At 43.5% G+C, this 111,429-nt stretch overlaps 2 protein-coding genes and 1 long non-coding RNA gene across 5 annotated transcripts; 1 reads left to right on the plus strand and 2 right to left on the minus strand.

Annotated features, from left to right (window-relative positions):
- Nucleotides 1-5,093: 5,093 nt before the first annotated feature.
- slc12a2 (solute carrier family 12 member 2) lies at nucleotides 5,094-81,980 on the plus strand. 2 transcript variants are annotated; one of them, XM_029647200.2, is made up of 27 exons: nucleotides 5,094-6,171; nucleotides 43,525-43,644; nucleotides 46,868-46,943; nucleotides 47,369-47,464; nucleotides 51,236-51,375; nucleotides 52,377-52,487; nucleotides 52,746-52,854; nucleotides 53,188-53,315; nucleotides 53,485-53,569; nucleotides 53,648-53,814; nucleotides 54,081-54,188; nucleotides 54,867-54,990; nucleotides 55,221-55,322; nucleotides 57,633-57,788; nucleotides 59,096-59,195; nucleotides 60,915-61,026; nucleotides 63,272-63,412; nucleotides 64,200-64,306; nucleotides 64,961-65,040; nucleotides 66,498-66,638; nucleotides 68,670-68,717; nucleotides 72,011-72,127; nucleotides 73,022-73,133; nucleotides 74,487-74,573; nucleotides 75,312-75,447; nucleotides 75,739-75,806; nucleotides 78,689-81,980. In XM_029647200.2, the coding sequence occupies exons 1-27, from the start codon at nucleotides 5,641-5,643 to the stop codon at nucleotides 78,822-78,824; spliced, it is 3,438 nt and encodes a 1,145-aa protein (XP_029503060.1). In that variant the 5' UTR covers nucleotides 5,094-5,640; the 3' UTR covers nucleotides 78,825-81,980. The 2 variants fall into 2 exon arrangements, with proteins under 2 accessions (XP_029503060.1, XP_029503069.1); XM_029647209.2 differs by lacking the exon at nucleotides 68,670-68,717.
- Nucleotides 81,981-87,307: 5,327 nt separating this feature from the next.
- On the minus strand, nucleotides 87,308-103,006 carry LOC115118636 (F-box/WD repeat-containing protein 2-like). The gene is given in 9 exon segments (XM_029647334.2): nucleotides 87,308-88,589; nucleotides 94,109-94,145; nucleotides 94,148-94,277; nucleotides 94,513-94,599; nucleotides 96,805-96,938; nucleotides 97,480-97,674; nucleotides 97,934-98,156; nucleotides 100,520-100,806; nucleotides 101,577-103,006. Coding segments are annotated over 8 exon segments (1,386 nt in total). The 5' UTR covers nucleotides 100,787-100,806; nucleotides 101,577-103,006; the 3' UTR covers nucleotides 87,308-88,276.
- Nucleotides 103,007-104,541: 1,535 nt separating this feature from the next.
- Nucleotides 104,542-109,623, minus strand: LOC115118618 (uncharacterized). Of its 2 annotated transcripts, none has more exons than XR_010463743.1 (3): nucleotides 109,173-109,623; nucleotides 108,686-108,845; nucleotides 104,542-106,827 (listed from the first exon to the last, which is right to left on the minus strand). It is a non-coding gene; the product is annotated as an uncharacterized LOC115118618 (long non-coding RNA). The 2 variants fall into 2 exon arrangements; XR_010463744.1 differs by having other exon boundaries at nucleotides 108,692-108,845; nucleotides 109,173-109,622.
- Nucleotides 109,624-111,429: the final 1,806 nt, after the last annotated feature.

Raw genomic sequence — 111,429 nt, forward strand, 5'->3', positions numbered from 1 at the left:
CTGGAGGTTGAATGTTTGAAGGACTATAAAAAGTTTGGGAACCATTGCTTTAGACAGGTCAATAAAAAGGGCTGTGTTTCTTCTTATCCAACCAGTTAAGAACATCATTTATATCCAAAGAAGTAGCAGAGATGGTGCTATGACCTAGTCTGAAATCTGACTGGTGTACATTTAGAATACATTTCGTAGTTTAAAAGGATACATCTTACATAATAACAATTCTGTTCATAATCGTATGACATAATGAACAGAATTGGTTGACATTTGAGTAGTGTATCAGTGAGAACTCATGTGGGAGACTGTGCTCAGCAAAAGACAAAAACTGCAAGTCTATTTCAACCTAATCAGAGGTGTAAAACAGATCTCAGTCACTGACAGGTTTAGGTCAGATTTGAAAAAAATATTTTAAAAATAATAATAATGTGGCATACCACTAGTTGTTCACCCTGATAACATTTAGGTACATTTTTTTGTCAAATGGACTTGTATTGACTATACTTTAAAAACGTAAGAGAAAGTGTAAGTGACCCTTTATAAAACCATTAGAATCTCCACAAGACCTGTTTCACCTAACCCCAAACCTCCCAGGCACCCCTGATTTGTTGCCAGGTGGATTCCCTCCCTTTCAGCTGCAAGAAGCCTTCAGCCCTCAGCCCAGGTGGGAATTTGTTTAGTTTTTTTCAGCCAGGAGGACACAGAGAGATAATCTCTGTGATTCTCTGTGGCTCCAGAAAGAAAGGGGGTAATTGTGGGAAAAGACTGGAAGAGACAAGCGATGACCTGTGAAGTCCCAACGGCGAGGCTTTGTGAACAATCCCCTTATCCATCCTCCAAATGGGACCGGTTACGACACCCCTGCGCTCCTCTTCGGTGACTCTGTCAAAGGAGCCTTCCTGTTAGTGTGGAGGCTCAGAACAACTGGCTGTCTGTGAGAGAAGCCTTACTATAATTCACTCAAAAGGAGTGTAACTACTAGGCTACACACTTCTGAAATGCCTTAATACAATATCATACAGCAAAATGTACAATTCACAAGAGTGAATTGGCCCGGTACACATTCAGAATTCAATGTTCACTGTGAATAACAGAGTATACTGCTATAACCTACAGGGTATGGTAGTAATCACTATTTCCAACATTTAATATCATGTTATTGTTGGAAAATAGAGTGTGTTATTGCAAGTGACTACACCTACTAGGGAAAGTCGAACAGTCTTCACCAAGGTAAGTGTGAACACTCCAAAATGGATTGCAAAACGAGTTAGAGGTGTAGACATTCAAGTGGGATGAAACTTCGTCTCCTGTGGTTTTAGAGACAAGCTGTAATTCCTGACCAAGAGGTGAAAATGATTTTCAGAGAAAGTGACAGAGGAATGATAAAGAGGGAGGTGTGGGGTGTCACGTAACAGAAGAGAGAGAAAGGGAGGGAAAACAGAAGAGAGAGAGAAAAGAGAGAGATGGGGAGAGAGGGGAAGACTGGGAGAAAGGGGAGAGACAGAGACTAAAAGCCAGAGTGGAATTTTTCTCTTTCAATGACTCATTTCAATTTGATGAATAATTCACTTTTTTTTTGTCATTTGTTTCATTGCAGGAGTTACAGAAACAATATACAAATTCATATAACTTCATATTCAGTTGATTTCGCATTTATTTGTGGGCTGCCACTCAAATTAAAAATAAACATAAAAAAGGTACATAAATACAAAGGTTTGATCATATTTAGTATATTACAGAGTTTTAAAGTAATAATAAATGTACTTAGAAGTTTCTCTCACCCCCACCCCTAAATCACCCACCCACTTAAACATCCAAGGTTGCTTGGCAATCAATGATGCTTTTCCATCCATCCTCCCACTCCTCCTCCCAGGGATCAGATTATTGCCCTGAATTATTCACTTTTATGAAAAAAGCACTTCTTTCATTCATTCACACAAAATTCCTACTTTCACTTACAGCGCCTTCAGGAAGTATTCAGACCCCTTGACTTTTTCCACATTTTGTTACGTTACAGGCTTATTCTAAAATTGATTCAATAAAAAAAGAAACTCAGCAATCTACCCACAATGACAAAGCGAAAACAGTTTTTTTGAAATGTTTGCAAATTTATTTGAAATAAAAAACATAAATACCTTATTTACATAAGTGTTCAGTCCCTTTGCTATGAGACACAAAATTGAGCTCAGGTGCATCCTGTTTCCATTGATCATCCTTGAGATGTTTCTACAACTTGATTGGAGTCCACCTATGGTAAATTCAATTTATTGGAAGTGATTTGAAAAGGCACACACCAGTCTAAGGTCCCACAGTTGACAGTGCATGTCAGAGCAAAAACCAAGCCATGAGGTCGAAGGAATTGTCCGTAGAGCTCCAAGACAGGATTGTGTCCAGGCACAGATCTGGGGAAGGGTACCAAAAAATGTCTGCAGCATTGAAGGTCCCCAAGAATACAGTGGCCTCCATCATTCTTAAATGGAAGAAGTTTGGAACCACCAAGACTCTTCCTAGAGCTGGCCGGCCAAACCCTCCCCTAACCCAGACGATGCTGGGCCAATTGTGCGCCTCCCTATGGGACTCCCGATCACGGCCGGTTGTGATACAGCCCAGGATTGAACCAGGGACTGTAGTGACACCTCTAGCACTGAGATGCAGTGCCTTAGACCGCTGCACCATTCGGGAGCCATCTAATTCAGCTGATCAAGGTCCTGGGGAGTTGCCTGGCCATAACCAGACTAATTCAGCTGATCAAGGTCCTGGGGAGTTTCCTGGCCATAACCAGACTAATTTAGGTGATCAAGGTCCTGTGCAGTTGTATACTTTTGTTTTAAAGGCCATCATCTATCCATTATTTCTGCCATTTTGCTCTTTTACTTTCACAAATACACTGCAACCATTTCATTTCAAATAACAGATGACCTTCAAATGAAAAGACCTGTGCAAATAATGAAATCATTTCACAACAGATGGGCTGATGCCTATTGCCCACCAGTGCATGCAATGGAGTCTTCCACATTTGCCACTCTGGACAAACATGCGTTGATGCTGGTAGTGTACGTATGCATAAGAAGCATTCCTCCTCTTCTGAACCAGTCTGGACTTTCCACATTTCATCCCCTGGCCACTATGCCCCATCCTAAACTCTCTGCCTTTCATAAGGACCATTTGACAGGCAAGGATCTTATACATTTACTTACCCATAACCTCTCCAAAGCTATTTTTTTAATATATAATTCAATTATGTGACCAGCACACTTATTTGACTGGGTCGTGAGTGTCTGAGCTAGTGAGCTAGCTAGCAGACAGACTGAGTGGCTGTCATTGCCTGACCTGGCTGACTGGCTCACTGTAATGAGCTCCTGGGCTGTAGAGAATTGTATTAACAGGATTAGAGAGGAGCTAGGTAATGAGGAGACAAAACTTTCTGATGGGTCTGACCTCTGGCCTTAGAACACTGCTGGGCAAAGATGTTGTGGTGCCAAGAGCAAAGAGCTGCAGTGCACACTGAAGCAGCCAGATCTCCAACTTCCACACTACAGGCAGACCTCCAGACCATTGAAGTGGAAAACTTAGAAGTTGCAACCAAATGATGGACAGTGGACAGTAGTGTATTATGCAGTGAGGAAAGAAAGCTATGGGATTAATGGAAAAAAATTCAACAGACAATCATAGGGCTCTGATTAATTAATAATGTATTGTTCTAAATGCACTTGTCATTCATTAAAATTTCATCATCACGATGATGTCTTCATGTGGTGCGGATTTACTTTTCTATTATACATTGTCATTTAAAATCCCCTCTATTGCCAATATCCAGTGGAAACATATTCCACATTTCCAATATTAATATCCCATATTCCCAACTTTAAGCCCCAACTTTTTTGTTAACCAGGACATTGGTTGACTTGGAGAGGGTAGATAGGGTTGTTGGGTGGGAAGGGTCAGGAATTAGGGGTGTGGTGTCACATTGCTGACAATCCATTGATATGAGTGTGATCTATGGTATGCATGTGGATGTAACAGTAAACAAACCCTCAGCATTGTGCACTGGACACAGTTCTTCTCCAGACAGACATCCAAGGTCCTTATTACGCGTCAGAAAGGTAGCCTGCAAAAAAATACTACAAACCCATGCAATCTGATGTCTTTGTTTCTTCTGTATCTAATCTAGACAATAAACGACAACACAGATTAGATATGTCTTTAATGTATGTGTCAAACTCATTCCACGGAGGGCCGAGTGTTTGCAATTTTTCAATCCACCCTTGTACTTGATTGATAACTTAAAGTAACTAATTAGTAAGGAACTCCACTCACCTAGTTGTTTCGGTCTTAATCGAAAAGAATAACCAAAAACCCTGCAGGTCCTCCCTAATGGACCGTTTTCTGCTGGACAAATGTAACAATGAATACCAACATTTACAACAAGTTTAGGGTGGCCCTAATTGAGCATGTGATAAACAAAAAGTACAACAGCTGGTGCATTTGACCCGGCCAACCACCAAACAGAGACCAATTGCTGTTCGGTATAATGTAAACCGTAAAAAATATTTTAACATACCGTACATGACCATAATGTGTGGGCTAGTGGACCAATCCAAAAAGCATTATATTTTGGACACATAACTCACTTGTAACTTTGATTAAATTACAAAAATTATTGAATTAAATTGCGATAAACTCAAACCAAATCCTTGGTTTTGTCTGGACCTGCGAGTGACACTATAAATTGACACTTAGTACTTCACAATTGTTATATATTTTCTATTATTTGAATGTGTGTGTAATATATTTTCTATGATTAGAACGTGTGAGGCAACTTTAATTTCATTATCATTTTCCTTCTCTGTGGTTTGGGATGATGTATACAGTATATACCATTCGCAATTGCACGAAAGTTACCCACATTTTTGCATATCTATAGGTGATGTTATTATAATGATTGTACTTTGTTTCTCTACCTACAGACTCTGGAACATCCTTTGTATTACGTAAAAATAAAAAAACATACCTCAGTGCAAAAAAAACACGCTGTGCTGAAATCTCGCGAGCTCTACCTTCCGTTTGGAACCCACCCTAAAGCGTTGCCTTACTGCAGTGTGTATATATGAGCGAGGCGAGGGTTGTTTTGGGAATCTCGGAAGAGTTGCGGCAAGGTCGATAGAGCATCCTACTCTTAAAAAAAAACATCACATCGCGGATATTATTCGCTTTCGTACAAGTGTGCGGAAAGCTAGAGGACCGAGAGGCTACTCGGAGATTTCATCTCTTGATGAGTAGCGTTGGCTAGGGCTGAAAGTTGATGCCTTTTTTTAATCTCTGAGAGTGTATACTGAGACAGCTAGCAAGCCATCCTTCTCCATTTGTAGCTCTGCATGTTTTGTGGTTGTGCTACCTTTTTGAGAGAGGCAGAAGTGGCATTCGGCTTTTTCTGAATTCGAAAGCACCGCGTTTCTCTGGGACCAACTATCCAGACGGTCTTCCACCACTTGGGCGGTACCAGGAGTGTGAGCTGACTACTTATATGTCGGAAAGAACCGGGGTTTAGAAGCAGTGTAGTTTTGCTATTGCACACGAGTTGTGCCGGACATTTAGCTAGGATTTTTTTCCCCTTAAAAGGTCCTTCATTTACCGGTAATATTTGCAATGTCCGCGCCATCCTCCTTGCCTCCCGCCCAGGGAGAGGACCCTGCGCCAGAAAATGAGGGTCTGGCCGTGGATACAGGTTTGAAGCCCGCCGGCCCGACACCCAGCTCGAGTCGGTTCCAGGTGGACCTGGTGGCCGAAGCAGCCGGTGCCGCTGATAAAACGCTCGCATCTGGCGATAAAGACGCACCCGAAGGTTCGGAGCCAGCGGCGGGTGGCGAGGAGGCAAAGGGTCGGTTCCGTGTGGTGAACTTTGTAGATCCGAGTGGAGCAAGCCCGCCAGAAGCAGTGCCCGCTGAAGGTTTCCAGAATGGAGACACCGTGATGAGTGAGGGCAGCCTACATTCTTCGACAGGAGGCCAACATCACTACCATTACGACACCCATACAAACACCTATTACCTAAGGACTTTTGGTCACAACACCATCGATGCCGTGCCGAACATCGACTTCTACCGGCAAACTGCTGCGCCTCTGGGGGACAAGCTGATAAGACCCACCCTTTCGGAGCTGCATGACGAGCTAGACAAAGTAAGCAAACTCATGGCTTTGACACGGATGCTAGCGCGTGCTAGGACAGAGCACACATGGGGCGCCACTGCTGCATCAACGTTCCAAGCTTGTGGGGCGTCAATTTGTTAGCTTTAGTTTCTGTATTTAGACCACGTTGTGGTCAGTGGATCATTTTACAGTCTCATGGTCGTTTATTGTACTTGGTAAAAAAGGATGGCTAGCTACATGCCTGTCATTAGCAACATTGGTGGGATGTCGGTGTGGAACAGAGGAACTGTGCGCATTCTTCAATAGAAACGCATGTGGATAGGCTCCACCACGTATTCATTGTACTTGAATGATGTCGTCACACATTATTTGTCAGTTTTACGTAGCGCATAGAATGCATGGTTTCGGGTCACAAGAATGAATGCTTTTGTCACAAAGTAGGAAATTGGAATCAGGAATTGACAAAATTATGTTTTACTTAGCAAAAACACATTTGTTTACCTAGCTATGGCAAGCCATCGATATTTCGGTGTATTTTGATAGTTCCCAACTGAGTAATATATTAGAGTAGCTAATATATATGTCCAACAATTGTGCGCACGTGAGACTCCCTCTAGGATGAAAACAACATTTATCTCGCAGCTCAGCTATCGGTTACACTGTATCTAACTAGGCCTACTTATAATCAGTCATTCTGGTAGAGCTATTATTTAAGTATTATACTGGCGTTAGTTATGCAGTTGTATTCACAGGATAGGTTGAAGTGTATTTGCTTGGATACATTTTACTTGGCTATTAATGTGGTCTGTAGACACCCGGACTTCCTGCTTTGTAATATGAGACGTTTTCTGACCCAGTAGTCAAATAGTTCATCCTGTCCTAATTTTTAAATTAACTTACCTGATAATGTTAGGGGGCGGCAGGGTTGCCTAGTGGTTAGAGCGTTGGACTAGTAACCGGAAGGTTGCAAGTTCAAACCCCCGAGCTGACAAGGTACAATCTGTCGTTCTGCCCCTGAACAGGCACCCACTGTTCCCAGGCCGTCATTGAAAATAAGAATTTGTTCTTAACTGACTTGCCTGGTTAAATAAAGATAAAATAGTTACAGCTAAGTAATACAATTTCTGTGTCTAGTAGCTTATGGGTTTATCTAAGTACTGATGTAATCTTTTACACTTGGCCATGACAAATCAATCCCAAGCACACTGGCCATTGTCCACAATGTCAGCCCTTATATTTGGTCAGCAAATCTATGTAAATCCTACTTTATTTAAAACTTGCCCCCAATAATAACCCAAACGTGGCTCTCAATTCCAGAGCATTACTGCTAAGCATTGACACATTGCCCTGGCATGCCAGTCCTGTGCTCTTCATATCGTTCTGTAAAACTTATTGGCGGATGAAAGAAAAACAACTGAAGGCCGTGTGCCATGTTGACATTCCATGGGCCATTATGTCTTGGAGACTGGTAAGCAGGCGGGGGCGTTCCTGACTGACACATGGGAGGTTAACTGGCAGCATGACCCCTTCCTTTATCCATTAGCCTTTGTCTAGGCTCCATATCTCCAGACATAAATTTCCACTTTTCACCCATGTCTTCTCAATATGTACATTTTTGGTAGTTTTTTGTTGTTGTTGTAGTATTCTAGTGATGTCCAATCGAGCTGCCAGTAAGTATGGAGACCGTTCCCATATGGCTTTTATAACCACATGCCTTACAGCTTGTATGTAGAGAACATGGTTATGATATTGATAAGGCATGTGGGCTAATATATTTGGCATGATGAACTCATGAAGCGACAACCCTCTACATCAGGGCTGTCAAACTAATTCCATGGAGGGCCTAGTGTCTGTTGGTTTTTATTTTTTATTTTCAATGAAGCCCTAGACAACCAGGTGAGGAGAGTTCCTTACTAATTGGTGACCTTATTTCATCAATCAAGTACAAGAGAGGTGTGAAAGATCTGTAGACTCTCTACCATCTGTGGAATGAGTGACACGTGCTCTACATGTTAACTGACATACTGTATGTCCTTGAGGGCATTTGTGTGCCATGCTCTTGTGGCCAAATATAGGCTACACAAGGAATAACGGTTAATTCATAGTCAAGACTGAGATTATTTTCTAGTCTTGTTACAATCGCCACTTCAGTTTCCTACTATAGATCTGTGGTCGTCTCCTTATCCCAGCATATATCTCAGCAGCACAACACATTGCCATAGACATTTTGAGATCCAGACAGGCTCTGTTTGAATACATATTAAAGGCATGCATTAGTTATCTTGTAAAGTGTATGTAAAGTGTTTGTCCCATGTTTCATGAGCGGAAATAAAAGTTCCCAGAAATTTTCCATATGCACAAAAAGCTTATTTCTCATTCTTTGCACTATTTTCTTTACATCCCTGCTAGTGAGCATTTTTCCTTTGCAAAGATAATGCATCCTTGACAAGTGTGGCATGTATGCAGTTTTGTCGCAACACAATGCCACAGATTTGAGGGAGTGTGCAATTGGCATGCTGACTGCAGGAATGTCCACCAGAGCTGTTGCCAGAAAATGTAATGTTAATTTCTCTACCATAAGCCGCCTCAACATCATTTTAGAGAATTTGGCAGTACATCCAACCGTTCTCACAACCGCAGACCACGTGTAACCACGCCAGCCCAGGACCTCCACATCCGGCTTCTTCAGTTGTGGGATCGTCTGAGACCAGCCACCCGGACACCTGATGAAACTGGGTTTCTGCACAAACTGTTAGAAACCGTCTCAGGGAAGCTCATCTGTGTGCTCATTGTCTTGACCTGACTGCAGTTTGGCATCGTGACTGACTTCTGGGGGCAAATGCTCACTTTTGATGGCCATTGGCACGCTGGAGAATTGTGCTTTTCATAGATTAATCTCGGTTTCAACTGTAATGGGCAGATGGCAGAGAGTGTATGCCATTGTGTAGGCGATCAATTTGTTGTGAACAGAGCGCCCCGTGGTGGGGTTATGTTATGGGGAAGCATAAGCTACGGCCAACAAGCACAGCTGCCTTTTATCAATGGCAATTTGAACGCACAGAGATGCGTGACGAGATCCCGAGGCCCATTGTTGTGCCATTCATCCACCGCCATCACCTCATGTTTCGACTTAATGCCCCATGTCGCAAGTATCTGTACACAATTCCTGGAACCTGAAATTCTTCCATGATCAGACATTTCACCCGTTGAGCATGTTTGGAATGCATCGACGTGTACGACAGTTTCTGCCAATATCCAGCAACTTCACACAGCCATTGAGGAGTGGAACAACATTCTACAGGCCACAATCAACAGGTTGATCAACTCTATGCGAAGGAGACATCTCACTGTATTAGGCAAATGGTGGTCACACCGGATACTGACTGGTTTTCTTATCCACGCCCCTACTCCCCCCCCCCCCCCCCCCCCCGAAGTATCTTGGACCAACATATGCATATCTGCATTCCCAGTCTTGAAATCCATAGATTAGGGCCAAATTTATTTCAATTGACTGATTTCCTTATATGAACAGTAACTCAGTAAAATCTTTAATTGTTGTTTTTTATATTTTTGGACTGTGTATCTCATGTTTATAGTGTAGTCTAGTTTTTAGCCTTGTGTACATACTGTATGTAGATTGTGTAAATTCTGCGCGCATTTGGAAAGTATTCAGACCTCTTCCCTTGCTCCACATTTTGTTACGTTACAGCCTCATCCTAAAATTGATTTAAATACACCCCCCCCCCCCCTCATCAATCTACACACAATAACCCATAATGACAAAGTGAAAATGGGTTTAGATTTTTTTGCGAAAGAATTAAAAACGGATACCTTATTTACATAAGTGTTCAGACCCTTTGCTATGAGACGCAAAATTGAGGTCCGGTGCATCCGGTTTCCATTGATCATCCTTGATATTTCTACAACTTGGAGTCCACCTGTGGTAAATTCAATTGATTGGACATTATTTGGAAAGGCACACATGTCTCTATACAGTTGAAGTCGGAAGTTTACATACTTAGTACATACATAGTTTACGAGTCATTAACTCGTTTTTCAACCACTCCACATGTCTTGTTAACAAACTATAGTTTTGGCAAGTCAGTTAGGACATCTACTTTGCATGACAAGTCATTGTTCCAACAATTGTTTACTGACAGATTATTTCACTTAATAAGTTGAAAATGAGAATGTGTTCTTAACTGAAAAGCCTAGTTAAATAAAGGTATAAAAAAAATTGGCACCCCAAATTACTGATTGTTATGAGAACTTGAAATCGGCCCTAATTAATCGGCCATTCCGATTAATCGGTCGACCTTTAGACTACGGTTTACCACTGGACCTGGGGACGAAGATTGTACTTTTTGGTGAAATGTTCTCTGGTTTGATGAAACAAAATCATAACTGTTTGGCCATAATGACTAGAGGTCGACCGATTAATCGGAATGTCCAATGAATATTTTTGTTTTGTTTTTACACCTTTATTTAACTAGGCAAGTCAGTTAAGAACACATTCTCATTTTCAATGACTGCTTAGGAATGGTGGGTTGACTGCCTTGTTCAGGGGCAGAACGACAGATTTTCACCTTGTCAGCTTGGGGGATTCAATCTTGCAACCTTACAGTTAACTAGTCCAACGCAATAACGACCTGCCTCTCTCTCGTTGTACTCCACAAGGAGACTGCCTGTTACGCGACTGCAGTAAGCCAAGGTAAGTTGCTAGGTAGCATTAAACTTATCTTATACAAAAACAATCAATCATAATCACTAGTTAACTACACATGGTTGATGATATTACTAGATATTGTCTAGTGTCCTGCGTTGCATATAATCTGACTGAGCATACAAGTATCTGACTCAGCGGTGGTAGGCAGAAGCAGGCGTGTAAACATTCATTCAAACAGCACTTTAGTGCGTTTTGCCAGCAGCTCTTCGTTGTGCGTCTGACTTCAAGCCTATCAACTCCCGAGATGAGGCTGGTGTAACCGAAGTGAAATGGCTAGCTAGTTAGTGCGCGCTAATAGCGTTTCAAACGTCACTCTCTCTGAGCCTTCTAGTAGTTGTTTCCCTTGCTCTGCATGGGTAACGCTGCTTCGATGGTGGCTGTTGTGTTGCTGGTTCGAGGAGAGGGACGGAAGCTATACTGTTACACTGGCAATACTAAAGTGCCTATAAGAACATCCAATAGTCAAAGGTTAATGAAATACAAATGGTATAGAGGGAAATAGATCGATAATTCCTATAATAACTACAACCTAAAACTTCTTACCCGGGAATATTGAAGACTCATGTTAAAAGGAACCACCAGCTTTCATATGTTCTGAGCAAGGAACTTAAACGTTAGCTTTCTTACATAGCACATATTACACTTTTACTTTCTTCTCCAACACTTTTGTTTTTGCATTATTTAAACCAAATTGAGCATGTTTCATTATTTATTTGAGGCTAAATTGATTTAATTGATGTATTATATTAAGTTAAAATAAGTGTTCATTCAGTATTGTTGTAATTGTCATTATTACAAAAAAACTAAAACAAAATTGGTCATATTAATCGGTCTATTTTGGTCCTCCAATAATCGGCATCGGTATCGAAAAATCATAATCAGTCGACCTCTAATAATGACCATCGTTATGTTTGGAGGAAAAGGGGGGAGGCTTGCATACTGAAGAACACCATCCAAACCGTGAAGCATGGGGGTGGCAGCATCATGTTGTGGGGTGCTTTGCTGCAGTAGGGACTGGTGTACTTCACAAAATAGATGTCATCATGAGGAAGGAAAATTATGTGGATATATTGAAGCAACATCTCAAGACATCAGTCAGGAAGTTGAAGCTTGGTCACAAATGGGTCTTCCAAATGGACAATGACCCCAAGCGTACTTCATAAAGTTGTGGCAAAATGGCTTAATGACAACAAAGACAAGGTATTGGAGTGGCTGTCACAAAGCCCTGACCTCGATCCTATAGAAATTTGTGGGCAGAACTGAAAAAGCATGTGCGAGCAAGGAGGCCTGCATAGCTGACTCACTTACACCAGCTCTGTCAGGAGGAATGGGCCAAAAATTCACCCAACTTATTGTGGGAAGCTTGTGGAAGGCTACCCAAAACGTTTGACCCAAGTTCAACAATTTAAAGGCAATGCTACCAAATACTAATTGAATGTATGTAAACTTCTGATCCACTGGGAATGTGATGAAAGAAATAAAAGCTGAAATAAATCACACTACTTTTTTTGATATTTCACATTATTAAAATGAAGTGGTGATCTTAACTGACCATAGACAGTGCATTTTTACTCTGATTAAATGTCAGGAATGGTGAAAAACTGAGTTTAAATGTACTTGGCTAAGCTGTATGTAAACTTCCGACTTCAACTGTAAGATCTCACCATTGAAAATGCATGTCAGGGCAAAAACCAAGCCATCAGATCGAAGGAATTGTCAGTGGAATTCCGAGACTGGATTGTGTCGAAGCACAGATTTGGGGGAGGGTACCAAAATACTTCTACAGCATTGAAGGTCTCAAAGAACAAAGTGGCCTCAATCATTCTTAAATAGAAGTTTGGAACCACCAATACTCTTCTGGTAGCTGGCTACCCGGCCAAACTGAGCAATCGTGGGAGAAAGGCCTTGGTCTGGGTGGTGACCAAGAACCCAATGGTCACTCTGACAGAGCTCCAGAGTTTGTCTTTGTAGATGGGACAACCATCTCTGCAGCACTCCACCAATTATGCCTTTTATGCTAATGGCCAGCTGGAAGCCACTCCTCTGTAAATGGAACTTGACAGCACGCTTGGAGATTCTCTGGTCTGATAAAACCAAGATGAAACTCTTTGGCCTGAATGCCAAGCGTCACGTCTGGAGGAAACCTGGCACCATCCCCATGGTGATGCATTGTGGTGGCAGCATCATGCTGTGGGGATGTTTTTCAGCTGCAGGGACTGGGAGTCTAGTCAGGATCGAGGGAAAGATGAAAGGAGCAAAGTACAGAGATCCTTGATGAAAACCTGCTCAGGACCTCAGACTGGGGCGATGGTTCACCTTTCAACGGGACAACGACCTTAAGCACACAGCCAAGACAACGCAGGAGTGGCTTTGGGACAAGTCTCAATGTCCTTGAGTGTCCCAACCAGAGCCTGGACTTGAACCCGCTCGAACATCTGGAGAGACCTGAAAATGGCTGTGCAGCGACGCTCCCCATCCAACCTGACAGAGCTTGAGAAGATCTGCAGAGAAGAATGGGAGAAATCCTCAATACATGTGTGCCAAGCTTGTAGAGTCGTACCCAAGAAGACTCTGATGTAATCGCTGCCAACGGTGCTTCAGCAAAGTACTGGGTGTAAAGGGTCTGAATACTTATGGAAATGTACTATTTCCATTTTTTATTCTATAAATTAGCAAAGATTTCTAAACCATTTTTTTGCTTTGTAATTATGGGGTATTGTGTGTAGATTGGGGGGAAAAATTGTAATACATTTTAGAATAAGGCTGTAACGTAACAAAATGTGGGAAAAGTCAAGAGGTCTGAAATACACTGTATATTTTGTCCACTTATCCGGTTTTCTGTCCGTGTCCTGTTTTCGTGGCGGCAACGTTTCAGTCAAATTCCTGTACATGCAAATGTATATGGTGAAATGAAGGTGATTTTGTGATTCTTCTTTCCTTCCTTAAAGTAGATTAAGGACTGATCTGTACTGCTTTTGCCCAGCCAACTCTTTCCTAATCTGTTTACTTCAAGAAAGCAAGGAAGACTTTTTTGTTCTGTTCCGAACAGGGCCTCAGTCGGCACATTTTGTTTTCGATGTCACCATTTTTGTCCTGGGTGCATCAGTTGAACATGTGCCATTTTTGGCCTTTGTACACGAGCAGCTGTACACTGGCAGCTGTCAGTAACTGGACACTGGTAAAATGTACTTGTTTTGCTATGACAATAAATATAGATGTCACTTTTTTTTCTGCATGCATGCATGGAATGCTGAAGCTTAGCATTCACTGTCGTGTAGTGAAAGAGCATAAAGTAAATCCAAAACCCTAGGCTCTTAGCTATCGATGGCAATCAAGAGGGTGACACGCTGTCCAGACATCCAAGGTTTTCATGAAAAGTAGTGTCCTATTGGTCCAAGGTCATGTAGTTGGCAGAGCATCCCTATTGAATGCATTTTAGAACTAGTCGGGTACTATTAAATGTTATTTCATCACCTTAGAATGACTTGTGCTCGTGGCGTTAACTGATACACATGGTTGAAAACATGAGGGCATTTTCTGTAGCTGGCAGTTACCCACATATGCTATATGTTCTAGTCAATCAATGTCAGTGTATTATGTCTGTCTGTAACAGTGTGTTATATCTGATTGTATTTGAATGTTTTAAGGAGCCCTGGAAGATTAGTCAAAATGAGGACTGAAAGAGAATAAAAGAACCCTCATCCTCAACGCTAGATTATTGTGTTGCTCTATGCCACAGAGGAAGCATTCAAATGCAGTCTGTTCATTCTAGTTGCTTCAAGATCTCAACTAACATGGTATTGTTTTTTTACATACATATATATATATATATATATGTGTATATGTATGTATACATATATGTGTGTGTGTGTGTGTGTGTGTGTGTGTATATATATCTGCTCAAAAAAAATAAAGGGTACACTAAAATAACACCCTAGATCTGAATGAATCAAATATTCTTATGAAATACTTAAAAGTTGAATGTGCTGACAACAAAATCACGCACAAATTATCAATGGAAATCAAATTTATCAACCCATGGAGGTCTGGATTTGGAGTCGCACTCAAATTTTTAAAGTGGAAAACCACACTACAGGCTGATCCAACTTTGATGTAATGTCCTTAAAACAAGTCAAAATGAGGCTCAGTAGTGTGTGTGTGGCCTCCACGTGCCTGTATGACCTCCCTACAATGCCTGGGCATGCTCCTGATGAGGTGTCGGATGGTCTCCTGAGGGAACTCCTCCAGACCTGGACTAAAGCATTCGCCAACTCCTGGACAGTCTGTGGTGCAACGTGGTGGATGGAGCGAGACATGATGTCCCAGATGTGCTCAATTGGATTCAGGTCTGGGGAACGGGTGGGCCAGTCCATAGTATCAATGCCTTCCTCTTGCAGGAACTGCTGACACACTCCAGACACATGAGGCCTAGCATTGACTTGCATTATGAGGGACCCAGGGCCAACCGCACCAGCATATGGTCTCACAAGGGGTCTGTAGAATCTCATCTCGGTACCTAATGGCAGTCAGGCTACCTCTGGCGAGCACATGGAGGGCTGTGCGTCCCCCCCCCCCAAAGAAATGCCACCCCACACCATGACTGACCCACCGCCAAACCGGTCATGATGGAGGATGTTGCAGGCAGCAGAACATTCTCCACGGCGTCTCCAAACTCTGTCACGTCTGTCACATTTTTTATTTTTTTAAATGTATTTTACTAGGCAAGTCCGTTAAGAACAAATTCTTATTTTCAATGACTGCCTAGGATCAGTGGGTTAACTGCCTGTTCAGGGGCAGAACGACAGATTTGTACCTTGTCAGCTCGGGGTTTGAACTTGCAACCTTCCGGTTACTAGTCCAACGCTCTAACCACTAGGCTACGCTGCCGCCCCATGTGCTCAGTGTTAACCTGCTTTCATCTGTGAAGAGCACAGGGTGCCAGTGGCGAATTTGCCAATCTTGGTGTTCTCTGGCAAATGCCAAATGTCCTGCACGGTGTTGGGCTGTAAAGCACAACCCCCACCTGTGGACGTCGGGCCCTCATACCACCCTCATGGAGTCTGTTTCTGACCGTTTGAGCAGACACATGCACATTTGTGGCCTGCTGGAGGTCATTTTGCAGGGCTCTGGCAGTGCTCCTCCTTGCACAAAGGCGGAGGTAGGGTCCTGCTGCTGGGTTGTTGCCCTCCTACGGCCTCCTCCACGTCTCCTGATGTACTGGCCTGTCTCCTGGTAGCGCCTCCATGCTCTGGACACTACGCTGACAGACACGGCAAACCTTCTTGCCACAGCTCGCATTGATGTGTCATCCTGGATGAGCTGCACTACCTGAGCCACTTGTGTGGGTTGTAGACTCCGTCTCATGCTACCACTAGAGTGAAAGCACCGCCAGCATTCAAAAGTGACCAAAACATCAGCCAGGAAGCATAGGAACTGAGAAGTGGTCTGTGGTCACCACCTGCAGAACCACTCCTTTTGTTGTGGGTGTCTTGCTAATTGCCTATAATTTCCACCTGTTGTCTATTCCATTTGCACAACAGCATGTGAAATTTATTGTCAATCAGTGTTGCTTCCTAAGTGGACAGTTTGATTTCACAGAAGTGTGATTGACTTGGAGTTACATTGTGCTGTTTAAGTGTTCCCTTTATTTTTTTGAGCAGTGTATTTTTCTTCTTCTTCCTTTTATCAGTAGAGCGAACTAATGATGGAAAACGCCAAATGGAAATTCCATTGTAGCTAATCGACCTGTGCCTGTGGACTTACACCTAAATCAATGAGTCAACCAAATAGCCATTGTTAGTGCTGATAAAAGTGGACTTCAGTGATAGCCTGCTAAAGTTACCTGGCCATTGCTGGGCACCCTGTCTCCGTTCTACACACAAACTCTGTAACGAAACCAACGGCAGTTGTGAATTCCATTCAAATCAAATAAAAAGGGGCAGCATTTTACTGTGTTCTCATTGGGCCCTGAACCCGTCACCTGGCAGTAGCAGAAGCCGCATGAGACCCGTTATATTGACCAACCAGAGGGGAAACCCTGACAGGACAGATTTATTCTGCGCCGGGCAGCCAAGCAGATTGTACTGAAATATTGATGTCTTCGCACTGCCACTACAGTGAGGGCACAAAGTCGACGAACAGGCCAGCTAACTTCCAACTCTAGTATGAGTCGGTAGTACTGTGTGCCTTCTTGGCCTTTAGTGATGGGGAGCAGACATGTCTGCCTGTAAAGTCTAATTCGATTTTTAATGCAATTTGAACATGTGAGACCCAGTAAAAAAGTGTGAACAGCTCACGATAAGCCTTTTGTATTAGCTAACATTTTATCAAAGTGTAATGCCTTTTGATGCAATGCCCTTATTGCTCTCATTACTACCTCTTGTGTGTTTCCAAAAAACAAGGACTTCAAGTTGGGTACACTACAGTGTTTTGCTGCCTATTCCATTGCTATCTGTTACAGGACAATGACAAACACATGTCCGCATGTAGCTTTTGTTCTCCTACATTCTTTGGAAGGTGATGCCTAGTGGCGTTATTTTACTGTGTTCCTATTGGCTCATGTCATTACACGCTGACCAATCCCTTCTCCTCTGGCAGCTAGCAAGCATATTGTGAAGTCTTGACCCACTCTCTCTTTCTCTGTGGAGTGTTGGGTAGGCAGGGCCTCAATAACAAGTGGCCATATTAATACGGAATTATTAAGAGACCGGTGTTCCTCCCTATAGACATGGTTGTGCTTTTCACTGGCTTAGCCCAGTCAACCAAACCCTTTTTAGTTATGTTTCCACTAACTCAAATAGGAAGCCCCGGTGCTGGGGAAATGTGATGTGACACCCCACTCTTTTTTAAATTTAAATGTATGATAGGTAGCCTTTAAACATGAATCCTATTCTGAATGATTGGATAGTCTTACATTTTGACATGAGCAGTCTGCTGAATTACACTATCTCGCCAGAGCACAAACTTGTTTAGTTGTGCTTCTCCAGTGAACTCATGTTGAAAAGAGGAACATTGTTCCCTTGTTATTACATTTCTGTTGTACTGCTTTGAAGGATCTCCAGCTAATGTTACTTCCTTGTTAGGGACATTTTCTATTGGATGCAGTGAAAACACAATTGGTCATTTGGGGCTGAATTAAAGGGCTTTGCGTGGCAGATGTTTCCCACCAGGTCAGGCATCACAAAAGCCCCCGTCTCCTAGCACTCATGTCCTTGGTCTCCATGGCGATGCCAGTCCTGTGGGCAGGGCTTGCTGTCAACAGGTTGTCTCTTGTGGCCCTTTTCAGAGCAGGAGGCCTGGAGATCAGGCTAGGTCTCATTTAACTGATTGAGCTGGAAGTGACAATGTAGTGAGCATGCAATCCACAGCTAGGCTTTGCCCTCAATGCTCACCTTGAATCTCTCACACTTACGCCCATTCTGTTGTTCAAAAGCGGAAGTTGTGTTCCGATGAAGATTTCACCTCAGTTGCCATTTCCTGTGTGCAATGTCACTTCTTTCTTAGATCTAGCCTAGATCACATGTTTCCAGATAAGCCCTCTGATGTCTTTTCATTATTGATAACCGGATATCAGTTGTAGTTTCTGGTCCCATGTGCTTGGAGCTCTATCACAACTGAGCATCAACACTGGGAGCCTCCGCCTGCAATGGCAGAGGTCGGTCTGTCACTCACACTGGCGTGTTTGTGGTGACTTGTGAAAAGTCCATCTGTCACCACAGGTTTACTGCAATTTTTTTTTGGGGGGTGCACCCTTCAAATTGAATAGGCCTGAGTTATGTCTGACTTCTACTGTAACCATAACAAGCCCAATGTTGTGTTGGATCCCGTGTCCCTGTCCAAATATTAAAACTGCACCCCATTAACCCCCATCGTTTTTGTTCTGGTACATTCCATTGTTATTAGTTCATTATACAGTCCGGTCTTACCAGTCTAACCATGTAGTTTTTTGTTTGTTGATAAAACAAAATGGATACAGTCTTTGTATCGCCAACCACTGTATCAACCCTTCCTTTACAGGAGTCTAGTGGGATTAATAGTTGGATGTTGTTTTGTAGTCAGGCTACCTGTAGCCTAGTTAGTTTCTTTGCAAGTAAACAAGGTCTGAGGTAAGACTTTGTTGCATCGTTTGTCGCAGTTAACCTCATGACGGCGTCCCCTTTTAACTAGCTTGCACAAGGGAGGCTCTGTGCAGTGGCCTGGCTAGGAACAACTCCACGTGGACTTGTTTATTCTCTCCCTCTGCCTCTGCACTAGTTGTGCTCAAGATTGTATGCAGTGTCAGAAACAGGAGAAGGAGCAGGCTTCTGGTCTGGCCTGTGAATGGAGAGGGAGGCCTTTATTCAGTTCTTGACTGTGTTGTGGGCCTGCAGCTTGTGTAATGTATACACGCCATTTGGCAGTCACTTGTAAGTGCTTGTGCGAAATGTTCGTGTATGCGTATGGTTTCTCTCTGGCCCACGGTCATATCTATTAGTGTCAGTGTGAATGTCAGAAATGACTATTTACTATCCCTTCTTGGAGTAGGCCTACTCTCTGGGAAGGACATAAGATGCCACTGCTACACAGTCACAGATGGAGCAATGTATTCACTCCTTTTATGGACTAAATACTTCCGTACTGACAACTGGTATTTCTATAGCTAGGTTTCCATCCAACTGGCGACAGCTTTTCATGTGAATATTCTAAAATTCGCATAGACAATATTTCCATCGAACTGACTTGCGGATTAAAGGCTGTGCGTGATGACGTAGTGCACATAAATAACTTTGAATTATATAAAAAATATATATATATTTAAAAAATGTGATGGGTTTCCATGGCATTTTCAACTCTACTGATGGTTTTGTCAAAACATTTGTGTTTATATAGCAATTGTGCCCACTGTGTTCTTGGAACATGTGCTCTATCCAACAGCTTGCTAATACAGTGCAGGGATAGCCTACTACATGATGGTATGTACGAAAAAGTAAGATCATTTTAACTTGTCAAACTGCAGCCAAGCATTGATCTTCACGTCACCAGAATAAGACTCTGTATTTATTGGAAAGGAGCATGAAGCTCATCACTGTGAACTTTCACCCCCTTGTAAAGGTCATAACTTTATTTCCTCTGTAGCCTAATCGACTGTGAACTTTCACCCCCTTGTAAAGGTCATAACTTTATTTCCTCTGTAGCCTAATCGACTGTGAACTTTCACCCCCTTGTAAAGGTCACAACTTTATTTCCTCTGTAGCCTAATCGACTGTGTGCTTTCACCCCCTTGTAAAGGTCATAACTTTATTTCCTCTGTAGCCTAATCGACTGTGAACTTTCACCCCCTTGTAAAGGTCACAACTTTATTTCCTCTGTAGCCTAATCGACTGTGTGCTTTCACCCCCTTGTAAAGGTCACAACTTTATTTCCTCTGTAGCCTAATCGACTGTGAACTTTCACCCCCTTGTAAAGGTCACAACTTTATTTCCTCTGTAGCCTAATCGACTGTGAACTTTCACCCCCTTGTTAAGGTCATAACTTTATTTCCTCTGTAGCCTAATCGACTGTGAACTTTCACCCCCTTGTAAAGGTCATAACTTTATTTCCTCTGTAGCCTAATCGACTGTGTGCTTTCCCAAGACATCGTGGAAGGACCACGCAACATATCATGCGTCACTCCAAGTTTACTTCCATATGTTGATTTTAATATAGTTATATTTGCTCATAAAGGCGTTTCTGCTGCCACTCTCATAATACATTTGACAGACACAAAAATGATCCACCTCGTCTAGTGTTTTGTTTTGTTGACATTTGGAAAGTTTCCAGACAAGTTTGGTGTTTCCGTCAGGCCTGTCGTGACATTTATCCGACATGTACTTTACTCGCATAAAAAGGTTGGATGGAAACCTGCTTGGTGAGCGCAAATATTGGAGCTATCTTTAATAGAAGACTTGTGGCTAGTTCTTATTTGCTGAATAGTAGCCCTTGACATGACCACTGATAGGCCGCATTCTTATCACATGGCTTCTCAGAACGTTTCCTTGGGGACAAAACACCTTCACGTAAACATATTTCCTGTCGCCTGCTATTGCATATAGCATCAGAACCGATGACTGACTGATTCGCTGCTTGTCATGGCCAGATGCTATCATCAGTATTGGTGACTGTTGAATGGTATACAACTTTTCCCCTTCGTGCTGCATCTTCAGGAAGTCTCTCTGTCATGACCGACCGTCCTTAGGCCTACATAAGTTTTTTTTTTTTCACGTTGAACTGTAAAGTTGGAATTTCTTCAGCTATTAGGCTAACAGTAATGGCTTTTTAGGATATCTTTTTTTTGTTGCCCTTTGTCTCGCTTTCTCTGGGTCTCTGAGAACCATTTTAGATGCAACGGAGTACCCCCCCCCCCCCCCCCCCATCCACTTAATTCATTATTCATCTCCCATGTTCAAACTCTCTGTGAGTCGAACCCAGGGCTCTTAGTGTGTCGTACTAATGCAACTGCAATTGCCTGCCTTGTGTTGCTGTTGCCTTTTGAATTGTGTTGAATTACCACTTGGATCACCACAGTGAAAACCGGTGACGAGTGAGTCCCCCGCAACAATGAGGGGCTTTGTTGCTAAGCAAGGTAGTCCCATCACTAGAAATGAAAGACTGGCTCAGGCGTTCTCATTTGGCGGATTTGATGAATACAAAAACAAGCAATTTTTTTAGATTTTTATTTATATATATATATATATATATATATATATATACATACATTTAAGTCATTTAGCAGACGCTCTTATCCAGAGCGACTTACAAATTGGTGCATTCACCTTATGACATATATATATATATTTTGCCTTGAATAAAGGTATCGGTCAGATATTGAAAACAACTTAAGCCTGCATTTTATTTGTATTTTTATGGCTGTTACAGCCTCCAAAACAACCAACAAACGTTTTGCCAGGTACGAAAGAACAACCACCAAATGTTTTGCCGGGTACGAAAGAACAACCACCAAATGTTTTGCCAGGTACGAAAGAACAACCACCAAATGTTTTGCCAGGTACGAAAGAACAACCACCAAATGTTTTGCCAGGTACGAAAGAACAACCACCAAATGTTTTGCCAGGTACGAAAGAACATCTTCTTTTGACCTCAGTTTGTACTTAGACTACATTTTCAACACGCTAGAAACCTCAACCAAGCCCATGGTGTATTTGTATGTCACCCCCCCCTCCCCTCACTACTCAAATGAACAGCATGTGACCCCGCAAAGCAACAATGATCTTATCATAAATGCACAGCTGGCTGATAGACAGACAGAGTACACATGACAATCAGCTGCAGCCTGCTACTGCTAGTAAACATGGTCTCCTTTTCTTTCCATCCCAACCCTGTTTGGTCCCTTTTTTATAGTCACACTCCCATAGACCAGTGCTGGATTGTACTAGCAGCTCTGTGTGGGAGCGCTGCCTCAGTGTGTGGTTCACCAACTGGCCAGTTTAGTAACTATATGTTTGTGCTGCTTTGCATAGCATGTCAACTGGTCTTTCTCTTTGCCTTTTGGGTTAACCAGTCATGAGTACCCTCCTCCCATCGTGGTTTTATTGGAGGGCAATTCCACTGTATCGGAATTACACTGCGACTCATATTTTTCACTTTAAAATGTAATACCAAACAAAAAACATTTGATTTCTAAGTTTAACAAACCATAGAACTCTATGAACAAGGACTACTTAACAAGGACTACTTAACAAGGACTACTTAACAATTTTGAATTTCATAAAAACACATTTACAGGGAGAACTATGCAGATACAAAGTTTTGTAACAGCATAAAATGATCAAACTTTGCATCTGCATTTTTCCCCCAGTAAAAGTTTGAACAATTTACACAGTAAATAAATAAAAAGTAGTCATTGTGTGGAGATTTTGTGTGTTAAACTTTTTTTAAATCAATCTGAGTCCTAGTGTAATTGTGTTATGGTGGAATTGCCCTGGAGCTGTCAGTGGTCCCAGACCTCTAAAATTATGCCGATTTTTATATGGGAAGATGGTGTGACTTCAGATTTTTTACAAGGATAAAAGCTTGTATAGGAGAGGGTTAGTGTGAATTGTCTCCAATGGCTGCTTGCAGTTTGTCTCCACACTTTTGTCTGTATGCGTCATTCAGTCGCTGTAAGTGGGTGCACATATTACATATGGTTTCCATTGATTTCATCAGTGTTTCTTTCGGCAATGCAGCTGGGATGTATTTGGGCCGTGCAACCATATATGGGTAGTCTAGCACAATTTGATGCTGTACTTGGTTACAAATAAGCCAGATTGTGTGTGTGTGTGTGTGTGTGTGTGTGTGTGTGTGTGTGCTCACGTGGAAGGGTACAAATAAACATGAACAGGAAGCCTGCCCATTTTAATCAACGCTGTCATCTGTCACTGGGTCACAACATGGAGGGGCCTGAGTTTGGTGACGTCATTGATCCTAATGGATCCAGGATGCTTGAAGAGCTCCAGTGTCCTGCTGGTCATCAATTATACTACTTTGATGATCCCGGCTTTCTCCCTCCGTGGGGAGACTATATAGGCAGTGGCCACCGTTACAACTCGACATTCACTGACCTCTGAGCGTCTAGTTATCTAGATCTTTTCATTCCGAAAAAAAGTGCACTTGTCAACAGCCGTATATACCTGTGGTATGCCGACTGCTAATTGCACTCTATAGACAAAGGTCTTATTATGAATGGGAGGAAAGATGGCGGGCGATCTTAACCCCAGCTCAGGGTGAAGGTGAAACCTTATGAGTGGGCCAGTTACAGGGGTTTGGACAGGTTTTGTTTTCATTATTGGGCAGGTATGAGAGGAAAGGTGCTCATTTCCTGTTTAGAAATGAGCTCACCCTTGCGTAAGGGTCACCTATAAAACACAACCCAACAAAGCTGCCTGTTTAGCAGAGCCAAGTTGGAACCTGGGTTGTGATGCAGGCAGTCGCTATTTTGTTCCGTGATGCCATTTGGGATTGCAGTGGGGGGAACCGGCCGTTCCAAGAATACTGATATTAATTGGAGTGTTATTTGTTTTTTGATTAGAGGTGTTGCGTCAATTCTTGGAAACCTGCTAACCCACAGGAGAGAACAGCGTTTATTATGAAACCTGTTCTATTGCCAGATTAGTTTGTGGATTCATACATCTACAAGGCCTAGCCCTGTATCCTATTGTGTTGGCTGTTTGCACACACAATTGTTCTCTATTGATTTTATTTTCATTCATCGTTATTCAAGTCTTTCCTTTTCCTGGGGTCAATTTTGCTTTGTGTGAAATCGGTTTGCTCTCGTGTTTGTTTGGAGGCCATCTTCTCCTTGGCTGATCCAACTACAGTTTCCTCTGCCCAGCTAATGCTTTGGCATTGTTGTGGAACTCTGCTCTTTGTATTACTTCACCCACGTAGATAATGTTCTCTGACTCGTTCTGTGCCGTCTGCTCTCCAGTGGTGTGAGTTTCGGAAGCGTTGGCTCTCGCTGGCACACCAAGCAGATTTTGTAGAATTCAATACTGCTTTGCCCACTTATTTTATTACCGCTCAAAATGTGCCAAGACTTGATGCTTGTTTAACAGGAACATTTGAATCTCTTTATATGATTTTGAATGAATAAATAACAGATGGGGTACAGAAGCGATATGGGAACAGAAGCTGGTCCATGTTTTAACTCCTAGTACCCAGTTGTGTTCCATCCCAGCACTTCCTCTATAGACGTGAACTGCTCGTCTGTACACTCAGGTCTTACTACCAGGTACACAGCAGTCCGAGTATGTCAGCTGACTGACGCTCACAGAAGCTGCCAGTGGGCTACTGTCTTGAAGATACCACCGGTAGCAAGGTGATAGTCATAGCCCCGCGGAAGAAGTAAAGCGCTTTTGATGTATGTTTTTTGAGGAGATTGTCGGCAGTACAATATCAGTTCTCGGCATCTCCTCAGGCAGTATATGAGCTACCCTGGTCTCGCTCTTTAGCTCAAAGCAGAGTCTGGTGTCCCTGCCAGGGAGCAAAATGTGGTGTAATAAAAATTCCTATTCAGTCCATCTACACACACACGTTTTTTTCTCTGTAGTTGGTCCAAATTGCCTCTACTTTGTGTAATTCACTGTTGACATCAGATCTCTGTTCTCAAGCCAGAGCATTGCAAATGGGCAGACAAAAACATATCTAGACACCGTTTGTAGTCAAATGCAATTGTTAACTTCATCCCTGATGTTTTATGTAGGTAATGTTTCACTTGGAAGTAAGCATGCGACTAGACAATGCTAAAGGAAAGATTGAAAGCATAATTCTCCACAAAAAATTTTAGGGTCATTGGTCCCTAGATCACTTTTTAATTATTGCCTTTTGGGTAGGGCTACATGATATGGACAAAAAAATGGATTTATAGATGAACTGTTGGATTCATAGAATGATTTTTATATTTAGAAGCAAAGTGGAAAGCGTTTGACCTAACAGAACAACATCTAACAGAGGAGGAACTGCTTGAGTGATGGGGTGGGGCTTGGGATGGGGGGAGAAGGAGCAAACCATAAAATCGGTTGTTACACGTGGTTGAGTGTTTCAAGATGTTGCATGCAATATGGATCTCTTGCTATATGGATATTGCTCATGTCAATATTGTGAATTGTATTAATTGTGCAGCTCTAACTTTTGGACCCTCATACTTCCCTTGATACCTGACTGCGGGTGACTCCTTTCATTTGTTATAAAATAAAAATGTACCCCCTTTTTCTCACAAATTTTTCGTGATTACGATCTTGTCTCATCGCTGCAACTCCCCAACCAGCTCGGGAGATGCGAAGGTCAAGTCATGCATCCTTTGAAACACGCCCCGCCAAACCGCACTTCTCAACACCCGCCCGCTTAACCCGGAAGCAACCCGCACCAATGTGTCGGAGGAAGCAACAACGTTCAACTGACGAGCATGATGAGCTGTCGCCACCCCCTCTCCGGCCAAACTCCCCTAACCTAGATGACGCTGGGCCATGTGTGCGCCGCCCTATGGGATCAAACCCCAGGCTGTAGTGACGCCGCAACACTGCGATGCCTTAGACCGCTGCGGCACTCGGAAGGCCCGGTGACTATCCTTTTAATCCGCCATTGGCGTGACTGTTCCAGACCTTATAGATTATTGGTAACCTTTTTGAGTGGACATCAAACAAACAACTAATGAAGTAAACCAAAGGGCGACTTATTACAAGATCCAAGCTCCTTATCTGTCAACTGGAGGGGAACATTATGCCTCCACTGACCTCAATCTGCCCTACCAAAACAGTAGCGGAACTGATTTGGCCAAGCTTGGACTCTGAGCTTTTGTGTCACAATTCCAAGTCACGAAAACACTGTGTCCATAGTATCACACCACAGGCAGTGTGTTTGCCATTCATCAAACCAGTTGGCTCATAAGTGATTGAATACTACTTTACATGGCTGACTGAAATTAATTACCCGTAAAATATTAGAAAGAGCAAATGTTAAAAAAATATATATATGTACTTGTCTTTTCTTACTAGCACTGAATTTTCTGTTAACTACTTTGATGGAAAATATACTTACTACAACTGTGATATGTGGTTGTCACCTAGTCACTCTGTATTCCATTTTGAATTTAGACTAAGAAAATGTTGAATAAGTCGAAGGGTATGAATGCTTTCTGAAGGCACCGTACCATGTTGCACTGTGGAATGAGGAAGTTGGCCTAACATGCTGACTAGACTGGGCACGCTACTGCGTCCGCTCATCGCGTGTATGTTTGATTTGTATTCCTCCACACCAGATGCGATTTAAGGACACTCAGGTTAAAATATCAAAACAAACTCTGAACCAACTATATTAATTTGAGTACAGGTCAAAACTAGCCATTGCTAACTAATTTGTTCTGGGATATAAACATTGAGTTATTTTACCTGAATTGCACAATGTCCTTTTTCTGGATCTTTGTAGAATTCTGACCAATTGTGTGTTCTCGACAATTAATCCACAGATAAAAGTGGAAACCTAGTTAGTTTCTAGTAATCGCTCCTCTAGTCTTCTTCTGTGGACTTTATGGTAGTTGGCAACCAACTTAAAGGTGCATTACCACCACCAACTGGAGTGTGGACCTCAGTTAAGAGAGCTTCTTCAGGAGATGTGATTCAAAAGTAGCTAGGATTCATATAGGTCCAAAGTAGGCTACACCTTAAAAATATTTTTTTCTGGTGCACCTTTACCCTGTGTTTTGGAATTGCTCTCAATTATTTTTTTCATTGTGCTCCTACATTTTTCAATTTAGGAGCACATATGCTTGTTGTAAAACATTTTAGCGTAGAGCTCTGCATAGGAGGTATGTGTGGCCCTTTGGTCACGTGACCAAAGGGCCTCATGTGGTACCCCAGACCTGAGAGGTCAACTAGCTCATTTGTGGTGTGACAGGGGTTAGTATGTTCTCTTCTCTGGGCAGGATGAAGTTACTGTCAAATTCTCCCTCCAAAAAGTAGCCTAGCTGAGCCACTCCCTGGAGTTACGCAAGAGCACCTTGATTACTATGTTGCATAATGGCCCCAATAACATGACCCAGTCTCACTTGTTTTTTTATTTAAATGAACACTGTCGTCACCCAGCTGTTCATGCCACTGATGGCCAAAAAAACAGATTACTGTTTATCTTTCATTACTGGGCAGGCATGGGCATCACTGTGACATGCAAATGGATGCTGCTACCTCTGGTTTCCAAGCAACATGGGTAATGCACCATCCTTTAGGCATATACGTTTGTTTAAATATCACTCCTTGGCTAGGTCTTTGGCCTGGCCAGAAAGCTATCATTTTAAATGTGGTTGCTGCCTTTCCTTAGATGAGAACATTCCGTTTTAATGTTGCTATTTACAACCTTTTCACACCTCTATCACCGAGCAGCACTTGATTGTGGGGAAATAGTTGCTTTGACCTGACGGTCCTCCCTTAGGAGATTTTTAGGCTGTTCTAGTATCAATCTCCTTGACATCATGCGCCTTAATCCCTTGATATTTTCTTCCCTTGGTAACTAGCTAGCTACCAAAATAAGTCTGCAGCATACACAAACATGCACTGTAGTAAGAATACCAGGAAAAACATGCTGTTTATATCAGAGCACCCAAGGGGGTGCTTGCCCATTTAAAAAAAATAACGGCCATGTGTGAAGGAATTAGATTTTCCTCTGTTTCTCCATAAATACTCAAGGGGAAATAGGGAGGGAGGAAGTGAATGAGAGCACAGAACAAGCTTTACCCAGTCTGTCATGGGAATTAAACATGTATTGAAGGTTTAAGGAGCCAGAGTTCAGATTCACAAACACTGATTAATTCAGTCAATTTTCACCTTCAATCTGGTTTCTATAAATAGGCATACCCCGCCAATCTATACAAATATAATTGTCTCCAGTCTTGGCTACAATATGTTCAACACGTGACCTCATATATCTGTTGCTTTCACGGTACAACTCTAGTGTTGATACACTTGTATTCTGTTGCTATTAGGCTATCTGATGACTTCCGTTTGACCCAGCTTTGTTTCTACAAGGGAGTCAAAACCCCTGGGTGATTCCAGTGATACAGTATTACTTTGCTAGCCTGGTTCCAGATCTGTTTCTGCTAGCCTGGTTCCAGATCTGTTTCTGCTAGCCTGGTTCCAGATCTGTTTCTGCTAGCCTGGTCCCGGATCTGTTTCTGCTAGCCTGGTCCAGGATCTGTTTCTGCTAGCCTGGTTCCAGATCTGTTTCTGCTAGCCTGGTTCCAGATCTGTTTCTGCTAGCCTGGTCCCGGATCTGTTTCTGCTAGCCTGGTCCAGGATCTGTTTCTGCTAGCCTGGTTCCAGATCTGTTTCTGCTAGCCTGGTTCCAGATCTGTTTCTGCAAGCCTGGTTCCAGATCTGTTTCTGCTAGCTTGGTTCCAGATCTGTTTCTGCTAGCCTGGTTCCAGATCTGTTTCTGCTAGCCTGGTTCCAGATCTGTTTCTGCTAGCCTGGTTCCAGATCTGTTTCTGCTAGCCTGGTTCCAGATCTGTTTCTGCTAGCCTGGTTTCCAGATCTGTTTCTGCTAGCCTGGTTCCAGATCTGTTTCTGCTAGCCTGGTTCCAGATCTGTTTCTGCTAGCCTGGTTCCAGATCTGTTTCTGCTAGCCTGGTTCCAGATCTGTTTCTGCTAGCCTGGTTCCAGATCTGTTTCTGCTAGCCTGGTTCCAGATCTGTTTCTGCTAGCCTGGTTCCAGATCTGTTTCTGCTAGCCTGGTTCCAGATCTGTTTCTGCTAGCCTGGTTCCAGATCTGTTTCTGCTAGCCTGGTTCCAGATCTGTTTCTGCTAGCCTGGTTCCAGATCTGTTTCTGCAAGCCTGGTTCCGGATCTGTTTCTGCAAGCCTGGTTCCGGATCTGTTTCTGCTAGCCTGGTTCCGGATCTGTTTCTGCTAGCCTGGTTCCGGATCTGTTTCTGCTAGCCTGGTCCCAGATCTGTTGACAAGACATCAGAAACAGATCTGGGACCAGGCTATCACTTTGCCAGTGGTTTTTGACACGCTCTTGGGGGAATGTAAAACAAGAAGCCTTACCCTGAACAGCTGTATGTGATAAACCAGTAAGAGGAATAAATCAAATATGTAGGGCTGTCCTCGACCCCCAAAAAATAAATGATTGGTTCGACCAATCGATTTGTAAAAAATGTTTGTATTTTTCCATATATAGACACATCCTATATGTTTTCAGTCAAATCAACTATATGCACTGAGCTTGTCGGTTGCTTTAAGCGCACTGTTTGTGTGCCTTTAATTATTTTGTCAATGTTCCCTCGTTTTGTTCGGCACTGAGCAAATTTCAGGTCTGCCGAGCGCAAACTTTTGAACGTTGTAAAAATTCTGTGCAACTTCCACGCATTTACTGTGAACATTGAGGCTGTACCCGCTTTAAGTTAGTTTTAAGTGACCAAGTAGGCTACTGTGGCTATTTGAGCATAATGTAGGCCTACCATCAAAAACAATGAAGAAAATCCCATAACATTTTAACATGGAAAGAGCTCTTCTATCATTCCACCTACAGTAGCAGTCAATGTGTGGTGTTCAATGTAGGCCTACATTCCATGAGACTTTTTGGGGGGGGGGGGCATGTAGGGCTTGACATTAACCTGTTTATCCACTTGTCCTTCAGACAAGGAGGTGACTGAAAATGTTTGATGCAAGAAACGGCTATACAAAATAAAATGCATTATTATATCCATATAATTATTACAAAGAATCAGACAAATGATGCTACATTCTGACTACTTAGCTTATTCAAACATGTCTCAAAATGCAACACTGCCGCTTTAAGAAAAAAAAGAAGCTTTTTATCTGACTTGCTTTTCAAAGATGTCTATAAATGTACTCGCTTTGTGCTCCTGTAAGATGCAATCACTCCCCTATTACTGACTACAAATGATCTATAACTGGGCTAATAACTCACTAACTAGCAAAGGATAATGCTGCGTTGATTCGATCACAATTGCCACTGTAAATGGAAACATTGATTGATTATTGTGTCAACTAACAGTGAACACTCAACTTTCTAGAGTTAAATTCAATCTCGTGGGCTGATATTTCTTCTGCGTGTCCCAGGGGGAGCTGCGCGGTAGTCTTGGCATGCTAGTGTGTAGCTTAGAGGGAACATTGCGCACACACATGACTAGATGGAGTACGACCGCAATTAATTTGATTGTGTTAGGCCGGGCTCAGACTTGCTGCTCTGTGTTAAAAAAGAAAATGATAATACTAGACAGCCAGTGACTGTGACTAGCACCCATTGTCTCGCTCGCACTCCCTGCTGCAGCGACCATCACAGAACATCAGTGTTTATCGCGCTGTCCGTGTTGCTAAACCTGCAACATAATTACAGCCATTTCTGACTGAAAAGTTCTGTTACTGAAATCCCTCATTTAAGAAAAACATTCCCTCGACCCTTGCTCTCTTTATGTGACACGTATGCATCGCATGCATGTGACCAATAGAGCCTGACCTATAGCGTAACATATCAAATAACCAATTTATTGATAACTAACACGTGACAGAAAAATCGATGCAGAGGACGTGCCAAATAAACTGAACTAGGAACGCTGGAATGTTTACTGGTTGCTCAGGAGGTAAAGGGAAAGTCAGATGTGTGGAATAAATTAGACTAGTTTTGGAAAATACTGGAGCTCAAGAAAAAGGTAAGGTGCTGCAAGCATATTATGTGTGCCAAACAGGTGCTGTTAGAGTACAATATAATTTTCCTGGCTGTTTGGAACAGTGTAAACAACACTAAATAAATTATAAGTTACCAGAGTCTGTAACGTTTTTTTCCCTTAAAGCCTTTATTACAGCAAAGACTAAAAACGGACGCATTCATTTGTGAATGCAATTTCCGAAATTGAAGGGTTTATTTATCGTTTATGCTAATTATTCAAGGGTCGCTTTATTTATTTATTTTAAAATCATGAATGACTCATGTGATGACATGAACAAATGAATGATTGATACAGTAGCCTATATGTTGAAATAATATAGGCCTAAGTACAGTAAGAAGACTAAACAGGACGTGCTCTTAGGCCTACAGCTCGATGGTAGTTATACAAGGTTGTAATATAAGCTCACTAACGATAATGACATTACTTATTTATTATAATGATGATCAAAGAAAAAGGGTTATTATAAATATGTTCGGACAATTTTGAAGAGTGTTCTGTCAAGCCTTTTATTACAGCAATAGCCTCGCTACTGTATGTAGTCTGTCTTTTTACTGTTGATTTATTTCTTTATTTCTGCACTATTGGTTAGAGCCTGTAAGTAAGCATTTCACTGTAAGGTTGTATTCGGCGCACGTGACAAATAAACTTTGATTTGATGACAAAAAGTATGGGGACACCTGCTCGTCGAACATCTTATTCCAAAATCATGGCCATTAATATGGCCCCCTTTGCTGCTATTAATAGCCTCCACTTTTCTGGAATGTCTTTCCACCAGATGTTGGAACATTGCTGCTGGGACTTGCTTCCAATAAGCCACAAGCATTAGTGAGGTTGGGCACTGATGTTGGGCAATTAGGCCTGGCCCACAGTCTGTGTTCCAATTTATCCAAAAGGTGTTCGATGGGGTTGAGGTCTGTGCTCTGTGCACGCCAGTTCTTCCACACTGATCTCGACAGACCATTTATATATGGACCTCGCTTTGTGCATGGGGTATTGCCATGCTGAAACAGGAAAGGGCCTTCCCCTAACTGTTGCCACAATGTTGGAAGCACAGAATCGTCTTGAATGCCGTTGTATTCTGTAGTGTTAAGATTTCTCTTCACTGGAACTACGGGGCCTTACCCGAACCATGAAAACCAGCCCCAGATTAGTCCTCCTTCAACAAACTTTACAGTTGGCACTATGCATCGGGGCAGGTAGCGTTCTCCAGGCGTCCGCCAAACTCCACTTTACAGTAACAGCACTTACAGTTGACTGGGGCAGATCTAGCATTGCAGAAATTTGACAAACTGACTTGTTGGAAAAGTGGCGTCCTATGACGGTGCCACGTTGAAAGTCACTGAGCTCATCAGTGAGGCCATTCTACTGTCAATGTATGTCTATGGAGATTGCATGGTTGTGTACTTGATTTTATACACCTGTCCGCAACGGGTGTGGCTGAAATAGCCAAATCCACTCATATGAAGGGGTGACTACACAAAAGTATGTGTATATACACATTTGTACTATTTTCTACATTACATCCGCGGGCCAACTCATCCCAAACCATCTCAATTGGTTTGAGGGCAGGTGATTGTGGAGGCCAGGCCATCTGATGCAGCACTACATCACTCTCCTTCTTGGTTACACAGCCTGGAGGTGTTTGGGGTCATTGTCCTGTTGAAAAACAAATGGTAGCCCCACTAAGCTCAAACCAGATGGGATGTATCGCTGCAGAATGCTGTGGTAGCTTTGCTGGTTAAATGTACCTTGAATTCTAAGTAAATCACAGTCACCAGCAAAGCACCATCACACCTCCTTGCTTCACGGTGGGAACCACGCATGCGGAGATCATCTGTTCACCGGTTGGAACCAAAAATCTCAACTTTGGACTCATCAGACCAAAGAACAGATTTCCACTGGTCTAATGTCCATTACTCGTGTTTCTTAGCCCAAGCAAGTCTCTTCTTATTGTTGGTGTCCTATAGTAGTGGTTTCTTTGCAGCAATTCGACCATGAAGGACTGATTCACAGTCTCCTCTGAACAGTTGAAGTTGATGTATCTGTTATTTGGATTGATTTGCACTGCTGTTTGAGGCTGGTAACTCTAATGAACTCATCCTCTGCAGCAGAGGTAACTCAATCTTTTCCTGTGGCGGTCCTCATGAGAGCCAGTTTCATCATAGCGCTTGATGGTTTTTGTGACTGCACATTTTCTGGATTGACTGACCTTCATGTCTTAAAGTAATGATGGACTGTTGTTTCTCTTTGCCTATTTGAGCTGTTCTTGCCATAATATGGACTTGGTCTTTTACCAAATAGGGCTTTCTTCTGTATACCACCCTTACCTTTGGCTCAAACGCATTAAGAAGGAAAGAAATTCCACAAATTAACTTTTAAATAGATTTTAAATCTCAATGAGTCCTTCCTGGTTAAATAAAATAAATAAATTAACAAGGCACAACTGTAAATTTAAATACATTCCAGGTGGAACCAAATTTCCTCCTACAACAGGACAATGACCCAAAGCACAGCTCTAAACTATGCAATAACTATTTAAGGAAGAAGCAGTTAGCTGGTCTGCTGTCTGTGCTGGCCACTATTATAGTCACCTGATCTCAACCCTATTGAGCTGTTGTGGGAGCAGCTTGACCGTAAGAAGTGCCCTTCAAGCGAATTCAACTTGTGGAAAGTGCTTCGGGAAGCATGGGGTGAAATCTCTTCAGATTTACCTCAAAAAATGGACAACTAGAATGCCAAAGGTCTGCAAGGCTGCAAATGGAGGATTCTTTGATGAAAGCTAAGTTTGAAGGACACTTATTTCAATTAAAAATCATTATTTATAACCTTGTCAACATCATGACTATGTTTCCTATTCACTTTGCAACTCATTTCATGTAGGTTTTCATGGAAAACAAGGACATTTCTAAGTCACCCCAAACTTTTGAACGTTAGTGTATTTTGATTTAACACTTTTTTGGTTACTAAACTATTTCATAGTTTTGATGTCTTAACTATTCTACAAAAAATAAATAACCCTTGAATGAGTAGGAGTGTTTGACTGGTACTGTATATGTGGATGGATTGATGGAGGATTTAAACAAAATAAGAAACGTCCTCACTGTCAACTGTTTATTTTCAGCAAATGTAACGTGTAAATATTTGTATGAACATAACTAAATTCAACAACTGAGACATAAACTGAACAAGTTCCACAGACATGTGACTAACATAAATTGAATAATGTATCCCTGAACAAAAAGGGGGTCAAAATCAAAAGTAACAGTCTGTATCTGGTGTGGCCACCAGCTGCATTAAGTACTGCACAGTGCATCTCCTCCTTGTGGACTGCACTAGATTTGCCAGTTATTGCTATAAGATGTTACCCCACTCTTCCACCAAGGCACCTGCAAGTTCCCAGATATTTCTGGGGGGGAATGGATGGCCCTAGCCCTCATCCTCCGATCCAACAGGTCCCAGACGTGCTTAATGGGATTGAGATCCGGGCTCTTCGCTGGCCATGGCAGAACACTGACATTCCTGTCTTGCAGAAATCACGCACAGAACGAGCAGTATGGCTGGTGGCATTGTCATGCTGGAGGGTCATGTCAGGATGAGCCTGCAGGAAGGGTACCACATGAGGAAGTAGGATGTCTTCCCTGTAACGCACAGCGTTAAGATTGCCTGCAATGACAACACGCTCAGTCCGATGATGCTGTGACACACCGCCCCAGACCATGACGGACCCTCCACCTCCAAATCGATCCCGCTCCAGAGTACAGGTCTCGGTGTAACGCTCATTCCTTCGACGATAAACTCAAATCTGACCATCACCCCTGGTGAGACAAAACCGCGACTCGTCAGTGATGAGCACTTTTTGCCAGTCCTGTCTGGTCCAGCGACGGTGGGTTTGTGCCCATAGGGATCGACGTTGTTGCCGGTGAGGACCTGCCTTACAACAGGCCTACAAGCCAAGAGAAGGATTACTTTATCCTATCCTAGGTATTCCTTAAAGAGGTGGGGTTTCAGGTGTCTCCGGAAGGTGGTGATTGACTCCGCTGTCCTGGCGTCGTGAGGGAGTTTGTTCCACCATTGGGGGGCCAGAGCAGCGAACAGTTTTGACTGGGCTGAGCGGGAACTGTACTTCCTCAGTGGTAGGGAGGCGAGCAGGCCAGGGGTGGATGAACGCAGTGCCCTTGTTTGGGTGTAGGGCCTGATCAGAGCCTGGAGGTACTGAGGTGCCGTTCCCCTCACAGCTCCGTAGGCAAGCACCATGGTCTTGTAGCGGATGCGAGCTTCAACTGGAAGCCAGTGGAGAGAGCGGAGGAGCGGGGTGACGTGAGAGAACTTGGGAAGGTTGAACACCAGACGGGCTGCGGCGTTCTGGATGAGTTGTAGGGGTTTAATGGCACAGGCAGGGATCCCAGCCAACAGCGAGTTGCAGTAATCCAGACGGGAGATGACAAGTGCCTGGATTAGGACCTGCGCCGCTTCCTGTGTGAGGCAGGGTCGTACTCTGCGGATGTTGTAGAGCATGAACCTACAGGAACGGGCCACCGCCTTGATGTTAGTTGAGAACGACAGGGTGTTGTCCAGGATCACGCCAAGGTTCTTAGCGCTCTGGGACGAGGACACAATGGAGTTGTCAACCGTGATGGCGAGATCATGGAACGGGCAGTCCTTCCCGGGAGGAAGAGCAGCTCCGTCTTGCCGAGGTTCAGCTTGAGGTGATGATCCGTCATCCACACTGATATGTCTGCCAGACATGCAGAGATGCGATTCGCCACCTGGTCGTCAGAAGGGGAAAGGAGAAGATTAATTGTGTGTCGTCTGCATAGCAATGATAGGAGAGACCATGTGAGGTTATGACAGAGCCAAGTGACTTGGTGTATAGCGAGAATAGGAGAGGGCCTAGAACAGAGCCCTGGGGGACACCAGTGGTGAGAGCACGTGGTGAGGAGACGGATTCTCGCCACGCCACCTGGTAGGAGCGACCTGTCAGGTAGGACGCAATCCACGCGTGGGCCGCGCCGGAGATGCCCAACTCGGAGAGGGTGGAGAGGAGGATCTGATGGTTCACAGTATCGAAGGCAGCCGATAGGTCTAGAAGGATGAGAGGAGAGAGAGTTAGCTTTAGCAGTGCGGAGCGCCTCCGTGATACAGAGAAGAGCAGTCTCAGTTGAATGACTAGTCTTGAAACCTGACTGATTTGGATCAAGAAGGTCATTCTGAGAGAGATAGCGGGAGAGCTGGCCAAGGACGGCACGTTCAAGAGTTTTGGAGAGAAAAGAAAGAAGGGATACTGGTCTGTAGTTGTTGACATCGGAGGGATCGAGTGTAGGTTTTTTCAGAAGGGGTGCAACTCTCGCTCTCTTGAAGACAGGAGGGACGTAGCCAGCGGTCAGGGATGAGTTGATGAGCGAGGTGAGGTAAGGGAGAAGGTCACCGGAGATGGTCTGGAGAAGAGAGGAGGGGATAGGGTCAAGCGGGCAGGTTGTTGGGCGGCCGGCCGTCACAAGACGCGAGATGTCATCTGGAGAGAGAGGGAGAAAGAGGTCAGAGCACAGGGTAGGGCAGTGTGAGCAGAACCAGCGGTGTCGTTTGACTTAGCAAACGAGGATCGGATGTCGTCGACCTTCTTTTCAAAATGGTTGACGAAGTCATCTGCAGAGAGGGAGGAGGGGGGAGGAGGATTCAAGAGGGAGGAGAAGGTGGCAAAGAGCTTCCTAGGGTTAGAGGCAGATGCTTGGAATTTAGAGTGGTAGAAAGTGGCTTTAGCAGCAGAGACAGAGGAGGAAAATGTAGAGAGGAGGGAGTGAAAGGATGCCAGGTCCGCAGGGAGGCGAGTTTTCCTCCATTTCCGCTCGGCTGCCCGGAGCCCTGTTCTGTGAGCTCGCAATGAGTCGTCGAGCCACGGAGCGGGCGGGGAGGACCGAGCCGGCCTGGAGGATAGGGGACATAGAGAGTCAAAGGATGCAGAAAGGGAGGAGAGGAGGGTTGAGGAGGCAGAATCAGGAGATAGGTTGGAGAAGGTTTGAGCAGAGGGAAGAGATGATAGGATGGAAGAGGAGAGAGTAGCGGGGGAGAGAGAGCGAAGGTTGGGACGGCGCGATACCATCCGAGTAGGGGCAGTGTGGGAAGTGTTGGATGAGAGCGAGAGGGAAAAGGATACAAGGTAGTGGTCGGAGACTTGGAGGGAGTTGCAATGAGGTTAGTGGAGGAACAGCATCTAGTAAAGATGAGGTCGAGCGTATTGCCTGCCTTGTGAGTAGGGGGAAGGTGAGAGGGTGAGGTCAAAAGAGGAGAGGAGTGGAAAGAAGGAGGCAGAGAGGAATGAGTCAAAGGTAGACGTGGGGAGGTTAAAGTCGCCCAGAACTGTGAGAGGTGAGCCGTCCTCAGGAAAGGAGCTTATCAAGGCATCAAGCTCATTGATGAACTCTCCGAGGGAACCTGGAGGGCGATAAATGATAAGGATGTTAAGCTTGAAAGGGCTAGTAACTGTGACAGCATGGAATTCAAAGGAGGCGATAGACAGATGGGTAAGGGGAGAAAGAGAGAATGACCACTTGGGAGAGATGAGGATCCCGGTGCCACCACCCCGCTGACCAGAAGCTCTCGGGGTGTGCGAGAGCACGTGGGCGGACGAAGAGAGAGCAGTAGGAGTAGCGGTGTTGTCTGTGGTGATCCATTTTCCAAGGCAGGATACTCTGAGCTCAGCTCAATCCAGAAATGACTTAAATCTGGCAGTGGCTTCTGATTTTAAATGCCATTTTCACAGAACCGCTCGCAATTTTAGATGAGGCTCTCTTGTTCAGATATCTGTAAGTGGACTGGAGGAGGGGAATGAAAGGGATAACGAATCCCTGTTTGTCATCCATTTCGGGAAAGTACCTGCGTAATTGCTCACCCAACTCACTCGGGTGCTTCGCTGTTTGACGTTGTCCATAAGCTTGTTCATTTGCACACTCAATGATGGAAAGACCTGTGTGTTGTCCTTGTTAATGCAGACAGAGAAGAGCTCCAACTTCTTAATCATAGCCTCAATTTAGTCCCGTACATTGAATATAGTTGCGGAGAGTCTCTGTAATCCTAGATTCAGATCATTCAGGCGAGAAAAAACATCACAATTCCTGACATTTAATCCTAGTAAAAATTCCCTGTTTTAGGATCACCACTTTATTTTAAGAATGTGAAATGTCAGAATAATAATAATATAGTTTCCCACAATAAGTTGGGTGAATTTTGGCCCATTCCTCCTGACAGAGCTGGTGTAACTGATTCAGGTTTGTAGGCATCCTTGCTCGCACACGCTTTTTCTGCTATGCCCACAAATTTTCTATAGGATTGAGGTCAGGGATTTGTGATGGCCACTCCAATACTTTGACTTTGTTGTCCTTAAGCTATTTTGCCACAACCTTGTGAAGTACGCTTGGGGTCATTGTCCATTTGGAAGCCCCATTTGCCACCAAGCTTTAACTTCCTGACTGATGTCTTGAGATGTTGCTTCAATATATCCACATCATTTTCCTACCTCATGATGCCATCTATTTTGTGAAGTGCACCAGTCCCTCCTGCAGCAAAGCACCCCACAACATGATGCTACCACCCCCTGCTTCATGGTTGGGATGGTGTTCTCTGGCTTGCAAGCCTCCCCCTTTTTCCTCAAAACATAACGATGGTCATTATGGCCAAACAGTTTGTTTCATCAGACCAGAGGACATTTTTCCAAAAGGTACGATCTTTGTTCCCATGTGCAGTTGCAAACCGTAGTCTGTGTTTTTTATGGTGGTTTTGGAGCAGTGTCTTCTTTGCTGAGCGGCCTTTCAGGTTATGTTGATACAGGACTCGTTTTACTGTGGATATAGATAGTTTTTGTACCGGGTTCCTCCAGCATCTTCACAAGGTCCTTTGCTGTTGTTCTGGGATTGATTTGCACTTTTCGCACCAAAGTACGTTCATCTCTAGGCGACAGAACGCGCCCCTTCCTGAGCGGTATGATGGCTGTGTGGTCCCATGGTGTTTATACTTGCGTACTATTGTTTGTACAGATGAACGTGGTACCTTCAGGCATTTTGGAAATTGATCCCAAGGATGAACCAGACTTGTGGAGGTATACAATTTTTTTCTGAGGTCTTGGCTGATAGATTTTTAAATTTCCCATGATGTCAAGCAGAGAGGCACTGAGTTTGAAGGTAGGCCTTGAAATACATCCACAGGTATACCTCCAATTGACTCAAATGATATCAATTAGCCTATCAGAATCTTCAAAAGCCATGACATTTTCTGGAATTCTCCAAGCTGTTTAACGGCAGTCAATTTAGTGTATGTAGACTTCTGACCCACTGGAATTGTGATACAGTGAAATAATCTCTGTAAACAATTGTTGGAAAAATTACTTGTTATGCACAGGGTAGATGTCCTAACCGACCAAACTATAGTTTGTTAACAAGACATTTGTGGAGTGGTTGAAAAATTAGTTTTAATGACTCCAACCTAAGTGTATGTAAACTTCCGACTTCAACTGTACACGAGAGTTCAGGGGCCTTGCTTTAACAAAGGTAACCATTTTCACTGTAGTGTCCAAAACGTCAGGCATTCCCTTGGCATCAAAAGCCTCTTGGTTGATGCTGCAGTGTACACACGTGGCGTCGGGAGCAACTGTTGCACGCGGGTTACCACTCCACTATGTCTCCCTGTCATGGCTTTTGCGCCATCAGTACAGATACCAACATGAACAGCAGCTACATACGGACCGGACCGTTAGTGGTCTTCCCGCGAGAAAGTAACGGTTAATGTGATTGGATGTTCATTATTTGACTAGGCTATCTGTATTTGACATTGGGTTGTTATTTTGCTGAACACCTAGATGGTTTCATTTTATTTTTGGCAGTGAAACGAGGCTACTCAGGCGAGGGGGGGAGAAACTCCACCAAATCTATAGCCCAGTTGGAAAATATAAATGGACTGTTTGAAAATGTGAATGGGGAAAAAAATATGAATCACATTTTATTTGGCAATCCAAAGCGAGACAAAGCGCACTTGTTATGAAATAATATTTTTTATTAGTGTTGCACCATTGTTCTTACATAATATAACCATATACATTTTCAGTACCACATGTCTTTGAGTGATGGACTGTGCCATCCCCACGGCCTCCACAATGGATCAGCCCACTCAGACCGGTGAGAATCAGACCGGTATCCTGTAGTGTACACCATGATTAAACTTATTTTTTTGCTTCTGCTCGACTAAAGAAATCTCGGTCAACTAATAGCCTATCGACCAAACAATCGACCAGTCTATTAAATGGGGTCAGCCCTAATCATATGGGATGACTGTTCACATGAAATGCTCAATTAGGACAGAATTAGCCTATAATGTGCTCAGGGATAAAGTAAGCATCTTTGACCACCTGCTCTACCAAGATATCATCATTGGCTATTAATTTAATTTAAGGCACCGGGTAATTGACTAATTAACATTAAACACATACTTGTGACTGACAAGGTCATTTTTAGCTCTACAGACTGTACTCCTGGTCAACATTGTGCTAGTAATCTCTCGGGCTCAGGACGTGAGCATGCCAAAAGTGATTAGAGGACGTGTTCTAGATGTGTGAATTATTTCCCTGCTTTTAAAACCTCCTGTAGATTGTAGTGACTTGTTTTAGACTCACTAGGCGGAGTAATGCCATACTGCTGTATGTTGCACAGTCAAGAATCCCTGGTCCCAGTCAGATGAAGACGACTACTGATGTGCATCTTTTTTCTGAACAGTGGGTTGCTGACATGAGCCTGACATGTCTCAACATGGATATTCTTTTAAACTGCTGATCCGCTTAAGATATTCCAGACTGACCTAACAGTGGCTGATGTCATGCCTACCTGCTCAACGACTTTCAGAGGATTCCTGTGTCCCAGTCAACTCTCCGAGATGCCCCGAGGGCTGCTGACTAACAAAGAGACAGAGTTAGATGGGATGCATGACTCACTTCCTGAGGCTCTGGGTCTTGCCCCTCACTAGCAGCTAATCTATTGTTGGTCTATCCATGACCTAATACTATTGGTTGTTTTCCAGATCTTCCCTTCCTCCTGTGTTGAGAGCAAATTACAATAACTTTTCATGATTTTCTTCCTTGTGAGCTGGGAATTGGGACTGTCAAATTTGAGTCTCACTGCTATCATAGCTGAGAAGCGCTAGTTTGTTTGAGAAGAGGTTGGTTACTTAGTGGTCTGACTAGACAGACCTATTGAGGCAGTAGTAGAGACCTATTTCCTAGCTCAATGTGTTTGCTGTTCATCCCACCCTCCCGATGCTTGTCCACACATGGTCCCCACATGCCCCTGGCCCCTGGCAGAGACTCACGGGTCCCCCACTGAAGAGCGTTGACAACCCTAACCGACAATACCGTCCCTTTTTTAATTTCCTAGAATCTCCCATCACCTCCCTCAATAGCCCAGTGTACCTGCCACTGCCAGACCCCAGCGAAGCTGCTGAGTCATTGTTAGGGGACGCAGGCAGGGAGCTCTTGTTGACAGATGGCCTTGGCGAGGCAAAGCTGAGCACCCTTCCCTCTACACAGCCCATCCCCGTCACATGCTGGGGTACATGCCAGAGGCGCCGTGCTCTTTTATAATTTACACACCTATTTATACATCTATTGTAATGGAGCCACACCTCCGATCAATTTACCTACCCGACATGCTAGAGTAGATGGTGACGTTTCCCCCCATTGGTTTCAACCTTCCATGAACCCGTTTAATCTCCTGTATACACAAAACCCAAACTGAGGATTACGTTTTGTTTGATGGTGTCAGGGCTTCCCAACAGAATCCTCTTTACCATCAAATAATACACAAACACTTGGTAGGCTATTCTGTTAAGTGGCTGAGTGTAGCACTGCGTTACTTCAGGCATCAGCCGGCGGTTGCTAAGATGAGTGAAAGGGGATGGGGGGTTGAAGGAGGAGCGCATAATGCTGAGGAAGAGGACAAGAGAACCCCAAGGGAAGGGTGTGAGGAGGAGAAGCTCCACTCTTCACCTTCTCTAGAGACACACTTGTCCTGAGAGCTGTGAGTGACTCATCTACATGAGACCACATCTAGCGTCATCTCATCTATTGATCTTTACATGTAGAAAATAGTGCAAAGTCATTCTGCATTGGTCGATCAGTAGCTATAGTAGCGTACCTTCCAAAATAGTTAAGTGAGTCACTATGCACATGATGGGCAGAATGAAAGTTGAAACAAATTAAATGAATGATCATGGAATGGTGGCGCTTTGTTCTGCAACGCCATAACGCTGGCCAATAAATTTGACCATCCGATAGATAGCATGATGAGTCGGTCTCCTAGTGCCTGGAGCGGGGTGAACATCCCTGTCCTTATCACTGAACACTGAGGGCATTGCCCCTGCTGTATCAGCCAGCCTGTATCTGTTTTGTCATGTAACACGGTCACCCTGCGGACTGGGGCTATCAATAAACCCAAGGTCATCCATACATTCAATGAACACTCTCCACGTCGTCTCTCATCACCCTCTAATGTGCCCGACGGGCACAGTACGACAACTGACTTTGGCGTTGTGGGCCTTGGAATGCCAATCCTAGGTAAATGAAGGACCGTGGACGAGAACAAGCCCTGTATTGTCACGTCGGCCAGACCTCATCTCCTGTTCCTGTGTCAATCTTCCTGAAATGGAGACTGCGGACCCGTGTCTGGCCCTCTCTGGGCCTGAGTGGTGTATCGAACGCTGGCAGAACATCAATACCCATTCGTGCGCGCAGCCGGGTGGACGTTTGCATGCAGTCGATGGTTACTTATTTTTCCACACTGCCAGTGGCGACTGGGTTAATCACTATACATGTGTATATGTTGTTTGGGGTCAACTTTTGGTTCAGTGCCCGTAAAGCAGGAAGTCTAGGCTGATTTAAAAAATAAAAATAAACATTTTTTTAAAGATCCTGTCTTCAAGCTTCCTCTTTTTCTGGGCCTTATTTCTGCCTTAATAGGTGGGGAGTACCAGGGACGGGATGTTGTAAAGGCCTTTGAATGCGTGGCTTCCTCTCCTGTGCTGTCCCTGGTGAGGGTGGGCTGGGGGGACTGCAGGCTGGGGGCGTCCTGGGCCACTTAGATGGAACAGCATGGGGCGGTGGGCACTGAGAGACCAACCCAGTGAGGCAGCCACCCACTTCATGGCATTGTCTCTACAGGGATGCTTCCTGTGTTTGACCTTCTCCAGCCAATACAACCACAGATTAATCGGTGTGTGTGTGTGTGTGTGGGAGCTGGGGAGTTTTCTCTGTCGGATAAAGAGCAAAATAAGATCTTGTAGATTGTTCATAGAAATGAATGAACATTGGTGAACAACCGTTTAATTCAGAGATAATAGTATTCAGATGTGTGAACTTGCACAATTACTTTAATAAGGGTCTTTTTCCATTGTGTGCTGACCATAGCCTGTCTGTCTCGTTCTGTTTGCAGGAGCCGTTTGAGGATGGCTTCGCCAACGGGGATGAGCTCACCCCGGCCGAGGAGGCCGCAGCCAAGGAGGCGTCCGAGCCCAAGGGAGCAGTCAAGTTCGGATGGATCAAAGGGGTTCTGGTGAGTAGTCAACCGACTCTCGTCTCTTTGACATCCTGAGAGCGTTGTCCCCCTGGTTACCTTTTTGTTATGTGACACTATCTGTGTGTGTCTGTCTCTCATTTATAGCAGACATATTCATTCAAAGTGACTTACTGTAATGCTTGCATAAATGTTTTATGCCTGGGTGGTCCCTGGACTTGTACCCACTATCCTGGCGTTGCAAGAGCCATGCTATAGCAATTGAGCTACAGAGGACCAATGTGAAGTTTCTGCCTCTACAATTGGTACCGCATAAGCACTTCTCTTTTTAGTCCTGACATTGCAGGGAATGCAGTGGCCTCAAGTTATTCTTGAACACAATGTTCAATGGCATAGACCAGGGATAATCTAGATTCAGACGTGGGACAATGTTTTTGTTGAGCGAATGTTTGCACGGGGTGGGGGCGGAACATAAATGCTAATCATTTCTAGACTGCAAATTGACCGCAAGAAGCCCCCCCCCATTCAAAGTACAGAAAATTCCTCCCACAATTAGCCTCTGTAGTATAAAGTTCCCAGGTGGTTACTTAAACTTTATTTGGAATTCAGATCTCAATATGCACATATTATCATTGGACTATAAGAGTCCCGTGGCTGCCTCCCCCTTTTTTTTGTGTGGGTGCTTATTTGTATTAGTTCCTATTGCAGTTAAAGAGGAACCTCAACAAGTGGTAGATTACATGAGCATGTCACCAAACAAACTGAGGTGTGTGTCGATCACACTCTACAGGATTCTAGCAAGAATTGCTTTTGCTGATTTAATCCTTCCCGGTCTGTCCAGGCCATAGCATGTTTCTGAGACTAATGCACATGTGTCAAACCCATTCCAAGGAGGGTCGAGTGTTTTTCACTCCTCCCTTGTACTTGGTTTGATAAATTAAGGTCACTAATTAGTAAGGAACTCTCCTCACCATGGTTGTCTAGGGCTTAATTGAAAGGAAAAAAACAAAACCCAGCCAACACTAGGCCCTCCATGGAATTAGTTTGACAGCCCTGCTCTAGTGTGAGCATCTGGCATGGTTGTAGCACAGTGTTTCCCAAACTTGGTCCTCGGAACCCCAAGGGTGCGCACTTCGTTTTTTTGTTGTTGCCCTTGCTCAGCTGATTTCAAATAATTAAAACTTGATGATTAGTTGATTATTTTAATTAGCTTTGTAGTGTTAGGGGGGGGGGGGGAAACGTGCACTTCTGTGGTCCCCAGGACCGAGTTTGGGGAAACATTGTTGTAGCTACTTGTCAGTGCATAGTTTTCGAAATGTACAGTGCTTTTAACTACATCCTCAATTTTCAACTCTACTGATAGTTTTGTCACAGACTGAGTTAAGAATCAAACGTGTCTACTCTGGTCTTGGCACCTGTGCTCTAGCCAACAGCTTGCAGATACAGTGCGGCTAGGCTCTTGGGGTGGCTAGTCTACATGATGAGTTTGTTATGGATATGATATTTTTATTTGTCAAGCATCGATCATCATGTCTCCGGAGTTAGACCCTCGAGCATCGATCATCACGTCTCCGGAGTTAGGCACTCGAGCATCGATCATCACGTCTCCGGAGTTAGGCCCTCGAGCATCGATCATCACGTCTCCGGAGTTAGGCCCTCGAGCATCGATCATCACGTCTCCGGAGTTAGGCCCTCGAGCATCACGTCTCCGGAGTTAGGCCCTCGAGCATCACGTCTCCGGAGTTAGGCCCTCGAGCATCACGTCTCCGGAGTTAGGCCCTCGCTCATCACGTCTCCGGAGTTAGGCCCTCGCTCATCACGTCTCCGGAGTTAGGCCCTCGCTCATCACGTCTCCGGAGTTAGGCCCTCGCTCATCACGTCTCCGGAGTTAGGCCCTCGCTCATCACGTCTCCGGAGTTAGGCCCTCGCTCATCACGTCTCCGGAGTTAGACCCTCGATCATCACGTCTCCGGAGTTAGACCCTCGAGCATCACGTCTCCGGAGTTAGACCCTCGAGCATCGATCATCACGTCTCCGGAGTTAGGCCCTCGATCATCACGTCTCCGGAGTTAGACCCTCGAGCATCGATCATCACGTCTCCGGAGTTAGACCCTCGAGCATCGATCATCACGTCGCCGGAGTTAGACCCTCGAGCATCACGTCGCCGGAGTTAGACCCTCGAGCATCGATCATCACGTCGCCGGAGTTAGACCCTCGCTTATTTATTGGAAAGCAGCATCAAGCTCATCACCATGCACTTTCACCACCCTGTGATGTTCATCATAATGTATTTAATCTGTAGGCTAATGAACTGCATGCTTTCCCGAGCAGTAGTGGGAGGACCACACACCATGTTATTGCATGACTCCAAGTTTACTTCGAAATAACAGTTATTATATCAATATTTGCACATAAGTGACTTTTCCACTGCCATTTCCCACATAATTAATTTTACAGACAAAAAAAGATCCCACAATGTCGAACAAACAAATTGTTCGGCATTTATAAAAGTACACAAAACTTCCTGTTTCCATCACTGCTGTCATAATCTTTTTATTAGGTCTTTACTGTGGATGGAAACATGGTCAATGATTTTTATGCACTTTGAAATGGATAAAACTGTGGTAGATATTAATGAATGTTCTTGGAGGTTGACAGTGATTTGAATAGGCTAGTTATTTTTTAATTTTTTAACTTACTTCAGCCTTGGCCAGTCTTATTCGGGCAGCCAACATTTATTTTAGCATGTCATATCAACATTTTAATATCATGTATTTCATTGTTGTCCAACGTTTTCCAATTTATATCAGGACTTTAATCCCTGTTTGAACCGTTCTTCTGACCTTAAATTGCAAGCTTGGTGCTTGTAGCAATTTTGACTAGACAAGTAGATGCCAAGGCGGAACTGCTACTTTCACTAGGTTTGGAATCTTGCCCTTTAACATTCGGTTCAAACCTGGATTGAATCCTCATCAGAGCCCAGTCTTTCAAAAGTTACGCCTATCTATCTGGATTTCGCCTATCGGATAGGGTTAAATGCATAGAAATCATTGACTTGAATGGTACTCCCGTTCTTTTCATTGTATTTCAATACATTTAATTCTATCCGATAACTTGAAAAGCTGGGCCCAGGTCTTGGACATCTAATCAGTGGATTCCCACCGGCAATGTTTCAAGACCAGGTTATTGGAAACCTCTCTGCTGAGTGAAGTGTTCACGTTACTTGTCATGCGTCCTAACTGCCACCCCTTCCTCTGTGCAGGTGCGCTGCATGTTGAACATTTGGGGCGTGATGCTCTTCATCCGCATGTCATGGATCGTGGGACAGGCGGGAATTGGTAAGACACCCTGGAGTTGAGCTTGGGAGTCTATGTGAATTAATTTTTATTTTTTATTAAAAATAAATAAAAAATAGTTTTATTCACACACGACCTCACCCCAAACTCCCACCTTCCCGACCATCCCTCCTCCCCTCACCTCTCGACCATTCACCGTCCAGATGTGAAATGTTGCCACACGGCGACATATGCAGTCAACTGTCACGCACTAGCTTGTTTTTCTAGTGGCGCCGCTACTGTTCACAGGTCTTCTCAGAATGTGTGAATGCCAGGAGAGGTAGAGCGAGAGAGGGGAAAGCCTCAACAAGCAGATAATTGGCTGCTCATTATTGCAGTTATTTGCCTCTTAGAAGTTTGTAGAAATGTTAATGCTGATATTTTTATTTGTTTTGTTAATCAACCATGACCTCCATTTTCTTTCACAGTTCTCTCCTGTGTGATCGTTCTCATGGCAACAGTTGTGACCACCATCACCGGCCTTTCGACCTCCGCGATTGCGACCAACGGCTTTGTACGAGGAGGTATGAACACTTGCATATTTAAAGTGTGTTTCCAAAGAACCCCCAAGGACTCCCAGTTCTTCCAAGCCTAATCTCTACTATAAGACTAGTTAGTTGCCATGTTCATCCCTCTATGAAACCATAAAATGCATGAGTAAATCAACATGGATCGCTAATGTATCATGAAATGTAGTAGTATCTGTGTAACGGAAGGCTCGTTCTCTGATGGTGTAATAAATCTGACACTCCAGGTATAGTCATTGCAGTGCAGGCAAGTATAACTTGGCTTCAGGATGCAGTCAGGGTTTCATCCAGGTATAGTCTGGGTGCCCTGGGGTGAGTTGAGCTGGGCTATGTATCTTACCTCAGCTAAATGTCCACCTGAAACAGCTGTGAGGTTTAGCCAGCAGCATACCACCCTGCATCCCACTGCTGGCTTGCTTCTGAAGCTAGGCAGGGTTGGTCCTGGTTGCTCCCTAGATGGGAGACCAGATGCTGCTGGAAGTGGTGTAGGAGGCACTCTTTCCTTTGGTCTAAAAAAATATCCCAATGCCCCAGGGCAGGGATTGGGGACATTGCCCTGTGTAGGGTGGCTTCTTTCGGATGAGACGTTAAACAGGTGTCCTGACTCTGTGGTCACTAAAGATCCCATGGTGCTTATTGTAAGAGTAGGGGTGTTAACCCTCGTATCCTGGCAAAATTCCCAATCTGTCCCTCATGCCATCATGGCCACCTAATCATCCCCAGTTTACAATTGGCTCAATCATCTCCCCTATAACTATTCCCCAGGTTGTTGCTGTAAATGAGAATGTGTTCTCAGTCAACTTACCTGGTAAAATAAGGGTAAAATAAATACAAATAAAGAGCCGAACAACTACGAATAGTGGCGTGCGAGTGTGCCTCTGCATCATTAGCACATGCTTTAGTCAAGACAACATATAGGTGATTCGGTTAGTATTGGTCCATTTTCATACCTGGTAATAGTTGTGAATGGAAGTCCAGAAGTTGTTGTTTTCCTTCAATTTGTTACATCCTGAGGAAGCTGATTTTCTCTCTTTAATTATCAGCTCAAATTTCTGCCCCTCGGAAGTCAAGGACAACTTCACTGTACATTTTCCTTAACATCCAAAACCATTGGGTTTTAATGAACTCCCTCCTTCCCCGGGCCCTAGATATGCCATCGCCTCCACTCTCTAATCTCTTTACCTTGAGGAAGGTCAGGATATTGCAAACAACAGGAGCCTGACTGAGTGCCTTTGCCAGATTTAATAATGACTTGCCTGATCACTCGCTGATTTCTCTTTCGCTAGAATTCTGATGCAAATCACTTCTCTCGTCCAATCATATCATAGTCCTCCAGTCAAGTTATGCACCAGTCAAGTTATCTACCGGAGTGTGTCAGAGCATGCGTCAAATGTATATAAGTACAGAAACAGTTTTTCTTTTCCAAGCCCACTCCATGTGAATTCCTCACTTTGATGAGAAACCATTAACAGAGGATAAAGAAAACGTGGAGTGGCTTTAATTGGGTGTATGGAACGTTCTGGCCCGGTGTTGCCTAGTGTAATCGGAGATCACCAAGCGTTCATCAGTGGGCTGATTGGGAGGTCATGGGAAGGGCACCACACCGTTATTCTGCCTCTCCCACCCCACCTGGCCAATGTTCATCAGCGTAGACCTAATTAATGTCTGTTGCTAATGGCCACAAGTCTTTCTTTGATCATCTCCGGTGACTCAGTAGCTCTTCAGGTGTCGATGGCTGCAGGTGTGTTGTTGCCTTTAATCTTCAAAGCAAACATTTGATAGCTGTTGTTGGTTCTGTCTTGAACAGAGAGCCCTTAGACATAATAATGTTATGGACTCATAACAAAAAACACAAACTCTTAATCAAAAAGCTCAAGGACATGTTGTTAGAAACCAGGACTATAAGACTGTCATTGTTGCTATTACAGTCAGCCAGTTTACTGTTTTTACCAGCTCTGTCTGACCTCTGCTCTTCTGAACATTCGACTAGCCACTGGTACACAGAAATGAGACTCTCGCCAATAGATTAATACTATAGCTCAATTTATATTCATTCAAGAGAGGGCTTGCCAACAATCTGCTCAGTGCTCAGGTTTGCAATCCTAATTCTACCCTCGTCTCTCATAATAATTGACTGATGAGTTGCTCAAGGTGGCATTATGCTGATTTACAGTACTGTTTTGTTCCCTTTTCTTGGCATGTTTGGATAAATTGGGCTGAGGGTTCCCACGCTACCCATAAACTTAACATTGAACTCCTCTCTGGAATCAATTCAAATATGCAACCTGCAGAGCAGTGGCCGGCTCACATGACATTTGCTTAGTCTCCTGCGTTTGGATATGGAATTAGGTGTCCTCTACAGGTGTGATTTTTACCAGCTGGACCTGGCTATCGTTTACTTCCCTCATCCACGGAACTAAAGATGTATTCTCTTAGGACCTCAATGAGATGTGCCCTGGTTCATTTGGAGTGGAATGAAATGATGGGGGGGGAACACTGGCCGCACATTGCTCCTAGTTTTCGCAGCATGAGGGGAAATTCAATAGTGTGTTTCTAAATCAGTGGTTCTCCCTCAAGTCACTGAGAGCTGGCAGGGAGGTCTGAATTGGATATTAGGATGCTGTCTCTGTGAGGGCAAGGGAAAACCAAAGATTCCATTTTGTTTCAAATATCCTAGTGAGGAAACTATATCGTAGTAAAGGATATTGGTGTTTTCAGCGGGGTATTCCTCCTGGAGACCGCGTATTCGATTCATTCTCATAAGATTTCACGTCTACCACTGCCCGATTGTCTTTGGCGTCAGGCAGCAAGGGAGGCTCCATATAGTGGCCGTTTTTGTTTAGAACAGCACAGTAACCATCAGCTCCTCCTCTGAATTGATTTCTTTCGAAGTAGGCTAATCCATTACCCTTGGGTGGAATGCTAAAACCTTTTTTCCCCCATGGTAATATCTGTAACGTGTTCAAACATGAACGTCCCCCCTGCTGCTACTGCACCTGCTTTAGCAGGGTGAAGTTGGTGCACTGTGATGCAGTGAACTGAGTGTCAAGAGTAGATTGAAATCACATGCCTTTCGTAGGGTTTACTGTAATACTCCTAATCACAGCACCATGTAGGTTTCTAATCCCATCCAAACTAATCTTTCCAAGTATTCCAGTTATTCCCACATCTCCCTCCAAATGGTCTCTCAATATCAAAATGCCCCTTTCAAAAGGGCAAATCAAAATGTGCTCTCTGGAAAAATGGTTTTGCAATTTGACTTTGATGCTAGAGTGTACTTGATTTAAGTGGAACGAAGAGAGCCAGCAAAAAAATCAAGCATGATCCCACATGAATTTCTCTACCTGCTCATGCCCTCAGAGATTAGTTGTTTTGGTTCCTGCCACTCGTGTATGCAGGAGCACCTGAAGTGCTCTCCAAAGCTGTCAGCAGAGACATGGCATAAAGAGAGCTCAACGAGGAACACTACTCAGCCTGTCGCACTACGAACTCATCTGGCAGCAAAATTAATTGACACATTTAATCTCCCATCTTGGAGCTACTCTACCATCTCCACTCTCATTTGAGCTGGTATGTTGGTTTAAGCGTGTCGTTGAGAGGAGTGTGCTGCACTGCAGCGAAGGTTGCAATAGGCTAGCCTACATATGACAGTTATTTGATTAAACGATTTGTGTTTAACCTTTTTATGAGAGACATTAAATGAAACCCAGTTTTAAATGCTATGTCCATCTGGCCAACTGTCTGTCCATCTGTCTGTCTGTTTGTCAGGAGGGGCGTACTATTTGATATCAAGAAGTTTGGGCCCAGAGTTTGGCGGCTCCATCGGTTTGATCTTCGCCTTTGCCAACGCTGTGGCCGTCGCCATGTACGTGGTGGGTTTTGCCGAAACCGTTGTGGAGCTCCTTGCGGTAAGTCACTGAATCTTTCCCCATGTCGTCATCGACAGTTACGTTTCTTTCACTCTTTCAATACTTTCTTTGAGGCGTTTTTTAATTGCTTTTTCTGGGGACATCTTTGGTTTTTACTCAGAAGGTTTTGCTGATTCATTTAGTCCATGTTGACCGAGCCTACCGTTTGGAACATTGTTTCAACATCTGCAATAAGCCTAATCTAATTGGCCTTTGGTTCTCATGATGTTGTTCAATGTTTTATTCTTGGGTTGTTTGCATGGAGGACTGAAAAGCCACGCTATTTTTAAGGGATGGCTCATGCAAAATTCGTAATAATGAGTCTTCTCCTTCCGAGGTCTTTCAAGTATTTTAACCAAGGATTGGCGTGGTACAATCATGGCCTATTGGTCACTCCTTAGTCACAGAGGAGGGTAGTTGTTTTGCGCTTTGCTGATTGAAGCATGCCATTGGGATTCGAGTTTAATGTTCTCTGTTCATCAGACTTCAATTTGTTTTGTGTTTTAGTAGTGCTCTATAGTAAAATGAGGTCTGATATTTTGGGCCTTTCTAAAAGTGGTTGCTAAATGTACAGTACCAGTCAAAAGTTTGGACACCTACTTATTCAAGGGTTTTTATTTATTTTTTACTATTTTCTACATTATGGAATCATAGTTTTGATGTCTTCACTATTAAGTAACACATGGAATCATGTAGTAACCAAAAAAGTGTAAAACAAATCAAAATATATTTGAGATTCTTCAAAGTAGCCACCCTTTGCCTTGATGACAGCTTTGCACACTCTTGGCATTACTGTATGTTGCATTGTACATTCTATTTTGAGTTAAGTATTAAATTGTAAAGCTGTTGAAAATAACTTTAGCAAAATATTTGCAATGCTTTTTCAAATGGCCATTATCACAAAGTATCTGAACAGCGGAAAGCCAGGGATGAATTTGAGAGGATTTCTCCTACCTCTTGGCCTGACAGTGAAGTTGATATTCTCCTGTAATTTCTCACAGAGCGTGGATTGCATCATGACTGATGAAATCAATGACATCCGAATCGTCGGAACCATCACAGTCATCCTTCTCCTGGGTATCTCCGTGGCAGGAATGGAATGGGAGGCCAAGGTAAGATAACATACAACTATGTTTGATTGAATAGAGCTCTCAAACTACGACTATCTAGAACTTAAGGTGATATTGAACTACAACTTGTCTCTGATGTTGAGCTTCAAGTTGGTGGAATTCCTTCCAGACTGAGTGAATGCAGACATTGATGTGTGCTGTGCAGTTGGCTAGATTTAATGCATGTGACTAGTGCTAGTTGGAGTTGGGAGGTGTGGTGAAAGTCGAGCTAACCTGTCCATATGTTCATTCTGTCCACAGGCTCAGATTTTCCTGCTGTTTGTTCTGATCACGGCCATCTTTAACTACTTTATTGGCTCCTTCATCCCCCTCCAGTCCAAGGAGTCGCAGGGCTTCTTCGGCTACGACAGTACGGCGCCTTTGGTTCTCCCTTTACACAACACAAACTGACATGACTGTCAAACAAAATAGAAGACTGATTAGATTGACACACTAGCGGCGGTTGGATTGTGGACCTATAATGATTCTGAAGTCATGAGCACTGGCTAAAATTGTGCCAGAGATGTTTTTGCTGAAATCACAAAATCAAACCAATTCGATTATTTGAAATTGACTTTGTGGCCTGATTCCCAGCTCTGAGATCCAGTCTGACTGTCCGAACATACACACTGCTTGCTTTGTCAGCATTCTCAGTTTTGCTTAACCCCCTCCCCTCTCTCTCACCCCTCCCCCTCACTCTAAGGTGGGATTATGATGGAGAACATGGGTCCGGACTTCCGGGGCACAGAATCGTTTTTCTCAGTCTTTGCCATATTCTTCCCTGCAGCCACTGGCATTCTGGCCGGTGCCAACATCTCAGGAGACCTTTCTGTAAGACCCCCACGTCATTTAAAAAGACATCACAAACAAGCAAAAGACTAACCTCAATTCATATACAGTCAATGGAACTCCTATATTGTCTTGATTTAAACGACGTGTGTGTGTATGTGACTTGATATGAAATCTATGTTGGAGACTAAGCATTTATTTATATTCACAGGACCCACAACTGGCCATCCCAAGGGGAACACTCTTGGCCATTCTTATCACCGGTATTGTCTACCTGGGTGTTGCAATTTCTACTGGTATGTGGTATTCGCCCCTAACAAGACCAAATAAATATAACAGAGACAAAGTTTGACATTTTGTATTTTTCATTAAAGGCTCATGCATCGTGAGAGACGCAACAGGAAACGACAACGACACTCGCAGCGCCCAGATCATGTCTAACTGCACCGACGCCGCCTGCAAGTTCGGCTACGACTTCTCCTCCTGCAAGAGTGACGACGGCCTGTACAACTGCAGATATGGACTCCAGAACGACTTCCAGGTATGTCTGATTGTGTGCCGTTTCCCACCTAGAACGCTAGCCATTTTGTAGCAATATCACAGTTGAGTAGTGTTAGGTTCTCATTCTCAGAGTAAAAAACTCTTAAGGACACTATGGAAGCTTAACCAATTTGAATTCTTCCCAGAGGGCCAATACAGCTGCATTCAGACAAAACATGTTTCCACCACAAGTATATAAACTCCAATTTAGGCACTCCTCCTTCTCTCCAATCCTTACATCTAACCTTTCACATGCTTTTTCTTCAGGTCATGAGCATCGTGTCTGGTTTCGGACCCATCATCACCGCCGGGATCTTCTCCGCCACTCTGTCCTCTGCCCTGGCGTCTCTGGTCAGCGCCCCCAAAGTATTCCAGGTGAGTCCCTAGACTACACTCCCCAGATACCACTTCCCTCCTCTGTCCTCTGCCCTGGCGTCTCTGGTCAGCGCCCCCAAAGTATTCCAGGTGAGTCCCTAGACTACCCTCCCCAGATACCACTTCCCTCCTCTGTCCTCTGCCCTGGTGTCTCTGGTCAGCGCCCCCAAAGTATTCCAGGTGAGTCACTAGACTACCCTCCCCAGATACCACTTCCCTCCTCTGTCCTCTGCCCTGGCGTCTCTGGTCAGCGCCCCCAAAGTATTCCAGGTGAGTCCCTAGACTACCCTCCCCAGATACCACTTCTGTCCTCTGCCCTGGCGTCTCTGGTCAGCGCCCCCAAAGTATTCCAGGTGAGTCCCTAGACTACCCTCCCCAGATACCACTTCCCTCCTCTGTCATCTGCCCTGGCGTCTCTGGTCAGCGCCCCCAAAGTATTCCAGGTGAGTCACTATGACTACCCTCCCCAGATACCACTTCCCTCCTCTGTCCCTGCTAGTCAGTTTATGCTGATACTATCCATACTGTATGAAATACTAACAGTGTCATGTTAGTTACTGTCCCATAGACGCAGATAAAAGGCAAGATTGTGCTCTCGTATCCCAATGTTCCTTCGTCATCTAGGGTCCTATCCGCTGATTAGTATAGCAGTGTCCAATGATTTTGTTCCTTCTCCAGGCTTTATGCAAAGACAACATCTACCCTGGCCTGGAGATGTTTGCCAAGGGCTACGGCAAGAACAATGAGCCCCTCCGCGGCTACATTCTCACGTTTTGCATCGCTCTAGCCTTCATCCTTATTGGTACGTAGTACGCTATCCAGGTTTCTGCATCGAATGACAACACTGTTATTCACAATAGGAAATTCTGTAGTGTGTCAGGAATGTGTCTGTAGTGTGACATTCAGTAGTATAGTTCTGTCCTGTTTGGGACAGCCAATTACCTAAAGAGCACTATTGAATGTCTATGGACAGTTGCCAATGAACATATACAAAGTGTTAATCTAAACAGCCATGTTTTTGTTTCATTTTAGCCCAGTTGAACATTATCGCTCCCATCATCTCCAACTTCTTCCTGGCCTCCTATGCTCTCATCAACTTCTCTGTGTTCCACGCCTCTCTGGCCAACTCGCCAGGTAAGGCCTCTCTGGCCAACTCGCCAGGTAAGGCCTCTCTGGCCCACTCGCCAGGTAAGGCCTCTCTGGCCCACTCGCCAGGTAAGGCCTCTCTGGCCCACTCGCCAGGTAAGGCCTCTCTGGCCCACTCGCCAGGTAAGGCCTCATTACCTGAGGAAAAGTTATATATGCAGGAAGACCGGAAGTTTAATACGACAAAAAAACTGCCACAAAGGTCCTGACTATAGCCACAAATACAAATATGGTACTTTGCTGAAGAAACCTCCTAGATTTGCTAGTTAAAGGGGCAAACTGCAGTTTTTGGAACGCTTTAAACGTTTCAACTGCTGATTTCCACTTTCAGAGAAAGTCATGAGTCTTAACTTAAGTCATTGGTCACCAGTCCTTCTGGCTTAAATACTTGATTTAATAGGAAATGATAGGACTTCCACACTAATTATTTCCAGTACAAGGCATACAATAGTCTTCCCTTTAACCACTTCAATGCAGTCATGCAATGGTGGCTCAAGTTGTCGTTCCATTTACTGTAGAGGCTAGCCACATGGCGAAGACATCATACCCAGTGGAGTGTTTGTTGTTGTTATGTTCACTTTTAATGGCTCATCCAGGAATACCTTTTAAACAGATGTCAACTATAGAATTACACATTTCTTTACACTTCCACAGCACTCCATGGACGGTCTTCCTAGAAGCTAGGCACAGCCATTCTATGACGGCCTGTATAGGAACTGACAAATCATCTTGAAGGCAGATTCTTGACATTGTGGAGGGAGATGGGGCAGTCCTAACTCTGATTCTCAGTGAATAGGACTTGTTTAATATGCATGGCACCAGTGGTTTGTGTTGCATAGAGTCTTATCAATCTGGCATTCCCAAATAACTCCGCTTAAGTAATGACATGCCTATCTGAACATTTTCATATCCGGCGAGTTGTTTTATTAAATAACGGCTACTGTGATCTTTATCTTAGGAAAGTAGTTTGGAATAAATGGGAATGTCTCAATTACTCATGATACACACGCAATATAATGCAATTGATACTGTACTTGGCTGAAAACAATACTGCTGAAAAGCAGCTTGCTGCTCTTTATTATTCAATGTAACACATTCTCTATTTTGGATTTGACCCTTGTCTGACTGGAGGTTTGACAGACAAATCAGAGGATGGGGTTTAGTACTGAAGCTAGCTTGGGCATAATGGGACAGTGTCATTGATTAGCACTCGGTTGATCAAAGATGGACGCCGTCCACTCAGTTTCAACTGTCAGTCTAACGGTGTCAAGAAATCAAGATCTCTGCTTAGATTGACTGTTATTCTTTTTTTTTAATGCCTAGTCGAAATCATGGAAGAAACAGATGAACCATTTTCAATGTGATATTTTTATCCTGTTGTATCGTTCAGCAGTCGTTGTATAAAGTGACGTTTGTTTTTCCCTTAATACCAAAAAACCCTAGGAGAACAGAAGGTAGAGTTGATATCTAATTCTGACATTGTCCACACAGACCATTAAATTACACAGACTTAAAGGGTACATGACTCACCAAAGGCAAGGCAATAGACACTTGGCTTCTCACCTCCGGAAACTCTCAAACTGGCAATGTCTAACGCCTTCTTTTCTGGCTCTAGCCCATTGTCTCTCTCCCATGACTGCGTGTAAAAACAGTAATGTGGCAAAGAATGACGTCACAAACAATGTACCCTTTAGGTCCTGTTTTTTTGTAGTTCTTGTCATTGTGTAACCGTGCACACAGTCAAACTGTGCCCCATTGTTCCAGTTTACTAAACTCCCACTGGTCTAGTGTCTCTAGTACCCAATAAATGGGCATCCAGTAGCCGTGGATGTAACATTCTCTCACAATGTTCTAACTGGTTGCTAACTCTGATTTTTAACTCCATTTTTAATCCAAGTGCATATCCATGCTCTTATTCATTCAGTGACATTGCCATTTTAAGCCGCCTCCCATTGTTTTTTTTAAATGATTCAGTAATTTCACTAAAACCATGTATGTGAAGACATAATGCAAGTCGTAAATTAACAAGAGTTTTCAGCTATGGTAAGCGGCTCGCCATAGAGTCACTGGTTCTTCATAGACATGAGGGGCAGATTTGATCTAACCTTTTGGATTCTACCTCTGTTCAAGTTCACATTTTCTTCCTTAAATTTGGTTATATAACCCATTCCAGCCCCTCTGTCTTTTACAAGAAGGACAAATGTCATATGCTGTCACCCCTTGGTATGGCTGGCCCCCCAAGTGCATGTTATGAGGGTTCTTCTAAGGGAGTCCACCTAACGTTTCGCTGAACCATAGGATGGCGCCCCAGCTTCAAGTACTACAACATGTGGGTGTCCCTGGCCGGAGCCGTTCTGTGCTGCGTGGTCATGTTCGTCATCAACTGGTGGGCAGCCTTGATGACCAACGTCATTGTCATGGGCCTCTACATCTACGTGAGCTACAAGAAGCCAGGTGAGTGACTCATCAACAGGCCAAGTCGGCCATCTTGGATTGCCTCAACATCGACTAGTGTTATTTTGCCAAGATGGGTGCTCATTGTGAAACTTGATGTGGATTATCGTTGTCGTGGGTTATCGGTTATTTTACTTTACAAACTATAGCAGAATATTTTCATGAATTAGCCTACAAAAAAACATTTCCCGAAAGAGGTCCTTTTGAATGTCAATCGATGTAAATTACGCTTTCACCACTTAACGTAAATAATAGCCTAGTTCTTTTGATTCCACTGAAATGTCAGCCTCTATCAGCCACAGTAGCACAGTGCACTGGAAGTCAGTCCCTTGATGCCCAAAGATGCTTTGAACACAGAATGTGAATCAGGTCCCAGTATTGATATTTCAAGTTATTTTATTGCTGATGCACATATGTATTTTGGTGGTAAGCATTTGCATCACAATGAGGTGTTTGTTATGCACCCTCTGCTGCAGTGCAGCCCAGGCCAACACGGTTTAAATGTATTTATAGCAAAACGCAGGGTTGTGGAAACTGTCTGAATTCAACTGAAGTGAACTGGCTTTTCACAATATGATATTGCATTAAGAGTTGCTTGTGGCTCCATTTGCAGGTTAGAACATATTTTCACAAACATTTTTGTGGGAAACTTTGATTGTCTGTTAATTCGCATATGGATTTCTGAACAACTTTTTGTTCCTTCAGTGACGTTATCTAGTACATGAAGAGACTTTCCCTCCGGTGTTTCTATGGTGATTTGCCAAAGGGCTGGCTCGTTCTGTTAAGCTACCCGCCCACGCAAGGCAGTGTGACATTAAATGGGGGCCTTTTTGAAATGTCTAGAGCTGGGAGGGTGCAGCAGGTGGGGGACCAGCTACATGCTGTTACATGCCCTCTCCTGTGTTGGTGCTCAGCCTCTCTGGCCTGGCTGTGGAGGTCCCCACAGGGGTCAGATGGCTATCTGGGTCCCCATATGGGACCTCTAGGTAAACACACCCGACCTGCGCTAGAAACCCCAACAGAGCACCAGACACCAATATAGACATCTACAGAGAGGCTTTGTATGAACCCACAAATACACACATGGCTTCACACACTCAATTTGACACACATCTATAATACACAAATGCTCTCCATCACAGATTTACACACACACTCACACGGTGAGTCACAGCTCTACACACACGTACACAGCATCCCTACTGAGTCCCACACTGCATGGAAGTTGCTCCAGTGGCCTGACCGTCTTAATGGCCACCCATACAGGGTCCTGACTCCAGAATGTGACTGTTTGTCCTGTCTTCCAGATGTGAACTGGGGCTCTTCCACTCAGGCTCTGACGTACCACCAGGCCCTGACCCACAGTCTGCATCTCAGCAGTGTTGAGGACCACATTAAGAACTTCAGGTACTGTACAGAACCCACTCCCATATACACACTTTCACTTCTTAGACCAACGGAAAAGTATGTCTCGTCTTCAAAATGCGCTCGCCCGTATTTATCTAACCTTTATCTAACCTTTATTTAACCTTTATTTAACTAGGCAAGTCAGTTAAGAACAAATTCTTATTTACAATGATGGCCTAACCTGGCCGAACATGGACAACGCTGGGCCAATTGTGCGCCGCCATATGGGACTCCCAATCACGGCCTGATGTGATAAAGCCTGGATTCGACCCAGGGACTGCAGTGACACCTGTTGTACTGAGATGCAGTGCCTTAGACCGTTGCTTCACTCGTGAGCCCAAAAGGCCAGGTTCTTTAGTCACTAAACCACCTAATTTTCACCACCAGTGTCCGTCCCGGTGTTTAAATTTCATTATGTTACTTGTTAAATATTTACTGGGTAAAATGTATCGTATTCAGGAAATCTCTATCATTCACATTGTCATAAAGGCTGTTGCCCTGTTAGTTCTAAAAGTATCTGATTGGCAAATTTGATTAATGACGACTCTTTCACTTAATTACCGTTCGATGCTGCTCGGCGAGTCGTCCCTAACGCATGCTCACTGTGTCTTATAGATCAGATAAGGCTGCAGTAGGCTCAGGCTGCAGTAGGCTCAGGCTGCAGACGGGGTAGCGGGGGAGGAAACTGCTGTTTGTCGAGTCAGGCTGCAGCCAGAGCCCTCTCTTGGTCTCGGCACGACACCCCCCCCCCCCCCCCCGGAGAGGGTTGTGTAACTGCACACCTGGGACAACAATGGCATATGATTGGCATCCTTCACACTCCCTCGCCTCAGGACAAAGGAGCTAAACTAAACCATCTATTTTCAGGACAAAGGAGCTAGACTAAACCATCTATTCTCTGAAACCTAGCATCGGTCATTATCAGGCCACAGTAGAGAGCATAGGGATTAGGCTATTAGTATAGAACTGCGTTTCTCAACTATGGTCTACTGTGCTGTGGCCTCTGTTAGAATGATTCCACGTTTATTGAGCCTTTTTATATAGCTAACTAGATATGTGATGCTTTAGTACTATCATTCTAGTGATGCTTGATTAAACTTACCTGGAGTTTGGACCCAGTGGGTCTCGTTCAGAAACTGATATAGGAAAAGTGCTTCAGTAGAGCTAAACCAGATGAATTTTAAGAAAACGATGCAACCGTTGTGTCGACGTTGTCCGAGCCACAACACAACAACCTTGTGCTTTATTGTTCAATCGCTCTCACATGGACTGTAGGAGGCGCTACGGATGCTGTTCGGACTGCGCCGTTTGTCCTGGAAGTGTTCCAATGGATTGGGGAGGACATTGTCGTCAGCATTCAAACATGTTACTCCTGGCCTTTTCTCCCCCTTCCTGGCTCCCCTAATCCCATGTGCTTAACATATTTGCTTTGATGTGCGCTACTCTGGAGCTCTCGGTCTGTTTTCATTCCTCATCGAGGATATGACGACGTCTTCTCTCAAGGTCATGAGAAGACACGGTGTGAGATGACGCATTAAGTACTATGTGCATGTGACCTAGCATCAAACAAAAAAGAGGCTTGGAACCAAAAGCCAGTTGCTCTCCGGAAGGACGATTTACTACTCCTGGGTTAGGTCTTTGTGTTAATTTGTGCGCCACTTACTGTTAGCATGGATGTTAACTAAATGCTAACTCCGTTTTGATCTTGTTTTATAACAGACCTCAGTGCTTAGTGATGACGGGCTACCCCAACTCGCGTCCGGCTCTGCTCCACCTGGTCCACGCTTTCACCAAGAATGTGGGCCTGATGATCTGCGGCCATGTTCGCACGGTGAGTAACCAGAGACGTCGCCCAACCGGAGGCCATTTTGGCTCCATCCCATAACTGTACCATGGCAGAGTGTGGGCTCCATTTCATAGTTTTTCACTTGTTTCATAGGGTCCATTGAGCAATAGATGAACATTGAGCCATAGATGAACACTGAGCCATAGATGAACAATCTCAATGCCATAACTACTTCTTGTTGACTGCAGGTGACTAAGTGCTGTATTAACTCACATGAAGACCATTAGAACCGATTTACAGGAAACCGAACACAGTGGCTCCTGTGTTGTTCTGGACTCCTGTGTTGCGCTTATTAGTCCCCTGTTCACTTTTAAAATCCACATTTCCTGTTGAGTGAGTCATTGCTCCCATTTAGTTTTTTTGTATTTGTATTTTTTAGCTACTTTGTAAATCGAAATCCCTCACCTGGGGGCAATAAAATTACCGATCCAATAAGACAGTGTGACGACTGGGCTGATGTAATCGTCCCTGTGCTGTGCCCACAATGTGAAAAGGCACTTTACTGACGCTCTGCTGTCAATAGCAGCGAAGAGTCTCTGGCCTTAATCAATTTGCCTCCACCAGAGTGTCAGTGGAGCGTGCCAAATGTGACTGGCGCGAGATTCCCAGAGGGTGGAGCGTCAGCCTTATTGGCCACTCCAACTTCTCTCCAGTAGCGCCCACTTCACGAGCTCAGAGCATGCCTGGCCCAGCATGCATTTGTAGTTTACTTGTTCTGCTATAGCTACTTTAGCTACTCTCATGGAGTTTGCAAAATATTTTGATAAAGAAACTGATAAAACACACAGGTGCGAAAATCAAGGTGTCTTACAAAGATGAGGAGGAACAATAGCAAGAGAGGGAGTGTGGTGATGTAGTGTCCACAACCTAAGGAATCATTGTAGAATCTGAAAAGACCCTTATCCTGAAAGCATGATGGTGTACTGGGTGCACATGCTAACAGAGAGGAACGAGGTGGGTAGCTAGCTAAGAGTGTCATTGTAGCAAAGTACTTATAAACAAAAAAATCGTCTCTCTTAAGTTGTGTTCATTTTTGTTATATTATCTATACAGTAGGCCATAATTGATGTTGGTTCAATAGGGCTTGCATATTCCCAGTTTCAAGGAACTTTACGTTTGGAACTTTTAGGCCTACCTATAGAGAGAACAAAGAAAGAAAACCACTATGCATCTCTGCCCAGCTTGGCAACAGTGGCACAAAGGGTGTTCAGCATTCCCAGTAGCTCTGCAAGCAGGGGAGATGATATTCTCTGCTGCCGGCCTGCTCTCCAGGCACGAGCTTGAAGCCACAGACTCTGGCCAAACTGGTGTTTCTAAAAATATATTCAGACCAAGCCTAATAAGGCATTTTTAGATTAATTTGTATTTAATTCTAAGTAAGTCACAGCATATATGCGCAATTTATAGACTAATGATTTAATACAACGAAATGTTGTTTAAAATGATGATTGCTTTATGTCCCTACCAGCCTAGTGTCGCACTCGAAAATGCTTCACAATGTATTTCTTTGTAGGCTATAGCCTTGATATATAAAATAGCCTAAATAATTCATTTTCGTTCCTTATGCTCCCTGTCTGGCTCCTGACCTATTTACAGTGTTTATATGCTGTTTAATATGACATTCACCTTTTTATGTTTATTAAAATACTTTTAATTCAAATCATGTGGTTTGGTTTCAATACTTCAAAACCAAATGGTAGATCCAGGTAGTTACAAAAATAATGTTGGTTAAATTGTGATTTTAGAGGGGCATTTATTTTTTATTTTTTTTGAGCGAGGGGCGGTTTTTAGCTTAGCGGTTGGAAAAAATGTGGTGTGCCGCTCCATGAGCGGGATATCTCTCCAAGTCCACTGGGCGTACTGCGGAATATAGTGCCCTCTCTTTGTCTTGCTTGCTTACTTACTCTCTCACACACACCCTCACTCTCTCTATTGCAAAAAAAGAGCAAGTACAACGACACAAGCCAATGTATTTTCTGGCTTAGGGCTGCTTCTTATGCTGAAGCCCCTCTTTAGATATAAGCAAGACTCCATGGATAGGCCTTTTAAGAGTGGTTGTTTGAATTAGGGCTTTTTTCGGGACAACTTGAGAACCTTTTCTAACTGTAATTGGTACCGTAAATATATCCAGCTGTGATTTGACTGCAAGGTGGAACTAGTTCTGTTTTGTTAGAGTTACTAAATACTACACTTAGCCTTTAGCGTGACTCTATTTTCTTTGTGTTCACAGGGCTCCAGAAGGCCCAACTTCAAAGAGCTGTCCAATGACCAGACACGTTACCAGCGCTGGCTGATGAAGAACGAGACCAAGGCATTCTACACACCTGTGTTCGCTGAGGACATTCGGGAGGGCACCCAGTATCTGCTACAGGTGAGAACAGACAAACGTTACAGTAATTAGCAGTGTACCAAGCCATAGAAGTTAAGTGGGCTGTAATTTTAAGTACATCAATTGTGAGAAGTTATTTTAGTTCTATTTGAATTAAAGGTATTTTTATCATCAATTTGACACGAGGTCCAACCGGAACAGAGAGGTGTGGGTGGTTAACGGCCTTGCTCAAGGGCAGAATGACAGATTTTTCACCTTGTTGGTTTGGGGATTCAAACGGGCAACCTTTCAGTTACTGGCCCAGCGCTCTAACCACTAGGCTACCTGCTGCCCTACTCTATTTGCCCTTGAAACACAAGCCTTTGACCTTATACAAAGTTGTCATTATTTATCCTAAAGTTCAAGTACATTCAATCAAAGTGCATGAAAATATATTGAAACCCACGGTAGTGAGCATTGGAGTGAACTCCAGTTCAACTCCATGGAATTGTCAATTGACACTGAAAACTAGAATTAATGATAGCAATGGATCGAGATTGAATTGACCCTGATGCCGATGGTGTTCTTTGATTGCCTGCCAACCAGACTTTTTTTATGCTTGAAAGCGATTGCGTGACCTGGTTTTTGGTTGATGCAGCACTGTGTGAAATGTATATTTTATTTAACCTTTATTTGACTAGGCAAGTCAGTTAAGAACAAATTATTAGTTATAATGACACGTTGATAGTGCCTTTGATAGCTGTGTCACTTGGGGGGGAGGGGGGTTAAACTCCTGACCGTGATTTATTTAGTGGTTTCTTTAGGTTGTTCTGACCTGTGTTTTCTCAAGGCGGCTGGGCTAGGTCGTCTGAGGCCCAACACTCTGGTGATTGGCTTCAAGAACGACTGGAAGGACGGAGACATGATGAACGTTGAGACCTACATCCAGATGATCCAGTAAGTCAGCGGGGGCCTCGCAAGCCACCTTGTCAAAAGGCTGTCCACAAAGATGCCTGATTAGAGAAGTAATTTGTTTTAAAGTGATGGGTTGTGAAGATAACAAGCTTTGACACGATATATGTATATATATATATATATATACACACACAACAATATACACACGTGTGCGGACTTCCATTTATAAACTTAATCAGAGTCACGTAGGTATTATGGATTTAGGTTGAATCAGTTCCTGGTGTAAAGTGTGTGAATTTTTGTATTAGATTGGAAAGCTAGAGATGGTTCAGCCACAGTATATTAAAAGCTACTCTAATACTTATAGGAATGTGCTCTTTAGTTTTCAATATATGCTAGCTTCACCTATAGACATCAAAGTATTATTAATTGGGTGAAGTCTGGCTGCCAGTTTTCACATCATCATGAAGTTCCCACCTCTACCAGTAAGGCATTTCGCTTTGTCCTTTGAAACCATTCATTGTGGCCTGAGTCCTTAGCTTGTTTGTTTGCGTTAGCCTGGTTAGTGTGTTTTGTCCAAGTGGGAAAGTACAGGTTTTAATGTAGTGTGTTATACACAGAGCCAGGCCCAGTTCTGTGTCAAGCGGCTTCCTGTGAAATGCCAACAGCGCGTGTTTCTTTCTGTTTGTCTTTCAGTGATGCGTTTGACTATCAGTACGGTGCCGTGGTCCTCAGACTGAAGGAGGGTCTGGACGTGTCCCACATCTCAGAACAAGGTGTACTCACACACACACACAGTAACACTTTTGTACCAAACGACATGATACTCTTACCCACCCACCCACACACACACACACACACACACACACTAAAACACTCCCTTGCCAAACGACATGATACTCTTACCCACCCACACACACACTAAAACACTCCCTTGCCAAATGACATGATACTCTTACCCACCCACACACACACACACTAAAACACTCCCTTGCCAAACGACATGATACTCTTACCCACCCACACACACACTAAAACACTCCCTTGCCAAACGACTAATCTCATCAGCTTGTCTCATATTGGTTTCCTCATAAAATGTTATGTTATTATTGAGAAAATGAATTTCGCACCAGTGCTTTTCTGCGTCATGTCTATGTTCTGCAACTACACAGGGAATCGAGAGCAACCAATAATGAGGTGTGATTCTTTAACTCAATGTGGCTCTCGCCAGTTGGAGAGAGAGATTTAATTAAACAAGTAACTCAAATGGATGTTTTATTAGATTTGCTTTCCAAACACAGTCCAACTGCAGATTCTAGAAGATCACCTGGGTCCCACGCGGTCATTCTCTGTTAACCTTCTTATTCATCTTCACCTGAAGGTTGACCTTTTTCTTTCCCCTGTATTTGAAACCCATTTTTTTCCTACATATTGTGAAGATGTCTTGGTTGAAGAGTAGGCGTGTTACTCGCGCACCATTCCTTCACCAATAAACCTTAGTCAATACATGTAGATAATTGCATTAAAGGAAAAAGTTAGGCCCAAGTCCTTGCTTGTTTGTGGGAAGCGGCTGTATCATATTACCGAGCAGTTCCTAACTGTGTACTTTTTAGTTGAATTAATCTTCCTCAGTCCAGTCATCTGACTTGGCTTGTTACGCAGCCAAAAGTCCACCCAAATTCACCTTAATTGGCCCAAATGGCTTGCCGGTCATTTTCTAACACACTGTTTGCCTTTCACCCATCAAATAACCCCATCATCAAGATAATTACCAACGTTTTAACAGTTACTGGCTACTTCTGTGTTTAGTGGACACAAAATGGAGTCTTGCTCAAGTTGTTTTCCACTCAAGCCCAGGCTACTTTGCAGGTCATTTATTTTCAATGTTAACAGGATGTTCTGTTTGCATTATGCTAATAGTTTAGCATCGCAGGTAATTTGTTCACCATGTTTGCAGGATGTTCTGGTCATGTCAGTTTCAGTTGGCTAATAGTTTAGCATCGCAGGTAATTTGTTCACCATGTTTGCAGGATGTTCTGGTCATGTCAGTTTCAGTTGGCTAATAGTTTAGCATCGCAGGTCATTTGTTCACCATGTTTGCAGGATGTTCTGGTCATGTCAGTTTCAGTTGGCTAATAGTTTAGCATCGCAGGTCATTTGTTCACCATGTTTGCAGGATGTTCTGGTCATGTCAGTTTCAGTTGGCTAATAGTTTATCTTTGTTGTTCTGCAGATGACCTGCTGTCGTCGCAGGAGAAGACGTCGGGGATGAAGGATGTGGTGGTGTCCATCGACATGAAGGACTCTGACGGAGACTCATCCAAGCCCTCATCCAAAGCCACCAGCGTCCAGAACAGCCCAGCCATCCAGAAAGGTCAGGAGTTGTAATGGGAATTTCCAGGTGAACCAAAAGGAGCGCAGTCGTTGATAATGTCAATCAAAAATCGATCCGGTTTATTACAAGTTGCAACGGGGAGACGCCTCCCTGTTGAAGCAGAGAAAATGTCTAACGAGTCTTCTCTGATATTAATCACACAGCACCGACAGAAGTAACAACATCAGCTGCTACAGAATCACAGTGTCACAGATACATTGTCAGTGTGTCCTCGGCTCAACACTGGCAGACATTTGATACTGGCAGTTAAGCAGCTCAAAGGTAGTTAGTCTCTCCAGATAATTATAGGCTCAAATACAGGAAAGTAATTCATCATATTTCCCATTACAGGCGTCATTCTAAAGTATCCCACATAAACAGGAACACGTGTCGAGTGCCTTTTTACTTAGATTCTACACCAGTGGTTTTGCGCACACGCCTGCTTCAGCTAATTGAGGTCCTGAGACAGGAAGAAAACACTAGCTCTTCAGGAGCAGTAAGGTTGGTTCACCTCTCTTACTCAACCTAATTGTCCATAACTTCACGTCAGCATGTATGGAAACTTTGGCGTTTTGTGATGACATTCGATGGTCTGATACTCTGCCAAAGTGAACTAGGTTTCTTGTGAAATCACAATGTGAACGTGCTTGAGAAAGAGGTCAGCATGTAAGAATTCTGAAAGCAGTTTATCGCCACACGCCCTATCCCCCCTAGATCTCTCAAAGACCTCCCTTATATCTCGCCAGCCAGTCACTAGGATACACTGAGTGGGCGGCCCTGTAAGTCGCCCGACTCAGAGAGGAAGTGGCCTCTGACCCCGTGACCCCCAGCCTTCCCACTGGGGCCAGTTTGTTAGTCCACAGCCCACAGATGGCTTCACTGCAGTGTGTGTGTGTGTCTGTCCTTGTTTACACACACGTATGTGTACGCACACACATGCACACAAACATCTCATGCACTTAGACGCATATGCACACACACAAATCCAAATACACACACACATTGCTTCACTAAAATGTGTGTTTTCCTCAAACTATGACCAAACAAACAGGGAAACTGTTCCCACAGTGCAGCATGGACAGGCTGGGAACAGTTTAATTCTATTTCCTCCCATAGGGAATATCATGTCCCTGATCCTGTGCAGTGACAGAGGAAGTGACATTTCTCACGATTCACTCAATTCCCTCCCACAGTAAATAATGAAGAGCATCTGAAGCTGTGTGTTTGTGTGGGTTTTCTAATGTTACCCTGACGTGTGTGTGTGAGTACTTTAATGTGCACTTGTTTGATGGAGAGGGTGTTTGTGTGCATGCCGGTTGACTACTTAAACTAAGGTACATGTTTGTACTACATGGTGAACTTTCAGTGCCAAGTGACGAAAACAGCTAGTTGAAGATTAATGTCAAATCTATAATCGTCTTAGCAGTAAGCAATTCTAATGCCGGAACCTTCATTATTTTTCTCAGATTACTTTCTCAATTTTGACACTACCAGAGAACCTCCCCAAAATTCTTCAGAATGAAGTGATTTAGACCAAGTTATTTAAACTGTTGTTGTAAAGCAGTGTTTCTCAAATGGTTGAAGTGGCAGAAAATTATTTTGCCCTCCTTTAAAGACTAAAGAGTGGGTCCTGGCTAGAAACACTGGTTACACAAATCTGTCTTTAGACTATTCCAGTAGCTTTCAAAGGAGTCAAACATCTAAACCAATGTCTTAAAACTCTCAAAAGTGCTCGTCCACTACTAAGCCAGTAGTGGAGTTGTCTGACTCCAGGATTTCTAACCATTGCCGGGGTTGGAAGTTCCTTCCCTGAGAGACTCCAACAGTTGGTGTTACCACTGATGCCTTTTCCATTGGGGTCCATTCCATTTTGTTTCGCGCAGGGATCAACTGATGTAGCGCCACCCCCCCAGTGGGGCTGTTGACGTATGGGTTTCCATCATGGCGACAGCAACAAAAACATTAACCCTTCCGTTCTTAATTTCTCTCTCTCTATCTTTTTTTCATGTTCTCTCTCCCTCCATGATCCAGGTGACGATGATGAACGCAAAGCCGCAAGGAAGCCGCTGTTGAGAAAAGGCAGGCAGTCCACCTTATTGAGTTTCTTTACCTTTCCTTTTCTCTTTCTATTGTTTCACACGTGCTCTCACACACACACACACACACATACCCACCACACACAAACACACACACACCCACACACACACACACACACCCACACACACATACCCACACACACACACACACATACCCACACACACACACACACACATACCCACCACCCGCACACATACCCGCACACACACCCACCACCCGCACACATACCCGCACACACACCCACCACCCGCACACATACCCGCACACACACCCACCACCCGCACACACACACCACCCGCACACACACCCACCACGCACACGTACCCGCGCACACGTACCCACCACCCGCACACACACACACCACCCGCACACACACACCCACCACCCGCACACACACACACCACCCGCACACACACACCCACCACCCGCACACACACACCCACCACCCGCACACACACCCACCACCCGCACACACACACCCACCACCCGCACACACACCCACCACCCGCACACACACACCCACCACCCGCACACACACCCACCACCCGCGCACACGCACACCACCCGCACACATACCCACCACCCGCACACACACCCACCACCCGCGCACACGTACCCACCACCCGCGCACACGTACCCACCACCCGCGCACACGTACCCACCACCCGCACACACGTACCCACCACCCACGCACTCTGCTGCCAATGACTGGAACGAACTACAAAAATCTCTTAAATTGGAAACACTTATCTCCCTCACTAGCTTTAAGCACCAACTGTCAGAGCATCTTACAGATTACTGCACCTGTACATAGCCCACCTATAATTTAGCCCAAACAACTACCTCTTTCCCAACTGTATTTAATTTATTTATTTATTTTGCTCCTTTGCACCCCATTATTTTTATTTCTACTTTGCACATTCTTCCATTGCAAAACTACCATTCCAGTGTTTTACTTGCTATATTGTATTTACTTTGCCACCATGGCCTTTTTTGCCTTTACCTCCCTTCTCACCTAATTTGCTCACATTGTATATAGACTTGTTTTTAAAAAATTTTTTTTTACTGTATTATTGACTGTATGTTTGTTTTACTCCATGTGTAACTCTGTGTCGTTGTATGTGTCGAACTGCTTTGCTTTATCTTGGCCAGGTCGCAATTGTAAATGAGAACTTGTTCTCAACTTGCTTACCTGGTTAAATAAAGGTGAAATAAATAAATAAAAATAAACATGCACCCACTCGCACTCACACCTGCTCACTCGCACGTACCTGCATCACACGTACCCACACTCTGATTCAGAGGGGTTGGGTTAAATGTGGAAGACACACTTCAGTTGTACAACTGACTGTATCCCCCTTTCCCTTCCCTCACACATTGTCTTCCTGTCATGTTGCCTTATTGTAATTCTCTTTCTCTTACTCTCAGTCATGTGCTTTCGAACCGTGGAACCTGGTTGAGTTTGGTTTTCTTTTCTGTTTCTATTGCTCTTACACTCATGCGCAAACTCTGTCACCCTTTGTTGCCGTCTTCCTCTGTCATCTAGGGTTAGTCTTTCCTGCCTGGCCAGCTGCTCTGGGTTAGGGCTAGCTGCCCTGGCTCTGGGTTAGGGCTAGCTGCTCTGGGTTAGGGCCAGCTGCCCTGGCTCTGGGTTAGGGTTAGCTGCTCTGGCTCTGGGTTAGGGCCAGCTGCCCTGGCTCTGGGTTAGGGCTAGCTGCCCTGGCTCTGGGTTAGGGCCAGCTGCCCTGGCTCTGGGTTAGGGCTAGCTGCCCTGGCTCTGGGTTAGGGCCAGCTGCCCTGGCTCTGGGTTAGGGCTAGCTGCTCTGGCTCTGGGTTAGGGCCAGCTGCCCTGGCTCTGGGTTAGGGCCAGCTGCCCTGGCTCTGGGTTAGGGCCAGCTGCCCTGGCTCTGGGTTAGGGCCAGCTGCCCTGGCTCTGGGTTAGGGCCAGCTGCCCTGGCTCTGGGTTAGGGCCAGCTGCTCTGGCTCTGGGTTAGGGCCAGCTGCCCTGGCTCTGGGTTAGGGCCAGCTACTCTGGGTTAGGGCCAGCTGCTCTGGGTTAGGGCCAGCTGCCCTGGCTCTGGGTTAGGGCCAGCTGCCCTGACTCTGGGTTAGGGCCAGCTGCCCTGACTCTGGGTTAGGGCCAGCTGCTCTGGGTTAGGGCCAGCTGCTCTGGGTCAGGGCCGGCTGCTCTGGGAATAACCTGTATGTTTATTTTCTCCTGTCTTTCCACTCCTAACTCACTCCGGCTTCCTGTAGCTCTAGCGCAGTCCCTGAAGTGCCGTCGTGTGTGTCTGCTCTGACGTTGTATTTTCTCTAAATCCTTTCTTTGCTGGACTTCCTGTCGGTCTTTAGTGCCTGTTTCTTCTCTTTCTGAGGAGATGACACGGTCTTCAGTACTTTGTCATTGTCTCTCTCCCTTCCTTTCTGGCAGGCATGTCTGTTTCTGTTGGGGTTTGTCTGCTTATCTCCTCCTCTCCCCCTTTTCCTACCTCATTCTACCCCTCTATTCTCTCTCTCTACCCCTCTATTCTCTCTCTCTACCCCTCTATTCTCTCTCTCTACCCCTCTATTCTCTCTCTCGACCCCTCTATTCTCTCTCTCGACCCCTCTATTCTCTCTCTCGACCCCTCTATTCTCTCTCTCGACCCCTCTATTCTCTCTCTCGACCCCTCTATTCTCTCTCTCGACCCCTCTATTCTCTCTCTCTATTCTCGCTCTATTCTGTGTGTATTTGTCATGTGCTTTTCAGGTACATCTGTTTTATAACTACTGTCTACTTATCCAAGTCCCAGACAGACAGACACAGACCAAGACAGAGAGCAGAGGAAGGAATGTTACAATAGACACTCACTGACGGCACACCGTTTACATTCCACTGAGCCCACTTCAGAGAAGGTTTCCATTATACTGTGACTGTTAGATAAAATACACATAAGATCCCACTTCCTTTGATTTCTATCACACATATCCTGATCCCAGGTCTTGCTAATGACCTTAGGAGTTGGCAAGATCACACAAACAACATATCTGGGACCAGGGCAAAAAATATATATAAACTAGGAGACCGTGCTGATTTAGGATCAGATCCCTCTTGTCTGTATAATCTGGTTCATTATGATCTGAAAGACAAAACTGATCCTAGAGACTTTATGATTGCGGGCCCAGTCTGAGTCACACACAGAGAGGAATTCTTACCGAAGTCATCTCCCTAAGTGAGCAGCTTCCTGTCCTGTCTTGATCTTAGTGTCTGACATAGCAGTTTTTGGGCCCCACAGAGAAAAGCCCCCAGACGTTGAACGTGGCCGACCAGAGGCTCCTGGACGCCAGTCAGCTGTTCAAGAGGAAACAAGGCAAAGGCACCGTGGACGTGTGGTGGCTCTTTGACGACGGCGGTGAGTTAAGTCTGGTCCTCCAGAACACAAGGGGGTGCTATATGATTACTTACTGTGTTTCTGTTAGAGCAGCTTTGATACCGCAGTTTTAAGTTGACAAACACTCCCTGTCCTCCCTTTTAAAATATAATGATTTGTATAGAAGTAATGTGGAGACAGTCTAACCAAGTGTTTGTCAATCCTGGTTCATTTTGCCCTAGCACTACACAGCTGATTCAAATGATCAACTCATCATGTTTGATGATTTGAATCAGGTGTGTTAATGCTAAGGCAATAACTAAAATGTGCCCCCCTTTGGGTCCCCGGGACCCGGATTGAGAAACACTGCTCTAGCCCATGCTCACACTAACCCAATGCTTTTGGATGTGTTGGGAAGAATGCGCACTTCAGGAGAAAGAGTAGATCATTGAGACGCAGGGAAACACTTAAGGCTATAGATTGGTTAGCTGACAACGTCACAAACAATGTGCGCTGTGTTATGATTCTGGATGGCCAGATAGCAACAATGACAAGAAGCTGCCATGTAGGGAATCGTAGGTGGCTCGTTTCATCTGGTTCTCTAAACCAGGTCTTGTTTTGACTGATTTCATGTCCATGCTATTATGGCAAAAAATTGCGACTAACCAACAACAGTAACAATCTATTTTAGAGACAACAAATGCTCTCTGTACAAATGTATATGTTTTCAATAAACATTGGAGACTAAATATAGTTTACATGTTGTCAACAATCTGTGGCTGAGAAATGGGGACCGAAATGGGCTTTGCAGCTCTGAGGACACTAGAAACCTAGACCTTAGACTAGAGATATCCCATCTCTGCACATCAGCAAGAACAAACCACAGCATGGCCCCACAAAGAGATGGTGAGTGACTCTTTCTCGTGACTCTGCCAGGCCTCACCCTGCTCATCCCCTATCTGCTCACCAACAAGAAGAAGTGGAATGACTGCAAGATCCGCGTCTTCATCGGAGGCAAGATCAACAGGATTGACCACGACCGCAGAGCGTGAGTTGAAAGTCCTAGTTGCTGTAGATCTATTCTACCTATGCCAATGTGTTGAAAGTACTTGAAATAACTGAATGCTGCATTTAACTTCATGGCTAGATTGCTGACATAGGTTAATGCGGAAATACAATGACAAGAAAACCCACAAATAACCTTTAGGTTAAATTCTGAGGAAAACCAGTTAAATAAAGGTTAAAAAAAAAGATTTAACACACCTAATGCTACATACATAATGGGAGAAATGTAATTATTCATTTTTCTTTTATGGCCTAGATTTAAGTCTGCTGAAACTAAAACTGCTGAATTATATCCGTGTGTTAATGGTGCCAGGGATCGCCTTCCAAAAACACTGCCTGGCATGGGCACAGCCCTATGGGATTAAACACACGTTGTTGCATCATCACATTAAATCTGCATGTGTTTTTATATAAACTCTTTATCGTCTGTGGCATTCGCTTCACATAAGCAGGTTAGGGTCTCTGTCTCTTTCTCCTTGTATCTCTGTGTTCTGCGTATTACAAACCCACATGGCAGTAGTATTATTGTCCAAAATGTCCTGTCCCTCGCTGTTATTGTCGCCACACAGCTGCCTCCCTTTTGTTGGTAACCCAAGCCTTTTATCTTAGCATGTGCATGTGCCACAACTCATTTATTTACTGTGTTTAGTACTTGAAAACCAGGACCAAGCATTTGATAAAACCAGGACCAGGCATTTGATAAAACCAGGACCAGGCATTTGATAAAACCAGGACCAGGCATTTGATAAAACCAGGACCAGGCATTTGATAAAACCAGGACCAGGCATTTGATAAAACCAGGACCAGGCATTTGATAAAACCAGGACCAGGCATTTGATAGAACCAGGACCAGACATTTCCTAGCTGATTTGAACATAGTTTCACTACTGGCTAGCCATCTTTCTTGAACTTCATTTGTTCAATACTTGGACCTCTTTATTGCAATAATATCCCATCCAAACTCTCCATGTCATTGAGGATTCCAGTATCCTTTGATATGAAAGTCCTTTGAAAAAAAAGAAGAGAAGTTGCAGTTCACACGCAGACATTCCATGTTTGTAGTCGCCGTGTGCCGACGATGAAGATGTTTTGAGGAGATGTTATCCCTATCTTTTGAAGAAAAAAGCCGAGGGAAATGACTGTCATAAAGAGAGAGCCTCTCAACAGCCACAGCGGCTTTTCCCCCTACAAAATATAAACTACAGCTTGCACCTGTTTGCTGTGATACTTCCAAATGGCTTCTTCGTGCCCTCGGTGGCTTGTGTTTGCAGTCTCTCTAAAGCTTCTGGATGTAAGTGGCTTTTCAGTGTTTGATCAGGCATTTGTTCCTCCTCAGGATGGCCACACTTCTCAGCAAGTTCAGGATAGACTTCTCCGACATCAATGTACTGGGAGACATCAACACCAAGCCCAAAAAAGAGAAGTATGTTGTTTTTCTCTTATGATTGAATCTCCCTTTTGACAGATCTCAGATTGTCGGGTGGGTGGGGGTTGGCCACTGTTTCTTTTTTAAATATCTATTTTAATTTGATACATTTGTTTTCTTATTTGAAATGTCATTGCAAAATGTATGTAAAAAGAAAGTGAAGTAACTAAGCAGACTGTGTTCTTAGAGCTGGGAGTCAACAAGTCTACAAGCACTTAAATACTTACAGGAAACCTTTTATTGACATTCACAAATATGAATAATAGGATAATTCCCTTTTGGACACTCAAGTGGCGTATTGCAAATGTAAACTGCAAGCTGCAATGTTTTCCACAAGTTGAAAACAGATTATTGTGCAGAGTAACATACAGTAGCGGTAATTTGAATTGAAACATATTTTGAATGAAACGTATTACTGCGCTGTGTGTACAGTACCAGTCAAAAGTTTGGACACACCTACTCATTCAAGGGTTTTTGGTTGAGAGAATGACAAGTGTGCGCAAAGCTTTCATCAAGGCAAGGGGTGGCTACTTTAAAGAATCTCAAATATAAAACATATTTTGATTTAACACTTTTTTTGATTCCATGTATTTCATAGTTTTGATGTCTTCAATATTATTCTACAATGGAGAAACTAGTAGAAATAAAGAGAAATTCTTGAATGAGTAGGTGTGTCTAAAGTTTTGACTGTGTGTGTTGTGGGTTAACAACCTTTGATCCCCTGTGGTGTTTAAGTGTGACTGCCTTTGAGGAGATGATTGAGCCGTACCGGCTGAAGGAGGACGACATGGAGCAGGATACAGCAGAGGCACTGAAGGCCAGCGAGCCCTGGAGGATCACAGACAACGAGCTGGAGCTCTACAGGGCCAAGGTGAGTCTAACCACTAGCCATAACCATATCACTTATTCCTATCCAGTCCTTTCAGATCTGTGAACATGGAGTGGTAGGGGCTAACTGTAGGATGCTAGGAGACTAAATGGAACCAAGCCGATGATGAGTTTTGTATTGTGCCCAATGTATTTTACGAGCTATATGGGAAGGAATGTGCTCTGGTATCTGCCTATTTTACAGCCAAGTGTGGCTGCAGTCTTAGATGGTAATCTCGTAACCCAATGCCTGTGTATACAACTTAACCTGTATTTTTGTTTTGATTGTTCTCAGACTAATCGTCAGATCAGACTGAACGAACTGCTGAAGGAGCACTCGAGCACAGCCAACCTCATTGTCATGTAAGCGCATTTATTAATGTGTGTTGTAACTTGCCTGTGTGCGGCATTATGGCTTTGACCTCTGGCAACCACCGGCAGTGTGAAGATGTGGAGGCCTCGTGTCTGTCAATAATGGGCGCTAAGTGGATCAGCTGGCTGTCCTGTAAACTGAGACGCCAGCAGCCCTCCCATAATCATTCTCCTCTGTCACCCACCCCCAGGTCTCACCTTCTCTCATCTGGCCTCTCCTTACCTCCATTTTTCCCACTTCTCTGCCACTTAACTTTCACCTTTGATCTCTGTTGCTCACACACCTTTCTTTCTCAATCCACTCTTCATCCTCTTCTCTCTCTGCTATATTTACCCTCCATTTTCCTCTCATCCTCATTTCATTCTCCCACTGCTTCCTCACTAATCCTTCCCTCTCCTATGGGCACAGACCATAGTCCACACAGATACACAGACCATAGTCCACACAGATACACAGACCATAGTCCACACAGATACAGACCATAGTCCACACAGATACACAGACCATAGTCCACACAGACCATAGTCCACACAGATACAGACCATAGTCCACACAGATACACAGACCATAGTCCACACAGATACACAGACCATAGTCCACACAGATACAGACCATAGTCCACACAGATACACAGACCATAGTCCACACACACGCAGATACACAGACCATAGCCCATGCAGATACACAGACCATAGTCCACGCAGATACACAGACCATAGTCCACACAGACCATAGTCCACACAGATACACAGACCATAGTCCACACAGACCATAGTCCACACAGATACACAGACCATAGTCCACACAGATACACAGACCATAGTCCACACACACGCAGATACACAGACCATAGTCCACACAGATACACAGACCATAGTCCACACAGATACACAGACCATAGTCCACACAGACCATAGTCCACACAGATACACAGACCATAGTCCACACAGATACAGACCATAGTCCACACACACGCAGATACACAGACCATAGCCCATGCAGATACACAGACCATAGTCCACGCAGATACACAGACCATAGTCCACACAGACCATAGTCCACACAGATACACAGACCATAGTCCACACACACACGCAGATACACAGACCATAGTCCACACACACACGCAGATACACAGACCATAGTCCACGCAGATACACAGACCATAGTCCACGCAGATACACAGACCATAGTCCACGCAGATACACAGACCATAGTCCACGCAGATACACAGACCATAGTCCACGCAGATACACAGACCATAGTCCACGCAGATACACAGACCATAGTCCACGCAGATACACAGACCATAGTCCACGCAGATACACAGACCATAGTCCACGCAGATACACAGACCATAGTCCACGCAGATCATAGTCCACACAGATACACAGACCATAGTCCACACAGACCATAGTCCACACAGATACACAGACCATAGTCCACACAGATACACAGACCATAGTCCACACACACACGCAGATACACAGACCATAGTCCACACACACGCGCAGATACACAGACCATAGTCCACACACACACGCAGATACACAGACCATAGTCCACACACACACGCAGATACACAGACCATAGTCCACACATGCAGATACACAGACCATAGTCCACACACACACACACACACACACACAGACCATAGTCCACACACACACACAGACCATAGTCCGTCCACACACACACACAGACCATAGTCCACACACACACACACAGACCATAGTCCACACACACACACACACAGACCATAGTCCACACACACACACACACACAGACCATAGTCCACACACACACACACACACAGACCATAGTCCACACACACACACACACACAGACCATAGTCCACACAGACCATAGTCCACACACACACACAGACCATAGTCCACACACACACACAGACCATAGTCCACACACACACACAGACCATAGTCCACACACACACACACAGACCATAGTCCACACACACACACACACACACAGACCATAGTCCACACACACACACACACACACACACACACACACACAGACTATAGTACACACACACACACAGACCATAGTACACACACACACAGACTATAGTACACACACACACACACACACACACACAGACCATAGTCCACACACACACACACACACAGAGACCATAGTCCACACACACACACACACACACACAGACCATAGTCCACACACACACACACAGACCATAGTCCACACACACACACACACAGATACGCACAGACGACAGCCCACACACTCTTTCAGTAGGGCTGTGGGTTAATTGCCTTTGCATTCTCTCTCCACAACTGGCTAGGCTTTGCTTCAGTCCCTGCTATCCTATTCACAACACCACTGATACTGTACTGATACCACTATAATGAAGGAGCCCATTGTCCTCCGTGTCAGTGGAACTCCATTTTGTGTCTCATGAATGGATGTTTGGAATAGGATGTGTCAATGCTGTCTGTTGGTCATAATGCACTTTATTGAAGTAGGTGTGTGGGATTGAGTTTGTGCTGATACACGGATGGGGCACGAGGTTGAGAGGGTCTGAAATGGATAGTGCGATCTGAAGGGAAACCCAGACTAATGCAATAAAATCCAAGTGGGATTGGATGGTGCAGCTGGTCACATGATTGCCAGTCAGCCTATGTGAAGATGTGTCTATGTAACTGCCCAGGAAGTGGGACCGTATCGGTGAGATAACAGTAGTGTGATGGTCCATCAGTCCTAGGGTGAATTTGAACTATGCTTTCGTGGACATACACCCAATCCCCCCCCGGGTATTTCTCTCAATAGGTTATACTTTTTCTTTTGCCTTTTGCCAAGGACACTGTATGACTTCTTAATATCTCTCTTCCAGGAGCATGCCCCTGGCCAGAAAGGGAGCCGTATCCAGTGCTCTCTACATGTCCTGGTTGGAGACTCTGTCTAAGGACCTGCCTCCCCTCCTCCTGGTACGAGGCAACCACCAGAGCGTCCTCACCTTCTACTCTTAAAAATCACACACACGCCGCCTCTGGGACCGCCCACACCTCCTATCCCAGTGCCCTAAGAGACACACACACACTCCAATGAAGGTAGAAACCGTAGCCATTGATAATAATGATGATAATAAAGGATATGGTGTTGCTCTGGAGGTCCAGCCTCTTATGTAAAAGGGTGAGGGGGGGGGGCTCGGTCGGGGGGGGGGTCCGCACTACTCTTTTCAAATTGTACACAGCACACGAAAGAAGTGAACAATTTTAATTTACTCAAAGTTGATTTCCTCTGGCTTGGAAGCATCTGTTCATGTGATTCATCTGTTCATGTGATTCATCTGTTCATGTGATTCATCTGTTCATGTGATTCACACAACGTTATTATCATTATTGTTATTATTCAGATTCTTCTCGATGTCACGTTTTTAAGTTAGATCATTTTTGCTTTTTTCAAAGCAGCAATAATCACCCTCTAATTTTTCCTTTTCTTGTGTTGGAGAGAACCATACCGAATGCTTTGCTACTCCTTTTATAGCCTTATGGATGTGCCTTCCAGTTGGAATCAAAGGAATTAAATTCTGAATCGCTCTACCCAGATTGAATGGTATGAAGAATATAGATGGATAAGTTATTTTGTTATTGAGTTTTAAATGTTTTTTTTTTTTTTTTTAGGAATGTTTTTATGCGAGTGGATTGTAGGAGGTTAGCAAAGAGTCTCCACTTGATGGAACAAAAAGCTTTCTAGTGTTTATTTCTCCTCCCTAAACGGTTTCATATTGTTTTCTGACCTCTGATTTAATTTTACTCCACATTTGTCTTCCTTTAAGCTGTGGAAATGAAACCGTGTTCTTAGTGCAGTACCCTCTACCTACTTTATAGTAGACGCAATCAACTTCAACTCTGAAAGTTGATTTGGTTGGTGCCCAAGAATGGTCTCTTAACAGAAAGATATCTGCAGGTCTACACTTGCAAGGTCCCAGGGGTCTTACTACCATGCTGTCAGAAATTACTAGAAGTGGGTTTAGCTTCGGATTCAACCTCATCATGCCAGTTGTCTCTCAAAAGCTGCTAACGCGAACAAGTGTTTCAACCAAAAGCAGCAAAACCCTCGGCTGAGTTCTTAGTCCACGTCCCCGTTGGATTTGAGTAGGTTCCCCTCATTGACGTCTGTCCTCATAGTGGAATCTATGGGCTGAATCCTAATTTGAGACGCTCCAATTTTACTCAAACTTTTTTGCTAAATTTGTGTATTGATGTCTAAAGGAGACTTCAAAGTCTGAGTTGGTAATTCATATCTCAAGTTAGGACTCTGCCCCTCAGGTCCCCCACATTGGAGTGACTACAAAGGAACCGGTCTAGCCCTTACATCCCAATTAAGACTTTGCCTTAACTTTGCTGAGTGTCTTTGTTCAGAGTTTGAGTTAGTTCCGTGTTCAAAAGAGGGGAAATTGTAGGTAAAAGCTATGGATTAGCATGTTTCAAGAGGGAACTGATACATGCTTCTATGCAGATGCGCTGTAATCAATACTTGTTATAAAAGCCCATACCTGGTTTATTTGAAAGGTTCCACTGTCCCTCAGTTCATTTTTGGACTATTTAGGCTGGTCCTTAAACCTATTGTCGGCCCACTTTGCCATTGTTCCGGGAGAGTAAAAATTGTAGTCATAAGGCCAACCACGTCATTGCCCCGCTCTTACCTAGTTCTCATCATTTTATGCAATTTGTTTTTTTTGGGGGGGGGCAGGAGGCTTGGGTCAGTTGAATGTAAATCTGATTAACACTAAAGTGGGAGTTGATGAAGGGATGGTCTCTTTCTGTTGCTTTTATTTTCAACTACTGCCATGTTGAGTTTTTGCTACAAGCTACAGGTTTTTTAGATTTCAGTCCCACATGGAAATCCACATGCAGTGTGCTTTGCAGTTCAGGTTCATTGTACTATTACCACCCACACGACTGCATCTCCCCATGCTGTGTTCTTTATCTAGACCATGACTACGCCATGTGATTATGAATGAATATATATATATATATAATCTCTCTCGTATATGTGTGTGTGTGTGTATATATATATATATTACACACACACACACTAGTGTATAAAAATATCTCTCAAATGTGCAAAGCATGTCATTATCTTCTTTCTTTTCTTCTTTTTTTAATGGGTGGGGGATTGTACCTCTTTTTAGACGCCAGATGGTACAATCTTACTAACCAAGATCTGTTCTGTGTACTGGTGTGTAAAGCACTCAACCCTCAGTTATTGTTACAAAGCGACAATGTTACAAACAAAAACACGGGTTACTCTACATTTTATATTTAAATATATGAATAAGAAAATATGTATCAATCCAACCGGCTCTTTGTCGTTGATGTCACGTAAAAATACATTAAACTTGTTATCGATATGTCACAACCAAATAAGGTGCGTTCTTTCTTCTTTTTATTTTGTTGATGTGTGAGGAGTGTAATACTGTAACATCCTCTCAATGTCATTATTTAGCAGAAACTTGACACTACTGTGCTCTATCCAAGAGACCAAAACATGTCACCTGCAACTGGTATCCACGCCATGTTGAGACTTCTTCATCCTCTTTGTATTTGTAGCCAAAGCCCCCCACCCTCTTCTTCCTCACCCCTCCATCTGTCTTGAGTTGTTGTGAGCCATGACAATGGATGAAGAAAAGCATTGGTCAAAAATTCTCATGACTCAGAACCCTTAGTTCACACTGTAACTCGAAGAGAAACTAACATGTAAATAAAAGTAGTCTAACTAGGTAAATTAAGGGAGTAGAATATTAATGGCAAGTTAATATGGAGAAAGATATATATTTATTTTAGTTTAGAAATTCTCCAAGTTTTTTTCCTTTCTGTTTTTAAATTAATTTGCATGTTAATTTTTGCGTTTTGATCAACAACAAAAAATCAGTTTCTCTTTTTCAGTCTGGACATTTCTATCTTTTATATGCCTTTGAACGAAAAGTTGTGTTGACAAAGCAGTTTAAAGATGTTTTCTCCTGCTCTTCCATCTGGGTAGATGTGATCTACCTAGTTGGTTGAAACAGTAATGTTTGATATACTGTACTGTTAACTGTCACAGATGGTTTTTTTCTAACATTTTAACATTTAAGGTTACCAATACTTTGTACATCTATTGCAATAAATAAATTAAATGAATCAATCGTTATTAAAGTACCTGGGTGTTTTTTTTCTCTTGGAATTTTAAGTTTGTTCAGGTTATTTCTCCACCTATAACTAGCATCAAATTGATTTGCTAGTTGGTCTGACTGAGATTCAATCCATTATTGATTGGTTTTAAACAAGGTAGCACTTGATATATGAAGCAGCATATCTCCTGGAAGAGAGGGAGTTGACCTGGGATTTAGAAACTAGAAGTCCCAGGGTGAAACCTGTTCAGTTTGAAAACCTGTCTGATAAAGAACCCAGTGCACGCAGCCGGACTGGACATTTCTGTACCAAGTGTCTAACTCCCTCCTTTCAGGAGATGGTGCTGTGCAAGTCAAATGCAATCGCTATTTGGAAATCCACTATCTAGAACTGATTGAATGCCGTCCTCAGTTCATTTATCATTGAACAGCAGAAGTGGCTTTTCATCAGCTGTACATCTCTACCACCATCTAGTGCTCAGTTAACAAGACACACGTTGAAGCCATCTTGTTGAATACTGTACATTTACAATCCCAACACATTGTGGATTATTTAAGCAATAAGGCCTGAGGGGGTGTGGTATATGGCCAATATACCACGGCTGCAACGCAGAGTGCCTGGATACAGCCTATAGTCGTGGTATATTGGCCATATACCACAAACCAGAGGTGCCTTATTGCTATTATAAACTGGTTACCAATGTGATTAGTGCAGTAGAAAATGTTTTGTCATAGCCATGGTATATCAGACCATATACCACAGGTATCAGCCAATCAGCAAACAGGGCTCGATCCACCCAGTTTATGCTAAATGTATACTTAAGATACTTAATTGATGCTTGATACTTAATTGCTTAATAGATCAATTTACTTTGACAACATACCAGCAGCACATTCCAAACTATTACTAGGTACAATACACACACCATTCAAGCAATCAATTACACACACGTTCTTAATCTTATTTGCTTTCATATAGGCTACTTGTGAACAACCATTTACAGGCAAGAAAATGTGCCAATTTCTCTGGAAAAATGGGAATATTTACCAGTTTATCAAGCACGATAGCTCCACTTGTGCAGCCTGCCTGAACTGTGCTGTAGTGTAAACACATTGCCAAACAGTCCAACAGTTGTAACCCTCCCCACACTTAGTCAAAAAATTGCTTTGTCCTACTCTAATACAGATCATTACTGGTAGCTTTTCCTAGCCTGTCAAGATGGTGCATAAGCTGGCCATTGAGATCCCTGTATCTTGGTAAGCCTCTCTGTCACTAGCTGCCTGTGTGTGTTATCCCTTTCATTAAACAGCTATTGTTTCTCTGACCAAGCCACAGAGCGATTAGCAACGCAACAGCTAACAGTTCCGCTGCCAGATCTCAAGACAAAGCTGACAGCCTATAACTGGCGATACCTTTAAAACCACCCTGAGTGATTGTGTAGTAGGCTAATGATTTAAGAATTAGAAAGCAAAACCACAGGTTAATGCAAGGTGTAACCAGGGCTATACTTTTTGAGAAAAAGCATCATCAAGATTTTAACCTGTGACCTGGTCCCTAATCCACAATGTCAGCAAGTGGTAGGGCACCATTCATGTTTTTTCACCTATATAAAGCTTTTCAGTAAGTTTGTCATTTAGAATGTTCATTGATTAGAAATGTGATTAAATGTCCAATGCAGCTGTTTTGATCTAATATTTCTAGGTGGCAAAGGCCCAGTGCAGTTAACATGACTTATATTGAGTGTACAACATATGAGCGTGAAACACCCAGTAGCATTGCAGTTCTTGAAACACTCAAACCCGGTGTGCGCCTGGCACCTACTACCATACTCTGTTCAAAGGCACTTCAATCGTTTGTCTTGCCCATTCAGCCTCTGAATGGCACATACAGATTTTATTTTAAGACACATTTTTATTTTAAGACACATATTGATGCCGTAAGTCAATGGTGCCACCGGTCAACAAGTTTAAGAGGGCAGGAGAATAACGGTTTAAATGGTTTCACTGTCCAGATCTGTCACTTGTAACATCCAGCCACAATGTTTGCCTGACTACCTCCAGAGTGACAGCTAGCCAATATTTGGGGATAAATGCAACACAATGTGGATTGCAGTCTCTCCTTGTCCATAGGCAACTTTCAAGGTAAGGAAACAAATATAAAACTTTCTGAACTATCCATTAAAAACATAGGGAAGAAAATAGTAACATTAAGGTTAGCTACTTTCATTTATTTTTTAAAACGGCAATAGTGTTATACAACCAACAGACCTGAATTAAGCTGATTGATGTATGCTTGTGAAGGAACATGATTGTGGATGGATGTGACTACAGTTTAGTGAGGCGATGCATGTACAGTGCTTACAAAACTCAATTAAATATATTATTTCAGAAACAGATTTATCCACAAAAAGGTCTAGGTTTACTAGACAATTTACCAGCTCCTTAGTAAGGCATCAACAGAATGGTAGGAGAGCTAGCCGTTGGTACAGAACTTCAGTGTGGGAATCCTTGGGAGAAGGTAAGGATAAGCCATGTCTGAAAATGTTACTAGCTTTCAATACTTGCTCCCTCTGTCCTTGTTTCCTCCACTCTTTGCCCTACCTCTACGTGTATTGGAGGAGAAGATCCCAGGTCCCTCCCTGAGATTTGAGGGAGGGCAAGAAAATGAAAAAACAAGGTCAGACGAAGCATGAAACGGAAGAAAAAGCCATGGTGAAAAATCTATGCCATCTTTCCACTCATGAGCTGCTGTCTTGTCACATCATGGAAACTGGGAAGACTGTCCTGATACTTTTGTGTTTCCATACTCTGAAAGAGACTTCAATCTTTTGGCAAAAATTCACCTCAGAGCAACAAACGTGATCTTTAGAGAAATCACATATGTAAATAAACTCAACAAAAAAAGAAACGTCCCTTTTTCAGAACCCTGTCTTTCAAAGATAATTCGTAAAAATGCAAATAACTTCACGGATCTTCATTGTAAAGGGTTTAAACACAGTTTCCCATGCTTGTTCAATGAACCATAAACAATTAATGAACATGCACCTGTGGAACGGTCGTTAAAGCACTAACAGCTTACAGACGGTACAGCCAAACATCACACCTGCACGACAGGTACAGGATGGAAACAAACAACTGCCCGAGTTACACCAGGAACGCACAATCCCTCCATCAGTGCTCAGACTGTCCGCAATAGGCTGAGAGAGGCTGGACTGACGGCTTGTATGCCTGTTGTAAGGCAGGTCTTCACCAGACATCACCTGCCTAATCGTTGCCTATGGGCACAAACCCACCGTCGCTGGACCAGACAGGACTGGCAAAAAGTGCTCTTTTACTGACGAGTCGCGGTTTTGTCTCACCAGAGGTGATGGTCGGATTCACGTTTATCGTCAAAGGAATGAGCTTTACACCGAGGCCTGTACTCTGGAGCGGGATCGATTTGGAGGGTCCGTCATTGTCTAGGGCGGTGTGTCAAGGCATCATCGGACTGAGCTTGTCATTGCAGGCAATCTCAACGCTGTGCGTTACAGGGAATACATCCTCATCCCTCATGTAGTGCCCTTCCTGCAGGCTCATCCTGACATGACCCTCCAGCATGACAATGCCACCAGCCATATTGCTCGTTCTGTGCGTGATTTCCTGCAAGACAGGAATGTCAGTGTTCTGCCATGGCCAGGGAAGAGCCCGAATCTCAATCCCATTGAGCACGGCTGGGACCTGTTGGATCAGAGGGTGAAGGCTAGGGCCATCCATTCCCCCCAGAAATGTCCGGGAACTTGCAGGTGCCTTGGTGGAAGAGTGGGGTAACATCTCACAGCAAGAACTGGCAAATCTGGTGCAGTCCATGAGGAGATGCACTGCAGTACTTAATGCAGCTGGTGGCCACACCAGATACTGACTGTTATTTTTGATTTTGACCCCCCCTTTGTTCAGGGACACATTACATTTCTGTTAGTCACATGTCTGTGGCACTTGTTCATTTTACGTCTCAGTTTTTGAATCTTATGTTCATACAAATATTTACAGATAACTTTGCTGAAAATAAACGCGGTTGACAGTGAGAGGACGTTTCTTTTTTTGCTGAGTTTAGTATTGAAATGGCCATTTAAAAACTGCATGGATTGGGATTAACGCTGAAATCAGTGACTCAGTTCCTCCAAGTACACTGCTGAATCTAATGTCACAATAAGACATGCAGTGCTTTCAGAAAGCATTCATACACCTTGACTTATTCCATATTTTCCTGTTACAGCCAGAATTCATAATTGATTAAATATATCTACACACAGTAGCCTATAATGTGAAAACATGAACATGTTTTTTGAATTGTTTGCAAATGTATTGAAAATGAAATCCTGAAATCTCATTTAAATAAGTATTCACACCCCTGAGTCAATACTTTGTAGAAGCACCTTTGGCAGTGAATACAGCTGCAAGTCTTTCTGGGTAAGTCTCTTAAGAGCTTTCCACACCTGGAATATGCTACATTTACCTATTAATCTATTTAAAATTATTCAAGCACTGTCAAATTGGCTCTTGATCATTGCTAAACAAATATTTTCTGGTCTTCCCATAGAATTTCAAGTAGATTTAAGTTAAAACTATCTCGGCCACAACATTGGGTCTTTTTGGTAAGCAACTCAAGTGTATATTTGGCCTTGTGTTTTAGGTTATTGTGTTTCTGAAAGGTGAATTAATCTCCCAGTATCTGGTGGAAAGCAGACTGAATAAGTTTTCCCTTAGGATTTGGCCTGTGCTTAGCTCTATTCAGTTTATCCTGAGAAACTCCCGTCCTTAAAAATGTCAAGCACACCCATAACATGATGCAGCCACTACTGTGCTTGAAAATATGTATGGTGGTACTCAGTAATGTATTGTATTTGTACCAAACATAACGTTGTATTTGGGAGAAAAAGTGACTTGCTTACCAATTATTTTGCAGAATTTATTTAGTGCCTTGTTGCAAACATGTTGCATGTTTTAGAGTATTTTTTATTCTGTACAGGCTTCCTTATTTTCCCTTCTGTTAATTAGGTTAGTATGGTATAGTAACTATATTGTTGGTGATCCATCCTCAGTGTTCTATCACAGCCAATCAACTGTGTAACTGTTTTAAAAGTCACCATTGGCCTCATGGTGAAATCCCTGAGCGGTTTCCTTCCTCTCCAGCAACTGAGTCAGGAAGGATGCCCGTGTCTTTGTAGTAACTGGGTGCATTGATACATCTAAAGTGTCATAACTACACCATGCTCTCTTGTTTTTTTAAACACCCTTCTACCAAGAGGTCCCTGGTCTTTGTGGTGTAAAGGTGAAATTATATAGGCCGGTGACAAAATATCAATTGAATCCATTTAAAATTCAGGCTGTAACAAAGTGGAATTGCCCACTTTCAAATCACTACATTGTGAAAACTTCCAACCTCAAAGCCTTTTAGAAAAATAACCTAGAACTGAACTTGGTCTATACTTCAATTCACAAAATATATTCAAGTGAATCATGTAGGGTAAATAGTGGTATTAGAAATACATTGTATGCAGTTTGTTATAGTATGAAAGAAAATGTACAACACAGTCATGTTATTGCAGTGTGCCTGGGTAATGGAATTCTTATCACACAGATGGATATTTAAATCAAACGAAAAAGGCACGACTAAATTTCTCAAGTTGACTTTTAAAACAAGCACCACTAAGAAAAGCATTATCCAACAATGGAGTTACACTGAATACCCAACAAACGCTTCACAAATCCAATGCACTAAACCACTTTGAAAATGTCAACATGGAATTCTCATGGGGATGGTTGGTCAGTCTATGAAAAACCTAGGACACAGTCATAATGTATTTCATTGTAAAGTAGTACTGTGTTAAGGCAACTCCCAGTCTCTGAGCTGCTTGAAGAACCCTGTCCGAAGTGTAAAGGTCCCGATACATAGTAATACAGGGGAAATATCTACAGCTGTGGAGCCTGACATGACCACGCAGTTTCTCGAGAGTTCCGTCTTCATTCAGCCACCCTCCCCGTCGTCGTATTTCCTTCAAGAGAATCCATGGCAGGGTTGGAACTAACACCAACCGCTGCCGTTGCCCTCTGAACTGGGCCTTTCATCCCCTTGTATTCATAGCAGCGTTTCAGTTGGTGAAACCATCTCCAATAGTCTTTCTGAAAGCACGTTGCATGATGTTTGATTATGAGAGCATGTGTCGAGAAAGAAAAGGTAGAAAAAACATTAACACTTTGGTCCATGCATTATCTAACTTGGCTATGGGTTTCAAGTCAGAGCACCCCGTTTACATGACAGTTGACAACCTAGCCATCGTAGGTTTCACCTCTAGTGGTGTTTTCCTTCCACAGAACCAAGTGAATGCTATGATCGGGCATGCTGGTGGCGAACACGAGGCCAGAGTCATTTCTCCCATCCAGCCCATTGAGCCAGGAGGTGACTCCCGGCAGGAAGCTGGAGCCTCGTTTGGACTTCCTGTAGGCGGGCAGGGGCCAGCGGCCAGTTATTTTTTCTGTCCTCAGATCCATGACATACAGGAAGTCGGTGTCAAAGAGGAGCGAGAACACCTCACCAAAGCTGAGCAGGGAGAGGTTGGCAGGGTCCTGTGTTTTGATGACCCTGGAAAGAAGCACAAGGAGATTCAGTAACTGATTGTTGACAGGTAAAGTTCCGTTACATTCTATTGTTGGCAGGTAAAGTTCCGTTGCATTCTATATATGAACACCCACACAAGTAATTTTGTTCGCAACCAAGGATATTGTCATTGATATACTTATTCTGATTGCAGCAGTCTCTAGTTCTTTGTCTTATTAATAAAACTTGTTCCTGGTTAGTAGCGACTTGCACTGACCTGCTGAGGCCGTCAGCTTCTCATCAGGTTAAGATTGACATCTCTTGGTCATATTTAAAGGGTAAAATGTGTCTACTGCTCCATGAATGGCATTTAAACAAGAGGGAATCAAAATCATTATGTCAAACGCTTAGAGACCTTTTTTACCACCAGAATATTGCTACATTTGAATAACTACACACTACAAAATGTATAATACCACCGTACCTGTATGTATGTGTGTGTGTGTGTGCTAGCGCATGTGTGCACATGTACCTTTGTGTCTTTACAGTCCACGCTGATCCATAAAGTGGATTTACCTTCTTTTTTTATTTGTATCATCTGATTTTACTACTTGCATCAGTTACTTGTAGTCATGGCTCTATGTGGTACTTTGCACCTCCCATGATCGGTTCTGGACTTCGGGATTGTAAATGTCTTGTGGGGTATGCATGGGTGTCTCAGCTGTGTGCTAATAGTTTAAACCGACAGCTCAGTACATTCCGCTTGTCAACACTGACAAAAACAAGTAGTGATGAAGTTCATCTCTTCCACTGAGTCATGAAGGATTGACATGCATGTCAATAACGTTTTCCCTCCATGTACATTTAAGGGCCAGCCGTGCTGCCCTGTTCTGAGCCAATTGTAATTTTCCTAAGTCCCTTTGTGACACCGGACCACAGTACTAACAGTAGTCCACGTGCGACAAACTAGGGCCTGTAGGACCTGCCTTGATAGTTAAGGTAGAGTAGCGCTTTATTATGGACAGACTTCTCCCCATCTTAACTACTGTTGTATCAATATGTTTTTGGACCATGACAGTTTACAATCCAGGGTTACTCCAAGCAGTTTAGCAACAACTTGCACAATTTCCACATTATTCATTACAAGATTTAGTTAAGGTTTAGTGTATGATTTGTTCCAAACACAATACTTTAAGTTTTGGCAATACTTAGGACCAAATTATTCCTTGCCACCCATTCTGAAACTGCATCTTTAAGTGTTGGTCATTTCAGTCGCTGTAGTAGCTGACATATAGTGTTGAGTCATCCGCATACATAGACACAGGCTTTACTCAGTGCCAGTGGCATGTCGTTAGTAAAGATTGAAAAAAGTAAGGGGCCTAGATTGGAATTCCTGATTCTACCTGGATTATATTGGAGAGGCTTTCATTAACCTCTCTGAGCACAGAACCCGGTAGCGGGCTGAAATTCCACAACATACGGTGATTGCTACATAGTCATATTAAACATGCATGAAAATACAAGTGTCTCACATGTATCGAAAGCCTAGAATCTTGCTAATCCAACTGCGTTGTCAGATTTGAAAAGGGATTTACTGTGAAAGAATACAATGCAATTATCTGAGCATAAAGCCCAATAAAATAAAATTAACTATTTCAACCAGCACAGGCGTAACAATCACAAACTGCATTAAAAATTCAATTGTTTACCTTTGACGATCTTCGTCTGTTTGCAATTCCAATGCTCTTTGTTACACAATGAATTATCTTTTGTTTGATAAAATCCGTTTTTATAGCCTAACACGAAACATTTTGTGAACCGCTTGTGTCGTGAATTTTGTCTCATTCCATTTTCGACGACACATTCCAGGTAAATAACCCACACAGAACTGGACTTTTCCAGTCATGTTTCACTGCAATCAACTGGATTGTTTGTAATACAATCAAACTTGATAGGTCATTTCGGGGGACGTATTGACTGAAAGAAACCGATTTGAAGACAAGTCATGACATCATTGTGCACCAATGATTTGCCCGCTGTTTCGTTGACTGACTATTTTAATCCAATGACCACTGATAGTCTTGAAATCTAGCTGGGTAGATTACCAATGAGCTGAGGTAAACGGCAATAGGTCATGTTTATGTGTTGCAAGACCAACCCATGTAGTAAGCTCCAGCGTAAAGAGTAATTCGCTATTGAAGTTTCATACCGGAAGGAGAAACACATTACGCACAGCGTTGTTGTTGTAAACGCGCAGATTCAGCTGTTTATATATCAATCATTATGGCGACTAAGTCAGGGAAAGCTAAATCTAAGTCTAGATATACAGATGTACACACAATTTTAGAATAAATTGATTGGGAAAGTGAGACAGAGATTGTTGTAGGACGATTCATTTAGCGATTGTTGGAGGAATATTTTTTGAACGGGAGAGGACATCGTTTTGGACTGGTAAATTCTTATCATGCTAATGCCTTGTTTGAAAGTAATAATATAAAATGTGATTTTTTATTTATTTATTTAGAAGCAATATATAAACATGTAATGTCATGAAATGTGAGATGAGTGTGTCTGCCGCCCCACCCCAACCCACATGAAATAGCCTATTTGAGGCTGTTGAGGGGAGGGCAGGCCCACAATGGCCAAAGTGAAATGGAGACAGTAGATCTAGCAGGTCATAATAATATATTCAACCATATGTATATCTATATATATCTATATATGAGTACAGGGAACATATCTGTTTATTATACCTGTTGATACAGGGCCCATATGTTAAACTATTCTAACTGAACATTTTCTTTCACAGTGACACTGACTCTGAATGGGAGCCCCCAGTGCCAAGGTGTCCATCCCCCACTGAAGCTGGTTCATCCAGCTCCTGCCACAAGTGGTGTTCATCTGCCCAAATGTATTTCTGCAGGCATGGATGTGCCTCAGGGCCAAAAGGGCACAGCATGGAGGCGTCGCTGTGTTCTTTGCTAAATTAAGTCCCCCATCACCAGCGCCACATGCTTGGTGACCCTCTGCTTTACAGCAGAAAGGGACTGCTATGGCACCTGGCATCAGCAGCACAATATTGTGTAGGGCTTTGGCAAAGTGGGTGGGGTTATATCCTTTCTGTATGGCCCTGTCCAGGGCTCTCATCGGATAGGGCCACAGTGTCTCCTGACCCCTCCTGTCTCAGCCTCCAGTATTTATGCTGCAGTAGTTTGTGTCGGGGGCTAGGGTCAGTTTGTTATATCTGGAGTACTTCTGTCTTACCCGGTGTCCTGTGTGAATTTAAGTATGCTCTCTCTAATTCTCTCTCTCGGAGGAGGAGGACCTGAGCCCTAGGACCATGCGTCAGGACTACCTGGCATGATGACTCCTTGCTGTCCCCAGTCCACCTGGCCTTGCTGCTGTTCCAGTTTCAACTGTTCTGCCTACGGCTATGGAACCCTAAACTGTTCATATTTACTCGAGGTGCTGTCCTGTTGCATCCTCTACAACTACTGTGATTATTATTATTTGACCCTGCTGGTCATCTATGAACGTTTGAAAATCCTGGCCATGTTCTGTTATAATCTCCACCCGGCATAGCCAGAAGAGGACTGGCCACCCCTCATAGCCTGGTTCCTCTAGGTTTTGGCCTTTCTAGGGAGTTTTTCCTAGCCATCGTGCTTGCTGTTTGGGGTTTTACGCTGGGTTTCTGTACAGCACTTTGAGATATTAGCTGATGTACGAAGGGCTATATAAATACATTTGATTTGATAGAGGACTGAGGATCTTCCAAATATTGAAAGTGTGTAAATAGTTACATTATTTTGTAAATGTATATATTTTTTTCTCCTTCATTTTTTGTGGGGTGTGTTAGAATACCATTTTGGTATTTTGTATATGGTTATTTGTTTCAAAATGTATACCTTCCCCAATTTGGCCACTTGGGCTACTTGTGTGGGACACCTGGGTGACTTCATGATAAATATCATGTAGCACACTCATTTTTGGAAGTTATCATGCTGAAACTTTGCACAAGTACTGTTGCCCTCTTATGTTTTTCACGGAAATTGAAAAAAGTAGGGAGTTAGCTCTAAGAGGTTAACTAGTTGCTCCTACCCTCTACTTTTTTGAACATTTTGTTAAAAATCGCGCAACATTTCAGCGCCCTGCTACTCATGCCAGGAATATAGTACGTTCATATGGTTAGAATGTGTGTATAGGAAACCCTCGGACGTTTTTAAAACTCGTTAAATCACGACTGTGGCTATTACATAACGTGCGTTACATCGGAAAGCGCAGGAAAACCTGATCACAGAAAATGGAAATAAATATCCTTGCGCCACTTCCAGCAATTGTTAACAGTGAGCCGAATTAGATAAGACCGAGCATTCAACTCCCACAGCATCCCCATGTAGTCGAGTATCTTGTGAATTTAATCATCTTTGATTCTTGGTTGAACCGAAAAGAGGGGCACCGCTTACCTCCGGTCTCCGCCCAGATCATTCCGGAAGAGCTCTTCCTGAAATTTTTCCAAGACGACAGCTAATGATATATACCTACGGATGATTTTTATCGCTTATTAACGTTTACTAATACCTAAAGTAGCATTACAAACGTATTTCTAAGTGTTTTGTGAAAGTTTATCGTCTACTTTTTGAATTTTAAAAATGACGTTACGTTGTGAAATCGCTGTTTTTTCGTTTATCACACAGTCTACATATAACGATATCTTGGCTTTATATGGCCCGATTTAATCGAAATAAAGACCCAATAGTGTTTATGGGACATCTAGGAGTGCCAACAAAGAAGATGGTGAAAGGTAATGACTGTTTTCTATTTTATTGTGCGGTTTGTGTAACGCCGAAATGCTAATTATTTTGTTTACGTCCCCTGCTGTGCTTTTCTGTTGTAGTGTATTGGTGCATGCTATCAGATAATAGCTTCTCATGCTGTCGCCGAAAAGCATTTTAAAAATCTGACTTGTTGCCTGGATTCACAACGAGTGTAGCTTTAATTTGATACCCTGCATGTGTATTTTAATGAACTTTTGAGTTTTAACTAATACTATTAGCATTTAGCGTAGCGCATTTGCATTTCCAGAGCTCTAGTTGGGACGCAAGCGTCCCAGGTAGAGGTAAGAGGTTAAAGAAAACCCTCTGTGTTCTGTTAGACAGGTAACTCTATTCACAATATAGCAAGGGGTGTAATGCCAGCCGCAGACTATGATCAACAATGTCAAAAGCCGCACGGAAGTCTAACAAAACAGCCCCCCCAATCTTTTTAACATAAATTTCTTTCAGCCAATAATTTGTATAAGTGCTGTACTTGTTAAATGTCCTTGCCTATAAGCGTGCTGGAAGTCTGTCGTCAATTTATTTACTGTAAAATAGCCTTGTATCTGGTCAAACACCATTTTTCCCAGAAGTTTCTTAAGGGTTGGTAACAGGATGATTAGCCGGCTATTTGAGACAGTAAAAAAGCAGACCACGTAAGCGTGTCCGATCATACCTGGCCTGTCTGAGCATAGAAGATGAAGCGCTAAGTTCTGTTTATCAGGAAACAAGGCCCCGGACAGTTTTTACCTGAGGATATCGAAGCTGGCAAAGTCCCACTGGTAGACCCCAGATCCGAGCTACAGACAATGTAGCGGCCATCAAACTGCAGGCGAGGCTGCAGACACACACCGCGGTCCTCTGACACGGACAGAGTCTTCAAGCACTTGCAGTTGATTTCCCTGCCTATAGGCCAAACCTGTGAAATACATAAAAATGAATAAATACATAAAAATGAATAAATACATTTAAAAATATATATATATAATATATATACATACACACACAACGCAGTACTATGGTCAAATGGAGCTGAGGGGGGACACTGTGCATCTTAAGTATTACAGTGACAAGACAAAGCACAGGGTCAATCGTTGCGTGAAAGTTGACGAAGTGCTGGATACAAAGAAGCAGAAATGAATGAACCACATTACCTTTATTTCAAATTTATCAGCACTCAACAGGATGTAGTCGCCAGGACAGTGGACCATGGACTCTACTTCACTCTTCTGGAGAATCACCTACACAGGGGAAAGGTTTGAGTCTTCAGACTCAAGTTTGGCTCCATCTAAACTCAGCAAGAAGAGAAACGTCCCTGCTTTCTACTAACTTTGAAAAACACCAAAAGAAAGATGCCCAGGGTCCCTGCTCATCTGTGTGAACATGCCTCAGGCATGCTGCAAGGAGGCATGCAGATTTGGCCAGGGCAATAAATTGCAATGTCCGTACTGAGACGCCTAAGTCAGCGCTACAGGGAGACAGGAAGGACAGCTGATTGTTCTCGCAGTGGCAGACCACATGTAACACCCGCACAGGATCGGTACATCCGAATATCACACCTGCCGGACAGGTACAGGATGCAACAACAACTGCCCGAGTTACACCAGGAACGCACAATCCCTCCATCAGTGCTCAGACTGTCCACAATAGGCTGAGAGAGGCTGGACTGAGGGCTTGTAGGCCTGTTGTAAAGACAGGTCCTCACCAGACATCACCGGCAACAACGTCGCCTATGGGCACAAACCCACCGTCGCTGGACTAGACAGGACTGGCAAAAAGTGTTCTTCACTGACGAGTTGCGGTTTTGTCTCACCAGGGGTGATGGTCAGATGGCCTGTACTCTGGAGCGGGATCGATTTGGAGGTGGAGGGTCCGTCATTGTCTGGGGCGGTGTGTCACAGCATCATCGGACTGAGCTTGTTGTCATTGCAGGCAATCTCAACACTGTGCGTTACAGGGAATACATCCTCCTCCCTCATGTGGTACCCTTCCTGCAGGCTCATCCTGACATGACCCTCCAGCATGACAATGCCACCAGCCATACTGCTCGTTCTGTGCATGATTTCCTGCAAGATAGGAATGTCAGTGTTCTGCCATGGCCAGCGAAGAGCCCGGATCTCAATCCCATTGAGCATGTCTGGGACCTGTTGGATCGGAGGTTGAGAGCTAGGGCCATTTCCCCCAGAAATGTCCGGGAAATTGCAGGTGCCTTGGTGGAAGAGTTGGGTAACATCTCACAGCAATAACTGGCCAATCTGGTGCAGTCCATGAGGAGGAAATGTACTGCAGTACTTAATCAGTTGTTGAATCTTTCCCATGTTCAGCTAGAAATTTTTCCTTCATCTATTTTGAACACAAGTTTGGATCCTTCAAAATATTGAACAGTTGATGGATCCTTCAGTGAGAACATTGGGCAGTTTATTTATTTTTTGAACACTGGGCAGTTTATCCTTCATCTAGTTCCCATTGAACACTAGCTTGGGGATCCTTCATCTAGAATTCCCATTGAACACTGGTATGGATCCTTCATCTAGAATTCCCATTGAACACTGGGCAGCTTAGTATGGATCCTTCCTCTAGAATTCCCATTGAACACTGGGCAGCTTAGTATGGATCCTTCATCTAGAATTCCCATTGAACACTGGGCAGCTTAGTATGGATCCTTCCTCTAGAATTCCCATTGAACACTGGGCAGCTTAGTATGGATCATTCATCTAGAATTCCCATTGAACACTGGGCAGCTTAGTATGGATCCTTCATCTAGAATTCCCATTGAACACTGGGCAGCTTAGTATGGATCCTTCATCTAGAATTCCTATTGAACACTGGGCAGCTTAGTATGGATCCTTCATCTAGAATTCCTATTGAACACTGGGCAGCTTAGTATGGATCCTTCATCTAGAATTCCTATTGAACATTGGGCAGCTTCCCATTGAACATGGGCAGTTTTGGATCCTTCATCTAGAATTCAGCAAAAAAGCAGTTAGTATGGATCCTTCATCTAGACCCAGGGCTTTATGGATCTTCAGGAATGCAACACAGCTGTATGGAAACTTCTCCTTCCTATTGAACACTGGGCAGCTTATTCATTTTCAGTCATTTTGAACAAGACAATGGATCCTTCATCTAGAATGAGAACACTTGGGCAATCAGGACACTGGGCTTTGGATCCTTCATCTAAATTCCCATTGAACACTGGGCAATCAGTGATCTTTGCACAAATCACAATCAGGACTTCCCATTGAACACTGGGCAGCTTAGTATGGATATCAGTGATCCAAAAAAATTGCTACTTATCATGTGATCAAGAATTGTAATTCTGCACTATTCTGCCCCGGGACCTCAACGGATCCCCACAAACATGTAGATATAACGTTCTGATTCAAAACAATCTGCAGTTGAGCAGCAATCATGAACGTAATTCAGGACATATTGGTAGAGTTTACCTTGGTGACCCACTCGGTGTGTCCCGTCAGGGTGTTGAGGCAGGCGCCTGCCGACAGCGCCCACACCTTCACAGAGAAGTCGGCCGAGCCACTCACCAGTGTGTCCAGGTCATCATTGTAGTCCACGCTAAACACTGACGAGCCAAGGAGAGAGACCTGGCGTTAGTACACCAATCCAAAGGGCTATGCAACATAATTCATATACTTAGAAGTTATTTTCTCCATGTAACATAAGAAATATAAGGATTGATATGTGAAGAAACATTTGATGCTAGAATACTGAAAATAGACTGACAATTTCTCTGCAACAGAGGCTACTTGGAGTGGCAGCTCATGCATAAAATCAGTTTATATTTGCCTGTCAATCAAAACCCCACAGATCAGCAAGAGGTCAGCTGTCTCTAGGAACCACCAGGCATAATATAAAAGTATGGGAGAAAGACTGCAATACTACAATGCCCACAACACACACCTTTTATCAGAAAATCTCAGAATTAAATATTTCTTCACAAGTTGGCTCATATGGACACATTTTGTAAAAAACCAAAGCTTGTTCATTATGCCACTATTGTGGAATATCCCTTCATGTCAGGAATTGGACACAGTACGCATGATCTGCAAAACACCTCATGTCAGCAAATGGGAAGGTTCGAGACGACCCAGGGGTCCCCTGACCTGCACCCGTGTGCCCACGGAACTGCTGGATCTTGGCCCCCGTGCTCCACTCCCAACAGGCAATGGTGTTGTCAAAGGAACCAGTCACCAGCTTCTGCTCATCAAACTTCACCGTGGCGCAGGTGTGCGTCTGAATGCCGTAGATGCACTGCCCGGTGCGTACGTCCCACAGTTTGGCAGAAAGGTCATCAGAGCCTTCAAAATAATTTGTGAATTTTACAATAAGGAATTACAGAGTTAAACAGCAACATCATTTTAACAGACTACAAAAGATCACTAGCAAACTAGCGATTGTTATAGATATTCCATTTTGCACAACAGAAAAACACTTAGCACTCACACCAAAACCTTAAATTCAACCCAGAAAGACGAGGACAAAATAAAGAGGCCCGTCCAGTCAACATTATGGCAGAAGAATACTACACCCCAAAATGACCATAAGCCTACAACCTACCTGTGCAAAGAAGGCCGTCCTTGTAGTAGAGGGCGTAGACACGGGCACTGTGCCCGATGAGCGACGACGTCTCAAATGCCTCCTGGTTCTTCAGCTGCATCATGCGCAGCTTGGCCTTGAGGTAGACACCCTTCCAGTGGGACGCATCCTGGATGGAGTCATCGATGCGCCAGCCCAGGTCCCGACACACGCCCTGCCACACCTCCGTGCACGCGCTGATCACCTGAAAGGATGTCACAGTTCAACCGAAACCACAGAGGACAAAGAAACAGATATAACAGATGCAAATCTTAGGGGGAAAGGTACAAAATGTGAAGAGCCAATATGAAAGTGAACCTCAGTAACGGGGTAAAAATATCAGTGTCACGTGTGGGAGACCTTTGCCTTATTCAATTGCTTGCACACAAGCTTGTAGCAAAATACCCCTTTCATACATCATGGTGCGGTAATGAAACCACTGGTCTGGTTAGGCATTAGGGCTGTGACGAAACCAGTATCGCAATATTTTTTCCAGTGGAAAAATGTTAACACAAAGCAGACCAAACTCTGTTGTTTAAAAACCTGCTGTATGACAAATAGTGTGTGCTATAGCTTGGAAAATAAATCAATGTGAATCTGGATGACAACTTGATGTGCATCCAACATTAGGTTGGTTTTCCTAAAGAAGTTATATCTGCTTCATGTCTTGTTTCCTTGCCACGATACTAATGAGAAGGGCGATACTGGTATGGTCCCGCTCAGTGCTTAATTTGAGACGGATCCTGCCGGAACAGAATCAGGCACCTCTCCGTGTTGGACTGTTTTGTTCCGGAACCTATTTGGCCGGATCCTGTACCTCTTTTGGCATGAAAAAAAAATTCACCTTTTTCAATGTACAAATCATAATAAAAGCAACCCAAGTTCATTCGAGTTACCTCTTTGTTAATTCTCCTTCCCCCACAAAAAAAGTAAAGTAGATTTTCAGCCCGGGCCTAATATTCTATGAGTTCGGGTTGGGCCGTACTGGGTTTATGGTTTGCACAACATTGTACCCAGTTTGAGACCAACGCTAGGCCGTGACTGTGTGAGAAGTGCACCAGTATCTCACATAACTAGAATTAGATTCACTTTCTATGATCACTCTCTCTGCTCTGATAGACATGAGCCTGCAACTCATCTCTCCAGCGTTGCACTTCACCATTTAGTTCCTTATAGAAGCATAGCCGTGCGAAGGGTTCTGAAGAAAGTGCCGCACCGCTGATACATTTGCCAAAATTATAAAATTACTGCTGTCTGTTAATGAATTCACCCTTTTTTCTTTCCTTTTTAAACATTTTTAACCTTGGTGTAGCCCAATAACAAGGAATAGCCTACAGTCGGGAACGCACGGCAAAATTGTCTGAAATAACAATGCAGACAAAACAGGCCTTTTGCAATATTTCAAATACAATCGAGGGTAAACACAGGTTGGAAAGCAAATGGCTTTCCAATGGTATAGTAGGCTATTCGGAGTTATTTCATTAACAGACAGCAGTAATTCTATAATTTTAGCAAATGTATTTCAATTTATCAGGGGTGCTGCACTTCCTTCAGAACCCTTCGCGCTTCTGTAAGGAAATAAATGAAGTGCAAAGCTGGAGAGATGAGTTGCAGGCTCAACTATCAACAGAGGGGGAGAGATCATATAATGTAAAAAGGTGTTCCGGTACCTCAGAACTCCCCAGATCACCCACCGCTCGCATTCACTTTTTGTTTTAGCACCTCCTGATTTACAAATGAACCACTGGTCCTGCTCCTATTATACATCCACCAAAAGCTGCTAGAACAATGCCGGAAAGTTGAAAGTGAACAGAAAATAACCAAGCCAGCTCAGTACGGTTCAGCACATAGCCCTTGATCACTGTTCCATTACACATAAAAGTCAACGGACGAAGGAGTCTTCTGTAGGGGGAGGTTTTGTGAAGAGCGTGGCGGTTTACTGAACATTAACATATTATTGCTTGTGGTAAAGTTTTGGAAAAATAAAGACCTTATCTTTAATATCGTTGAGAAAACATTGTCAAAGAACAAAAAGGTTTCAATTGAAACACGTTTATAGGGTTCCCACACAGACTAATTTTTCAATGTTACTGCGCTTGTTTTAAGAAAACAGACTGAAGACAATGGAATACCTGTGCTAATTAGCTATCTCCGTCTCCGAACACCTGAGAGTAAATGGAAGAAAAACACCAAACGTGTTTTCAATTAAAAATACTGTTGGATGCAACTGTATGAAAACAGTTTAGAGTAAGTGTGTATTTTGCATTTGTGAAATTATTTAGTGATATGAATGTAGAGGGATTTATATATCGAGAACCATAACGCAATTGAGAACAGATTCACATTTAGATGAAGTATTTGGCTGTTTTAGGTTCAAGAGCCAATTCGCCCATTAAACTGAACATGTAAAGTCATTGGACTTAAGACTAACGTTAGGCTCCTATAGTCCAATATTGGGCTAGACAGCACGATGGTGTGAAAAGAATATAACATGAATTCTGAACTTGGTTCTATCTACACCAGGGAGCCAACCATCACCAGGGAGCCAACAGAGCGAGAGAGCCTGACCTTGTTCCACTGCTTGCACACCAGGCAGCAGGTAAGCAGGGTCTGCGGGTCCAGCCACCGCAACAGGTAGAAAGTGAGCTCCAGGGGCAACAGGCGCAGGAAATCCCTCTTAAGCAACACCTCCAGCCCATTGGACAGGTGCCGGAGCTGGACAGCATTACTCAGCGAGATGAGCTGGTCCAGGGACTGGTTGCGCTGCTGGTCACTAAGCGAGAGGAAAGAGGCGGAGACTGACTCCAGCCACCCCTCAAAGACCGCCTTCTCCATGGGCACATGAGAACGTCGACCTGCGGTTTCAGGGTTGAGTAATGATAATTAACTACATAACATTATCTACTTAAAATCACCTTTGCCAGTCTGGAACACTACCAGTAAACGTCTACTTCAAATAATTTAATTAAGCCTAGTTTGATCAATGTTTACGGCGAAATGAGTTCTTAGTTAACGTTAGATACAATACTGCTTTTGTTGTATTGAGTAGAAAAACTACTGTTCTAAGTAAAGTTATCTAGCTAGTTAGCTATTACTTTAAACGGGCAACGGTAAAAATTCAAGGAATGTAACTAGCTAGCTATGCAGATAACGTTACCTAGTTAACGTTACTGTACAAAGTTAGCCAAGTTGGTAAATACCTTACCACTGAAACTAACTTAAGTGGTATATACACCTTGCTAGTTGGTAAATAGTACAATACAAAAGCTAGCAAAACGTACCATTTCCCGTAGAACCCGTATCGGTGAGAGGTATTATGCTAGCTCACAAGCTAGCTAGCCAATGCGGACAGGAAAAACTTATTCTTGGCCTGTCATTCTACAAAACAAAACTCTTACAATAGAACACTTAGTCAGAAAAGTAAATTTAGCAAATGTCAACTCGTTAGTTTATAAGCTGAAGACAAAAACGTTAGCTTTACTGGCTAGCTGCATTACGTTAGCTAGCTGGACTGAGGGAACCTGCTTAATTTCCGAAGAATGTAAATTAAAATGTTACATCCACCAAAGACCTTGCATAGATATACTTCTTACCTAAACGTAGATTAATACTTTTACAACGTTACCTAGTCAGGTCCAATCTAGCTGGATACATCCCTCTTTTTGCAAACTACTATTTCTGTAAACCTCTTTCCGGCTACTTAGCTATGTTGTTCCGGGTCAATCTCTTTCACCTTTGTCAAAATGTTAAAACTTCACTAAGATGGTGAATAAATTGCTAGTGCTATTCGGAATCATTGGGACGTCCTTACCATTGGGACGTATGGCAATGACCGTGGATAAATGACAATATCAAAGAAAGAACAGTATTTATATTGAAGCAATTTCTGTCTCCAATAGAAATCCCCGATCACACCTGTAGGTGATGTCATGGCTAGCTTAAAACTCATGCTCAGAAACACTTAACATTATCCGTCGTCTCGTGCTGAACTGCGCATGGTCTCAAATCAAATGCACTCCTTTGATATTATGTTGTTTTCGACAAAACGTGTCAGTTTGTCACTTTCACGAGATTGGATTTTTTAAAATATGTTCAACTACTTATGACATTTGCTTAATTTTGAGCTGGGTCTTTACATTGAGTAAATTAACTTGTAATGAAGAACGTTCTGTCATTGACTACTTAAACCCCGGCCTGGTCTTTTCGCAAGCGTTCCCGCGATGTTGCGCCTCAGTTTGAAAACTGACGACAGTTCACCTAGGCCTTAACCGGGTGGTATTGAAGACTCCCTTTCTTGTGTGGTCACTTTGCCGCACGAGGGCGATGCTCGCAAGTTGGTGGCAGAACACGAACGAGTTCTTACAGAACGCAAGCAAAAAAAAGCCTCCGTTTACCTTTTGCTTACGAGTGCATTTCATAATACTTTTGTTTGTCCCTAATATGTTTGTCACTATCGTAAACCAACTGCATTATAAACACTTCAACCAGTAACATGGTTATTTGGTTAGCTTTTGCTACAGACTGTCAACGAGTGTAAGCAACTGATGCACCCAAAATAGTTATTTAGCAAAGATCACAACCAAATAAAATCTTAGCAACTGGTCAAGCAACAATCAAAACATCATTGTAAGTATGAGAACCCAAAACATTATGTTTAGAAGTATTAACGTAAATCTAGGCTACAGATGTCTTACTGCAGCCAAGAGTCGCACACATCTGTGCATGATTTAAGGATGTCTTGTACTGGAAAGAGGGCACAATGGGTGGGTCTCCCATAGACACCAATACAGCTGGGTATGGTCTTAGTTAATTGACTTTCATTTAAAACATTTGAACTAACAAGGGAGAAGGCACCCACCTGAACAGCATCAACTCACAAATAAGATTAATGGAGGATCTCAATAAAGTAATCGCAGGAAAGGCCCTTTCCTGTTTCAGCATGACAATGCAAGGTCCATACAGAAATGGTTTGTCAAGATTGGTGTGGAAGAACTCCGACTGCAAGCAAGGCCTAATTGACAAACATCAGTGCCCGTGGCTGAATGGAAGCAAGTCCCTGCAGCAATGTTCCAAAGTCTAGTGGAAAGCCTTCCCAGAAGAGTGGAGGCTGTTATAGCAGCAAAGGGGAGGGAGGGAGGGAGGGAGGGGGCAATGTCGTGTCTGGCTGACCAATTTAACTTCACTAAACACAAAATACTACTTATTACAAAAGACTGGTGGTGCCACTAACAGTGAGGAAAGTACAAACCTGACAAAAAGAGCTACCTACCAGTGTGTTTTAATGCCAAGATACGTAACAATGTGTAAAGGCAACCTTATTAGGAAGTTTGCAAGTTCAAACCCCCGAGCTGACAAGGTACAAATCTGTCATTCTGCCCCTGAACAAGGTACAAATCTGTCATTCTGCCCCTGAACAGGCAGTTAACCCACTGTTCCTAGGCCGTCATTGAAAATAAGAATTTGTTCTTAACTGACTTGCCTAGTTAAATAAAGGTAAAATTATCTGGCCCACCGTGCAACATATTTACAGACCTGCCTGTTTCGCTATGCTTTTCCCACTTTGGGGGAATATCCGCAGTTGGTGGACCGTTCTGATAAAGAATGCGTCGTTTGCTATGGTAGATTCACTCAGGCAGAATGAAAACGATCCTTTGCTAGTTACGGTCAATTCCAACATGAACCGTAGCAAAAATATATATATTTTTTTTCACCCGGTGCCCTTCAGCCCGAATAGTGTATTTCATATTCAAATACTTCCGGCTTCATGCTCCATCAGGAGTTGTCCATAGGAGTATGTGACTGATGTCAGCGCTATCACCATCTACTGGTTTTAATGTCTATGATATTGACAGGCTGATTAGCTAGGACAAAAAGGTGTCAAAGACAGATTTGGACGCAATTGTTAGATACTACCATCCCATTCTTAAATTCCAAACTTTGCGTGTAAATCTGTCACACCATTTTGTCCTAGCTAATCAGCCTGTCAATATCATAGACATTAAAACCAGTAGATGGTGATAGCGCTGACGTCAGTCACATACTCTTATGGAAAACTCCTGATGGCGCATGAAGCATTTGAAATGCACTATTGGGGCTAAAGGGCACCGGGATTTAAAAAAACAAATATATATATATACATACACACACATATATATATATATATATATATATATATATATATACATACACACATCTTTTTATCGCTACGGTTCATGGTGGAATTGTCCGTAATTATTCCAGATATAGGTTCGGACGTGGGAAGTGTCGCCAAACAGGTACCAGTCGACAAATAACTCAGAACTCTGACCTACTTATAATACCTCACCACTCAGTCAGGAGAAGTGATATACTCACCGCAGTGGAGGCTGGTGGGCAGAGCTATAGGAGGAAGGGCTCATTTTAATGGCTGGAATGGAATAAATGGACAGCTGTCAAACAAAAATATATGGAAACCTCAACTCTATTCAATTTATTTCATTCCAGCCATTACAACGAGCCCGTTCTCCTACAGCTCCTTCCACCAGCCTCTACTGCACCATCACCTGAATAGGTGTCACCAAGCTGTCCTGTCTGATAGACAAACCGCAAAGTTCTGATATTTGTATGTGTTTTAATGATCTTTACACAATAGAAAAAAATATATTAAACAGACAATTCAAACTGTCAGAAATAATGGGCTCATGAACATAAACCCTGGATCACCAAGCATTACCGCAGGCACACACCTCAAATCCTAAACAGCTAACCTTAATCCCTAAAAATTCTGTCAATCAAAAAAAATCAAAGATAAGCTTTGTAGTTTAGCTGAACAGAAATAAAACAAGTCAAATAGGCTCTCCCCAATGTGAGCATGCCTCAAAGTAAGAGCAAACTAGGACGAGGCAATAGGGGCTCTGGGTTGTGAGGAGCAAATTTACTTGTGCCTGGGTTGTGAAATGTAATATGACAGCTGTGGCATTCCAGAAACACACCCCAGAATTTTTCACCCTGCTGAATACATCCCCGTTGTTCCTGATGTCTGAAAGCAGGAAGTTGCCCCACTGTGAATGATAGAGATTATATCACTGAGTCGACATCACAGCAGCATAAAGGCAAGCACTCCTGCCTCTACCGCATTTCTCCCTTTCTACTTCTGAAAGTGCGGTCTGAAGATTTGTTCGACTGATCGTGTGTCACTGCCACACCATTACAGCTATGGTTTTTGTAGTGTCTTATGTCAGAAAAGCCCTTTCCACATCTCTTGCAATAATAAGGCCTAACTCCAGTGTGGACTTGCATGTGGGCTTTGACGTTGTTGGCTTGGCCGAAACCTCTCCCGCAGACATCACATTTGAATGGCTTCTCTCCCGTGTGGACTCGCTCATGCCTTTTGAGATTGGTGTTGACTGCAAATGTCTTGTCACAATAACTGCATTTGAAGGGCTTTTCACCTGTATGGGTTCGCTCATGTCCTTCTAGAGCTTGCCTAAGAACAAATTTCTTTTCACAGTATTTACAAGCGTAGGGCTTCACCCCACTGTGAAGTCTCATGTGATAGTCAAAAGTATGTTTATAGGCAAAGGTCTTTCCGCAAATGGAACAAGAGTATTGCTTTTGTCCAGTGTGAATTCGTTGATGGTTTTTCAGAGTTAGCATGGAGCTGAAGCCATTCAAACATATGTCACAACTGAATGGCTTTGTTGAGGTTCCCGGTCTCCTGGCAGTTCTCGTTCTCTCTTTTCTCTCTCGTTCTTTCTGCTTCTCTCCTTCAGCCGTGTGCCATTTTAGATGGTGTCGCCTCATTAGAAAATTGTACATAAAAGTCTTCCCACATAGGTCACACATAAATGGTTTGGTTGCCCCATGACGATGCATGTGAGCTTTTAAGAGGGTGGACTGAAGGTAGCTTTTCCCACACACTTTACATTTGTATGGTCTCTCCCCTGTGTGAAGCACTTGGTGTCTCACAAGGTTTCCTTTATGGCCGAAAGCAGCTCCACATGTCTCACATGTAAATGGCTTCTGCCCTGTATGGATTACCTTGTGCTTTTCAAGGCTGGATTTAGTTATAAAGCGCTTACCACACTCTGAGCATGAATGTGGACGTTCACCTGTATGTGTTCGCATATGATAACTCAGGCCACCACTCTGTGTGTAACTCTTCCCACACACAGCACAGGTGTATGGTTTTTCACCGGTGTGGATTCTCTCGTGCTCAATTAGCAGTTTTCGTTTTGTAAAACCCTTTCCACAAGTCAGGCACTTGAACGGTCTCTCCACTGCATGAACAAGCTGATGTCGTTTCAGATCTTTTTTGGTAAAGAATGTATTTCCACAGACTTTGCAACTGAGCGTTTTCTCTCTGTGACGCAACATGTGATGTTCGAGCTGCTTAGACATTGTGAAAGTTTTGCCACATTGACCACAAGCGAATGGCCTCTCTCCTGTGTGAATTAGCTTGTGACGTACCAGCAAGCGATTCCGACTGAAGGTCTTGTCACAATCATCACACTTGAATGGTTTTGTGTGAGTTAGCGTGTGAGATTCCAGTGACCCTTCCCTGCTGAAGGTCTTTTCACAAACATCACACTTGAAGGGTCTTGTGTGAGTTAGCTTGTGTTGTATCAGCCGTTTGTTCTGGCTGAAGGTCTTCTCACAAATATCACACTTGAAGCGTTTGGTTTCTTTGGATCGTGTCCCTTTAGTAGTATTGCTGTTTTTCTGGCTTTCATGGCAGTCTCTCTCGTTGCTCCCTGGCAGAGCAGCTCTCATATGCTCAACGTTGGAATCAGTGTCTCTTGGGGAGAGGTCTGTATTCAGTCCATCTGTGTCTCCCAGAGAGGAGTCATTCTCCAATGAAGATGTCTCTGTGGGTTTACTGCAAAAATTTGCAGGACCTAAAGATGAAAGGAATATGAGTAATATACATATTAGCCTATAGATCTCCTGATTGTGTAGCATGAGGCATCTTGATGTACAAATAAACCAGCTGAACAGGACACTTGTCTAATTTAGTTAGTCAAATAAGTTTACCAATATATGGCAATTAGGGTTGGGCGATATTAGAATCGTATCAGATATCGAAGATGATTGACAGCCATTGTTGATGGCGACGACATTGTGATATGACAGACAATGTATAGCCTATTTCAACTTGACTGGCACCACGCAGTAATGAGCTGACCGGGTAGCCCACAGCAGGACCATCCCAAGTAGCCTATGATTTTTCTATAAACTGCATAACATATTTCAATAAATATGTTATAAACCATTTACAGAATGTAGACATAGTTAAGATTTAATCAAAGCAGCGCTAATCCTATTACATTTGTATTTATTTTATAGCGGACACGCGTGTCCAATTATTTTAAAAGCCAAATTTTATATTTTCTGTACATATATGAATAGGACTTCAGTTTTTATGCATGCTGGCTTTCTCTCACTGCACTACTTCATGATCAAACCATGAATTTATCTACGGTCTTCTAGGCTCTCAAAGTTTTAAGTTGTTTTTGAATAACCCAAAAACATGATAGGCCTACGGTAATAATGAGAGCGGCAGAACAAACAATAGGAAAATAGATACATCTTACAATAGTTTGAACAAAGCTTAGTTGAGCAAAGCTTAGTCTACTATAAAAGAAACACATGCATCCCCCTCCTTGAGATTGGGAACCAAATGCCAAATCCTACTAATTAAAATAGCCTATCAAAAGCTATGCAGAGTATATCCCAAATAAGCTATTATGTTATGTCCTAAAGTATCAGCTTTCAAATGGGAACTTAAGGTCAGTCTATATGAGACTCTTTATCACAGCTTTATTTTAAAAGACAAATATTAGGTGCAACAAGTGAAATTGAGCAAACAATATCAAAATGGAAAAATTTAAATGAGAAGTCAAAAGAACTTACAGCTGAGCACAGCTTCTGAAATAAATTGTGTAGTGTAGGCCCTTTTCAATGATAGTAGGAGTATAGAAGCCTAGGCATAATAAGAGAGGAAGATTGTGCAAAAATGTGACTCATTGAATGATTATCCCGTTCTGGGGACAGCAGAGTTGCAGCAGGGCTCTGATTCAGAGGGGTTGTGTTAAATGTGGAAGACACATTTCAGTTGAATGCATTCATTTGTACAATTGATTAGGTATTCACCTTTCCCCCTGATTTAAAAGGCGCTATATGGTCAATCCGTTATCTGTATTGATGTGCAGCATTTACGGTGATATGGCCTCTGCAGAAGCCAGGGCATTCATACTTCTTGCTCTTCCCCAGCGCAGAGCTGTTGTGAAGGAAGTTGTCAAGGAAGTGAGTTTGTGCTTATACAGGACCTCCCGCCCTCACCTACTGTCAACCGGAGCCCTCCGAAATTTACAAAACATTACAGGCGCACAGCGATGTGGTACAGAGCTCAATACGGCCGCTGCGTGCCCCCGGGGGATTCGAAATTACGTCCCACCGTCCAGGGCGCCTCCGACCACATTTCGGATCAAGCATAAATTTAATTTTACAACACTTCACAATACGCACAGCCAGCGAGGGCTCATCCTTGACTGTCACTTGCATTACCGCGCGCACACACGTTTACGTGCAACAGCTCCAACAGAGAGGAATAGGTTACTAAAAAAGATTAGTCTACAAAATATATTTAGTCATGATTCATGTTTTATGGGTACTTCATCACGATAAGACAAAGGTTGACATCGCCCAACCCTAATGGCAACATACATTTTTACATGAGCGTCAAAATAAGCATACTTTTACCAGGCTGTGTATTGTTTTCAAACAACTGGGTCATCTGCTCGACCTTGGTCTTCAGTTTCACGTTCTCATTTTGTAAACTCGAGGAAGCCACTAGGAATAGTTGGCAGATTTTACGAATAGCCTCTCCCGTCACCAGATTCATAATTGTGCAAAGCTGTGTAAAGAATAGGAGGGGAAACACGTTACCTAAGAAGCCAGCTTTCCATACGTGCTACAGCAAAGATGTGAAACTAATAAGTAAGCAAGCTAACTTGCTACGTTAGCTAGCTTGATAAGCTAATTGCATGAAGCTAACGTGGCTAGCTTACTTTGCCAATTACATTAGAGATGATCATATGTGGTTAAACACCAACGTTTGATAAACTATCTATCTACTAGACAACGTATTGCAGCTAACGTTAGTTACCAGTAAATGTTGGTGCAACTTTAGCTAACATTAACTTGTGCAACTCCGTAACGTCATTAGTCACGCTGTACTCACCTCTCTCTCCGGATTGTACGAGTTTGGCACGACGCGCAAAAATGGACTAATTTCTGTAATTACCGTCTCGACGACAACGGCCATAATCGATGTTGTTTCTGACTGAAACATATTGTAAGCTGTAGCCATTTTGCCCTCAGACTCATTCGCATAGAATAAGAACCAAGCTAACTATATACTGTAGCTACCTAGCATGCTGCCAGCAATGTGAAGCTAGTCAGATATGGTCTTGTCTCCGCCCTAACAGGGTTGTTGTCCCAAAGGCGGGAAGGAAGGGGTTTGTCTAGAAGGGATACAGCTTCGGTCAAAATTGACTTTACGTAGCAGGTTAGAACGTACACAGCAGATAAAGAGAATTAGGTTAGGATTAGCTAAAATTCACATAACAAAAATGTGACGTTAAATTACTGTATCCATTCTAGACAAGACCGGAAGGCATGTGTCCTTCCATCCTGCCACCAACTGTGTGGGCTGTGTCCGCCTACTGTTCTGGAGTGTGAATTCATTTCACTTTGTGACAGAAAGGGGATAGGGAACAGGGAATAAAACATTTAAAAAATAATTTGGGGGGTGCTTTTTATTTGTCCTGTTTTTATGTGTATGTGAATAACTCAGGTCGGAAAGTTTGGTAAAGTTCAAGCATAATCCTTTACTCAGGTATAACATGTCCCAATCAAATCAAATTTTATTTGTCACATACACATGTTTAGCAGATGTTAATGCGAGTGTAGCGAAATGCTTGTGCTTCTAGTTTCGACCATGCAGTAGTATCTAACAAGTAATCTAACCTAACAATTTCACAACAACTACCCTATACACACAAGTGTAAAGGAATTAATAAGAATATGTACATAAAAATATATGAATGAGCGATGGCCGAACGGCATAGGCAAGATGCAGTAGATGGTATAGAGTACAGTATATACATATGAGATGAGTAATGTAGGGAATGTAAACATTATATAAAGTGGCATTGTTTAAAGTGGCTAGTGATACATTTATTAAGTACATTTTTCATTATTAAAGTGGCTAGAGATGAGTCAGTATGTTGGCAGCAGCCACTCAATGTTAGTGATGGCTGTTTAACAGTCTGATGGCCTTGAGATAGAAGCTGTTTTTCAGTTTCTCTGGCCCCTGCTTTGATGCACCTGTAGTGACCTCGACCTTCGGGATGATAGCGGGTGAACAGGCAGTGGCTTGGGTGGTTGTTGTCCTTGATGATATTTTTGGCCTTCCTGTGATATCGGGTGGTGTAGGTGTCCTGGAGGGCAGGTAGTTTGCCCCCGGCGATGTGTTTTGCAGACCTCACTACCTTACGGTCTGGAGAGCCTTACGGTTGTGGGCGGAGCAGTTGCCGAACCAGGCGGTGAGTGGGAAGGTCTCCCACTCAGAAGTACGAGATGGGGAGGGGGGCGGGGGTATGTTGACCTCAGGTCTCCCCACTGGAAGCCCGAGGTAGGAGGAGCGGGGGAATCTATCAAATTGCACACCTACCTTTGTACAGTACTAATGCAATTAGTAAAATCATTCACACTACAAAATGCTACCACAATTTTGTCCCACTCCTCTTTGCAGATCTTCTCAAAGTCATTAAGGTTTCGAGGCTGACGTTTGGCAACTCGAACCTTCAGCTCCCTCCACAGATTTTCTATGGGATTCAGGTCTGGAGACTGGCTAGGCCACTCCAGGACCTTAGTGTTCTTCTTCTTGAGCCACTCCTTTGTTGCCTTGGCCGTGTGTTTTGGGTCATTGTCATGCTGGAATACCCATTCACGACCCATTTTCAATGCCCTGGCTGAGGGAAGGAGGTTCTCACCCAAGATTTGACGGTACATGGCCCTGGCCATCGTCCCTTTGATGCGATGAAATTGTCCTGTCCCCTTAGCAGAAAAACACCCCCAAAGCATAATGTTTCCACCTCCATATTTGACGGTGGGAAAGGTGTTCTTCAGCATTCCTCCTCCTCTAAAGACGGCGAGTTGAGTTGATGCCAAAGAGCTCCATTTTGGTCTCATCTGACCACAACACTTTCACCCAGTTGTCCTCTGAATCATTCAGATGTTCATTGGCAAACTTCAGACGGGCATGTATATGTGCTTTCTTGAGCAGGGGGACCTCGCGGGAGCTGCAGGATTTCAGTCCTTCACAGCGTAGTGTGTTACCAATTGTTTTCTTGGTGACTATGGTCCCAGCTGCCTTGAAATCATTGACTAGATCCTCCTGTGTAGTTCTGGGCTTATTCCTCACCGTTCTCATG

This window comes from Oncorhynchus nerka, linkage group LG4 (assembly GCF_034236695.1).
Source record: "Oncorhynchus nerka isolate Pitt River linkage group LG4, Oner_Uvic_2.0, whole genome shotgun sequence".
NCBI classification, from domain to species: domain Eukaryota; kingdom Metazoa; phylum Chordata; class Actinopteri; order Salmoniformes; family Salmonidae; genus Oncorhynchus; species Oncorhynchus nerka.

What these genes read in the sequence shown, in the direction of transcription:
- slc12a2 (XM_029647200.2), top strand. Translation starts at nt 5,641, where the DNA reads ATGTCCGCGCCATCCTCCTTGCCTCCCGCCCAGGGAGAGGACCCTGCG. An exon ending in GATGGATCAAAGGGGTTCTG is followed by an intron (nt 43,645 to 46,867) that starts GTGAGTAGTCAA and finishes TCCTCTGTGCAG; the next exon opens with GTGCGCTGCATGTTGAACAT. An exon ending in GCACCCAGTATCTGCTACAG is followed by an intron (nt 63,413 to 64,199) that starts GTGAGAACAGAC and finishes TGTTTTCTCAAG; the next exon opens with GCGGCTGGGCTAGGTCGTCT.